This window comes from Pteropus medius, unplaced genomic scaffold (genome assembly GCF_902729225.1).
Source record: "Pteropus medius unplaced genomic scaffold, Ma_sr-lr_union100, whole genome shotgun sequence".
NCBI classification, from domain to species: Eukaryota; Metazoa; Chordata; class Mammalia; order Chiroptera; family Pteropodidae; genus Pteropus; species Pteropus medius.
Genome location: NW_024350319.1, coordinates 20888788 through 21032966, shown reverse-complemented (window position 1 = coordinate 21032966; position 144179 = coordinate 20888788). Strand labels below are relative to the sequence as shown.

General features: G+C 34.3%; 1 protein-coding gene and 1 pseudogene across 1 annotated transcript; both read left to right on the top strand.

The window, feature by feature from the left end:
• The first annotated feature begins 24435 nt into the window (after positions 1-24435).
• Positions 24436-106429, top strand: HFM1 (helicase for meiosis 1). The gene is made up of 39 exons (XM_039838811.1): positions 24436-24741; positions 27270-27370; positions 31047-31159; positions 32378-32687; positions 41206-41471; positions 41733-41780; positions 46884-46954; positions 47403-47535; positions 48204-48355; positions 49306-49383; positions 49603-49761; positions 52123-52323; positions 52408-52496; positions 57837-57880; positions 57985-58086; positions 58488-58633; positions 59577-59671; positions 61116-61249; positions 62022-62069; positions 64664-64744; positions 67744-67835; positions 69242-69348; positions 69446-69493; positions 74127-74224; positions 74306-74437; positions 76876-76961; positions 77189-77272; positions 77400-77557; positions 79029-79132; positions 79530-79676; positions 91094-91174; positions 91418-91533; positions 93599-93678; positions 94686-94789; positions 100516-100761; positions 102110-102200; positions 105194-105290; positions 105381-105532; positions 106295-106429. Exons 2-39 carry the CDS (start codon positions 27300-27302, stop codon positions 106362-106364), a joined length of 4434 nt encoding a protein of 1477 aa, XP_039694745.1. The 5' UTR covers positions 24436-24741; positions 27270-27299; the 3' UTR covers positions 106365-106429.
• LOC120583449 (uncharacterized) lies at positions 103993-104111 on the top strand (annotated as a pseudogene).
• Positions 106430-144179: the final 37750 nt, after the last annotated feature.

Genomic DNA, 144179 nt, shown 5'->3' with positions numbered 1-144179 from the left:
TTTGTTTTCCTTGTTCATCCTGTGGTTGAGGTACTAATGAACAGGGAAATCACCTAAAAGCAAGTTGCACTTAAGACAAGAATAAGGATTTGATATCTCTGAATTAGGTACAGAATTAATGTTCAGGCCACAAATAATTGCAAATTCTATGAACATAAATGGAAAGAAAATTATATCGAAAGTATTTATTAAATATTTTTAATGCTTTATGAATGCCAAAAATTTTTATGAAAGGCAAATGGTCTTTTTTTTTTTTTTATCACAAAGCCACCTTTCCTAATGAAAGTTATCAAAGACAAAGAGTAATTAGAACTGATAAATGAATTCAGTAAAGTAGCAGGATACAAAATTAATATTCAGAAATCAGTTGCATTTTTAAATGACAATAATGAATTATCAGATACAGAAAGTAAAAAAACAACCCCATTTACAAGTATCAAAAGAATACTTAAGAATAAATTACTTAAGAATAAATTTAACCAAAGAGGTAAAAGACTTGAACTTGGAAAATTATAAGATATTGAAGAAAGAAATCGAAGAAGATGTAAATGGAAGCATAAATAATGCTCATGAATAGGAAGAATTAATATCGTTAAAATGTCCATATTGCCCAAAGCAACCTATAGATTCAATGCAATCCCTATCAAAAGACCAATGACATTTTTCACAGAACTGGAAAAAATAATCCTAAAATTTACATAGAACCAAAAAAGACCCTTAACAATTCAATTAAAAAATGGGCAGAGGACCTGAATAGACATTTCTCCAAAAAGGACATACAAAAGGCCAATATTGTAATAACTAAGCATAGTGCCAATAGTCATATAGAAATATTCTCAATGTCACTAATAATCAGAGAAATGCAAATTAAAACCACAATGAGATTTCACCTCATACCTGTTAGAACGGCTATCCTCAATAAATCAAAAAACAACAAATGTTGATGAAGATGCAGAGAAAAGCGAACCCTCCTGAACTGTTGGTGGGATTTCAAACTGGTGCAGCCACTATAGAAAACAATATGGAATTTCCTAAAAAAATTAAAAATAGATGATTTTATGACCCAGCCATTGCACTTCCAGGTAATTATGCAAAGAAATCCAAAACACTAATTCAAAAAGATATATGCATGCCTACATTCATTGCAAAATTATTTACAATAGCCAAGACATGAAAGCAACATAAATGTTTATCAACAGATGATTGGATAAAGAAAAGGCGGTACATATATCCAGTGGAATATTACTTGGCCATAAAAAAGAATAAAATCTTACCATTTGTGATGACGTGGATGGACTTAGAGGGTATTTTGTTAAGTGAAATAAGTCAGAACAGAAAAAGACAAATTTCATGTGATTTCACTTATACATGGAATCTGAAAAAAAAAAACAAACAAACAAAGCAGAAATAGACTTATAGATACAGAGGACATTTTGATGGTTGCCAGATGGGAGGAGAGTTGGAAAGCTGAGTGAAAAAAGGTGGAAGGATTAAGAAGTACACATTGATAATTACAAAATAGTCGTGAGGATGTAAAATACAGCATAGGGAATATAGTTAATAATATTGTAATAACTAAGCATAAAGCTATGTGGGTTCTAGACTAATCAGGAGGATTACTTCATAAATTATATAAATGTCTAACCACTATGCTGTATACCTGGAACTAACAAAATAATATTGAATGTCAACTGTAACTAAAAAATTTTTTTAGAGGTCGTGAAGAAGGTGAAGGGGAATAAGAGGTACAAATTTCCATCCCCTGGGTAATTATGCAAAGAAATTATTATAAAATAAATAAATCAAGGGGATGTAATACATGGCATACAAAATATAGTTGATAATATTTTAATAATGTGTGATGTCAGGTGGTTACTAGACTTATCATGGTGATCACTTCTTTAGATATATAAATGCTGAATAACTATGGTGTACACATGAAACTAATATTATATGTTAGCTATATTTTAATAAATTTTTTAAAGAAAAAAGACAATGAGTATCTTTCTGATGATAAAACTATAACCATGTGGTTTGGAAAGATGTGTGGAAATGGGAATTAGACAGCTATTCCTAATAATTACCTAAGCAAGATATTCTGAGAATTTTAAAAGGCAATGAGATGTACCATGTGGGAAAAATATAAAATGGAGAAATATTAATTAAAATATATTAGCAGAAGTGGGAATAATCTTTTAAAAAATCAGGAAGCTCAATTAAATGTTATTTATTACAATAAAAATATTTTGGTTCCATACACTTAATTGAACTTTGTTCTCTTTACTTATAGGCTAATTAATGCCAGAATCTCCAATATTAAATTCCTATTATGCATTTTTTGAGAGGATTGGGCCACCTCTTTGTAAGGAGACCTATGTATCGCATGGAGCAGTGTTAATTCACTGTGTATTATATTTGATGCTAAATGAGGGTAGGGATTATTTTGAGTGGATAACTTATTTTTACTTCAAAGAACTGTCACACAAATATCACCTTAGCCCCAGAGAGTACTTTGTAAAAGCTATTGTTTTTCCTAATGTAGAGAAAGGGAGAAATTCACCACAAATATTGAAAAAACAACACAAAGGAAATACCTGATTTAATAGTAGAGAGAAAAATTTTCAAATAACGACTTTGTGTGGCATCAGACAAAATTAAGCTTAATTCCTCTCTGTCTCTTATCCACTATGTAAGTTCAGGTAAATTATTTCTCTGAGCTTCACTTTCCTAATAGATAAAATTGAAGACAATAATACAAACTTTATAATATTTTTGTAAGAATTAAATTAGATAACATTAGTTACATGCTTAGCATTGTGCTAAAATTTCAGCTTGAGATGCTTAACCATCTATGTGGTCCATATTCTTACTTAGTGATTTATTTGTTTTCATATTGGGTTTTCTGGCACAGAAAGCAGAATTCTATGCTGTATGATACAGAATCTCCTGATAGCTTTCTCTGTAGCAATTATATCCTGGAATTTTGTACACTAGTCTGTGCTCTTAGCTACCATGTGATTCAACTACGATATAATGTCTGCTATGATGGCAGAGAATTTTTCTTGTCCTTACATAAGGCGCCATGCATAGTAAAATTATGTAAGGGTTATTTATCATAGAAAAGCTTGTATCTACTGAAAAACTTGTATTTTTTTGTAATGTCAGGGAAATTATAGTCATTTCTGTTTCACTCTACTTTAGATGTGCTAGAAAGATCAGAATAAAATTTAATGTTTGAGAACCGTAGTTACATTTGCAAGGATATTGGTACAAATTATTTCCTTTCTATCAATATAGTTTGGATAAAATACTTCTATTTTATTAAGGAAATTGTATGCTTATATTCACTGATAAACATTGTTTGGAAGTAGGTGAAATAAAATTTTTAAATAAATAAGTGATCTACCTTTACACTAAAAAAATAAATAACTACTTTTATATTCAAGAATCAGTTTCATGTGATTTAGTTTCTTTGATCAAACTAAATATTGGTGCATTCAGGTGGCTGCCTAATGGCTAAGATTTAGTTCTGACAGATTTTTATTTGCATTATTTACTTAAAAATTAATTTAGCAAGTATTTCTTATTTGCTGGGGGAATAAATGTAATGAATTTATCTAGCAGTTTGAACTAATTGGGGAATAAACATGAAGTGGTTTTATTTTTCTCCAATCATTGCTCTCTCAGCAGAATCTTAGGCAAATGTATAACTTTCAGTCACCTTCAGTTATTAAACAATCAGTCTGGTTGGTTTAAAACTCTCATCTCATCTTCTCTCCTCCATAGCCCTGGCTTGATTGTGGCTCAAGGCACAAGGACAGAGGGACAAAAAAAATGTTTTTTCACTGTTTTCTCATCCCTTTCCCTCTTTAAGCTCTCTTGGACTTGAGAGCAGAAGGAAAGATGAAAGGGAAAGGGCACCAGACTTTTTACTTAGCTGAGCCCATTACTGAAATTGCTGCGTAACACTGCTTCTCTGGTTGGGCATTTGTACCCTCTGTGTGGCAGGTTTCAAATGCTGGTTCTGGTGGGGGCACTGTGGGATTCTTAGAGAAATCACTTCTTTGACACCATTAAGGGTAGTATACTCCTTTGCCTCTTGTTGCTGGGGCCACTTCAATCAGCAGAATTCCCACCTAACTGAGGCACCAACAAGATGACTAACACCCTCCTTCTCTCCTGATATTTGACCCATGGGGAAATCTTGCAACCTTATTATGCCTATTCCCCCAAAACCCTTTCTCTATACCCTCTTCCAATTGCCTTTTCCCTGTTTCTGTAGTTGCAGGACAATCAAAAAGAGTAGTGCCTAGGAAGATGCTCAGCTGGAGAATGAGACTTCAGTCTCCCTGTATTATGAGTACCTCAGTCTCTTTAAGTTATAGAGTTTATAAATTAATAATTCCAAAAGTTTTGTGGGGTGTGTGTGTGTGTGCGTGTGTGTGTGTGTGTGTGTGTGTGTGTGTGTGTGTGTGTGTGTGTTTTGTTAATGGTTTGGGGGTGAAGCATGCTCCAAGAGAATTTCTAGGTCACAACACAGGAAGAGAGAACCCAGATGGACTCTGAAAGAATCTCTGAGTTGAGGAGATATTGCTGAGAGCACAGGGAGACCAAGGTAGCTAGAGTTCACAGGAAGAGTAGTATCACAGAGAAGTAAGATACACAGAGAGAAAACTCCGGAGATCTCAGGGAAGGTCTCCTCAAGTATTCAGCTGAGTACTGATAAGCAAAAACATTAAAAGAAAGAATCTTACCTTTGGCCAGGAAACATATGCCTTTGACTGGGAAGGAGCTGCTGAAATGGATTAGTAGTAATAGGGTTAGGAGTAAGGCCCATTCCTAACCAGACAGAAAAACCTCAAGACTTATGGGATACTAGGTGAAGTATACAAAGCTATTTGCTGTCATAGTGGAAAATAATTAACACTAGACTGAACATTGCTCTGCTTCCTTCTCCTAATCTTATATGCAAGACACAAAAGGATCAACTTATTTCTAAGTACCTTAACAAAGCCCAGTAATGTTTATAGAAATACTAAAATATCTAGGACTAAAGAAGTTAAAATTCACAATGTACCCAATCATAAATTACCAGCTACCCAGAGAAACAGGAAAATATGACCTGCAATGGGGAGAAAATTTATCAATTGAAACTGATGCAGAACTGACACAGTTAAAATTAGCAGAGAAGATTAAAACAACTATTATAATTGTATTCCATATCATCAAAAAGTGAAATAGGGACATTGAAGATATAAAAAGAACCCAAATTTAACTTCTAGAGATGAAGCAACAATGTAAGATAGAAATATACTAGATAGAATTAATATTAGACTAGATATGCAGAAGAAAAATTAGTGAACTTAAAGATATTAATAGAAACAATCTAAGATGAAACAAATAAAAAAAAGAATTAAAAAAATAAACAAACAGAGTGAAGCAGTTTAATATACTTGTAATTAGAGAGGAGAGAGAGGGGAATAAAAAAATGTCTGAAGAAATAATAGCCAAAAATTTTGATGAAAAGTATAAACCCACAGAGCCAAGAAGCTCCATGAAGCCAAAGCATGAGAAACAAAGAAAATTACAAAAGGAACAACATCATATTCTAACTGCTTAACCTCAGTGATGAAGAGAAAAATCATAAAAGTCATCAAGGAGATAATAAATGACATGTTATATTCAAAGGAACAAAGATAAAGATGACAGCCGTTTTCTCACTGGCAACAGTGCTAATGAGAAGATGGTGGAGCAATATTTTCAAAGTGCTGGAGGGGAAAAAACTATCAGCCAGAATTTTATACCCAGTGAAAATATTTTTCAAAAAAAGGCCAAATACTTTTACAGACATAGAAAAGCGGAAAGATTTTATCATCAGCAGACCTTCACTGCAAGAAATGCCAAAGGAAGTCTCTCAGATAGAAGGAAATAACAAAAATGCTATCTACACAGGAAAATAATGTTTTCTCTTATTATTTAAATATCTTTAAAAGATCATTCTTTACACAAAAATAATAATGTAGTGTGATGATTATAACATATATAGAAGTAAAATGATGACATCAAGAGCACAAAGGCTGTGAGGGGAGAAATTGATATATAATATTTTAAGTTTCTTATACTACATGTGAAATGGCAAACTATCACTTGAAGGTAGACTGTGACATATTAAAGATGTATACTATAAACATTAAAGCAATTCTTTATATAACAAGACAAAAGTTAAAGCTAATTGGCTAACAAAAGACATAAATTACCATAATATAAAATGTTCAATTACTATAAAAGGTGGCAGAAAAGGAGGAAAATAGAACAGAAAATAGATGGAAAAATAGAAAGCAAATAGCAAGATGATAAATTTAAACCTTAACATATAATACTTACACTATAATTTCTTACTTGTTATGACAAAATCTTAATGTAGTTAATATATGCTGTATATTTTGTGAGGAAAAATGAAGGAAGAATTAAATTAAAACAGCCATCTAAGTGAGGAAGAAAACTAAGGGAGATTATAAGGCAATGATTTAATGGGCTGTTGTTAGACAAAGAGCTCCATGTCTAACATGGCAAACATGGCAAAAGTTAGAAGACAACAGCAAAATGTTACAAGAAGAAAGGGAAGGAGGAGTAAGGGTTAAGTTTATTCCAAAAGAAAAAATTTGGAATGGGATAAGTTTAATTACAAGTGAAAAAGAAAGAGTCAAGAGCCAGTATAATATAATCGCTGGATAATATAAGGTTAAACTGGGATAGTACTTATCCTTGATATGTATGTCTTAGGAAGCCTTTTTTAACTTGTTTTTCTTTTCCTTGCTCTGGTTTTTATAATCTTGTTAAGCAGATTAACTTAATTTAATTTAATTATCAAGTTTATAGAATGTCATTAAAATTCAGTATTAAAAAAGTGTGATATGACCTTTTTGGCTCTTTCTGTTGGATAATTTATTACCTCTGGTAGACAATAAAAATGTCTACCAGACATTTTCTGATAGAAAATGGGAAAAATAATTTGTTATTTAGCCCAGAACCTTAGAAAGATTGAATAGATAAAGGCTCAGGATTTTTTGTTTTTGTGACCCGCCCCGGTGCTTGTGATGGTTCCATATACATGTAAATATATAATAAATAATTTTTTACAATTTAATGTTGATGAAATCTGATACATCAGTGTATTCTCTAGAAAATAACAGGTTTCTCATGTTCTTTACATCACATGTAGAAAGTGCTAATTTGGTATAGACAGATACAGAAGACATACCTTTGTAAATATATTCAAACTTATGCTGTTTGTTTTTCTCTTGTGATATGTCAGACTTTTGATAATAATGACACTATTATTAATGTAAATTACTGGGCCAGGCTCTACTTGTATAATCTCATTTCTTCACCAACATATTTTAAGGTAGATATTATTTCTTCCATTTTATAGGTGAGGAAACAGAGGCACAGAGAAGTTCAGTGACTCATCCAGGTGCATTTGTCTCCAACACAGATCTGGGTAATGCCAAAGCCCATGCTCCTAGCCACACATCCTGTGCTGCTTCCCACTGCCCTTCTCCCAAAAGTAAATATAATAATAACATTGAAAGTCTAATTTCAGAATATAGTAAGAAAATCAGATGCTTACTAAGCATAATTATTACAAGTCTATGAGAGTTTAAAGGATTATTTTGGCTTAATGATTTTGTGAGCAGAAGAAGGATAAACCTCCCAATGGCCTCAAAAAAACCCAATTAGCTTAAATTTGTTAAGCATTCACTATGTGCAAACCTTGGAGAACACCATTTCAGATTAATAGTTTTTCCGTTATATAACTTGGTATTTAACTCTAGTTTGTAAGAAACTAAAATCTATAAACTTTTCAGTCAAAAAGATTGTGGATTTTACAAGATCTATTGTATTGTTTAGGTGAAAAGTAAGTTATAGTAAGGTTTCTGCTTGTTTTTCATTTACTTCCAATATGAAAAAAAGGTTGAGGATTTACAAGAAAATTATTTAAACCCCAATAAAGAACAAAGAAGCACGTTCAGAGAAAATCTTCCTTTACACTTAAATCCAACCGCTTGTCAGAAGTGTACAGAAATCTCAGCAGGCAAGTGTGAACTGTTTTTGTTATACCCAGCAGACCATGTACTGAAAACCCGAGACATAAAGCAACTCATCAAAGTAGGAATCATCTAGAGAGAGGAAAATAACCAGTACATCACTTAAGGCATTGGGTTTAAAATATTAAAGATGAAGCAGTACTTAAAAAAGGACTCTGTGGCTATTGTTAAAATAGAGTTTGCTCAGGGACTGAGGTTTAGTGTTCCAAAGTAGCTAGTTCCCTGAAGCTGTTTTAGTCTGTCTCCACTCTTCTCCTGTTCTAGGGAAACTCTGATTAGAGGGCTGTAGAATCACAGAAAATTTTGGACCCTGTTTATTCCTCCTCACCCTTGAAGTTCTATTTCTAGTGAGCATCACAGTAACTATAGCCAGGCCAAGGGGGGAAAAAAACATTTTTTCAGCATTAATGATGCCACTTTTTTGTCATTTAAAATTTCGAATTGAATAAACCGGACAAGTGGCATCAGAGAATTCTTAATTGTACTATATAATGTTAGTAATTTACCAACACATTGTTATGAAACATTTAGTTGAATTGTATGATCTAGCATGCTTTCTTTTCTATTATTTGGCATGGAAATTATGCTTACTCCTTTTTCCTAATGATGATAAGTTTTTATATTAATTTGGGGTTATAAAAGTTATAACAAAGACATGAATAATTTTCATATTAAAGAATTTAGTAAACACATGTTTAGATAGGCTTTGTATTCTTCACCTCAATATTAATAAGTCTTATAATACATATTGTGGCTCTGGATCTGGCCAGAAGTAGCAGACAGTTCAGAACTCAAAGTTCAGTTTTATGTTCAAAATTGTCCTCAGAGGAAAAAGCCCAAGATAGCTCAGAATGAGTGGTTGAATATATAGTGTGACTCAGAAGTTAGCCTCTTATCACTTTTTAAAAGTGGGCAAGAAAAAAAGATAGGTTTGTAAAGAATGCTAAAAATAAGGAAGATGTCCAGGATTTTCTGTCTTCAATTTAAAATCAGAACTAAAAGGTTTAAAGAACTCATTCAGAAGCCAACCAAATATTTGTTGTTACTACTGAATAATACTTCTCAAGTGGAGAGGATGGGGGAAGAAATTTCTGTATCTGCATTCAGAAAATGGAAATAAATAATTTCCAGCTATTAACTCACCTACCATGGGAAAAACAGCACCTAATTCAAATTGATGTTTACCAAAATGGAGGACATTAAATATTTTAAAAGAGATTACCATTTCCTTCCACTAGGAAATAAATATTTGCTATCCAGGCAAATAGATATGAATAGTATTACTGATCAAGGCAGCGAACTGATAATAATATAAATATGGCATTTAAATGAGTCTTCATGGAAACTCTAAGGAATCCTTCCTCTGATTAATCCTCCGGAGCGCTGGAAGGGAGATACTGAAAAGCCAAAGATCTGGGCGACTGAGTCCTGGGCCCTGGCAATTGCCTCTGCCTTTTTCTTAATTAGGCGGAGCCACTCTGCTTATTGCTTGCTTCTTACTTTGGGCTTTTACACAGGTTAACTTTGAAAATGGGTTAGCATCATTAAAAAAAAAGCTTGGAAACTATCTATCTTAAAAATCGTCCACTGTGTGCCAAACAAGAATAAAATGTGAGAAATCTGATCATCTTTAGCTTCATTCCAAATCAGAGGCAAAGTTCATTTGAAATTAAAATTACAATTTATACCATTACTCACTCTCAGTGACCCCTCATTCTTATCTATATCTGCACCCACTTTCATCCTTTTTCTACTATATAAATAATACATGTTTTTTAAAAATCGATAAATACTAATTGCTTTTCAAGCTTTTTCAATGACATTTCTGTTTTACCAATTTTAGAGTCTGTAGGAGTCTCTCAACAATTTCTCAAATAGGATTTTTGAATTTAATTTATTTCTAAACATCAATAGACACATTTATTATCTTTTCATTGCTCACTTTGCTCATCTTTTAGCATTTTAAGATTGTTCAGTCATATTATTTTTGATCCTTCCCTCCTATTTCCTTTACACTATCTTACTGATGAAAGAAAGTATGAATATTATTTGAGATATTAAATATATAGTTAAAATTAGTAATCTTTTCCATTCTTCCTTTGCACTAGTTTGAACAAAATGATGTCAAATCTTTCTGCAAACTGTTATCAACTCAAAATGCCAATTGCTTCTTGTTTAAAGCTAAAATTTAACATTTCGCCTGTGATAAGATTGTTTTGATTTTTTTCTGACATTTTTGCTAACATTTTGAATATTATTTGCTATTTTTCAAACTCTTGCCAATTTCTGTATTATCTTGTTTATCCTCAAATGGCATATCAGCCTTTAAAAAACTATCGAAATTTAAATTTCAATATTTCACCTATGCTATGATTGTTTGACTACATTTGAGTTCTTTTGCATCCTTTTGAATATCATTTTAAAGTTTTTAGCCTTAGGATATTTTTGTTATTCTTCTATCTAAATTATTGGCATACTGTTCTGTGTTAGAAAATAGGTTCAGCATTTAGATTAAGACTCAAATTAACAATGGCTTAAACAAGGTAGATATTTATTTCTTCATTTCTTTTTGTTTAACAGTCTGGCAGTTGGTGACCCAGGGCTAGACAAGTAGGTTTGCTTCATGAGATTGTCCAAGAATCCAGGCTGCTATCTTATTGCCCCAAACTATTCAGTATCACTTCTGAATTCCAATTAGCACAAAACGGGGAAAGAACCAGTAGAGGGCATTTCCTTTTCTTTTAAAGGTAGGTCAAGTGGTGCACACATCATTTCTGCTCAAATTCCATAGGCCAATAAAAATCATCAGATTTGTATGGAAACATAAAAGACACTGAATCACCAAAGCCATCTGAGAAAAAAGAACAAGGCCGAAGGTATCACTCTGTCCAACTTCAAATTATACTACACAGTGACAATAATCAAAACGGCATGGTATTGGCAGAAAAACAGATATATGGACCAGTGTAACAGAATTGAAAGTCCAGAAGTAAACCCCCATCTACATGGGCAAATAATTTTTGACAAAAAAGCCAAAAACATACAGCGGAGAAAGGAAAGCCTCTTCAATAAATGACGCTGGGAAAACTGAGAAGCCACCTGCAAAAGAATGAAACTAGACTGTTGTCTATCACCACACACCAAAATTAACTCAAAATGGATTAAGGACCTGAATATAAGACCTGAAACAATAAAATGCAAAGAAGAAAACATAGGAACTAAACTGAAGGACCTTGAACTTAAAGAAGACTTTATGAGTTTGACCTCAAAGACAAAGAAAGTAAAAGCATATACAAATGAATGGGACTACATCAAACTAAAAAGCTTCTGCTCAGCAAAGGAAACTGTCAATAAGGCAAAGAGACAACCACTTGAATGGGAAAATATATTTGCAAGCAATGCCTCGATAAGGGCCTAATATCCAAAATATACAAAGAACTCATACAACTCAATAAGAACAAAAAAACAAACGATACAATTAAAAATTAGGCAGAAGGCCTAAACAGACACTTCTCCCAAGAAGACATACAAATGGCTAACAAATATTTGAAAAGATGCTCAACATCACTAGCTATTAGGGAAATGCAAATCAAAACCACAATGAGATACCATCTCACACCTGTTAGAATAGCTGTTATCAACAGGACAAGTAATAACAAATGTTGGGGAGGATGCGGAGAAAAAGGAACCCTTATACGCTGCTGATGGGGCTACAAATTGGTACAGCCACTATGAAAAACAGTATGGAGGTTCCTCAAAAAACTAAGAATTGATCTACCATATGATCCAGCAATCTCTCTACCGGATATTTACCCCAAAGACTTGAAAACCTATATCTGAAAAGATATTTGTACACTGATATTAATAGCAGCATTATTCATGGTAGCCAGGACATGGAAGCAACCAAAGTGTCCTACAGTAGATGATTGGATATTGTAATGTCCTACAATAGATGTGGTACATACATACAACAGAATATTACTTAGCCATAAGAATAGATGAAACACTGCCATTTGTGACAACATGGATGGACCTTGAGATAATCATGTTAAGCGAAATAAGTCAGACAGAAAAAGGTGAAAACCATATGATATCACTTATATGTGGGATATAAACCTAAAAGCAACAAACAGGACAAACAAGCAAAGAATCATGAACATGAACAATAGACTAGTGGTTACCAGAGGGTAAGGGGTGAGGGGGAGGAGAGAAGTAGATGGGATTAAAGGGGTCAAACATGTGGTAATCGAAAGAAATCTAACTATGGGAGGTGAACACACATGCAATATATATATATGCCTTACTGTTGAATTGTACACTTAAAACTTATTGGATTTCGTTAACCAATGTCTCCAATAAAAAAAAAAATTCATGGTCTATAAGTCAGTAATGTGATTATACCCAGCTGCATGGAAGACTGGGAAATGTCTTTTATTCTGAACAGATAAAATTCAGAGGTTTCATTACAAAATGAAGAGTGGGGGAATAGATACTAGATAACAACTAGCAGCCTTGACCACACAGCTTTAATTTTATGTTTCCAGAAATTGGTAACCAAATATTTTCGTTTCATATTAATGAGGTTGCTCTAGGTACATTCTAAGCAATTTCATATTTATGGTGAATGTACATCCAGTTTGGGGTTCTCAGTTGTATTTAGGGAAATAGGGAAAGGGATATGGCTATTTTCCAAGTTTTAGCCAGAGCCAAGTTTCTAAGGGGCATGATATCTGGGAGTGGTGGTGACATTAAAGAAACTCAAGGGGCCTTTAGAGCATACCCAAACATTCTGCTGTTCCCATCTGCTCAAATATTAATGAGATTGGGAAAATGTTTTAATAAGAAAGGCCATTGTTTTCAAGGCTCTTCTAAGGATTTGCTCTCCACTCCCCCTCCTCTCTCATCTCCTCCTCCTCCTCCTCCTCCTCCTCCTTCACCTTCTTCTTCCCACACTAATGGTTATTACTAGAGATGCTGTGAATCATCCTGCCCTGAAGATCTTTAATAAAAGCTTAACAGCATTTTGAATGAGTTGGCTTGGATATAGTTGATTTACTCTAAATACAAACAGGACCAGTTTGGAATGCAAGTAAAAGACTTCCTATCTAAACTCTGGGGATGGTGGTGGCAGGGGAACTGTACTTAAAGAGGAGTCCAGACTACAGCCAGCTTTTCAGCTAATGAGAATAAGATGTTCTTTTTTTAGAAAGATAAACCTCCCACATAGATAGAGTCAAATTTTCTCCTTAAAAATAAAGCAGGGTCAAAGGTCAGAATTCTTTAATAGTGAAAGATTATTAGAAGATTATTAAAAGAGAACTTTCAACTCAATATGGCCCATCTAACCACTTTATCTATGTTTGATGATGTTGAGGAAAGGGAAATGGTTTTTCCCAGAAGGAACTTTTGAAAGTTGCCATATTATCATAAATATTACTTTTAAGACATCCATATGTACACATATAAATATACAAAATAGAGTATGTTTAACAGAATTAGATCCTGCCATATAGGAATTTAAATGTCAAAATTGGTATTATTGACTCAAGCTAACAAGTAAACTTAAACAAGAGTACCCTACACATAATAAGAATAAATAGCAAACTATAGTTTGCATAAGTTCAGGGACCAAATTTGAGCCTCTGTGGTCTAGAACTAATGCACAGTTTTCCTGACTCCCACTCTGGAGTTAAGACTTCTAGAGTGCCCCTTCATAGAGAACTAGCAAGCATTTTTAAGGTTGTGATGTCTTAAAAGGTTTAAAAAATAGCTACATTTGTCCAACCTCAACTCCAGGCTTTCTAAGTATTTTATACTACAATATCTTGAATTAGACAAGAAAACAGGACCAAGCAGAAAAGTTTCTCCTGAGAAACTTTTGAAAGGAACCTATAAAAAGTTGAACACAGTATACTTGTTGAAAGTTGCTCTTGATTTTAGGAAATGTAGTGTCTATCATTCATAAAAAAATAACCAAATTGTAAACATGTTTCTAATATGAAGATAAATACAAGGCAACTGTTTTTATTTATAAGAAGGAAAACACCTTTGTAATCAGTATTAGCTGATTAAATATATAAATCAAGCTGATTAAACGAGTTACATAACCATAAGCTAATTTTGTTGAAATGTAACAGAAGACAGTATTCCAAAATAAAAGGAATTGAAACACACACATAACACATTTAGGCATATACACATAAACTTTCAATTAATAAAAATTTGGGGCTTTAGATCTTTGACTTACATGAGTGATTCTTAACTTTTAGAAATGGTGACTATGGTTCTTCCTTGAAACCAAAAGAGTAATGGAGTTAAAAAATGAACACTGAAACTTTACAAATAACATGGCTCTGCTACAGATGTCTCTTAAAACAGAGTTTTATGAAATATATTTTAAAACGAAAGAGACTCGTTTAGAACACAGTTTTAACAAAGGAATGTGCTTGCAAAAGATCAGAAATTGTAAGTACACTGTGGATGACATCATATTTTAGATTTACTAGTGATTGTTTTGATAATGTCTTTTTTATATGATAATTATAAGTAATGTTTTTTCTGTTTCTGTGAAATTATAATAAAGATTTGATCAATTAAACATTCATTTACTCCTCTCAGTGCCAGCAACTAAACTATGGATATAACACAATGCCTTCAAGGGACAGATATATAAGCAAATGATAACAGCACAATATGGAGTACTACAAGCTGGCACAGAAGGATGTACAGGTTCTATGGAAACAGAAAGGAGAGAAAGCCCTCTAACTCAGGGAGGGGAAGTGGAGGGAGGAATACGAAGGCAAAGTAGAGGAAGGCTTCCAGAAGCAGTGAAGAATATTTAAGAGAACAGAATATTGAAGAGAAATTATTTACCAGTGAAATAACTGGGGGAGAAAAGGGTGTTTAGCTAGAGGATTCAATATGTGAAAGGGCTTGGGACCTCAGCTCTCAGCATATGAAGAGTAACAAGTGATTAGTATGAGTAGGGTATGGAAGATCTATACTGAGAGGTTAGCGATTGATTCCACTTTGTTCTTCATCCTCCACATCTACAGTTAACAAGTCTTCTCATTTATACTTCAAAAATATCTCTGGAATTTGGCTAAGATCTCTAATTCCATCTCCACTGTACCAGCTTAAACTAAACCACTATAATCTCTCCTAAACTGGACTATTGAAATAGCTTCCTTAACAGTGTTTCTGCTGTCACTTTTAACCCGACTAAAAATAATCTTTTTAAAAAAAACTTAAAAAAAAAAAAAAAAGAACTACTCCTTACCATGGCTCTGTTTAATGTGGTTTCGGTCTGTCCACTGTTTATGTTTTCTTAGCATTTACCTTAACTAAATTAATTAATTGGTTAACTTTTCATTTTCAGTTTTCTTGTCTAGATTTTTTAAGGAAAAGCCGTGCTTGTTCACATGTCCAGAAACAAACAAACAAATAAGGAAAGAAGGAAGGAAAAGAAAAAGAAAGGGAAAGAGATAAAAAGAAAGAGATGTGATGACTAAATATAATGTGTAATTCTGAATGAGACTCTGGAATAGGAAATAGCTAAAAACTAAGGAAATCTTTACAAAGAATGGGCTTTAGTTAATAATAAAGTATTTATATTGGTTTAGTTAATAATAAAGTATTTATATTAACTGTGACAAATGTACTACACTAATGCAAAAATTAATAAGGGAAAACTGGGTTCAGAGTACACAGGAACCCTCTATACTATCTTTGCAATTATACTGTAAATCTAAAAGTATTTTAAAATTAAGAATTTATTTAAAAAAGAAAAGGAGGAGGAAAGAAAGAAGAAAAGTGATAACATGTAACTAGGGAAATAGGCAGTGGTTAGTTAAGAAGTTCCTCATATGTCATGCTAATAAGTTTGGATTTTTTGCTGTAATGATTAGATTTGTATTTTAGAAAAGATGGCTCTGATGCAAGGGTCAGCAAACTTTGTCTTGAAGGGCCAGATAGTCAATGTTTTAGAATCGTATGCTACATTAATTTCCAAAGACAATTGTAAAAATATTACCACAACCTTTGTGGATTAAATTACCAGAAATTAATTTTCTCACAGTTCTGGAGACCTTAAGTCCAAAATCAAGATGTCAGTAGGGCTATGTTTCCATCAATGGCCTAGGAAGAGAATCTCTTTCTCGTTTTCCAGCTTCTGGTGGCTCTAGGCATTCCTTGCCTTCCTTGGCTTGAGGCCATATTACTCCAATGTCTGCCTCCAGCCTCGCATCACCTTCTCCTCTGCGTGTCTCTAATAACAATACATCATTGGATTTAGGGACAACCTGGATAATTTAGGATGATTTCAGCTCAAGATCCTTTATTTAATCAAATCTGCAAAGATTCTTTTTCTGAAAAATGCAACATTTACAGGTTCCAGGGATTTGGACATATCTTTTTGAAGGACCATCATTCAACCCGCTACACAGGACATATGGTCTCTTTCGAAACTTCTTAGTTCTGCAGTTATAGCACCAAAGCAGCCACAGAAAATACATAAAGAACGAGTGTGGCTGTGTTGTAGTGTTGTGGGCTGGCTTTGGCCCACGAGCCATAGTTTGCTGATGGCAGTATAAGGAAGAATCGAAAGGAAGCAAATGAAGGCAGTTAATCAAGTCAGGAGAAATTAAGGATAAGAAAGGTTTGAATAAGACAATGACAGCAGAGGTGAAGAAGAGAGGAAGGAAATGAGAGCTAGTGATTAGAGGGGAGGGATCATTAAAGTTCATTAAAGAGGTAGAAATAATTATTTCTCCCAATAGATTAATACTTTTGGCTTTTCAAAAGAATAACCTAAGACTTTTCTACTTTCATTACTTGAAAAATATTACTTTTACCAGGGCAAGTTTGTGCAACCCATACAGACAAGTAATAAAAAATAGAAAGGTTCAAAAATGTTCAGAGATTTTACTGTGCAGTCATAACGACTTTGTATGGGACATTTTGAAGTCACAGAAGAAGAGTTAGCCAGTTGGTTTATTTCTTAGAAGGAACAAAGCAGTGTCAGGAAGGATATTCTTTCCCATTAAACATCACAGTGGGTAAATAGTCTCTCCCATCACACAGAGTTTGATGGTTGAGCTTATTAATTATGATTAATATTTATACATTCACTTACAGTTTACAAGGTTCTGACATGATATGTGACGACATTTCATCCTCACAATGTTTCTGAACTAAGGATGGTAGGTATTATTGTACCTGGGGTGAAGAGCAGTTAGGTGACATTTTCAAGGTCACGCAGACAGCAAATTCTAGTTTCCTGGTTCAAAATTCCCTAAATCTTGAGTATTTCCTTTTCACTGTCTCTGAAGTTGGATCAGAGAGCTGTGACAGTGTGTGGCCCCTGTAGCCAGGGTGGTCAGCGTGACCAGAAAGATAAAGATAAGATTAATGAGCTTCTTAACTAAGCAGTCAGGGTGGCCTTCCAGCTGTCTTTGGAGGGCAGATGGCCAAAGAGAAAATGTAGCCTTGAGAGCAAAAGCAGAATACAACATGGGCAGGGATGATGAGAGAAACTGGACCCAGAGCAGTGTTACAAAAATTATGGTGTGCAAAGAGATAAAGCAACAATGTCATGAATGTAATCCGAAGAAGTGAGTGCCAAACTCACCACTGCATCAGTTACTTACAGTTGCTATATTGCTAAGCAATTTAGAACAGTCTTCTGATTCAGCCAGTCCGGGATAAGGGTCATGAAGGACCCCCTCTCTACCCCAGGAAATTTGGTAGAGAATAATCCAAGGAATAAAAGCAGCAGGAAACATCTAGAGAGATTTTGGATGTTAGGATAACAAAGTGTTGGCAATACAAAACAGCAGAGGGAGTCTAGGCCTCTTGTACATGGTACCAGGCCAGGTACTGGGAGTATAGCAGTGAGTAAGAAATTAAGATAGACTTGGTCCTTGTACTCACAGAGCTTACATTCTAGATGGGAGACTGATATCAAATAATTGTATAATATTGTATAATAACTATTATTATTATTATAATATAACAGCACATAGGTAAATGCTAAAAAAAAGAAGTACAGGATGTCATAGAGGGGATAGATAACAGAGGAGCCTGGCTCAGTCTGGAGATCAGAAAAAGGTTCCCCTGAGGAAATGGTATATAATTTCAAATCTGACAAATAAGCTGGACTGACCAAGAAAATGGGAAGAGGAGGATAAAAAAGACATCTCAGCAGAATATTAACCACTTTAAAAACTATTTATTGAGAACCTACCATGTGCCAGGTATTCTTCTAGGGTCTGGGATGAAGCAGCAAATAAAACAGATAAAGTTCCTGCTTTTGTAGCTTTTATATCCCAATTCATAAGACAAAGAAATTTAAAAAATAAATTAATATACAGGAAATAATCTGATAATAATAATATTGTAAGATTTTAGTTCTCTCCAAATTAATCTGTTTATTCTATACAATGCTAATCAAAATCCCAACAGGATTTTGTTTTGTAGAACCTACTGTCATAGAAACATTTAAATATATAATATGATATTATTACCTATCATCACCATGCTGTACATTAAATCCTCAGAACTTGTTAATTTTATAACTAGAATAATTCCCCTCCCTTTTTTATTTTGATGCTTTGTTCTGAGGCCCATGCAGTAACAGTGGAGGCAGGTGGCATAGAGTATATATATTATAATACCTAAAGCAACCACTTAAAAATGTCAAAAGGCATAGTTAAAAAATTAAAAGACAAACTAAAATAAATATCTAAAAATACTTAAATAATCTGAAAGTAGACAGGAAATGGAACAGAGAGAAACAAAAAGTTGAGATGACAAACAGAATATTAACAAAATGGTAGACCTAGATACAACCATATTAATAATTATGTTAAGTGTAAACAGACTAAACATTCCAATGAAGAAACAAAGATTATTAGAATGAGTTAAAAAGCAGACCTAACCATCTGCTAACTACCAGAGATGTACTTTAAATATAATGGTGTACTTAGAATATAAATATCCATATAAGATAAAAACATAGATATATACGTTAATGGAATTAGAGAATCCGTAAATAGAATCATGCTTATATGATCAATTGTTTTTCAGCAAAGCACTCAAAGTCATTTATTGGGGAAAGGAAAAATCGAAAAACACTGCTGGAAAAACTGGATTCCATATGAACAACAACAACAAAAAATCAACCCTTACTTCACACAATACCCAAAATTTACTCAAATGCATTGTAGACTTAAAGGTAAAAGCTAACTGTAAAACTATTATAAATAAAATAGACATAAAAGGCATGATCATAAAAGAAAATTTATAAATTGGACTTTGTCAAAATGAAATAGTTTTTCTTTGAAAGACATTATTAATAACATGAAAAGGCAAACCACAAAATGAGAGAAATATTCTCTATCATATACCTGACAAAGGACTGACTGGTATTCAGAATTGATAAAGATTTCTTCAACTCAACCATAAGACTAACCACTCAATAACATCTCATAAAGAATATCTATTTTGTATACATGAAAAGATGCTCAACTTCATTAGTAATCAGGAAAATACAAATTAAAACCATAAAAAGATATTGTTACATCCATTAGAAAGGGTAAAATGAAAAAGACTGACAGTAACAAGTGTTGGCAAGGATATAGATGGAACTCTCATATACTGCTAGTGGGGATGTAAAATGGTACAACCACTTTGGAAAACAATATGGAACTTTCTTAAAAAGTTAAACATACATCTACCATACAATTTATTAATTTTACTCTTAGGTATATACCCAAGAGAAATGAAGACACATGTCCACATAAAAACTTTTACACAAATTTTCATAGCAGCTTTGTTCACAACAATTTAAAATTGTAAACAACTGCAATGTTCACCAGCCATTGAATAGATAAACAGAAAGTGGTGAATACATAAAATAGAATACTACTCAGCAAATAAAAGGAATAAACCACCAATATACAAAACAACAAGGATAAATCTGAAATTTATTAAGCTGAGTAAAAGAAACCAGTCACAAAAAAAGTATGTAATGTGTGATTCTATTTATATAAAATGCAAACTACTCTATATTGATAAAAAGCAGAGCAGTAGTTGCCTGTGGCCAAGGGCAGAGGAAGGGATTGATTGCAAAGGGAAGAAAGAATCTTGGGGATGCCAGAAATGTTCTGTATTTTCTTAAAGATGGTGATTTTGCTGATGCATATGACTGTGATAACTCATTGAATTGTGTGTGGTAAATGGATCCAGCTTATTGTGCATAGTTATTTATCGATACATTTGATAAGAAAAATCGGAAGGCCTTTTTCATATTGTTCTTCATAGCTGAAATCTATTTCTCAGTCAATAATCCTAATTTTGTGGTCCTGATTCTGCCTTCTGAAATTATGCTCATAAAAGCATGAATAAATTACTTGTTCCACTACAAGAGTCCCTTAAATATTTGAAAAGTGCCACCATATTCTTAGTCTTTTCTTCTCCATATTATATACTACCTCTCACAAACTCCTTGTCCTCTGCTTCTTTTTTTTTTTAGATAGCCTTATTCTTTAGGTCATAGGCTCTTAAGCTTGCTGTTCTCCCACCTTTGAACATTTTTTGTTTGTCAGCATTTCTTATAAAACAAGTCATCCAAAACTGAATGCAATATGTTATGTATTATCTATCAAGTCTCGTCCAATGGAGTTAGTATGGTTTCTAGAAAGAGCAGGGAAATTTGAGTCCTCTGGCTCTGCCAGTGAATGACTAGCTTTTTGTTCTTAAGCAAATCACTCACTATAGATTTTCAGTATAATGAGGGAGCTGGAACTATTTATTGGGCCTAAGATTTTATTCATTTTTAGCATTCAGAAATTAAAGCACAGGTAAGAAATCTCTGAGCAATTTATCAATTAAGAAATATAATAATAGGGGTGGCTCCATAGTGTTGTGGTTAGCGCGTCTGCTTTATATGCAGAAGGCCTGGGTTTGTGCCCCAGGTAGAGCCATGGACAATACCCTGGGTGCGCCAGGCCCTGGGTGCGTGTCAGGCCCTGGGAGCACACTGCAAGCGTGTGGGAGGAGACGCCCCGCCTTTAGAGATCCAGTTCTTAAGGGGAAACGGCAACATCCTATGGATGTTGAATAAGTGGAGTGTGGGAGGGAATTAAAGAGGGGGGAAAAAAGAAATATAAATAACTGAGATCTTCCGCTTACAAATAACTAAGGCTAAAAAAGCCAACATTTTGTTACTTGAAAAGAATTGTTTAGTTTTTTGTAGTTGTTGTTTTGTTTTTTAATCAGACGTGTGTTTGGAGACGTATACATTTTTCCATTCTGATGTTAGAGATTTTTCAGTCATGCACTTTAGATCATGGAGGTTTGTGACTGGCTATGTAATCTCTATGAGTAGAAAAATTCAAAACATAGGGCAAGTCACATGTTAGGTTGGGAGAAGTAAAAAATTAAAAATTTTCAGAGCTGTTTAAAATATGCTTTGCTATATATATTTTTATGTGATTTGTATATATGAATATGTTGGGAAAGAGGCCACTTGTGAGTGAAGTGTAAGGAAAGATATATCTTTAAGTCCACTCCGGGTAACAGCAGATGTTGCAAATAAAATGGGAATTCATTTAAAGCCCAAGATTTTAAAATATACTTTTTCTAATTGCAACATTTAAACAAAAAGGTAACAACAAAAATATCGGTGACAATTGCTGTTTAAGAGAAATAGCAAGTATTCATATACTAACCACCTAAAGAAATGTGTTAGTTTCTATTTACACAGGGACTTTATAATAATGGCAGAAGAATGACTAAACCTACTATACTCTGTAAGAAGTGTCTACAATTTGTTACATAAATCTAAATACAACTACCATAGAGAATATACACTGGTGTATACATAAATCTAAATACAACTACCATAGAGAATATACACTGGTGACCAGTCTCCATTTTCTCTTTGTGGTATTAATTTTTAATCAAGAAATCATTCTATTTCAGTGTGAAATACTGCTCTTTGTCCCAAAGTTTCTGTTCTTGGATGTTTGCTTCTTACTTTAGTATTTGTGTTATCATACTTTAGACTCTACTTATATAATTACAGAAAAACAGCCATTGAATATTGAATCTTTATTAACTGATTCTTTTACTCTTTGTAATAATACACTCGGGCTAGCTGTGGCTATGGGATGCTCTGGTTCTAGGCCTAATTGGAGCACCCTACTGGCAGTCCCATTAGAATCAACATTCTTGGCTTTGCAGCACAAAAGATATTTTAAATTCATTTTGACCGAAGCAGTCAATTTCTGCCTGAAAAACAAACAGATCTCCTAAACTATATGTACAAGTCTCTTCTGCATCACCATTAAATATACTCTGTAGTAGCTGGAACTCAAGAAATTACTTTCTAATCCATTGTGTCTTTTATTTTGTTGGTTACTTAGAGACTTACTACATCTTTCCCTAAAAAAATTATCCTTTGATTTCCATTCATTCATCCTTTTGGTATTTAAGTATCTACTAAATGCATAGATAACATTGGAGTCTCCTACACAGAATTGGGCATAACTTTCAAAATTTTCCTTTACTCCCAAGAATCTCATCATATCAGACTAGATTTCTCTTTTTTTTCTTTTCTTTCCTTTTCTCAGTCATTAATTCTACAATTTTCAGTATTGATTTTACCTTTATTTTCCCCAAGTCTGTCAACGATAGCACAATCCATTTCTGGCTGTTACCCAGAGAAAAATAGTCCTGAAACCTCAATATTTCTTAGCTTCTGCTTCTCTAGAGTCATCAGCACTAATTTTTCAATATCAACTTCTCCAGATCAGAATTTTAAAAGGGTGGAGGATACAGAGTAGAGAAAATTTCGATTATGTTGAAGTTATGAGCCAGAACCCATGGCATCAGTTGTAGTAGCAGAAATTTATCTTGTTCCTGTGTTGTGATTATCTATTATTTGTCTTCCAAGTTCTTCCAGTCTTTCTGGGAAATATATATCCACACACACACACACCTTTTATTTGAAATAATATATCTTGTTGGTCCATGAAATGCCCCAAATGAATCAAAGACCTAATCTTAAGAGCTAAAACTGTAAAACTTTTAGAATAAAACATTGGAGAGAATCTTCATGATATTGGATTTGGCAATGACTTCATGGATACGACACCAGAAGCACAGGTGACAAAAGAAAAAATGGAAAAACTAGACTTAATTAAAATTAAGAACTTTTGTGCACAAAGGATACTATCAAGAAAGCAAAAAGGCAACCTACTGAATGGGAGAAAACATTTGCAAATCATGTATGTGATACTGGGATTAATAGCCAGGATATTATAAAAAAAACCCTCCTACCATTCAATAATAAAAAGATAAACAACACGAAAAAATTGGCAAAGGACTCGAACAGACATTTCTCTAAAGAAGATATGCAAATGGCCATTAAACACATGAAGATGCTCAACATCACTGTAAATTCCCTTCAGTCAAAAGATACTCAAATCAAAACCACAACGTGATACCACTTCGCATCTACTAGGGTGGCTACAATTTGTAAAAAATGGAAGATAATAAGTGTTGACAAGGATGTGGAGAAATTGGAACCCTCCTGCTCCATTAGTGAGAATATAAAGTCATACAATAGGTATGGAAAACAGTTTGGTGGTTTTTCAGATTAAATTTAGAATTATCGTCTGATCCAGCAATTCCACTCAGGTATGTAGGTATATACCTACAGAATTAAAAGCAAGGTATATAGGTATATACCTATAGAATTGAAAGCAAGGACTCCAGGAGGTATTTGTACATCAACGTTTATAGCAGCATCATTCACAATAGCCAAAAGATTGGACACACTAATCTCTGGCCACAGACAAATGGATACACAAAATGTATATACAATGAAATAATCTACCTTAAAAAGGAATAAAATTCTGATACATGCTCCAACATGGATGAACTTTAAAAACATGCTAAATGAAATTAGCCAGACATTAAAGGACAAATATTGTGTGATTCCACTTATATGAGGTATCTAGAATAGGTTTATTTGTAGAGAAGGAAAAGTAGGATAAAGGTTACCAGGATTAAGAACTTTATTAATGAGAACGGGCTACATTAAAGACTCATTATAAACTTCAGGATAAAAAAAGGAGCAGTGGAAAGGGAGAGAGGTTGGGGATCCTGACAACCCACTATTTGCAGCTCCCCTTAGCCAGGCTGGGGGTCCTTGGAGGAATCCGTGAACCCGTGCCCTCTGAACTCCCGCGGGAGAGCGAGACCTAGGAGCCCGGTGTCCCGGATGTCCCGTGGGAGCCGGTGGTAATTTGGGCCTAGACATCTCACGGGGACATAGGGACTGGAGACTTGGGTCCCTGCGGGGAGGCAGAGGCGAGGAGGTGGGGACGAGTGGCCGCTCAGGCGGTGGTTGACCCTCGAAGCCGGCTGTCGGGCGGGCAGCAACCGGCACTGAGTTGTCGGACAGCCGGCCGCTCCTGGCCGCGCGCCGCCTCAGCGCGTTCCAGTCAGAAGCCGGCGAGGCCTCAAGCTCCCGCTCGCGTGGGGCCGGCGGGCGGGCGGGCAGGCGGCCCCTCAAAGGTCTGCGTTTTGTTGGGCTGGTCCAGGAGCCCCCAGTGTTTATTTCCAGGTGCGTTTCGGTCTTGAGCTGGTGGGACCGGAGCGTGTATCGTAGCCACTTTGACGGCGGTGGGAACCGCGGTCCTGTGGGCGGGGTGGCCGGCGGGGGCGCTGGGGTGTTGGATCATACAGCCTGCCCCGAAGCTTCCCTGCCTTGCGGCAGCGAGTGTCCTCGGAAAACCCGTAGGGATATTTTTGCTTCAGGTCCTGATTCGGTTCCCAGCTGGAGCTTGCTGCTACCGTGGGTAACCCGGGGGAGATGGTGGGGATCAGGGGCCCCAACTGTAAAGTCTCCCTGGCCAAGTCTCAGAGACTCCGGGTAATTTGTTCCCCTGTTTATTTCTCTTACTTTGTGAAATTCTTTGCAGTCATTTGTGGTGGTTGGTTTTTCCGGTGATTGTTGGTCTCAACTTCTTCACCCACTACCGATTTCTGGTAGATCAATATTTTATAACGGGGCTTCTGAACTCTTGAAATAAGGAGTATATTTCGGAGTAAAAATTGTAAGGAGTGATAGATCTGAACATTTCATACAGTAAAAATTACAGAATGCAAGAAAATACTAAATTGTCACTAAGATAATTAGATAAGGTGAAGGTCATCTCAGCGGACAACAAATTATGTAGTCACAGATGCATTTTGAGTATTTTAAGAGTGATTAGAGCAGAAGCATAGACTTAAAAATAAATCATTTTTTGAAATATAATTTTATATCACATGCTGAAACTAAAACTTTGTAAAAAAAAAAAGAAAAAGTAATCTAACAGGGAAATTTAGGAAATCTGACTCTAAACCTAAAATTTAATTAATTCAAAATCTAGCATCTCCTACAATCACAAATTCATATAGAAATGTGGCAAGGTCCCTTGTAGGACCTATGTGTTTAAAAAATAACTTATTTACATAATGAAAATGCCAAAGTTATGGCTTTTTGGAACCTTCCTGATTTGATTACATGACTACTGAACTAGAAAAAAAATCACATTTTAAAACAACATTAAAGGTTTGGGGAGTAAATTTTTAAATTTCAGAGTTGATGGAAATTATCAGGTAATTGTTTTCAAGTACTGAAATTGTTTACTTAAAAATATCCTCAGTATATTTCTGAGTGACTCCCTTCTGCCTTCCGCCCTCTTACCCTAGGCTTCCATTGTTCATATAGTCAAATTGTTTTAGACATTTGTAGAACCATGCTAATTTGTTTATATTTTACTGTTTCTTTTTGTTCGTGACTAAGTGATTAATACATTGAGAAAAATGAAGAGAACGATTAAGTTAAACAGGTGGAAGGGGGGGAAACTCAACTAAGACAATAAAAGACCCCACAACATAAGGTATACACAAATTTGGCCCTCTTCGTAGCTTTTTGTCAGGGTTGCGTGTGGAAACATTCCTTCCTCCCTACCTACTCCCACACGTATCATCCCCACATCAGGGAGAACTCAAAATTGGAGGGACATAATCTGATTTAGTAACATGGATGTGTCCGCGAGGTGGCGCTCATGTAGTGTTTGATTTTAGTTTCTATCCTAAGATTTACAATGTATTAACTATCACCGAATAAATAGAATTGTGATTTATGTTTTATGATTTGTGCATCTGATTCATGTTTTGTTACATAGAATTTTCTATTATGTTTCAGAATTTATTAAAAAATTGGGATGTAGCGTTCATGTGTAGAGAGAAAAATTGCAATGTGAAGGAAGCAAAATATGTGTCTATAAAAATGGTTCTACTGTCTCCTCTCAAATTTGACGCTTTGTCACACCTTAGATTTTTACTATATTCCTATGTAGCCAATGCTGAATGTTTTTATCCTGTAGATAACATCTCTGAATGTAAAGATTAACTTTTTAAAAAAGAACATAAACATTTGTATGTGTTATGCAATGTGAATGTAAACAAACATATATATGTTAAACTTGTAAGGTTTTTTATTTTGGAAAAATTCCAGCATACATAAACATATACAGAACTTAATAACGAACTTCATACCTATTACATAGCTTTAGCAATTATCAACTCATTCGCAGTCTTGTTTCATCAATATCCCTCTACCTTTCCCCCTTTATTTCCCTGCATATTTACATAGTGTGTTATTAGAGAGATACACATTCACAATAAAATGTACTATCCTAACTGAAAACAATGGTATTAATCAGTAATATAAAAGCCCAAAAGGAGTGATTACTTCTGTCTTGGCTTCTGGAAGAGGACGAGAAGCCTTTGAAGGAGAAATGACATTTGAGCTGTACGAGAAAGGACTGGTAGATTTGCTGGGTGAAGAATGGGAGAAAACACATTCTAAGCTTTGATGCAGTATGAAGAGAGGGTTACAACTGTGAATATACATGAATTGAGTGGAGAATACAGAATAATGTATTTGAATATTGAGGCGCTTTGGAGGAAATTGTGAAAGATACAGCAGGCAAGGTAGTATGTGGTTATTCTGGAAAACACGATTATAGTTTATGTATCCAGAAATATTATTTTACATCTTCATAAATAAAATATAAACTGCTTTTTCCTTATTTTTAGGTTTATGACAAAGTCCAATTAATTTTTAAGATGCTGAAATCAAATGACTCCTTGTTTTCTTTGGATAATTTGTTTTTCGAAAAAACAGATGAAGCTGAAAAGTAAGTCTTCCTTAAAGAATGATAACATAGTATATTGCTTTACTGATTTTTTATTTTTAAAGAGTTTTAATTTTCTCTGGTAAATATACAAATAAAAATGAGTGATAGAATGATATTTCAGGTGTATATTTGGTAAACATGAAATTCAAATATAAGGGAGTAACTAAAGTTTAACATTTTACATGTTGTAATTTTAAAAATAGACTAGATTCTAATCTATTTGGCTTGCATTTATTTGCATTTCTTTTCAAATAATTTTTGGCTAAGGTAAAGAAGTAATGGTTAGAGTAGCTCAGGACAGGAGTACTGATGACACCTTTTGGAAACAGAAAAGGCAATATTCCAAAGGTTAAGAGTAATAGGTAAATTCAGCACAAGCAGGAAGTAGGAGCAGAAATAAAGATGTGGCACCAAGGAAATAAGAATGGAGAATATGTAGTCCTTTAAGTACTGACGTCTATGGATTTTCACACGTGTATTTCTCTGAATTCTAAGTTTTCTGTGTATTTGTTCTATAATATTATCTTTTTTAAATGAAGCATTGAGCAAATTTTATTATTTATTGCTTTATTCTTGTATTCATTCAAACATTAGTTCAAGTATTGGTTGAATGGTGAAGGGATATAAAAAGATTGAAACAGACTTTTACTTCAAAAACTTAAAATCTACTTGAGGAGATGAAAAACAAATATGGGAAGTTCATTAAAAAATAATGTGACCATGTAATCCATCATCCAGACTAGAACACTTTTGAGAGTGAAAGAGTTGCATCCAACTGGGACAACAGGTGTTAATCAGGAGTGGCCTGGGCAAATTGGCATGTAGGTTTGCTCTTCTAACAATAAATACGGAGTCAAAAAGAGTGCAAAGCAAATGCTATATTCATACAATAAAATTTTACATTTGGAAGGAGACTTGAGCCAAGTTAGTTAGATCATGCTTTACGGTAGTAGGGGAAGACTTCAGGAGGCTTTGAAGAATTTGATAATTCTATACAGAGAGGAAGTGGGCATTTGAAGGTAGAGTGTCACAGCAAGAAAAAAAGAATAGAGATGGGACAATTCACAGTACTTTTAGGAGATGATATAGAGAAGTCTCTTGGGATAGAAAATTCGTAAAAGAGAGACAGTGGGAATAACATTAGAAAAGTAAGCTAAGGATAGATTATGGTGGAGGGTAAAGACCAGAATTAGGATCTTGGACATGACTATATATGTGTTTAAAGCCGTAGAATTGAATCAGCAATATTTATTATATAATATTCTTAATTATACAAAGCACTGTACTCTGTACTATCAGTTTAAATGGAGATAAAAACAAAACCTTTAAGTGTTTACAATCTAGAGGGGGTAGCATATATATAGTATGTATGTATGTATGTATGTGTGTATGTATGTATGTGTGTGTGTATGTATGTATCTATCATCTGTCATCTTGCTATTTTATATCTATAGACATTCACACGGACACGCACAATACAAAGAAGATTATGATAAACATAGGTTAAATTAGTACTTAAGAAGGAAGGAAGAAAAAAATCTTAGGGAACATGGAAGATTTCATGAAGGCAGGATTTGAGCTGAATTTTGAATGAGTGTAAGCGCTAGTACATACAACAGTGCCTGGCACATAGTCCTCAGTAAATAATTGTTGAATGGATTAATGAGTGAATAAAACAGTTGAACTTCTATAGGTAGATATGGTAGTAGGGTCAGGTACAGGCGCAAGCCTAGTAAAGGACATATTTTTGAATGAAGATGAGATGGGACAGAATTATTATCTATTTGATATACAAGTAGTTCACTTTGGTTTGGACTATAAGGTACATGTAGGAGAGTTACAACTAAGGTGGCCTTGGGCCACTCAGAAGTTTAGCATTATTTAGATACCACTGAAGGGTTTTGAATGGAATAATATGATGAAAACAATTCTAAATTAATGTGAGAGGTGTGTAAAATATATTAGAGAAACCCTGGAGGCAGTGAGGGCAGTTAAAACAGTATTGTTTTCAACCAGACATAAGTTGATTAAAGCCTTGATTAGAATAGTGACTGGAAATATGATAAATTCAAGAAACTATAAGATGCAATAAGGCCTGGTAGGTATCTGGATATACTGGGTAAAAAATTATACTATATTGGATTCTTGGTGTCTGGGAAAATGATGGCACCTCTGGAAAACAGGGAAATCATAAGGAAGATTTTACTTTATGGGGAGGCTGAGCAGTAGAGCTAGATGTGTTTTTTTGTATCTTGTTAACTTATATCTTGGATTTTCTGGAATAGTCTGTGCAGAAAAGAGTTAATATATCAGGCCTAAACTGCTGTCTTGAAAAGGTCTGCTTACAAGGTTGGCCTTACACTGGAGTCTGCCAACTTAGATTTTAGGAAATTTCTCATCATTATCTGGTAAGAGTGGCTCACTGTGCATAAGCTGTCCATACAAATAATATGGTTTATGTTGAACATCTGCTTTTCTTCTGAGAATGTGGAATTTAAGGTATGTGCCAGAGAGGGGATGCCCATGTGATTAGCTCCTGATAAAAACTCTGGGCATTAACAAAAACACTCATTGGCAACATTTCCCGTATGCTGTCACACCTTGTTGCTGGGGGAATTAAGGATACCTACTGAGAGAGGACCTTCGAAGCTCATGTCTGGTTTTTCCTGAGTCCCATAGTCATGAATAAAACTATATGCTAAGTCCTAGGGAATCATTGACCCTGGGATGACCTCGAGGACCCTCCTACATAGTCGTAAATTTCAGTTGCTTTGGCCTTTTGTCAGATAATCTGTCAGATAATGTCAGATAATGTGATGTAGATTTTTGATTTGGAAGATATAGCAGGAGTAGCTCTTATTTATAAGAGTTTGAAATCTTAAATGAAGAGATAAGAAATAAATCATAACATCCTTGGGACTTGGCATAGTCAGTATATATGGTGCTCTTCTTAACTTTATTTACTGTCACCTAATACTTATCTTTTTGTTCTAATGAAAGACAAGTCAACTTTGATTGGAAAGAAAATATTAAAGCATTATATATTAATAAGATCACAGCTGAAAGATCCTAAGGAAAGATAGTTAGTTAACAATGCCAAGAAGGTAGTGAAAATCTCATCAATTACTGTAGGCTTACAAAGTGATTGTCAGTTTCAACTGGTTTCTTGGGTTTTCTGTGGTTCTTGATAGTTCTGGACCAAGAATATTTGGGTTAGGACATTAACTTATGATAGTGTTTTAGGAATACTCTGAAATACCAATAATGGTGTCATTTATGCTGATGACCCATGATTAGTTATGAGGTATGTCAAAAGTAATTTGTCACTTGTAATAATGAAGATGCTAAAGTTTCAGAATGATTTACTATTTTTATCTTTTTTATATTGGAGCATATTTAAGATTCCTGTCACAAACATTTGAATTGGAGAAAAGGAGATGCATTTATAGCCATTACTTGGTAGCATATTTCACAGCAGTATCAATCCTATGAAACACAAGGAGCAAAAGATCTAGAACACTGCTGTATAGGGATAAATCAAAGTTATCGCAGAAAGTTAGTTTATAGGATGATTTTCTAAGAGTCTGTAATTAAGTGATATTTAATTAATTAATACATAGCTTGTGATGTTATAGCTTTATTAATGTATATATTCACATTTTTATATTTTATATAGCTCTCCAGACTATGAAAAATCATTGGATTGGTATCTCCCACCTGCTCCATTGATTTCAGAAATTCCAGCTACTCAAGCATTAGAAGAAGAAATAGAAAATCATAAACTGTTAGGTAAATTATCACATATTTATTGTGAAGCCAAACCCATACAGCTCATGTCAATATAAAAAAATCTAGTAAAACATTAAAAAATTAATTCCTTTATTTTAATGGAATAAAATGAAAGTTAGAGACTTCTCTTATTCAAAATAGTGCTTACCAAATCTTAAAATCTAAAACATTTTCCTTCTCTATACATACATATGCATATTATATGCACTCAATACACTGTATCATACACCTGTTCTATTGTTTCCTCTTACCGTTAAAACTATCACTGCTATTTAGTTTTTGCTTTGCCCTTTACTAAAGGGAAGATCCTCTGGTTTAAGAAACTTGATTTCTGAAATATATTGAGAGGAAAAAAAGAAGATGCAGAAGATTATATATAATTCGACATCATTTTATAAAGCTAAAAATAAGCACATTCAAGCAATATACGTGATCTAATGTAATATAAAATTTTTGATTTTTAAATTGGGTGGTAGGTTCATGCATGTACATTTTATTAAGCTTTATAACATTTTATAAATGCAAATATATATGTTCTTGTATGTACCAAATAATACATAGAATATATAGTATATATATCATTGTGTATATATAGAGATAGTAAAGCAAATTTAAGCCCTAATAAGGCCTCCATACTCCTCTTAAACCTTCGAGGAAGTTTATAAAGTCTCTATTAAAAAAATTTAAACATTTTGTCACACTGACAAAAACATTTATCTTCATTTTAGAGGCAATATTACAAAAAGCATCGTATCATATATTTTAATACTGAATCATATTCAGTAACATTTTTTATGATTGGTCATTGTCTTTCTGTGTGTAAATTGTTTATATAAATTTAGAAATTGTCATAATTATATAATTATATCATTTGTAGTACATAAGATACTTAAATATTCCAATTATGGTTATTTCTGTGGATCAGGAATTAAACTTATTTTATAATGTAGGTTTTGTATAAATTTAAATTTTAATTTCAATAATTCTTAATTTCCGAGGGCCCTTCAGTAATATATTATACCATAAAAGGAACAGTCAGCTATATTTCAAAACCATATATGTTATTACAGGTTATCTTGTTATTGCACTAATACTTTTCTTTTGGCTTTTATATTTACCTAGTAAACTCTTGAAAATTTTAATTAAATTTTTCCATTATCATTTCAAAAATTTGTTTTCATGGAGAACATTTAGTAATTAATATATTTCATTTCATAGGTCTGGAAAAGAGGCAAAAAATGTTGACATCGAATTTAAAGCTAACTAATGAAAACACAAATCATATTTCACCAACACAAAAATTTCAGTTTGCCTTCCCCTCTAAGAAGTATGAAGAAGATGTTCTCAATTTAGGAGGGGCAGGTAACAATGACTTATCACATGTTTCTGGCAAGCTGACATATGGTTCTCAGAAATTAAAAAATCACATTGGCACTGAGATAGCACCTGAGAAAAATATTGCAGATGATACAAAATTAGTTAATTTTTCAGAAGATAAAGGAGAGAGCCCATCAGCCTTCCAGAAAAGGTAATTAATTAAATAAATAACATTCAGTAATAAAGTTGAATATTTATGTGTATGTCCAAAAGTATAAAATATGGTAGAATTTGAGAAAAACATCAACTACAAATAGAGTCTGCTATGTACCAGACATTCTATTAACTTTGAGATTCTAGTAGTAGGTTCTTATCTTCAGAGAGCTTAAAATTTACTAGCAGAAATACTGATAGTAAATAACTGTAATTAACAGTACAACAATTATTTTTGATGAAGTAGATGGTTAGAGGAGAGGTTCTCAAACTTTTTCTTGACAGAACTCTTTTACACTTAAAAATTATTGAGGATTTTCCCAAAAAGCTTTTGTTTCTATGGTTTTAAGAAAATATTTAAATGTTGATATTTAACCATATTAGAAATTAAAACTAAAAAATTGAAAAATATTTATTTACTAATTTATTTTCGGGTAACAAAGAATGTACTATTTGCCCATATAAACAATGTATTTATATTAAAAATTATTTTCTAAAACAAAATAATTTAATGAGAAGAGTGGCATTGTTTTATGTTTTTGTAAATATTTTTAATTTCTAGCTAATAGAAGATATTTGGATTTTCATATTTGCTTTTGCATTCAGTCTGTTGTGATATCACATGACTTAGAGCCTCTAGAAAACTCCATATAAACTAGTGAGAGAATGAGAGAGAAAAAGACAAATAATGCCTTAGTAGTATTATGAAAATTTTGATCTTATGAACTCCCTGAAAGAATCTCCACCATCCTGTGAGAACAGCTGTTAGACCGTATAATATGGAAACTTAATCTGTTCTGGACTCTCAGGTAAGGCTTTCCTGAAGAGATGGTACTGAAACGTAACTTTAAGGAGGAAAAGAGTAAAACTAAGTGCAAATGAAGGAGAGTGTTCCAGGCAGAAGGAATATGTATGTGCAAATTCCTAAGGTAGCATAGAGGTTGGCCTATTCTTAGAAAATTTCTTTAGTTTAAAGTAAGAGAGAATGGTAAGAGGTTAGGTATGGAGGGGCCAAGTCATTCAGAATCTTGAAAATGATAATAAACATTTTGTACTTTTCCTTAAGGCGGTGACCCTTAAACCGTGGCCCATGGATCCACTGCATCAGAATCACCTGGAGTGCTTGTTAAAAATTTGGATTCTTGGGTTGTACTTTAGCCCCACTGAACCACAGTCCAGTATGATGAATTAGAAGGGAGCTAGAATACATTGTGAAAGGCCACTTAGATAGTTATTTTGTTAGTAAAAAAGAGTGGTAGGCTGTCCTAGGATTGTGGTAGCAGGAATGAGAGAGTTCAGAGTTATTTAGAAGATAGAGTGCTCACTTCAGCAGCACATATACTAAAATTAGAAGATAGAATCTCACAGGACTTAAATGATTATTGGATATGAGACCCGACTTATAGGTTTCCAGCTTGAGCCAGAATGATGAAAGATAGTAGTGCCCTTTCTTGAAATAGAAAACTGTAAGAAAGAACAGATTTGGAGGAAAGTGATGAGTACAGATTTAGACATGTTGATTTTAGGTACTTATAAATTGTCCAAATAGGCAATTGGATATATGTGTTTAGGATTCAGAAGAGATTTAGTTGATAGTTTTTATTTTCTCTATTACATAAGAAGTGAGGTAATCTATGGAGTTTGAGGGAAAAAGTAGGGGTATTGAGGAAGTATGAGAAGAATGGAAAAAGTTATGGAGAATGGGAAAGCAATTTAATTAGAATAATGGTAGTATTGTTGGACACTGTAAAGGGTCCAGTTAAGGTTGGTGTCTATGAATTTTTTTGTAACAGCTTTATTAAGATATAATTCACTTATAAAATTTATTCTTTTGAAGTATAGAAGTCATGATTTTTAGAATATTCAGAGTTGTGCAACCATCACTACTATCTAATTTTAAAACATGTTTATTTCCCCAAAAGACACCCTGTACTCATTAACAGTTACTCCCCATTACTCTCTCTTCACATCCTAGCCCCCACAACCACTAACCTGTTTTCTATTTCTATCAATTTACTTATTCTAGGTATTTCATATAAGTACAGTCATAAAATATCTGGCTTTTTGTATCTGGCTTCTTTCACTTGGCATAACATTTTTAAGATTTGTCTATTTTATGTCATGTATCATTACTTTATTCCTTTTTGTGGCCAAATAATATTCCATTGAATGAGTATACCACAACCATTTATCCATCTATCAGTTGATGATCATTTGGGTTGTTTACAGATTTTGGCTATTATGAATAATGTTGCTACGAACATTCATGTACAAGTTTTTGTATGAATATATGTTTTAATTCTTTTGTACTTATACTTAGAAGTGGAATTGCTGAATCATAAGGTAACACTATATTTATAAATTTTTTTGAGAAACTGCCAAATTGTTTTCTAAAGTAACTGTATTACTTTACAATTCCATTAGCAATTTCTCCACATCCTTACTAACCTCTGTCTTTTTTACTATAGCTGTCCTAGTGGATGTGAAGTATCTCACTGTGTGTCTTTTTTTTCCAGTAAGAAAACTGGTCATTATTTCTTTAAAAATTTTTTTAAAAATTTTAAATTACAGTTGACATTCAATATTACTTCATTTTAGTTTCAGATATAGAGCGTAGTGGTTAGACATTTATATAATTTATGAAGTGATCCTCCTGATTAGTCTAGTACCTACTTGGCACTACATATAGTTATTACAATATTATCGACTATATTCTCTATGCTGTACTTTGTATCCGCATGACTTTTATTTAACACCAATTTGTACTTCTCAATCCCTTCACCCTTTTCACCCAGAATCCCAACTCCCCTCCCATCTGTCAACCATCAGTTTGTTCTCTGTATCTATGAGTCTGTTTCTGTTTTGTTTGTTCATTTGTTTTGTTCTTTAGATTCCACATATAAGTGAGATCATATTGTACTTGTATTTCTCTGGCTTATTTCACATAGCATAATACCCTCTGGGTTCATTCATGTTGTCACATTATTGTGGTTTTGATTTGCATTTCCCTAATGACTAATGATGTTGGGCATTAGTCATTTTTATGTGATTATTGGCTCTTTGTATATCTTCTTTGGAGTAATGTCTATGCAGATCCTTTGCTTGTTTTTTAATTGGGTTATTTATCTTTTTATTATTGTGTTTTAAGAGTTCTTCATGTATTCTAGATAAAAGTCCCTTATCAGCAATGTGATTTACAAATATTTTCTCTCATTGTGTACATGTTTTTCACTTTCTTGATGATGTCCTTAGCAGTATAAAATTTTTAATTTTGATGAAGCCCAATTTATCTAAATTTTTTTGTTGTTGAGTTTTTAGTGTCATATCTGAGAAACAATTGCATAATTCAAGGTTGTGAAAACTTACTCCTGTATTTTCCTCTAAGAGTTTTATAATTTTAGCTCATATTTAGGTGTACGATCCGTTTTGAGTTAATTATTTTTATATGGTGCAAGGTAAGAGTCCAACTTCATTATTTTGCATATAGATATCCAGTTGTTCAAGCACCATTTGTTGAGAAAACTATTTTTTCCCCATTGAATGTCATTGCACCCTTATTGGCAATCAATTGACCGTGAATGCAAGATCTGGGCGGTTTCTGACACCAATCAATTCTTATTCTCTGATACTAATGTGTGTTCACAATTTTTTAATTGAATTATTTGATTTTTTCTTTTTTTCCAGCTTTATTGAAATATAATAGACAATTAGTTGCTCATGTTTACATTGTACAATTCAATGAGGTTTTTTTTCAGTTATAGTTGGCATACAATAATATATTAGTTTCAGTTTACAGCATAGTGATTAGAGATCTATATAATTCACAAAGTGATCACCTTACTAAATCTAGTACCTTTTATCCCCCTTACATATTTATTACAACATTGTTATCTATTTTCCTTATGCAACACTTATATCTCTATGTCTATTGTGTAACTATTCATTTGTACTTCTTAATTCCTTTGCCCTTTTTCACCGTCCCCCTGCCAAATTCCTCTTATCTAGTAGCCCTCAAAATAGTCTCTGTATCTATGAGTTTGTTTCCATTTTTGTTGTTTAGTTCTTTAGATTCCACATTTGTCATGTGATATTTGTCTTTCTCTGATTTACTTCATTCAGCACAATATCCTCTAGGTCCATGGAAGCAATATCTTTCCATCCCTTTCCATTTAGTCTATGTGTGTCTTTTAATCTGAAATGAGTCTCTTGTAGGCAACATATGTAAGGATCTTACTTTCTTATCCATTCAGCCACCCTATCTTTTCATTGGAGCACTTAATTCTTTCCCATTTGAAGTACTTGTTGATAGGTATGTAGTTATTACCATTCTTTATTCATGTTTTTGATACATGACTTTTCTTCTTAAAGAAGTCCCTCCAACATTTCCTGTAATACTGGCTTGGTGGTGATAAATTCCTTTAGCTTATTTTTGTCTGGGGAGCTCTTTATCTGTCCTTCAACTCTAAATGATAGCTTTACTGGATAAAGTATTCTTGGTTGTCGATCCTGGGTTTTCATCACATGGACTATTTTGTGCCAAGCCCTTCTGTCCTGCAAAGTTTCTTTTGAGAAATCAGCTGCCAGTCTTATGGATGCTCTCATATAGGTAAGTAACTGCTTTTCTTTTGCTGCTTTAAGATTCTCTCTTTGTATTTAACCTTTGGCATTTTAATGATTATGTGTCTTTAACAATTATGTGGGCCTCTTTGGGTTCCTCTTTCTTGGGACTCTCTTAGCTTCTTGGGAATGTATGCCTATTTCTTTCATCAGATTTGGGAAGTTGTCCATCATTTCTTCAGGTAGGTTTTCAACTTCTTGTTCTCCTTCTTCTCCTTCAGGTACCCCTATAACATGGATGTTTTCACATTTAATTCTGTCCTATAGGCTCCTTAAATTATTATTGTCTTGGCTTCTTTTTTCTTCCCATTCGGATTGGATGTCCTTGGCTTCCCCATTCTCTATATTGATGGTTTGATCCTCTTCTTCATTCACTCTTGATTCTCTCTGATATACACTCCATCTCAGATAATGTGTTCTTCATTTCTAACTAGTTCCCTTTTATAATTTCCATTACCATTTTTATGTTTTTATCTTTTTGTTAAAGTTCTCACTGAGTTCATCTACTCTTCCCCTAAGTTCATTAAGCATCTTTATAACCAGTGTTTTGAATTCCGCATCTGTTAGATTGCTTGACTCCATTTTTCCCAGATCTCTGTTCTGTTCTTTCATATGGTTTCTGTTTCTTTGTCTCCCCATTTTGGCTGCCTTTCTGTGTCTGCTTCTATGTACTAAGCAAAGTTCCTAAGTCTCCTGGTATTATTAGTGTGGCTTTGTGTAGTAGGTGTCAAGTGGCACAATCCCGAGAGGGGTTCAGTTGCAGTTTAAGCCCCAACCTGTGCCCCTTCGGGACCATCTTTTAAGATTCATAAAGCAATCCACACATGCTGTACTTATAGTTGCCTCAAGAGGCCATACCAGAACCCAAAGCCAGCTGCTACCAGTGTGGGGCTTGGAGCTGCTCAGCAAGGAGCAATGGACTTGCCAAGGATACAACTGGATGTGGCTTGGGTATGGCTGCTATTTGGGGGAGGCAAAGTATGAGAGAACCCTCTGGGAGAAGCTACCTCTGTTATCCAGTTTGAGGACATCTCAGCTATGGTGGTGCTGCCTCTGCAGACTGGGAGAAGGGAAAGCTCAAAAGAGTAATGATGGATACTGTGAGCACTTCTGCCTGGGAGAAAGCCTCATCTCCTGCCCTCGCTCCAACAACTCAGTGTCTCCCTGTAAGTCCCTGGTGCCCCCCGAGCAGCCAACCCAGCGAGTGAGTCTGTCACTGCGAAGTCTGGTTATGGACACGGCCCCTTTAAGAGGACTGCCTGCAGTTGCCAGATGCAGCTGCCTTAGCCTATGTCCCACTCTGCTGCTCAGGACCTGGCAACCTCATGTCTTCACCCACTCCTACCTTCTACTGTTGCTGGGCGATTTCTTATTTTTCTCTCTAGTTGTAGGGCTTCTGTTCATCTGATCCCAGGTGACTCTGCTTGCTGTTTGCTCTTTGTTTCTGTCAACAACTTTGATGAAGTCGCAAGCGGGAAAAAACAAAGCCTCTGTCATATATGCCATTTTACCTAGGCTCCTCAGTTCTTTGAATTTTTTATGAATTTAGGGTAAGCTGGCCAATTTCTGCAAAGAAGCCATCTGGGATTTTGATAGGGATTGTGTTGAATCTGAGGATGAACTTGAGGAGTATTGATATCTCTAAGTCTTCCAATCCATAAACGTGGGATATCTTTCCATTTATTTAGGTTTTCTTTAATTTTTTTCAATGATGTTTTATGGTTTTCAGTGGACAACTCTTACACTTATTTTGTTAAATTTATTCCTAAATATTTCATTCTTTTTGATACTACTATAGATGGGATTTTAAAAATTATTTTTCAGATTGACTTCTGCAAATACCTAGAAATACAATTGATTTTTGCATATTGATCTTTTATCTGCAGTTTTGCTGATGATGACTCTAAATTTTAATATTATTCATCTATGTAATAGTTGTGCTTTTTCCAGTAGTGTTTCCACTGCTTGGCTGCAATTATATATAAAAAAAGTTAGATTCATATAGGATTGAGGTTTTACAAGATAAGTATGATAAAGTATAAAGGGAAGCTGAGTTTAGAATATTGATAAGAGAGTGGTTAAAAAGATAGGTAGGTCATAGATTTTAAGTCTATTAAAGGTGGATGAGAAAGAGAAGGGGAAGATGGTTTTGGAGAAAAGAGGTTAATTGTAGTAAATTTGTTCTTTGACCTCATTATTACCTTGAGCAAACAAGCTAAAAGGATAGGAGGTTGTAGTGAGAAAATAATATATCATAATGATTGATTTGAGAGGAGGAGAAGTTCTGGATACTAACAGTGTCCAAGGTGAGAGAGTAAGTGAGTGAGATTGTGTGAGGGAGAAAGCCACTGGAGATGAATGTCTACGAAAAACTGAGTGTAGAATTTTGAATGAGTTGTCTACATGAATGTTGAAGTAACCCAGATGATGGCAGAATTTGAGATTGAGAGAAAAAAATTCTAAAGTGATCAGAGGTGCATATGTGTGTTATATATGTCATAAGTAGGGTTACAAGGTTGCATAGCTAGATAGCACAGATACTTTTCTGAGAAAATGGAAAAAATAATGAAGTAGATTTGGGTGAAGAAGACAGACTCTCAACCTTCAAGTACGTTGAACTTGTGTTTTTCAAGGAGCAAGAGATTTCCAAGGCAAAGCAATATTTTTAGTATGACCAGGGAATGGATAGTATTCTAGGATTTAGATAACTATCATGTTTAGATAACTATCATGTGTATACAATTTTTGCATTTTAAAACCCAAACTAACTTTAAAGTCACATAGCTAGAAAGTGGAGGAGCTTTGGATTTATACTCAGTTTTTTCTGATTCCAAAGTCTATGCTTTTAACCTATATCACAACATATAGCAAGGAGTCATCCTATGGCATAAGTATTTTGCTTGCCCTCAATACCATTTCATAATGGTATTCTACTATATTATCTTAGACTAACCATCTGCTTTTGAATTTTCTATCTCCAAAGATAGAACTCTACAGTTCTAAAATAAATGTCTCTCCCTAGTTTCTTGGAAGACTGGTTCTTTCTTATATGAAACATGTCATTAAGATTACTGGTAAAAATAATTTCGAAAGTACTCTGTGTTTTTATAGTATTTGTATAGGTGTCATTTCTTACAGAATTCTATAAGACTGATACCTGCTGTCATCCCCATTACTTATAAGATTGAGAGTTGTATTAGGAACCTTAATGGTCACTTCATCCCTTAGGGCCATTGTGAACAGATTACTTTGATGGATTGTCTTTTTATCAGTCTAATATAATAAATTACAATCATAAAGATATTGTAAAGATGGACTTTCTGTGTTTTCCAGAACTTTGTAAAAAAGTATTTCTTATACTGAAATGATTATTGAATAGTGTTTGGGAAGTTTGTGCTTGTTACTTACAAGAGGCCTCAGTATCTGTCCACATAGGCCTCTCCGTAAAGTTGCTTGAATTTTCTCATGATGTACTAGTTTAGTTCCCCTCAGAGTGAGTGATCCAAGAGACCATGAGGAGACGATAATGTCTTTTATGACCTAGCCTTGGAGGTCGTGTATACTTGTGCTTTCATAGTACTCCACTAGTCACATAGGCTAGTCCTGATTTGAAGTAGGAGACTACAGAAAGATGTGAATACCAGGAGACAGGGAGCATTGGGGCTATCTTAGAAGCTGGCTGCCACAAATGGATTTATCTGAGTTTTGGGAAAGTGAAAAGAATAAGTCAGTGGTAAACTTAGCAAGTCATATTTTAGGAGAATGATTAGTTTCTGTGTTTGAATAAATCATAATCTAAGGTATTTTTAGAGAGACCAATTTTATGCTAGTTTTTCATATTCTAAGCAGCTGTTACAAGTGCAAACATTTTTTTTCTTTTTTCTTTTTCTTTTTGGCAGGTTATTTAAAATATCTGACAATACACATGGGAATACTTATTCTGATAACAGTGCAAACTTGGATTCCAGTATTGGCTCAGTAAAAATTGTCCAAAGAGAAATTAATGAAAGGAACTCATGGAAATATCGCAATAGTAAGCAAAAACCTCAATATTCAGATATTAACATGTTTACAGCAAGGGATGACTTTTCTGCTTCTGAGATCAGAGAAGGCATATTCAAAGCACCATCTTTTTCACTTGCACCTCAGCCTCATGAAGTTCAAGGTAATTTCTTGCTTTTTCATTTGGTTTTATAACTAGTCTGTATTTCTTAGCATAGGGAAGAATACAAAAATATACTAAATTTGAGTAGATTATCTCTCTATGTGTAATTTCTGCATTTCTTTATTATATTACATTATTTTTTAAACTGATATAATATTTTTAAATTGCACCATCAAAGAAAAGTTATGCAAATTTTATTGAAGCAGTTTTTATGGAAAAAGTTAAAAATATTCATATAAGTATGTAGGATATTTTTTTTAGGGGTAACAGAAAATGGTTTAGATTCCTTGAAGGCTGTCACCGAAATCCGTATCCTTTATTTTACTACAGCAGGTTTACATTTGAAATCACAGTTGTTAAACACTTTGCTTCATTGTGTCTCTGCTTATGGATTGACAAAGAAAAAGAGAGGAAAGTGAATCCAGTGTGTGTGATAGTGCAGCTCAAAGTGTGGTCTGCAGTCCAGTGCCAGTTTCTGAGCTGTTTGTTATCGGTCTGTGACAAGATAAGTACAGAAATAAGTTTGTATTATTGGGTAAGGACAACATATTGAGATAAACATGGGTAGAGCAAATTAATGAGAATGAATCCTGCTGTGGATTGGGGACATTTTTATAAATCTTGTATTTTCTGACAGCACCTCATTTATAGTTTATACCTATAATCTGACTTACATGTCTTGGCACTTCTAATGTAAATATTTTGAGTACATATGTATGTTCTGGAGGTAACATCTTCCTTGCTTCTTGGACACCCTGTGTTATGTCTGTAACAGTCTACTTATTTTATTTTATTATAATTCATTAGCTATTTTGTGACTATTTTCCTATGACCTATGGACCCATGAAGGCAAGGACCATGCCTTATTTATCTTTCTATCTCCAAATACATTGAAATATAATAAGCAGATAAAATAACAGAGTTTTTTTTAAAAGAATATTCATGAGCAAGGGTGAGAGTAAAGAAGTATGGAATGCATTTAGAAAGAACAAGCATTCAAATTTGGCCAAAATGAAGGTTATGATTAAAGGAGTAGTAGGAAATAATATTGGATAGATATCTTAGGATCAGATCATTTAATGCTATACTCAGGTCAAGAGTTTTTGTTTTAATTTTTAATAAATTTATTAAGCAATAAGGAGAGAAACCATGCTATATTTTTGAGCAGGTCAAGTTATAGCATCAAACCATATTCTAGGATTAGAGAATTAGAGACTCAAAAGCTGGGGAAGGCCCTTAAAATCCACAAAAGTTATGGTCTAGTTGGCAAAACAAAGTGAATTGCAGATATTGGGCAGTTGAGCTAGAAAAATCTTGGGGAGAGTGATTCCAGTCCTCAATACTCAGGGGACCGGGATAATTCTGAAGTATAGTTAGAAAATATTTGCCAAACCACTTGTGGAAAGTTGCATCCAGGGCAGATAACTGAACTGAGTTAGGATGGGGAGAGGGGACAATAAGAGAGTTATAATAATAACTTTAGACATAACCAGCCTTTAGTGCTTCTCTTCAGCATGGTGTCTCAATCCTGCCACACTTCCTTCTCCCTGGTGATCTAAGTAGGCTGGCAGCATAGGAAATAACGTAAGCAGTAAATGCTTAAAGTTAGTTTCATTAGCTGTATGATGGGACTTACTGTGTCTGCCTTAATATGGCAGTAACTTTTGAAGAGTTTTAAAGATTTTCATGCTACATTAGCATTGCCAAAGTGCTTCTATTGTTTAGATCTCTTTGTTAAGGCTACTACCTACTCTTGTATCCATTGTATTGTCCAGAAAGTTGATTTGCTGTCGAACTCACTGAACTGCTACATTTTATTGTTACCAAGTGTATATTTAAATTTAAGTGGAAGATTCAGTGCTTTTCATGATAACTTGAGAGTTTGGAGATTAGTTGAACACAGCTTATTTTCTGATTCTTGTCCAATATTTTACTATTCTTGAATTCTCAGGCCAATGGAAGTTTGGTCTTATATATGCTGCCACAGTACTCTCGTCATTTTCAGTCTGAATACATTTTCCCACCTGTAATATATAATTGTAGTGACACTGCTGTGAGTTTGTTGAATGAAGGAAAAATTTGATATCAAGTGTTGATAGTGATGATAAATGATGTTAGTAGCTGAGTTTTCTCATGAGCTAGAAAATGGATTCTGTACCTACTCTGAATGAGAGATTCATTTTTGTGAATGTAAACAGATATAGAACTATCTAATGAGAGAAAAACCAGCATGATGGCCCACTAGTGGGCTTGTTACAAATAAATATTTTATAGGAAGAGACATATTTTGGAGGAAAAATGAGATTCCCTCAAAAGCTGATGGTTCTACAAACTCAAAATTACATTTTTGTTATGACACAAATATTCTGATACTTTGCAAAACTGAAAGTAAAGTGAAATTTATAAATTATCTGTTTGATTTAAAAAATGCAAACCTTTATTAATTGGGTGCTTACTGTGTGACAGGCACTGTTCATGTATTTGGGATATGTCAGTTAAGAAAACAGACAACGACTCATTTTCCTTTAGGAGTTAATATTCTTGGGAGAGAGCATAGATCTGAACAATTGTAACAGTATATAAATAAGTCATATAGTATTTTAGAAGGGACGTTTATTATTTAAAGAAACAAGCTTCAGTCTATGGCCATACCACCCTGAACAAGCTTGATCTCATCTGATCTCGAAAGCTAAGCTAACTTTGGGTTTATTTTGTTCTTCTTTTTCTAGTTCCTTGTGGTATAAAGTTAGGTTGCCTGTGTTTTCTTTTTTCTTCATGTAGGAGTTTATCGCTATATACTTCCCTCTTAGAACTTAGAACTGCTTTTGTTACGTTCCATAAATTTTGGTATGTTGTCCTTCCATTTTCAAATGTCTGGACAAACCTGTCAAGATAGGTTTTTGAATTCCCTTTCAATTTCTTCTTTGACCTAACTGTAAGTTGTTTAATCTCCACATATTTGTGGATTTTCCAGTTTTATTCTTGTAATTGATTTCTAGTTTCATACCATTGTGGTTGGAAAGATGTTTGATGTGATTTCAGTCACTTTATCTTTTGATTGGATAGTTTAGTCCATTTGCATTTAAAGTATTAATTGATAGATATGGACTTACTATTGCCATTTTATTTATTGTTTTCTAGCTTTTTGTTCCTTTGCTACTTCCTTCTTCTTTTGCTCTCTTTGTGATTTGATGATTTTCTGCAGTGATATACTTTTGTTTCTTTCTTTTTATCTTTGTATATCAACTATAGCATTTTGCTTTATAGTTATCATGAGACTTGCATTACACTCTTATAGTTTTAATAGTCTCTTTTAAGTTGATGACAACTTAACTTTGAATGTATATAAAAGTGGTACGATTTTCCACTCATCCTATATTTATATTTTTGATGTCATGATTTATATCTTTTTTATTGTCATCCATTATCAAATTACTCTAGTTATGTTACTTTTGTCTTTTAACCTTTATACTAGAGTTATAAATGATTAACTACCACCATTACAATATTAGAGTATTCTAAATTTAACTACAAATTTATCTTTACCAGTGAGTTTTGTACTTTCACACCTTTTCCTGTTACTAATTAGCAACCTTTCATTGAAGCTTGAAAAACTCACTTTAGTATTTCTTGTAAGGCCGGCCTACTAGTGAACTACTTAAATTTTTGTCTAGAAAACTCTTTATCTTTCCTTCAGTTCTGAAGGACAAGTTTGCTGGGTAGTTTCTTGGTTGGCAATTTTTTTCTTTCAGCACCTAGAAGATATCATCCCCCAAGGTTTCTGGTGAAATATTTGCTCATAGTCTTTTGGGTATTACTATGCATGTAAGAACTTTTCTCTTGCTACTTTTAAGATTCTCCCTTTGTCTTTAACTTTTGACAATTTAATTACGGTGTGTCTTGATGTAGGTCTGTTTAGATTCATCTTCTTTGGTAATCTGGGCTTTCTGGATCTGGATATCTGTTCTTTCCCTCAGGTTAGGGTAGTTTTCAGCCATTATTTCTTTAAATAAGCTTTCTTCTCATTTCTTTCTTTTCCTTCTGGGACCTCAGTAATGTATATATTGCTCCACTTGATAGTGTCTCATAAGTCCCTTAAGCCATCTTTACTCTTTCTCATTCTTTACTTTGCTTCTCTGGTTGCTTTAATTCCACTGCCCTATCTTCAAGTTCATTGAAGTTCCTTTCTTCTACTTGATTGGTCTGATGTTGAATCCCTCTATTGAGTTTTTCACTTCAGTTTTGCATTTATCAGCTCTATAATTTCTGTTTGGTACTTTATATTTTTTATGACTTTGTTAAAATTCTGACTTTGTTTACGCATTGCTCTTTGAAGATATTTATGCATTATTTTGAACCCTCTATCAAGTAAATCACTTATCTCTGTTTTATTAAGTTTGGTTTCTGGAGATTTATCTTTTTGTAGTTGTTGTTTGGAACATATTCTCTGTTTCTTCATTTTCCTTGATTCTCTGTGTTGGTTTTTGCACATTAGGTGAAACATCCACATTCCCAGTCTTAAGAGATTGGTTTCATGTAGGCAGGAGATGAACCTCATCAATCAACTCAGCCCAAACTCCTATTTGCCTGTCAAACTTTTGTAATTGCCCAAGTCACTGTCTTTGTTTTTAGTGGCTACCAATAGTTGAAGATATGTCAAGATCCTCAGTGTCCCAAAGGGGAGGGTTGCAGTCAGCATCTAAATGTGGGCTGGTTAGAAGCTAGAACCTCAGGCAGCAGCTGAGGAAGTATGCAGTTATGTGCCTTCTAGATAGAAACTGGAGATAGATATATTTTTCCCTGTTACCTCTGTATTGAGCCTGGATGTGTACCTGTGGGTGTGTGTGTTCCTATACCCATTTAAAAACTGCTTCTTTATTTGCTATAGTCCCGTGGAACTCATGAATGCAAGTCCTATTGGTTCATAGAGTTTGGGGGGCCTATTTTTCATATGGGAACCTTAAAAGTTGGTTGTTAAATGTGTGGCTTAAACCCTTTGCTTCTTGGGGAGAAGGTGAGAGTTGAGGGTTCTTTTCCAATTATATAGTGCTGCGCCAGGAGTGGGATTTATGGTGAGAGTTGTCTCAGCTTTTCCTACCTGTTTTAGTGTCATATTTTCTCAGTAACCCAATGTATAGTAGTCACTCAACTAGTTTCAGGATTTCTCTCAAAATTGTTCTGTGTGTAGCTGTATATTTGGTGATCTGTGGGAGGAGAGACATTAAGGAGCATCCTTTAATGTCATCATAGTCTTTTCCTTTATATCTGTTAATTCTTTTCTTATGATGTCAAAATAGCAAGTATTAAAGCCTCATCATTAAATATTATCAGTATTAATTTAACTTAGCTTTTAAATTAAAAGTAACCAATTTTTAAAATTCCAAAATATTTGACTCCTTAATGTTATCTAAGCGGCAAAATTTAGAAGCATTTTCAAAGAATTCCCATATTTCAACTATATACAGTCTAAAGCTTTTGATGATGTAAGTATTTTATAATTATTTACTTATCTGCCTTTTCTTACTAGATTGTTTGCTCTCTAAGGGCAGGGACTAGATCATGTTAATTATGTACCCAGTGACTGATACAGTATAAGAACTCAAAAAATGTTTGTTAAATTAATGCATGTGATTTTCATAAGTGGGTTGGTGTGTATTTATTAAATTTATAAAAATTTATCTGGAATCTAAAGAAATGATTTTCTAGGTCTAGCATATTACTTTGACAAATAAAACAAGACAAAAAATTATTAATAGTGCTATTTTTTGAGGGTGGTGGATCTAAAGCAAGGTCACAATTTTAGTAAATTTAGAGATGAAAATGTTTGAGCTATCATTCCATAGAGTCTTCTTCAGGCATATTTTCTAATAACTTGAGAAAGTGAATGAAAAATTTTATATATTCCATGATTGATTACATTTTATTTTTTAGCTTCTTTACACAGATAGGAATTTTGTGATTTGTGCTCCAACTGGTTCTGGGAAAACTGTAGTGTTTGAACTTGCTATAACAAGATTGTTAATGGAAGTACCATTGCCATGGTCAAATATTAAAATTGTTTATAGTAAGTATTTACATATTTTAAGAGTGTTAATTATAATAATGAGAAACCATTAAGGCAAGAATAAGATATAAATTCAAGTTCAAGCCATAGAACTTATATGGTTTTTCGTATTTTTTTAATAAAGATATATCACATTTGGTCTTGTCTGTTACATTGAATTCAAAACACATTATCCCAGAGTTATAAAAAAAGAAAGTAATATTTCAATTGAGAATTTTGCCTTTACATCTTCATTTTTAAAAGGACAGGCAAGATAAAGACATAAAATCAAACATTTTGTAATTCTAGAAATTTCCATAGCAACCATACTCTCCTTTCATAGGTGTATATATATATATATAATTTTTTTCATTAAAGTAATTTATGCACATGGTTAAAAATTCAATTATCACAAAAGAGCTTCTAATGAAAAGCAACGCTTTCCTGCCCTGCCTCTCTTCAGTCTTAGTTACAGTTCCCTGAAAAATCACTTCTTTTTCTATTTTTAGTTCTGTTCAGTGATTATCTTTATAACTCTAAATAAGATGCTCCTGTTGTTAACTTTTAATTTATAAATATTAGGCAACATCTAGACATGTATTTTTATGATAACTTTAGTAGCCAATGTTTTGTGAAAATAATTTAAAAATTTTACTGACATTCAAAATAAATACCTTATATTGTTATAGTGGCACCAATTAAAGCCCTGTGTAGTCAGCGTTTTGATGACTGGAAAGAAAAATTTGGACCAATAGGATTGAACTGTAAAGAACTGACTGGAGATACAGTAATGGATGACCTATTTGAGATTCAGCATGCCCACATTATTATGACAACTCCAGTATGTGTTATTTATACTTTATTATTTCCTTGGTATATTAGAAAATATATGTTTCTCTTCACAAAGAAAAAAGTTAAAAGAAATACAAAGTGGAAGAATATATTTGCAATATAGAAAACAAACAACAAAGAGTAATAGTATTCAATGTATATAAGGAATACTTACAAATCAATAAGCAAAAGACAACCAAATGGGAAAAGTAGGCAAAAGATATGAATAGGCAATTTATTATTGGAGATAATTTGTAACCATACTTACTGCTGGTATTCTTCTACCCAAGTATTATATATTGCAGAGAGAGAACCTTGATAGAGCTTACAAAAGGTAATTTAACTATAATTTTGAACATTTTTGATTAAACTTAAAAATAAATGGGAGTTCAATTTTTTGTGTGTGTTTTTCTCCTCTTTTAAAAAAGTTTATTTTATTATTAGTTTCAAGTATACAGTACCTTGTTTAGACATTTATATAGTTTATAAAATGATCCTCCTAATTGCTCTTTTTCTCCTCTGGCTCTCCACCTAGCCATTACATTAATGCTAACTGCATTCCCTATGCCACGTTCCCCATCCCCATGACCATCAAATACTAATTTTTACTTCTCTAACCCTTCACCCCATTCTCCCAGCTCCCCAACCTCCCTCCCCTCTGGCTATCACCAGATTGACCTCTATATTTGTGAGTCTGTTTTTGATTAGTTTGTTGGCTTTGTTTCTTAGGTTTTGCATATAAGTAAAATCATATAGGAGTTCAGTTTTGTAAGCACTTGTAAGACTGTCAAAATCCTTAAAATTTTTTAAATCTTTAAATCTTTGCAAGATACTTTTGAGATGTTAACTAAAATATGTTGCCCATCTTTTATAACATGTCATGTTAAAATTTTATTAATAATATAAATAATATTTATTATAATCCCTTATCATATTAAACTACTTGCATTTTTTCTCTAGGAGAAATGGGATAGCATGACTAGGAAATGGAGAGACAACTCTTTGGTTCAGCTGGTTCGACTGTTTCTCATTGATGAGGTAGTCAACACATTATTCACTTTCAGAGATAAGCATAAGAAGATGACTAAATGGATAGAAAGAAGCGAGACATTTTCAACCAAATTATGTGTTTGTTTTATCTCTTCAATTGAAAATGCTTATTTTTTTAAGGAAGAGTGTTAATATTATTGCACATTTTAATTGATTAGATAGCTTTTTATAGCTAATGTTTTTTTTTTTCTTGATTTCTTTTCTTAGGTACATGTTGTAAAAGATGAAAATCGAGGACCAACTCTTGAAGTTGTAGTCAGCAGAATGAAAACAGTACAGTCTTTATCTCATACTTTAGAAAATACTACCACTTTTATTCCAATGAGATTTGTAGCTGTATCTGCAACAATTCCAAATGCTGAGGATGTAAGTTAAAATTTTAGTCTATAAGATTTTTTATGACTAGTGAAATATTTAGTCATTTTAATGTTAGAGAAAAACAAGGATTTTTTTTCGGTAAATCATCTAACCAATTTAATAGAAAAATATGTTGTAGAAAGTGATGGTTATATTTTGTGAGTAAGGCAGTATTATGCCCACAAAATTTGGTTATTTTTAATAAAACATTTTGGTACAAGTCTGTTGTTTACCAGTATCTAAAAGTCTCAGTTTCGTGGGTTTCAGGTACCTCATAATGACTAATAATATATAGGGTTATTGTAACCAGCTAACTCTATTTGTATAGCAGAATATGGTGGAGAATAAAAATAATTAGTTAGCTGATTACCATCCACCTCCCCCAATTCTATGTGCCTGGCATTATGGTAAGCACTAATGATAGATGCAAAAGTGGAAACATATAGACCCTGCCCTTGAGGAGGATCTCATGGTTAATGGAGTATACAACTTGTAAAGAAATAATTGTATGCAGTTTTATACTTTCTATAATGAATATATGTCCTAATTTATTTTTTCATTTTTTTTTGCAAACTTGAAGAATAGTACAGCCTCACTCTGCTTTCTCACTACTGTTTACTTCTCAGCCTACTATACTACTACTTTTTCCTCCTGCTACATCTTAGAAATTGTTTTCAGAGTCCAGAGTTTTCACAAATAGCTGCTATATTATCTACTCCAATGGAAAATTTTGCCTTTATATTTAATTTGTCACAATTAATCACATTTTGTTTTTAAAATGACAACTTGTTTTATTCATATTCAAGAATAATAGAATTTTAAAGTATATATAAACAGCAAAAATTTAGTGTTCATCTTTCCAGATGCATAGATGGAATCATAATGTACATACTCTTTTATGATTTGCATGTCACCTGCAAATGTTTCCATGTCATTAAATATTCTCCTTTAATACAGTATTTGTGGTTTTATTATAATTTATTTAATACTTCAGTGCTGAAAGATTATTTCCATTTTTGGTATTGTAAATAGTGCTGAAATTAATAAATCTTTGAAAACATCATGATTATGTCCTTAAGATGAACTTCTAGAGTAAAATAACTGAGTCAAAGGGTATGTAAAACTCTAAGAACACAGTGCTTTCAATAAATATTATATTCATTTATGCTTCTACCATCAGACATCTCTCTGAATTTAATACTGGATAGTATAACAATGAAATTGTTATTATTACTTTTAAATGGCAGTTAAATTTCTTGTTTAAAATGGTACCTTATTTGAAAATTTTGTACTGCTTTGATTTCTACTGAAGTAAATATTTTTAACATTGATGGCTGTAAGTTCTTTTTTTTGCAACTTCCTTTTTTCATATTGGGATACTAAACTTTTCTTATTGATTTGTATGCAATTATTATCAACATTCTGTAATTCTTCTTATTTTTTAAGAAAATTTTGATAAGAGTTTATTTGAGCCAAACTGACAACATATGGCAGGGAGCAAGATCTTGAATGCTCCTAATATCCTGTAATTCTTGAAACTCTCTTTCCCATTGTTATAGTCACTACTTCTGCGGAAGCTATTCTTCTGTCTTACTCTACAAGTTCTCTTACTCAATTTTCACCTAAATTAAGGTCTTTATCATTGGCCTTCTGCCACTCTCAAACTGTGAATCCTTGTGTGATCTCATCACTATCCATGATAACTTTGAAAATGTTTTAATAATTTCTTCCTGTGCAACTAGAAACTCACTAATCCATCTTCCACTCAAAGCAATGTTCAGGTTCATAGCAAGGCATGAAGCCTGACTACTGAGCAGACTGTGAAGATAAGGATTGCTTACCATAGCTCACCATTGTTCACCACAGTGCCAACTAGTGACTCTAGCATTGAGTCTGAAATGTGCTTTTGGCACTGCCACCTCTCAACTGTTTATTTATTCTTTGTTGAAAACTTGTTAACCTTTCCCAATCTCAGCCAATGATTACTTTCAGCTAGTATTTAGGACAACACAAAAGTGTCAGCTATATCTAGACATAGTTCTGAAAAATAGCAAAGAAGTTACAATGACAGTGAAAAATTAAATTTCTCTACCAAAATTAATTTTAATTTTACTTTGGACTCTTAAGAAGGAAAATAAAACAAAATAATAATTCATTGGAAGTTTATCATGGTGAAAAGTGGGTATAATCTTTAAATACTGCTATTGATAATATTTACCAATATATCGATAGAATAGTGTCAAAAGAGTATGTAATATTGAAAAAGAATATTTGATTAAATATCATTACACTTTAAAGTGGTCTATGTTTGAGTTATTTTTAGCCATAAAACTTTATTAGAAAAACTTTTAATGTATATATTATTTAAAGATTGCAGAATGGCTTTCAAGTGGTGAAAGACCTGCTGTATGTCTGAAAATGGATGAGAGATATAGACCAGTGAAACTTCGGAAAGTGGTCCTTGGATTTCCTTCCAGTAGTAACCAAACTGAATTTAAGTTCGATTTAGCCCTCAACTACAAAATCGCCAGTGTTATACAAACGTACTCTGATCAGAAACCTGCACTTGTGGTATGCATTATTGTTTGCTTATTTTTCAGTGTAATGTTCAGTTTTTTTATATAATTAATACAGAAATTATTGATTCATTTTTAGTTCTGTGCAACAAGAAAAGGTGTGCAACAGGCTGCTTCTGTTCTTGTGAAAGGTGCTAAGTTTATTATGACTGTGGAACAGAAACAGAGGTATATTTTTTCATTTTTTTCTTGGTGGTAGAAAGATTTGTAGGGATTGCCTAGATGAGATGAGAAAACTGGCTTCATTCCTTAACCTTTTCAAGTTACTGACCTCTCCAAGCCTCAGTTTCCTTATCTGTAAAATAAGGATAATAGTAACTTGGAAGATTGAGATAATGAATCTTAGTACAACTATGATCCTGTCTTCTTTATTTCATAGCCAGGTTTCCTGAAAGATTGTTAATATTGCTATTTTCATTTTATTTGTCCACTTTCAATCCAACATCTGTTGTAATCTTTTACTAAATGGGGAATCTTTCTAATCTCTCAGGAGCCTCTGACACATTTGACCACTCCCACCTTATTTAAAAACTGGACTCTACTTCCATTATCATCATATACCAAGTTTCTTCCTGCTTTGCTGACAACTCTCTGTCCTTTTTTCACTTCTCCTACCCAACTCTCAACTTTTTAACCCTTAAAATGTTAACATTCTAGGGGTTCTATCCAAGATTTAGTCTTTCTAATTCCACATTCCTAGGTATTTGTATCTGTCCCATAGGTTTAAAGACTATATGTACACATATATTTATATATGTCTGTGACTTCCTAAATTTATAGCTCCAATCTAGACCTCCATTCTGAGCTCCATGTCTACAGTCCATCTGCCTAACTGACATCTCCAATTGTATGTCTATGGGAATCTCAAACTTAATTTGTCCAAAATAGAACCTTGGCTCTTTCAAACTAGCTTCTCTTTCAGTGTTCCCCATCTTAATTATACATCATTTCCCTAATAGCTTACAGCAGAAACCTATCGTTGTTATCCCCCTCACTTTCTTCCCCACAGGCAATTACTAAATCCTATTTATTCTTTCTTTTAAATATATCTCATATTATTTTGTCTCCATCAGCATAGCCACCACACTAGTTCAAATCACTATTAATCTCTTGCCTTTTATCTGTTGGTGAGGCACATACTCTTATCCCGCTTTAGTCTATTATCTGTATAACAGAGTGATTGTTTAAAATTGCAAAGCTAAATGTCAGTTTCCTGCCTAAAACCGTTTAATAGTTTCTTATTGTCAATAAGATAAAATCTGAAATCCTTAATCCTGCAATACCTGTATAATTTGATGTCTAGCTAATTCTCCAGACTTATCATGACCATGCTCCCCCTTCTCTCACTATAGTCAAGCCATATTGGCCTCTCAGTTCTGTAATACACCAAAGTGTTATCCTGCACAGGGATTTCCTGCATTGTGTTTTCTTTGCCTGAATGGTTTTTTACCTAACTCATCCATCCTTCAAGTTTCACCTTTAATATCATTTTTCTGTGATTCTCAGTTACCCATTTACTTTTATAGGTACCCTGTACTTTTATTTCATAGCACTTATTATTATAATAAATAATCTTGTTTAATTGTTATTTTAATATCTGTTCTAATTATAAGATTTTAAACTTAATTGAGGAAAGAGGACTTACCACTTAATCTTAGCAGGTCTCAGCAGAGTGCTAGTCCATGGTTACTCCTTAATGAATATTAGCTTCTTCTTATTAATAACAATTTTTAGGAACCAAACATGTTTAGTGGTAGATCTCAGACTAAAATTGGATTGGATAGTTACATGTGGATATGAGCAGATAATGATTTTTCTATCTAATTTTGTGTGGGAGGTGATGTACTTTTCTCTACTTTAGATCAGATCAGCTTTCCAATTACCAGTCTATCTATCCTGTGGCTATCACCTGTGGTCACTTTGTCAACCAAAGATGTATACCAAGCCTAGAAGACACCACTCTGGTTTTTTGGCATTCTTTAGCTTTCCATCCACTAAAAAAGATTGATCTCTAGACATTTATCCCATTAAAGAGTTACAGGTGTAGCCACCTATTTATATTCTGTATACTATTTTCCCAATTTTACTTCCACTTCAAGGATTTAATTTGATCCCCTTAATTTGATATAGTTACTGCCATATGCAAAACAAACAAACAACAACAACAACAACAAAACTCTAGAGTGTGAAGCATGTAGAGAAGTGCTTTTATTATAAACATCACAAAACATGATTAGACAGTAAGATACAGTAGAGAGCCAGAAAGAGTGAAAGAAACTAACAAAGAGCTTACAGCCAAAAAGTAGATGGCCTCTGAGATTTGGATAGAAAGGAAGACAGTGAAATTAATGCTAACAACATAATAATAACATAGATTTCTTTCTACTCACCTCTTTGTTTTATACTCCAAAGCATGTTTATTTTATAGTCTTTTACTAGGAACAATAAACAGTTGAATAGAATCTCACTTATATGTTCTGCTTTTGCTTCATCCCTGAGAAAAGCATAAGTAAAAAAGGAATAGAATGCCATTTTGAGTTGGTTGTAGACTAGGGAAAGAGACTACTGCTTATGTCAATTTACTTTAACCAGTCACATTCTAGCAACTCTCAAAAGACTTCTTTTTGCACATCAACTCCCAGATTCTGTTACTAAGGTTTCTAAACCTGTCTAACATGCCCATCATTTTTTTACTCTGGTCTCTTTAGCTTTATATTAAATATTTTTTCTGTTGTATCATGAATTTAAATAACAAAATATTTCTATATTTTGAAGTTTTTTGGTTAACTTCAGGAAGTTAATTGTTAGTTTTCTCATAGTGAGAAGGCTTTCCTGAGCTTTTGGTTTTAATCAGAAGATCCCTTGGCTATTTATGGCCAGTGATCAAGTTTATTGGGGAAATGTATACATCCATTAGGTCATTTTTCTGGCAAAAGCCTTTTCTATAATCAAATCATGATTGATAGCTTTCATACCAGCTGTACTGGTTTTATAATATTCTTGATTATTAATTTTCTAAATTTTTTTTTAACAAAGATGGGGTTTCAAAAACAAGTTGACCAGTTAGTTATAAAAATTAGTAATAGAGTAAAGGTAAAACTGGAATTTAAAAAAAGTATAGGTATAAATCTATTAAGTAGCTATGAGTTTGGAACTTTCTACCTGTTGGGTGAATAAATTAGTTGATCAGGTTGGGCTATGTGACGTTTAGTCAGAAACAGATGTGGCTGTCAAGTAATGAGACTTCTTTTCTTGCTCATAAACTAACTCTGAAGGCAGTTTTTAAAAACTTACAGAATTCTGTATTCAATGGTGGCATCATTCACTTAGAAAACTATATAGCCTCCTATGGTGAATACTTAATAATTAATTAGCATTTTGATTTAAACATATCTATATGAGTAAGGAACTGAAATAGGTAGTATTTAAGTACCTTAAAACTAATGTATAGTTGATAGATGGTCACAGGGGTGGGGAGCATGGCATAGGGAATTCAGTTAGCATTAATGTGTTGGCTAGGTGGAAAACCAGGGGAGAGAAGAAACAATCAGGGGGATCATTTATAAACTATATAAATCTCTAACCAATGCACTGTATACTTGAAACTAATTAAAATAAAGGAAACAAACAAACAAAAAAGCTAATGTACTCAATCCCCTCCCTTTTACCCTGTTCTCGGCTGGAGACAAATTAGCTTGTTTTGTTTCAGGTAATCATTTTCCTACACAGAAGCATATAGCATAATTCCTTTTTTCATTTCTCACTCTTATCTAGTTACTTAAAGAAAATTTCTGTCTCCTTCAATTCTCTTCTTTCTTTACTCTTTGTCTTTTTACTCTTTCTTTATCCCTTTTTTTATTCCTGTTTCCCCACCCCCAACCCCACCCCTGGAATAAAATGCTGTTATTAAAAACAACATGAACTGTTGAATTGCAGTGCTGCCACTTTTACCAGCTGTGTACCATTGGGCATATTACTTAACTTCTTTCAGCTTCAATAGCTTATTCAGGGTTAGATATATGAGAATCAACTATCACACCATATTATTGTGAGAATTAAACAAGACAACATATCTAAGACACCTAACAGTGCATAGCACAGGGTTTGTGCTTAATACTAATATGTCCTTTCCTTTTGCCCTCTTGTCATTACATTATAAATCCTTTAAAAAGTTATGAATGTTATATTAAAAATAATGTCTGCGATAAGGGAATGGAAAAACATAAATTTGGAAGTTCTTAGACATAATTAAGAACCGACCCTACCAACCTGCAAAATCTTCAGAAGTACTCAGAAATCCATTTCAAGTTGTGAAGAAAAACTTTCTTCCTCTTCTCTTCTAAACTAGTTTTAAATGCCATTTTAAATGCCATAACTCAGACACAATAAACAACAATTTCTTATTTCCATCTGTTTTGGTTTACTTACTAGTGATACAGTAGAGGTTTAAAAATTGTTATTCGCTACAAATATTTTTCAGCAAATTATGAGAGTAAACTTATATTTTGACGCATGAACATAATCACTATTTATGTTTTTTCCTGTGGAAAGTGAGTTTTCTAAATTCCCGATTTAAAAGTGAGCTTCAATGTTACTGCTAAAAAATTAGAGACTTTTTTTTTTTTTCAAATTTGTACCCTTTTACCAACCTTTCTCTATTTTCTCCTCACTCCCAGCCCTTGGTAGCCACTTTTCTACTGTTTATATAAGTTTGACTTTTTTTTAGATTTCACATATAAGTGATACCATACAGTGTTTATCTTTCTCTTTCTGGCTAATTTCACTTAGCATCATGCTCTCTAGGTTCATCATGTTGTCATGACAGCTATAACATGTTATCCATGTATATACCGCATGTTCTTTATACATCCATCTGTTGACAGACACTTAGGTTGTTTCCATACTTGACTATTGTGAATAATGCTGCAATGAACATGTAAGTACGGCTATCTCTTTGAGATGCTGATTATGTATCCTTTGGATATAACCCAGAGTGGGATTGCTGGGTCATATAGTGGTTCTATTTTTAAGTTTTTTAGGAACCTCCATACTATATTTCATGGTGGCTGCACCAGTTTATATTTCCACCAACAGCGCACAGGGCTTTCTTTTCTCCACATCTTTGCCAGCACTTAATATCTCTTGTCTTTTTGATAATAGCTATTCTAACAGGTATGTGGTACAATATAATTGTGGTTTTGAATTGCATTTTCCCAATGATTAGTGATGTTGAGCACCTTTTCATGTACTGTTGGACATTTGTATGTCTTCTTTGGAAAAGTTCCTATTCAGATTCTTTGCCCATTTTTTAATTAGGTTATTTGATTTTTGCTGGGTTATAAAATTAGGGACTTCTGAGTATGAAAGTTAGTATGAAACTTCTTGAAGACAGTTTTCAAATAATGATATTGTGAAAATGTTTTGATATCTATAAGCTTCAAATTAATTAATAAACAAGATTTTGATGTTCATGGGAATAACTCAATAATTTTGTGGTATTTTATATAGGTTACAGAAGTGTGCATATTCCATAAGAGATTCAAAACTGAAAGGTAGGTTTAGAGATAATTTTTAAATAGCATTTCAGCTATAGATAAAGTGTCAGTTACTGTTGAAATATTAACAGTACATAACAGATGATATATTTCTATTACAGATATCTTAATATATGGTATTGCTTATCATCATGCTGGTATGGAGCTATCAGATAGAAAAGTAGTTGAAGGAGCTTTTATTGTTGGAGATCTACCAGTTCTTTGTAAGTAAAATATATTCTTGTGGCTATTAGAATATATTTTGGAAAATTATTTTTAAGAGGAAAAAAAAGCTTAAGTATTCTGACTTATTTCTGCTTTTCTCCCAAATCCAAAATTATGTAACTATCCATGGATATACATGCTATAGTAAACTCTTTGGCAGTTTTAGTTCTTTATCATGTTACTGAACATAACGCAATTTGAAAAGTTAGACTTCAACAATTTCTTAGCTTTAATATATATTATTTTATATTGTAATGTTATTTTTTCTTTTTAAATAAGTTCCCCATATATGAGTCTTTATTATATTTATAAGAACATATGTATATCTTTTATAAGAAAATGTCTACCTGAAGCAGTAAAATTATATGTCTTAAAAGTAACATTCCTTAATCCAATACAGTTACTACCAGTACTTTGGCTATGGGAGTAAACTTACCTGCTCACCTAGTAGTTATAAAATCTACAATGCATTATGCTGGAGGAGTGTTTGAAGAGTACAGTGAAACAGATATTCTACAGATGATTGGTAGAGCTGGTCGACCTCAAGTAAGAGACAGTATTTTACTTTTTGTAACCTATTTTAAAGACAAGGTAAAAAGCAAAAAAATTTTTCTTGCATAATTTTTGTTAAACAAAAGATTAAGATTTCATATTTGGATGAAGTTTAGAAATAAATTTAACTGAGAAAATCTAATTTAATGGAGGAATAGAAGTAAAAGAAGTCTCACCAAAGGAGATATACTCCCTCCACTGTTCGAGATTACATTGGTTGATGAATGGTTGAATTTATGAATGTGTATGCTGTTAAAAGGCTTTTTTTGTTTTGAGGTTTTTTTTTGTTTTTGTTTTTACTCTGAATGAGGATACTATTGGCATGTTGTATGGGACAGTTTTTCTTTGTGTAGGACTGTCATGCATTGCAGAATATGTAGCATCCCTGGATCCTATCACAAAATGCCAGTAATGCTCCCCAGCTATTGTGACAATTAAAAATCAGCCCATACACATCACAAAATATGCCTTACTGTGACAAATACTTGAATAAAAATGTCAGTTATATAGATACTAAGGGATCATTTACAAAGAATATCTTTCAAAAAATGTCAAGATATTGTTGTACAAATCTCTAATTTTTATAGGCTAAATTAGATTACATGTAAACTACATCAAATATTACAACTTGTATTCAGGTACCTAAGATTGTTTTGATTTCACCACTGACAAAATTATGTTTCACTGAAACCAAAGTGGTATTTTTACATCTCTGCTACTGAGAAGTTTTTAGATTATATTTTCATTAACATTCAAGTTCAGAAGCATTTTTAAGGCCTTTTTGACCTGTAGTTTAAGACTGTTTAATATAAAATCAAGGAACTGTTTAATATAAAATCAAAGTCTTGAGTTATTGAAGAAGACTGATATCAACTAGTTCTCTTCTTTACTAAATTTCTGTGTTTGTGTGTGTACATTTGTGTGTGTTTTTTTCCAGTTTGATACTACAGCTACTGCAGTTATTATGACTCGATTAAGTACAAGAGAGAAGTATATTCAAATGTTAGCTTGTAGTGACACTGTAGAAAGCAGGTAATACAAAAAATATTCTAAAATGATATCGTTTATATAGCCCATATTTTTTCTTTTAATATATTAAAAGGAAATTTGGTTAGGGACTTTTTTCTAAGACCATTTACCTGAAACTTTTCAATAATCTAACTTGAAAATTTGTGTCCTTTTAAGAAATTTAACAGTTAAAAACGAATTTTTATTAAGCAGTGTTTCTTAGCATGTGTTATTATTTGTCTTTATTATAAAAGACAAAATTAAGAGGAGGAATATAATTTTCATATCTCTTTACATCTTTAAAACTTGTTTAATGATAGGCAGTCTAAAACCTTTATTAATAAAGTATTTGATTATAATACTCTTAGAGAAAATAGGATATAATTCACTCCCTACCATTTTTTTAGATTTTATTTTTTTAAGTTTATTTTTAATTGTAGTTGACATATAACATACCATATTCTATTAGTTTCAGGTGTACAACATAGTGATTCAACATTATATACCTTATAAAGTGATCATTACAATAAGTCTAGTAACCATCTATTACCATACATAGTTATTACCATATTATTAACTCTTTTCCCTATGCTGTATATTACATCCCCATGACTTATTTTATAACTGGAAGTTCGTACTTCTTAATCTCTTTCCCCTTTTCTGCCCAACCCTCCACCCTCTTTTTTCTGGCAATCATTTCTTTGTTCTCTGTATCTATGAATTTGTTTCTATTTCATTTTGTTTTGTTTTTTTTTTAGATTCCACATATAAGTGAAATCATATGGTATTTGTCTTCCTCTGTCCAACTTATTTCACTCAACATAATACTCTCTAGGTTCATCCATGTTGTCACAAATGGCAAGATTTCATTATTTTTTATGACTCAGTAATATTTTATTTTATATATGTACCACATCTTCTTTTCTCTTCATGTATTGATGGACACTTAGGTTGCTTCCATATCTTGGCTATTGCAAACAATGCTGCAGTGAACATAGGGGTGCTTATATCTTTCTCAATTAGTGTTTTTTTGTTTTCTTCAGTTAAATACCCAGAAGTGGAATTGCTGGATCATTTGGTAGTTCTACTTTTAATTTTTCGAGGACTCTCCATATTGTTTTTCTTAGTGACTGCACTAGTTTACAGTTACTCCAACAGTGTACAAGGGTTCCCTTTTCTCCACATTTTCTCCAAAACTTGTTATTTGTTGTCATTCCCACCCTGTTTTAAAGCAATAATGTCTTCTAGAGATATGGAATTGAGAGAAATATTTGTGATAGTTGAACTGGCTTTTAATGGTTTTCTCTTGTATTTTTGAAAATTATGATATCTTTCATTAATAAAGTAGCAATGAGTATATCGTTCTATTATATTATTGAATTATTCAAAATATTATTGAAGTTTTTAAACAGTAAGAGCTATGGCATTGAAATATTTATTACTAATGCAAAACTTTTTTTCCCATTAGTTTACACAAACATCTTATTGAACATTTAAATGCAGAGATAGTATTGCATACCATCACAGATGTGAATATTGCTTTGGAATGGATACGGTCAACTTTGCTTTATATCAGAGCGTTGAAAAATCCATCTCATTATGGTTTGTTACTTTTACTTGGAAAAGTAGTAATTTTTTCAAGCCATTTGGGCCTATAATTATTTTAATAGGTCACAGAATAGATTACAGAAACTAATAGGTAACAGAAACAAAAGTAACAGTAGTCATAAATACATTTAGAGCCAAAAGTAGACAAATATGAGAAATCTTTATTTCACTTATAGTGTTTCAGTAATGTTTGAAATTAGCACCATTAAAAATAGACATTTTAGAAAATAATTAAAATGCCTAAAATTATTTAAGTTAAAGTTAAAAAAAGTCTTGAATTTTATTTGAATTGGTGCTCAAATCAAAGTATATAGTACTCCTATTGCTGCTGGTATTTTCATTCTGCTTCTAAAACTAACACACATCTGGTTACATTGCTTCTAGAGGATTCTTTCATGTGGATAGGTTAGAAAATAAAAATACTTGAGATAACTGAATATCAAATTAAAATCTGATGTGTTGTAATACCACTTAATGGACACAGTTTAAAAACTTTCAGAGCTCTAGGAAAAAAAGTAGATACAGTATTCCTGGTCACTGTTATACAATCAAATAAACAAAAGAGAAGCCAACTGATATAGAGATGATTTCACAACAGTGGTTATTTTTTATAAATGTTTAGTCTTGTTTTAATTCATAAGCTATTTTTTTTCTGTTTAAGATTTAATTAGACTACTCTTTTCTAGTTAGTGTATAAACTGAGCCTATCAAAATGAATTAAGTCCATTCTATTTTATTTTTTACAAATTTTTATAATTTTATATAGGTTTTGCACTTGGATTGAACAAAGATGGAATTGAAGCAAAATTACAAGGTTAGATGTATTTCCTTCTTAAAAAATTATATTATATAAATTCTAATGAAAAATGTCAGTTACTGTGTAAGTAGGAATACTCTTGTAATTTTTTTTTTAAGTAAACTTGTTTGAAGAAAAATATATGAACTATTTTTCACACGAAAATAAAGCTTGGCACATGTACTTTTTAAGAATTAATCTATTAATTTTATCAGACTATTTTCATTTGTACAGTATGTTAACTTTGTATTTTTTAAATGACTCTGGTCTTTGAAAATGTTGCATATAGACACATAACTCTTTATTTTTCTTTTCTAGTTTAATTTGATTATGGACTTCTTATCCTAACCTGTGTTAATGATATGTGCCTATCAAACCCCAGCATTATTTTTTAATCACTCAATATTTTATAAACTATCTTTTAAAATATCAAAAGATTGTTGAGCTTTTATTAGGATTAAAAATTGCAACCTCTTCATTATATTAAGTCTCTCTTCCAGTAAAAGAAAAAATATTAGATCCTCTAAAAATACTTAGCCAATTTTAATTTATTCTCTACTTGGATATACACATATGGCAAATAAAAATGCAAAGATAAGGATGAAGTAGTAAAATTATATTGCTTAAAGCAGCAGTCCTCAAACTTTTTGGCACCAGGGACCAGTGCTCCTGTGAGAATCTAATGCCTGATGATCTGAGGTGAAGTTGAGGTGGTCATGCTAGCACTGGGAAGTGACTGCAAATATAGATGAAGCTTCACTGGCTTGCCACTCACCTCCTGCTATGTGGCCCCGTTCCTAACAGGCATGGACCAGTACTGGTCTATGGCCCAAGGTTTGGGGACCCCTGACTTAAAAAAATAAATATATTGTTGAAACATGATGATAAGCAATATCATATATTCATGACTCTGCTGTTGAGAAACAGATCTGTAAAATGGTTGTATTTTCCTTTATCGACCAATTTTGTAATGTTTTTAAAGCATATATCTTGATCATAATGATCAAATACACATAAGAAATCAGACGGTCCAAGAGATATCTTGCTGTAGTCTGATAACTGTAATAATTTAACTTATGTTAAATTGGCAGACTCACAGTTTATATTTACCTTATCTTCAGTCATTATAAGGTAGCTAAGTTTTGCCTACAAAGATTAGCCAAATTTATTTAATTGAGCTGAATATAATGTTTTGGTATCCTTGGAGGTCTGCCTTAAATCTGTTAGGAAGGATCATTAGTGTAGAATATGTTGTTTCCTAAATTTGGTTTTACTTTCTTGCTCAATATCCTCCATCACTCTTAGAATACAATGTGAACTTTCATCGGAGCCCACAAAATTCTACTTGATATCTTCCTATTTCACTGACTTGATGATCTCTTGTCGCTTTCCCCTCTTTTATTCTAGTTTCTTTCAGCTGGCTATCATTCCCTAGATCCTTTCACAGCTTTATTTTCCTTCATAGTACCTTTTAATACCTGAAACTGTATAATGTATTATTTGTTTGTTTATTAATTGCTTTCTTCAGTAAAATATAAGTTCTATAGAGAAGGAACCTTGTCTTGCTCACTGCTATAAACCTAAAGCTTAGACTAGTGCTCAACATATATAGTAAGAATTCTTTTTTGGATGATTAATTTACTTGTTAATAGTGGATAATTTAGAAAAGTAGCAAGGACTTCTCAAATCTTGCTTAACCAAACACTTAAACTATCAAGCTGTCTAAGCCATGTTGCTTAAACCAAAGTATTTCCCAAAGAACCTTGCTTTCTAAGGGCTGTGTTTTTTTGAGCAGCCACTTTATTTAAACTTGAAAAGTTCTGGTATTCCCACTCTCTGCTATGAACTATCTTTAATCTCCTGGGCTTTATACATGGAACAGAGCAAGCATTAAGCAGCAGACTACTACAATTTCTCTTATCCCCATCAATCAGTGAGAGTAAACTTGCATTGCTTCCTTGAGGTTTCTTTAAGTAGTGATAGTAGCATATTTAGATAAGCTGAAATAAATACTAAAAGCATTGGCTAAAGTAGTCATAAATGGTTGCCTCAAGATAGTGGCAAACTCAGAGGAGGGAGAAATACTGGTGCTTTTTGGAACAGTCTTAGAGCTATTTGACTCTTTGTACTTTGTATATATATATATATTGTTAATAAAAGTTAGAAAAAGAAAAGAAAAATAAAAACCATTGCCTTAATAGAAGTCAGATAGCAAAGTGGTTACTTAGACCTCGAGCAAGTTACTTAGCTTCTCTATTCTTTAGTTTTCTAACTTGTTTATGAAATAATCTTAATATTACCTACCTTATTGAATTATTTTGAGGATTAAATGAGATAATACAAATATTTTAAAAGCTCCAAGTTGTAAATGTTATTTTATTGCTTATCAAGTGTTATCTTTATTATTTATATTATTGTTACTATTAGAAAATTTTAAATATTAGTTGGCTCTTTTATTTAAATGAACTTTTTCTTACCACTCAAGTAGGGGTTACAGTTCTTCCTACAGCAATTACACAGAAATACAGCTTTCATATATTTAACAATAAATTTTATTTTGTGCTGCTTCCTTATTTTGCTATAATAGAAATGTGTTTTCTATAATTGAACAGAATTATGTTTGAAGAATCTGAATGATTTATCATCTCTGGACTTGATAACAATGGATGAAGGTGTTAATTTCAAACCCAATGGTAAATATTCCATCATTGCTAGTAAATTTAACAATTGCTAACTTAAGACTAAATAAGAAATTTTGCTCTATTAAAATTTAGATGATGGTGAAATTAAATTGTGATCTCAGTTCTCAACAGGTTATCATCATTATTAACATGATAAATTTATACAAGAGTCCTATTTATAAAATTAAAGAGCTTCTTTTTGACAGGCATAGAATTTGTCCTCACTGATTCTGGTGAGTTTTAGCAGAGGAGTGAAATGCTCACATCTTCGGATTGTTTCAAACCTGTTATAACTCTTGTAGATGTCCTTTTGCCAGTTCTTAATTCTTCAGTCATTGATTATCTGGATGATTATTTATGCTTGCTCGTGCCCACTCGCGCGCTCTCTCTCTCTCTCTCTGTCTCTCTCTCTCTCTTTCTCTCTCTCCTCCTCCCTCCCTCTCTCTCCCTCTCTCTCTGTGTTTCATTCTATTTAGAGTATAATATAACAGAGAGAGAGAGTATTTTACAGTTTTTAGCACTCATGATTAGAAATTTCTTGGGGGAAAATATTGACTTCATTATTCCAGCAGCTTAACATAAAATACACAAATCTAGCTGAACATAGCTAATTCTTCGTGGATTATAGTACTGTACATGATGCCCTTTTTGCCTGATCCTTTTCTAGGTCCAGGTTGACCATATATTTTGCCTTGAAAGTACATATTATACAATGCCCAATTTGAACATTTTGTTAGCCCCTACACTATCAAGCTACTTAAAAAAAAAAAACAATAAAGTGTTATATGTACGTATATACAATTTTATGAGTACTTAACATATCTTTTTAACTGTGGTGGTATTTTTATTAGGATTATTATTTAGTTTAGTGTTCTTATTATAAGGTTATGTGGATTTTTTAGTTCTTCACTATAATTTTTCCCATAAGCCCTGTTACATTTAGTATGCACTATTAGAGAATGCATGATTTTATAGGAATATCTATGCTGTACATTTATTGGAAATAAATATTTATGTAAGTGTACAGGAATACTATATATTTATTTAAGGCTAAGAATTTTTATTAGCTTTGATTTTTAATATTTTCATTATCAGTTATATTTTCTAATTTCCATTATGACTTCTTGTTTGACCTATGGATTGTTTCTCATCCAGGGAGTCCCTTGTCTTATGGGCCTACCTTAATATTCCTGCCATGCTCAGTCATTGGTTTGGAGCATCTCATTTAAAGTATGATCTCAGTGTGAACATGGTAATGGATTCAGAGCATAGCAGCTGGGGCCATCAGTCAGAGACACTTCTTGCAGTAGTGGATGTGAGAGGTGCATTCTGAGGATCTCCACCTCTACCCCTAACTCCCAACTTTATGACTTTTACTTTAAAATATCCCGAATTTGCTACTATGAGAATATTCATTTAAGGGCTGCATTGATAGCAAGTTACCTCTATTTCTTCTCTTTACATGCATATCTTTTTTAATTCTTCCCATTCCTTCTACCTTGACTCACATTCTTCATGGTTTTCTTTTTAGTTATTTTTATTACTTACTTAGAAAACCTTCATCCTTACTAAAGTGCCAGCAAGTATCAAGTCTTTTATCAAAACCTTTCATTTTCCCTAGCAGGGAGATAGCCTATATTAATTTATAAACACCTAAGATAAGAGGAGCATCTTTAAATACATCCTAAAGTTTAATATATTAGTTCCTTTGGTAACCATATTCTTGGTATCTTACACCCTGCTCTCAGAAGCTCCCTTTTATGAACCACTGCACTACCCATATTTTGGCTGAATATATTATATTCACCAGATTCCTAATTGAGAAAGTGGCTTTTAAGCTAGCCTGGCTACTTGTCTATTCCTGATTTGAGTTCTATCCACTGTACCATGGAATATCTAACTCTGATGGAATGTCAAATTCTTTTCATCAGCAAAACCTGTAGTACATACATAAACATTAATCTTTTCTTTGAGAAGCATTATGCCATTTACCTCTTCTCAACTGTTTTCTGTGTGTGTTCACAAGACTTGAAGATCTTTGTAATGTTTTGACAACTTATAATTGAAACTAGTAACCTTTTAAATGAATTATATTTCATTAATTCCTCCCACTCTATCTATCCCACTACCCACAACCAACCTGTTGTTCTAATTCTAAAACAATTTCTTTTCAAGCCCCAATTTAATTAAAATATTGCTCAAGAATTTTAAGTAGGCTTACATTATTTTACAAGCCAAAACCCAAATCTAAATTCCTTTTATAGCATTTCAAGGATCTTTCAGGGCCTTTGCAGTCTTATCATTCATCATGTTTGATAATAAATGTAAGCAACATTTATTTAATGTTAGACATTGTGCTAAGTAGTCTACATGTATTATAGCACTTAATCTTCACAGTAATCATCTGAGATACGACAAATATCTGTTAGTTCCACGTTACATTGAGAAACTAATAAAGTAACCTGCATGGGATCACCTACCAAATAAGTGGTGGAGGAAGGATTAGAAACAGGTCAATTTGACCTGAACTTGTAGTCATAGTCAAGCTATATGTTAATCAAGCTCTCTCTCATTACAATATTCTAACGATAGTCTTTTTAACTTTAGTCTTTTGATAAGCAAGTCTTGATTTTTCCTGAGGTCATAATGGCTTTATTTCCTTTTTGCCAAGGCATATTAGTTACTTTTAATCCTGCTCAAGACCCTTACCTCCACGAGGCCATCCCACACTGACCATTCTCTTAGGTTTAATTTTCTCCATATTTAAGTTTATGTATGTAAATATTATTATTAACTGGATTTTGTTCTCTAATCTAGCTATTTTGAATGTGGTTATCTCCCTAGCAAACTAGTAAGTTCTAGGGACTGTGTCTTCTTGATTTTGGGAGATGTCTTTTGTCTCTGGTATCATTACAGGTGCAGAATAGATGTTAAAGAAATTATTGTTCACTTCATGAAAAAGCAAGTTGTTTCAGCTGATGGAATGTTTATTTTTCCATCTTTTCCCACAGAGACAGGAAGATTGATGGCTTGGTATTACATTACATTTGAGACAGTGAAAAAGTTTTATACAATCAGTGGAAAGGAAACTTTATCAGATCTGGTAAATTAATTTTCACTAGAAAATAAATACATGATGATATAGTATAAAATAAGCTCAGGAAAACAACTAATTTGTATAGCTTATGTAATTTAAGAATGAATGAACAGAAAAGAAAGCATTTCTAATAGTGCTTATGTTTCTCTCTTTATATATATTTGGTCATGTGATGTGGAATATTATTTCTTAGCATATATTTTCAGTTGTATCTCTGTATCATAGCTAAGAAAATTTATATACATACCTAAAGTAGGGTTGGCAGCTACCTTTCAACTTACATGATAATGCCAATTACATTGGTCGTGGCTACCAAGTGTAATATGTTGAGAAAGATTTGAAGATGATGTGGCATGATATATTAGGAAAGTCTGCCAAGAGTGAGGGATGATGAGGAACACATGTGCCAGATAATTGCAACTCTTTCCTAAACCTTTTGAAACAGAATAACAATAACAGTAGAAACAGAATATATTGGTGATAGACCACAAAAAAATAACCGATTGTGGAGAAAATGGTAGTAAAAACATGTTGTAATAATGTATCAACAGTGGGGGCGACTTGGCAGTACAGCAGTGAATAGAACCATAGTCATGGTGTTGGTACCTGGTAACTGTATTGGTGCTTTCTTTCTTTACTGGGGACATGTATATGAAACGATATTTATATTTATTCTCAAATTTAAACCATTCGTTTTTATTTAAATTATCTAAGTTGATTATTTTTGTAAGATTATTATACTAAAAATTGTACAAAAATTGATGAGAAGTAGACTTTATTTATATGTAAATACTGTTTTTAACTAAGACGAAATCAAGAGTAGAAAATCCCTACTGTTAACATTAACTCATCTGATTTTAAGTTCAGTAAGTGTATAAGAGAATTAGAAAAGGTGTTAGTTTCATTTTACAGATTTAAGAAACCAAAGCACTGAGAGTGCTTTGCTTAAAGTCATCTGGCAGAACTAGGCTCTAGGATACAAATTTCTTAATGTCTAAAGCATTCTTTTCATTACAAAGTTAGCCTTAATCGAGATCATAATTTGCAAACTATAGAAAGGTGAATAATAATATAATAGCAGTAGTACCAAGAGTTACATTTATTCAGGGCTTACTTTGTGGTAGGCACTAGGCTGAATATTTTAAATTTTACCTTGTTAATCTTTAGAGTCTTAGTCCTAGTGTCTAGGACAATGTCTGGCATATAACAAGTGTTTGTAACATTTCTTGGTAAATGAATAAATGAATGCTTAAATAAGCAAAATGTATAGAGCAAATTTTTAACTCCGTTATGCTAAGTGATAAAACTGTGATGTCCGAAGGCCACATGAAAAATAAATACAGAGAATGCAGATAAGAGGAAAGAAGTAAAGAATGGACATAGTTAAATGGATAAATGCTGAAATTTTATAGGTCACAATGATAGCCAGCTGCAAGGAATTTCTAGATGTACGATTAAGGATAAATGAAAAGAAAACTCTGAATACTTTGAACAAAGATCCAAATCGGATAACTATCAGGTACAGAAATTAAATATATTTTAAATAATTTTACAAGATTTATTTAATTAAAATAAGTAATAATAATGAAAGTTTTGCCTTCTGTTTTTATTTACAGATTTCCAATGGAAGGAAGGATCAAAACAAGAGAAATGAAAGTAAATTGGTAAAGATAATTAATCATTAAATGTCTTAAAATACTAACTACCTGTTCATGATTCATATTTATGAAGATTTTTTAGTTTTAAAACTTATTTTAAATTTGTTTTCCTTAATACAAAATAACATGTTTACATAAAAATGAGACGGAATGTAGATGTGAAATTAATTTCCCAAAACTCAGACTTTCATTAAAATAGATGATTTGTGAATTTTTTAAACAACAAATATTTATTGAGAGTGTGTTTTGTTGAGGCAAGGTAGATAATAGAAGAAATGCTTCTCATCATTAGGATCTTTCAAGTTAGCTTAAATGAGAGCCACGCATATAAATATAATGGACAGTATGAAAACATGTGCAATAAATGTCTGTTGAATGATACTGTCATTCTGGGAGAGACAAATAGTGAAAGCAAAAATATGAGTGAAGGAATAGATATGTGACAGTAGGATGACTATTCTTCTAAGAAAGGAAGTTTGTATAGAGGAGTAGTAATCGGAGGAGTAAGCATGTTACATTATAACTTGTGACTTTTACCCAGTTTGTAAACACAAATGCAATGATATGTTAAGCCAAGTGCTTGGTTTTCTGAATATTTAGATCTTACAGTTAAACTTTTTGATTTAGATGATGCAATTTCAGGTGAAATGATTTTTTTATGTAGCTCAATTAAACCAGTCAGCCAAAGAATTTAATTTTCTTCCTTAGAGGTCACTCTTTCTCTGGGATACTCCCTAACATTTCATTGAATGTTATCTCCCAAATACCTTGATGTCTCAGAAACAAACTTCTCACTGTTGTATGCAGCTCATCAGACCAATCTGTAGCTTGGACAACAGAAGTTAATGTTCTGTTTCTTAGCTGTATTTCTCTAGAAATTCTAATTCCTTAGAGATCGTAGAGATCTTAGAGATCATATAGCACAGTCCTCCCATTTTGCAAATGAAGTAAGTGATGCCCAGATAAGTTGTGACTTGCCCAAGGTTATGCTGCTAAACTGGGGACTGATCTCAAACTAGACCTAGGTCTCTTGATTCTCTGAATAGTTTTTCTGATATACTCAATTGCACCAATGATTGAATCATATCAAAGCATCTTCTTGAGAACTCTCTATTTGCAATTAAAGTGCTTTCATTTACCTTGCCTTACATTAGGCATACATTCTCTTGATTGATTAAAATTGATGACTTTATAATTGTTTTAAATGTATCATAATTTAGTTGCCCATTATTATTCCCCACCTTTATGCATCTACTTGAGCTTGACCAGGGACAAAGAATGTGTATGGGGTCCTTCCTAATCCAGAATGTACAGTCTTTTGGTGGGTGATAATGGCTAATAGTTACCACTTTCACGTCTCCCTCATATCCCAGTAACTTTGTTAAATTTCAAATGTTAATTCTCTTAGTTTAATATTTCCATCCTTCAAGTTTCTGTCCTTTACTTTAAGGCTATTTTTTATTTTTCATAACTTTAATTCCCGGTCTTTTGTCTTCAGCACTTGCTCTGTTTTCTTTAACTGGTATTTTTTAATGAACTCAGGATATCTTACAAATCGGTGATTTCTTTTCTTATGCATTTGTTTCTTGTTATATATAAGTAAGGCATGGCTTCATTTTTAAAGAGTCAAAAATAAAATTTATAAAGCACCAAGTAAGGTCTCCCTTGACTCTCTTTCTTTCCTAAAAGTAACTATTATCAGTAGTTCGCTGTGCATCCTTACTATTTATTTCCTTTCTGTTTATTTAGTACATATAGATGTACTAATTAACATATATAATGTCTATTGTGTAAACAAGCTTATACTATTATCATTGTTCTTGTGATATGCTATGAAGATTCTGTATCAGTGTGTACATATCAACCTCATTTATTTTAATAGCAATGTACATTTTAATAGCAATGTACATTTTAATAGCAATGTACATTTTAATAGTAATGTATTCTAGAGTATGAATATATTGGTTTTTTTAACCACTCCTTTACTGATGAAAAGTTAAGTGGTTTACAAATTTTTGCTGGTATAAATGGTGCTGAAATGAACTTCCTTGTATTTACTCCATATTTTTCAAGGATTTCTGGGTGAAAGAGTATATACATGAAAATATTTGATGTATTATGGATAATCTCTTTTAGTTATTTTTTTCTCATAAATTTATCTTCATAGATCTGATTTCTAACATTCAGCTTTCTGGTCCGCCAATGACATACTCTTTTGCTTTCCTATAGTTTTATAGATGGAGACATACACACATAAACACACATACATATATGTCCATCATTTCATGGAATTTGAAGAGGAATAAGTATATAGAAGGTTCCATGTGCCATCTTGATCTTTTCTCTCAGTTGATTTTTGGGGCATTCTTGTTTTATGTTTAGGCAAAAAAAAAAAATGGTTTCAGAATAACTTTTTTCTCTTCTTAAGGGAGAGTCAGTACAGCTTCATAGTACACCTTTAACTTCTCTTCATTTGAAGGTTTTCTACTCTTTCTATTACACAGACCTTTTCTAAACAAACCTTCCTTTACTGAGTTGGCCAGGATACAGAAGTCTCCCGGGAAGTTCTGGTATCATTTTTTTTTTTTTTTTTTTTAGTTTGGTAACTATAGAAGCTGAGAGCAGGTCTTAAATGGCTCAACCAATGATAATCAGTAATAACCATTTCTTGAACATTTGCTGTGTTCCAGGCACTCCTTTAGATGCTTTACAGATCTATGGCAGAAATTGCTGACTAATTGTCCCAGTATCCATTCTTACCAACACATGAAAAAGATTACATTTCCCAGTCCACTTTGTAGGTAAATGTGGCCCTGTGACTAAGATTTGTCTTATTAATGAGATGCTAGCAGGAATGTTGTGTTAGTCTTCCTAGAAGGCTGCTTAAAGGAAATGGACTAAGGTGGTAAACAGGGCACCATTTCTCATTCACATCCCTTCGCCTTTCTCCAGTATTCTGCATGGAGTGAATGTGTAATAACTGGAGCTCCAATACCCTTCTTAGACCATGAGATAGCGTAAGCATGGAAGTCATAGATAGCACAGTAAAAATAAAGGAGAATCCTGGGTCTCTGGTGACTCGTAGGACCACCAAACCAAACCCTTGAGTCTCTAACTCTGGATTTCTTTTACATTAGAGAATAAATCATTTGTATTTAAGCCACTATAGTCTGGTCATGTTTGAACCTAATCCAAACTGAATCAATACTAGTTTCATTTAATCTTTACAATAATCCTGATTTAGTCATTATTTAACTATCATGTAATTCTGCCCCCATTAGTTCAGGTGGCAGAGGTGTCACTCATTTGAGGTTGTGAGACTTCTGTTTCTACTGAGGACAAGCCCAGAATAGCCTTATCTAGTGGAGAGAGAAAGACATCCCAGCCAAAGTTCTGTACCTAACGGAATAAATTCCTGTACTCCCTCCCATTCCTGTTTTGTTACTGCATCTTGTAACAAGGTTTCTGACAGGGAAGTATTATGTTGAAGAAGTGTCCTACTTATTAATAGACTTATTGCTATAAATATTTCAATCGTTTTATTTTAATTCTAGCAATTTTGTATATCCTCTATATTTGTGCATTCCGGGATAGTTCACAAACTATCCTGTTTTGAAAGCACCCTATCAACATTTTTCCATCAGTTCTTGTTAATGAACCATGTAACTTTAAAACCATTTTTAATAGATGATGTAAAATAATTTTCAGAAGCATATACTAGAGCCAAAAGAAGTAAGTAGTCTGTAGTTTTAGCTATCTATATCCATTATAAGAAATGAGTTGATTACTTCTTTCTGTTTTCACATATCATCTGCTAAAACTAAACCATGAAATGTAACTCTTCTACCTGTACTCTTTGTACATCTGACTGTTTTTGGTCTTATCAAGAGATATGCCCCCTCTGCCTCCAAGAGAGTAATACAAGAGAATCTAATAATTTTAGTTAGATCTATAGAGTTTTTTGTATATCAATGTCTGATTATCTAAGTAAACAGGCAAAACAGGTAACAAAGAACCTGGGATATAGTAGGCACAGTGGATGTAGCTCCTCTTCTCCCCTTTTACCACCTACCCCTCAAATTTTGTAGCCAAGCAACTGCTGATTTCTAATAATCAACTAATATGCTGCCAACCCTCATATGTTGAACAGAATCCTCAGTACCTAACACTATGCTTGTTACTCATAGGCACTTAATAAATATTTGTTGATTATACAAATTTTATTATTTTTCTATAATACTTATATATGGTAATGCCCAAAGACAACTGCGTTGGAGGAGAATATGACAAAAATTTTAGATGTACTGAGATTAAAGGAACAGTCTAAGTGAAAATGCCCTGTAAGCATTTGTAATTCATCAATTTAGAGATGATAATGAAAGTCTTTAGAAGAAATGAGATTTTTGAGAGAAAGAGAAGTGAATAAATAAGATTAGAGAAATGAGAACTTAACTTTTGGAGACTATGAAGAGGAAGTCAATAATGACTTGCAACAATAGTATAAGATATAGACTCTAGTAGTGTCACAGAAATCAAGGCAGAGAGGAATTTTAAGAAGAGATTCTTTAGTCAGTGATGTCAAATACTGTGAGATAATAATTTTTCAAAGAAAAAAAGTGAAATTTATTCTTTCCCCTAGTCTTATTCAGGCTCAGCTAGGATGCATTCCTATACAAGACTTTGCTTTGACACAAGATACCGCGAAGATTTTCAGAAGTGGCTCACGAATTACAAGATGTATGTTACAGGATTAATGGATTTTCAATATTTTTTCAGTAAACTAGTATACTAAATTTAATATTGGAAACTTTTTTTTAGGGTTGTCAGATTTTTTGGCTCTTCAAGAACAGAAGTTTGCTGTACTATTGAATAGTTTGATTTTAGCTAAATGTTTTAGATGTAAACTTTGGGAAAACTCTCTGCATGTATCCAAGCAGCTGGAAAAAATTGGTAGGTACTGAAAACAGGTAGGCAGTTTGTCGATGTCTGCGATTTATTTTGTATTTCACTGTTAAGAAAATTGTTCTATGATGATTATATACCTTTAAGGAAAAACTGTATTTGTAGGCCTAAATGAGGTACTGTATTTTACTTATCTTGAAAATCTGATTTTTATTTGCTCTGGCTTAAAGGATTCCATTTGAAATCAATTGGGAAACCTAATACAAATTAATGCTCTTATTTTTTAATTTGTTTTCAAACCAAGAGTGAAGTTTTGTTTTAGTAATTAGGTAACTATGTGTTGCTGTCTATTCCATTTTTATGACTTTTATTTTAATCTCAATGACAAGATATAGAGCTAACAGCTCTGGCCATTCTTAATTCATTACAGAAAACTATGTCACTTGTTTCTATCTTAACTTTAAAAAAATTTTTTTCAATAACATTATGTTATTAGTACTGATATTCATAGAGATACTGCAAATTATACTTGATTATTTCCTGTCTATTGGTCTCTTGGGATAGGTCAGAGTATAAACTGAAAAGCTCTGGAGGGCGCAATTTCCAAAGACGGGTGTGAGTAAAGCACTCTGGAGTTTCCCAGTTTGGTGCCTTTGGCTTCATGACCCTACTCCTTCTTAGACAGCTGGAACTCTAAAAACAGAGTCGTTATCCCATAATGGACAGTCTTGTTAGCTTTACAATATTATACACATCTTGGGGACATTAAAAAAAATCATGTAAAAGGTCATTAGGGATTGTCTTATTATTATTACTTAAAACAAAGATATCCTACTTTTTATTTCCTTGAAGTTTGAAATCAGTGGGTGGCAGAAGGCTGACCAGTGCTGGGAGCTGGAATGAAGGTGGGGATTGACTAATGAAAGTAAGGTCGAAGTAGAGGAGAGATACTTGATGTAAAGACTCAGCCTTCTTCAGAAGTCCTAGCAAACCAAATGCCACACCCATCCCACAAAGCTAAGAGTTCTGAATTGCAAAGAAGGTTACATACAACATTCAGAAAATAGCAATTTACAGAAAAATTTGAAGTTAGATTAAATGAATACTCATAAGTTTCATTATAATTTTAAAAGCCAGTCTTCACGATTTTTTAGAATATTGTCAGTATAGGCATTAGTTAAATTCTGTACCTTCCAAATTGCCAAACGCTAAATATGTTCTTCAGACTTAATCAGTACAGCTGAACAGAAAGAAGCATATATTGCCCAGCAAAATTCATATAATAGAAAAGTGTGAGAATCCAAACAAAAAAGCAAATCTAAGTACTTACAGAGCATCAGGAAAGAAATAAAGAATACACATTATTTTTCAACAATGTTTATAAACTAAAAAATTAAAATTCAGGAGAAGTTTTGAGAAAAAATGGAAATGAGCATTAAGGAAATGTGAATACTGAAAGTTGTATATTAAGAATGAGTATGAGAAACTCCCAAGAAATAATAAAGATATGAGTAAGAATATAGGAATGTCGTACCACCAACAGTAATATATGTGCCTTAGATAGAGGGGTAATATTTTGGAATTTTATATTTCTGACAATATCTTCTATTTTGGGATTTGGTTAAATTCATTCATATGAGTATAAGAATTTTAAATTTCAGTTTCTTAAAGCATAAAGAAAAAGAAAAGATCCAAAGATGGAAGTAAACTTAATATATTTAAGGGACAAAATTAAAGTAGTGTATCTAGAGAGTATTCAGAAAGGAGAGCGGTAGGAGTTAGATTGGAGAAGTAGACTATGGTCAAGTCATATAGGTAAGGTAGTTTGGCCACAGTAAGGAAATTGCCATTTTATTTTAAATGCAATGGAAAGGCATTGGAAATTTTAGGCAGAAGAGTAAAATTATCTCACTTAGGTACAGAAACAGAGAACTTTGAGACAGAAATGCTCAGAATGCCATAGCTTCATGAAGCAATATTCTTATTTCTGAGTCATGTTGCCTGTTTTCAAACACAAGTATAACATTAGTTGTCTCTTGGGACTTGCTGTCTGGATGACATATGATAAAACTAAAGGTTGAGTCATCATGCAGACCAAAGAGTTCCTCTTTCTCTTATAAATCAAATGCATATTTTATTTCAGTTTGAAAAAGGAAATATGTATAATTGAATAATACTACAGCCCAACTAATCCAACTGAAAACTTTTTTTAAGAAACTTTTAAAAATTAGTCTATGGCTATGACACCCTGAATGTGCCTGACCTCAAAAGCTAAGCAGGGTCAGACCTGGTTAGTACTTGGATGGGAGACCATGCAGGAATACTGGGTGCTGTAGGTGTTAAAAAGAAAAAAAAACAACTTAAAAAAATTAGTTATTAGTCTGAATCTGTGACAATTCTTTTTTACTCATGTAGTTAAATATTAAAGTATAGTTTTAGTTTAAAATGAATTGTTTAAAAACTGCTATTTGATTAATTTTCCACAGGTATAACATTGTCAAATGCAATGGTAAATGCAGGTTTGACTTCTTTTAAAAAAATAGAAGAAACAGATGCAAGAGAACTCGAACTGGTATTTAATATTCACTTACTCCAAATGTTACCTGTATTCTATCTAAATTTTAAAACTTAATTTTTCTATGTTTATTTCTATTAAAATGATTTTCTTTCTCATAGTCTTAAGTATTTTAACTTTAAGGTTTTAAGTAATAAGCATTATTAAAACTATTGACTCAAAAAAATTTTTACTAAAACCTTTTTAGTGTTGTGGTAAGAATATAATGATATAAATGTTTTTAGATTTTAAATAGACATCCCCCTTTTGGAACTCAAATAAAAGAAACAGTGATGTATCTTCCAAAATATGAACTTGAAGTGGAACAGGTAAATACTTTGATTTTTAGATATTTTAATTGTCTTTTCAGGAATAATGCTATCCATAGCTGACTTGGAGCTGAGTATGGATAGTAAGGTTATTTTTAACATTTTTTATACCTATCCTTTCTTAAAGATTGCAAGATACAGTGATACCATGGCAGAAATATTAGTGACCATTAAATTAAGAAACTTTGAACAGCTACAAACTAAAAGAACAGCATCAGATTCTCACTATGTTACCTTAATTATAGGTGATGCAGATAATCAACTGGTTTCTAAGCACAAAATTATGTAAGTGTAAAATTTCTATTTGATTTTATTTCTAAACATATGTTATAAAAATAAAAATTCCACTGAGAAAAAAAGTAATACAATAACTGGAGGACTGACTGAATTACATATCCTGACACTATAATGGGGTAGTTTCTTTATTTGTCTATTAAAAAAGATATTAAAATTTGGTCTGTTGTTTTAGATTGTTATATTTAGTACTCTAATGAACAAAGCATAAAGTCTATCGCCATGGTTTGAAACAAGTAAATAGATGAACTGTAGTCCACTGTTGCTGAACTTTCATACTTTCTTGCTTTTCTCCAGTTAGTTATGACCTTACTACTCTTTGATTGTAATCTTCCTCCTACTCACTTCAAAATATATCTTCTATTTTCAAATTTAAATCTAACAAACTAGTATAGCTCCATTGTAGGATCCAGCCAGCTAGATCAAATATAAAAAGGAGGTATTTTCTTTATACCTAGTACTCTAGCATATATTCTTTAACTTTTACTTCAGCCTTTTTTTCCTAATACTATTATTTTTCCTAAGCTGTCATAAGCAAACTCTTAGGATTTAAGTTATAATTATAGCTATTTCTTTTGAGCACTTAGTAGTTTCCAGGTATTTAATTGTTTAATCTTTATAGGAGACAAGTGCTATTATTATTTATATTTTATTGAGGAAGAAATTGAGACCAAGATAATCTAACCAGTTTGTTCAAGGTCATATAGGTAGTCTAAATTCTATATTTAAACCCCAAAATTCTGACTCCAGAGCCTATGCTCCTAACCATATTACTGTACATTGCAAATTCAGGAATGGCAGCGACTCTGAAATGGAAATCTCTTGTTACCAGTGTACTGAAAGATACTTTCCTAAAATGTCCCATGCAAGGTTCCTAAAGGGATTGCAGAGACTGATAGAATAGCTTTTTCATTGGTAACTACTCTCCCATAACTAGCCATGGCACACTTATAGAGAATATGTTATTGTACAAATCTTTATTCTCTGTGACAACTAAATCTGACAGCCTTGACTGTATGAGACTAAAATGAGTTCAGTCACAAAATTGGTGGTTGGTTTGTTTGTGATGTTATTAGATACAATCTATTTTATATCAATTTTAAAGACACTATTGAAGTTCTCACAAAGTCATGTAACTTATGTACAACCATTTCAAAGTGGTAGTGATTTAGGGGCAAGCTCATGGGTTATTGATAGCAACTATATATTCAGATGGGCCTGCCATGAGTCAATGCATCTTGAAATCAGCTGTTGGGTCAATGTGCAGTTAAAATTATGATCACAGTAGTTCCACTGACACCCCAATTCCTCTTCCAAGAATCTGGGGAAAGTAGTTTTCATTACTGACTTCAGTTTGTCACCACATAGGACATATTATAGGATAAATTATCTCTTGAAGATTAATGTATTATTTCATTTGGTGTTCAGATCATTAATTAAATGATGCATTATCCTTTTTCAGGGATTCTGTTTTGCTAAAAGCTGGAAATTGGGCTAAAAAGATTGATGTGAAAAGAGCTCTTAAATCTGAAGATCTTAGCATAAATCTAATTAGTTCTGAATATGGTAAGTTCATTGAAGTAATGAAGACATGAATGTAAAGAATATGATAAAATTTTAAAATTATTTCCTTTATACTGAAACAGAACAACAATATATGTAAAAGATATTGTATAAAGTAATTTATTTAAATAATATATATCATTTTAAAGGAAATTTTATGTATTTAGATATGTAAAAGATAACATGGATTAACTTTTTCAATTAATGTGGGAACACTGATTTTCATTTTTATGATGCATAAATTTTAATTTTGAAACTTTTTTCTTTGCATTTTTATTTTCTGGACTTATTAGCCATTTTAGTTCCAACAGGTATAAAAATATAAGAGAGAAAAACAAATTATCTCATGTATGGATTTATATGATTTAAATAAGCACATATTCTTTTTTCCTTTTTCGAGTTGGACTTGATATTCAGCAGAAATTTGAAGTCTTTTACTTAGGACCCAAGAAGTTTGGAAATAAAATAATTATACGAAAAAAATCAGAAACAGAGATTTCCAATTCTGAACATTCAGATAGATCTACTGTAGCAGGATCCAATAAAGGTGAATGGCTATATTTATTCCTCTTCTGTATTAAAGTAAAGATTGGGCTACGGAGGACTGCGTATGTAGATTAGTAGTTGCCAGGGGCCAAGGATAGGAAGAAATGAAGAGCAACTACTAATAGATACATGATTTCTCTTTGTGGTTGATGGCATGTTCTGGAATTAGAGTGTGGTAATGGTTACATAACCTTGGGAATATACTAAAAACACACTAATATTTTGTTTACTTTAAAAGGGTGGATTTTACGGTGTGAATTATATTCAATTTCAAAATAAATTTTATTATTATATACTAGCATAAATGAAGAGATAGAAATCATAATTTTAAAAATATTATTTATGATAGCATCAGAAATTTCAAATACCCAATAATGCAGTAGCAAAAGATAGTCATACCACTACATGAAAACTAAAAATTATTATTGCAAGCAAATTAAGGAAAACAAGTAATTGAATGATATTATAAACATGTCAGTTCTTCCCAAATTAAGCTTTAGATTCCCAAATTAATCTTTAGATTCAGTGCAGTCCCAATCCCAGCAGGTTTTTTTTTTTTTCCCTGAAACAACACATTGACTATAAAATTCATGCAAGAATTCAAAAGAACAAAAATAGTCATAGTAAACTTGAAGAAAATATAACTGGACCACTTACTTTATTAGATATTAGGACCTATTATTAAACAATAGGTATTAAGAGAGTGTGGTATAGGCATAGGATAGATATATTAACCAATGGAATAGATTAGAGTCCAGAAATGGACCTACAGATACACAGTTACTGATTTATGACAAAATCAGTGTCATGACAAGTGACTGTATCATGCAGTATTCTGAGAACGATCTTTTAAAAAAAATGGTAATAGATCACTTGGGTATCCATATTGAAAAAACTGTATCTTGACCCTGTTCTCACAAGACTTATTTCTAATATATGGCTGATTTAAATGTGAAAGGAAAACAATAAAAACTTTAGAAATAAAAATACATCTTCAAGACCTTGGAATAGGTAGATTTCTTAAACAGGACACAAAAAGCGCTAATTATAAAAACATTTGATAAATTTTACCATGTTCAAATTAAGACTCTCTGTTCACTAAAAGACACTATTAAGGGAGGGAAAAGCAACCATAAAGTGTGAGGAAAAAATTGCGATACATATTCCTGGCTGTTATGGACTGAATTGTGTCCTTCCCAAATTCATACGTTGAAGTCCTAACCTCCAGTATCTCAAAATGTGACCATATTTGGATATAGAGTCTGTAAGGAGATAGTTAAGTTAAAATGAAGTAGTTAGGGTGGGCCCTAATCCAATATGACTGGTATTCTTTTAAGAAGAGGAAATTAGGACACAAACACACACAGAGGGAAGACCATGTGAAGACACAGGGAGAGACAACCATCTAAAAGCCAAGAAAAAAGGGGTCTCAGAAGAAACTAATCCTGCTGACACCTGGATCTTGGAATTGTAGCCTGCAGAATTGTGAGACACTAAATTTCTGTTGTTGAAGCCACTTAGTCTGTGGTACTTTGTTATGGCAGTCTTAGCAAACTAATATACTGTCAAAGAACTATTACACATAATATATAAAGAACTCCTATGTCTATATGAAACAGATAAATTATTAGAAAAATGGGCACAAGATTGAATAGATACTTTCAAATAGAGGATATGCAAGCAATCAAGAACATATGAAAGGGTATTTAATAAGAATTAATCTATAATCAGATATCATTCTGTAACCACCAAAAGGACTTAAATGGAAAAGAAAAATACCAAGTATTGATGAAGTTGTGTAACAGCCATTACTCTCAATCACTAATGTGAGTATAAATTGGTACAACTACTTTGGAAAACCAGCACTATTTACTAAAGCTTAAAATATGCATATTTTATGAGCCAGCAATTCCCCTTCTAGGTATATACCTGACAGTAGTATGCATGTGTGTTCACCGAAAGACATACTTTGGAATGTTCATAGTACTACTATCTTATTAGTCCTAAACTAGAAACCAGCCAAATGCTCATCAGCAATTCCGTGGACAGACAAATAAATTGTGGTATAATGACCCAATAGAATTCTAAAGAGTTGGCAAACTTTTTCTTAAAGTGCCAGATAATAAATATTTTAGGCTTGCAGGCGGTATGGCCTCCTTTACAACTACGCAGCTCTGTCTCTGTAACTCAAAAGCAGTCATAGATAATATATAGATGAAGGACATGGCTGTGTTCCAGTAAAGCTTTATTTACAAAAATAGGTGGCTGGCTCATGGACCATATCCTGCTGTAGAGCAATAAGAATGATTGATCTACAGCTACACACAGTAATATGAATGGATTTCACTAACATAATGCTAAGCAAAAAGAAGCCAGACATAAAAAAGAGTAATACTGTATGATTCCATTTATATAAATTATAAAAAATGATAATATTGTTATGGATTGAACTGTATTCCCAAAACATACATTGACATTCTAATTCCTGGTACCTGTGAATGTGACCTTATTTAGAAATAGAATCTTTACAGATGTAATCAAGTTAAAATTAGGGCCTACTCTATTCCAATATGACTAGTGTCCTTATAAGAAGAGATATACAGATACAGAGAGGAGAACTCCATATGAAGACACAGACCCAGAGAAAAGAAGCCATGCAAAGAGAGAGGCAGAGACTGGAGTTATGTCTTCATAAGCAAAGAAACTTCTAGAGCTATCAGAAGCTAGGAGAGGTTCCGGGGGAGTATGTTTGTGCCAACAGCTTGATTTCAGACATCTAGCCTCCAGAACCATAACAAGAAATAAATTGCTCTTGTTTTAAACCACACAGGTTATGATACTTTGTCATGGTAGCCCTAGAAAACCAATATACTAATCTGTTCTATTAAAAGGACAAGTGATACCCTTGGCAGAGGTGACTGAAAGGGAGTATAAGATTGGCTTTGAGAGATGCTGATAATTCTCTGTTTGCATGATCTAGTTGTTGATTTTGAGGGTGTGTTCAGTATGTGAGAATTCATTGTGTCATACATTTACTATATATGTACTTTTCTATATTATATATACTTAAATAAAAAGTTAGACAAAAAAAAGGAAAAGTTAGTTTTTAAAAATACTTAAATAAAAAGTTAGAAAAAAAGAATTTGAGTTAGACATGTGGATTCTGATCTTGACTCTGATATGTATTGCTAGTTGTGATCTTTGCAAAATACAATTTCTCTGAGCTTTGGTTTCCAAATCTGTAAAAAAGAAAAAAAAAAGAAAGAAAAGAACAGTATTTCTCAGCTGCACTCGACACCATTGATCAGTTTTTTTTTTAATTTTGTCTGTCCTTAAAATACCTGTTTAAGTGGTTGTGTTTAATAAGCAAATGGAGAAATATTTCCATGACACTACTCTTCCTTGACTTGCCTTTTTCTCAAAGGCTACTTTTTTCATATTTTTCTCACCCTCCGTTCCTTCTCTGACTTCTAAATGTTGGAGTTACCTAAGATTCAGTCCCAGGCCTCCCTTTTTCTGTCTACGTTATTTTTGTAGGTGATCTTATCTTTTTTAATTACTTTAAATGTCATTAATATATCAAGAGATCTGCTGAACACCTTCATTTCAACATTTCCATATCTGAACTTGTGATCTCTTTTCCCTTTCTCCATCCTACATCTAGTGTACTTATTTCTCTTTCAATATTCATTTCAATTAGTGGTACTACCATCTGTTCATTTACCAAGTTACTCAGTACTGCAACCTAGGAATTATTCTTGACTATTCCCTTCCTCTTACCCCATATCCAATATATCAACATGTTCTATCATTCTGTCTCCAAAATATATCTTGAAAGTGGTACATTGTAGGTCCTCAGTATCTGTTGAATGAAACTGGAGGAATGCCTACTTAAATAGTTGTATTAAAAGCACCTGAAAAAGGTATATGTGAAAATGTAAACTAATAACTTACTTTCTGTGTTACCATTGTTGATGTTATAATGTTATATCATCTTTTCTTTTAGAAGTACTTTTCCACCACCACCACCACCCCCTTTTTTTTTTAGCTGAAAAAAAAAGAATCTCATGGTTGCATATGTTTGTATATAAAAAATAAAGAAGGGTTTCAGCTTAGCTTTCAATGATCCCCTTTTTCTTAGAACTGACTCCCACATCACAGAAGTAGTCTATTTTGTCTTGATACTACATTCTCTTGAGATCTCCATTTGGCCACTATTTTTCTGGCAGCAAAATTATTGGGAACCAAGTAACCTTCTTTTATTCAGTCCCAAGTCCAGATTCCCAGAAGGAAGGAAATACCACAGTTTAAGAAAGACGATTTATAATTAGTACTGCAGTAAGATAATATAAACTCAGAACTAACTATCAGATGGCCATGCTTTACCATGTATGGTAAGAATCATATATAGTTGGACTATGGATGAGAAGAGTAAAACAGGTACAGAGAGGAGCAAAGATGAGAATGCCAGAGCCAGAGTTCTGATGACTTTCCATTTTGGGGTTTCAGTCCCTCTTAGCTGTGTTACTGCTTTTGTATTTTGTAAGATATCTGTGGCCATGTAATACATTTCAAAACCCCACCAAAGGCCTATTTTTTTTTTTTAAATAGCTTGAATTGTTTCTGTTACTGCAGTAAAATGTTGAAATGTTTACTATACTTCACACTACCATGAGTCTTTTATAAGGCCCAGAATTCCCCACAAATTCAGCTCAACACTGTAGAAAACAGTTAAAAGATGCTTCCTATCAGACAAATATTGTTTTATTATACACACACACCCTTCACATACATGTATACATAACCATCCCAAATCTTAAGAACATCCCAACTATATAATTCAGTTTTTATGTGCAAAATCATATATCCCCAAATCAAGATACATGATTATACCTTTAAACATAACATACCTACACTATCTGCATTTTCTTTCTCAGTAACAGATACAGTGAAGCAGTCAGATTTACTTTACTAAGGTTAGGACAAAATTTGGGCTTTTTCAAATAAATCCAAATTTCAGTTTTCCTGACTTCATGTCAGATCATATTATTAAATGATATAAACTGATATTTGGTTCAGAGAATATAGTTGCTATGATTTCCAAAGGTATTTGCAAGTTCAACAAATATTTTAATATTGTATATTTGTAAAATATTTAATATTGTATATATCAGATTATAGGACCATATATAAAAACAAAAGTATACACCTAACTGTACATAATAGAATTATTTTTATGTTTTCTACAACTCTGAAAACATGCTTTTTGCAGCAATTTCTCATATATAGTTATAGTCCAAGAGATAAAATTTTTGTAGAATTTAAGGGAAAATATTTTTGCTATTTTTAAAATATGGCAATGTGAAAAATACACTTTTTTAGTTATAAAAAATTTAGATATTTTTTCATGCCAGTTACCTCTTAATATATGAGGTTGAGGCATTTGAACTTCTTATCCTTTAAATTCATTCTCAAGAAGAAGTATGAGCTTTGTTTAATTTGAAGAAAATTGATTAGATATTAATATATTCATTTGCATTTGCTATGCCATTCGGAGTATGAAAATTTAATGTACTTAAAGAATATAAGGAAAAAACCAATACCCATGCACTTTGGAAGTGTGCACATTTAAATACTTTTCAAAAGGCAGTCAGCTTTTCTTTATACTCTTTGTTATATACATGCACTAAATTGTAAAATCAAGGACTCCGATTAATCAGTGTGATTCTTTTCTTGATAAATAACAAAGTGATAGTATAATATTTGACAAATGATTAAAAGGAGATGCTCATTTTAAAAAGTAAAACTATAAAGTGTATAAATCTATGATTAACATAAATCAGGAACTATTAAAGTCAAAGTAATATTCTTTTAGCAATATTAACTTCAGTAATTTATGCACAGACCAAATTATTTGAATTATAATTAGGATGTGAGGCTAAGTGTGTCAGGGATGCCTACTATTTTCAATTTTTTTCTGGATTTTTTTGAACAAAGGTCTAGTTGACATTAATAAACTTGTTTTCCTTTAAATACCTGGAACTTTAAAAGCTTTGAGACTTCAAAAAACATATATAAATTAATGTATGTGACAAAACTCTGAAAATGTTTCAGGTTATGATGGTGATGGAGTAGGGAATCTGTTAACTTTATATCGAAGAGTACACCTTAGGTCAGTTTTCTCTGGTAACCTCATTTTTTTAGTTATACTTATTAACAAGTATAATCTCTATAAGCTTATACTTGTTAATAAGACAAATTCAGATAATTTGCAGGATGTAGGGAATAGGGTGAGGTTAGGGGAGCACTTGTATTTTCTAAGTGCCATTTCTAACAGAAATATAGTAAAAAGTTTTTGTCACTTAGGTAATATCCATACAATAGTATTCCATAAACAGACTTATATATAGTTCTCATTTCTGACAAGACCTGCTAACTCTACCTTGAAATTTTGGGGAGTCCCAAATCCTGCCAGATCCTAATGAATTTTTGGCACTGGGAACAAATATTTGTAGTCATTGTACGCCATCTTGTGGTAATTCTTAGAAATGCATCTATTAGAGGTTTGGATTAAAGGAGAAAGCAGCTTCTTATCCTATATTGCAAAACAATCTGCAAGACATTTCCTTTTAGTCTTCCCACTCCCAAAAAAGATTTTTTTCCTAAATAAATTAAATGTATTACTTGGGGTGACCTAAGGCAGCTAGTATAACTAGGAGGTAAGGTGGTTGAGAGATCAAACTTTGTAATTAGACTACCTGAATTAGAATCTCAGGTTTGCTATTTACTATCTGCATAGTCTTGAACCTGTTACTTAACCTCTGTATGAATTAATTTTCTCATTTGTTAAATGGAGATAGAATAAGACTACTTTAGAAGCAGACAACTAAGGATGAAGAGACATTTGAGGAATATCTGGAACATATGAAAGAGAGCCCAAAATAAGTAAACGGAAAATGGATGAAAGAGCAATAGGATAATTCAGGAATGTAATAAAATGTAATATAAACTAATTAGTAACTTCGGTGAAATTAAAGATGAAATTGGAACTATAAAATAAAATAGGATGCCATGGGAAAAAAAAGCAATTAAGAAACAAGAATGAGTGTAAGGAAATAAAACCTATAATTGGAAAAAAATGGTTAAGCTAGAGGGCCAGAAGATAGAGTCACTACAATATAAATGAAAGCAAAAAGACAAAGAGAAAATTAAAGAGACAAAGGGGGCAATCTAAGAGTCCAATAGCTAACTAATAAGTGTTCCAGAAAGAGAGGAGAAATAAATTAGAAGAAATAATTTGAGAAAATTATCTAGACTTGAGGTGAGACATAAATCACATCAAAAAGGCTTACTTAGTGCTAGTTAGCATGAATGAAAGAAAATCTACAAAGGGGGTATAACTGCAGCATTTCAGAACATCATGGTAAAGAGAAAATCATAAGTTTTTCTAAGAAACAAAAAAAACCAAAGTTGTGTGAGTATTTTTATCAACAACACTGGATGTTAGAAGATAATAAACTTTAAAACTCCAGGGAAAAAATTATTTTCCATGATGGGTACTATACCCAGCCAAACAATTAAGTATGATAAGTAAAAAAAAAAGCTATCTTAATACATTCAAGTATTCAGAAAGTAACTCTCATATGCCCTTCCTCGGGCAGTTTAAGGATGAACACAATAAAACAAAACAGTTAACCAAGAAAGGAAAATATTAAAGAATCCAGAAATAGTGGATTCAGTCCAGGAACTTAGTGAAAGAAAGCTCCAGGATGACTACTATAGGACAGGCCTAGATTGCATAAGGAGGCTAATGGAGGACTCAGGAAAGGAGGTATCAATTACAGGGAAATAAGTGAGTGAATTGTTTCCATATATTTATCTTTATCTTTGAAGCATTGAATGAACCTAAAAAAAAAACTTAAGGTAGCTATTGCTAGACTATAAGGAAGGCAGTAAAACTTCAAGGAAAACAATATACTGCTCAATAAAGTAAAGCACTCCACTTGATTCTACATAAAATATATTTTTACCTTCTATACACCTCTCGAATCAGTCTGTTCTCTTTGACTCTACTATTACCACCACCTGGACTGAGTTACTTTCATTTTCATTACTGAATGACTACAGTAGATTCTTAACAGTTTTCTTTCATCCACTCTGTCCTCTCTCAAATCCATTATCCTTATTAGACGCCATAGAGTGATTTTTTCTCAAAATGCAAATTCAATTAAATCCCCTCTTTGGTTAAAACACTTCAGTGGCTCCATATATCTTTTAGAATAAAAGATCCAAATCATTAACATCCCCTACAAGGTTCCATACTGTCATGTGAATCAGTCCCTAAGCAGCAGTGGGGTGGCAGCTGTTTTGTGGTCTTGCCTCACCTCCATAGAATTGGCTGGTAAGGACACAAGAGACCCAAATAGATTTAGACAGTTTATTACTTAAACAGCAAACCAGATCAGCGTGGTATCAGCTGCTTGCATCCCTAATCCCATAGGCTGACACTGAACTAGAGGGGCCAAATGACATGAAGGGGTGCTTTGTTTTTAAGGAGTGAACTCTCACTGCAGCTAAGCAGTTTTATAGCCCGCAGCTATACCCAAAAGGGGCAAGGTGAAAAGTCCTATGCCTTATTGGAACCAGGAGGCAGCCTCATGCAAGATATGGAGCTTCCTGCAAGCTAAGGAGGCTGATGAGCCTCACAAGACTGCCTATCTTGACATGTCCCAAGATGAGTCAGGGGGCGTTCTGTAAATAGTTCAGCCTTGCCTATATGGCCTATGTGGAGACATGCAATTGCCAGAGTGCCACGATGGAGCTGTTTCCCTACAAAAATAGGCTGTCTGACCTTTCCACCACTACAGTCTCATCTTGTACATTCTTACTTTCGGTTTCTCAATGTGCTATGCTTTCCCTTGTCCTAGAGCTTTTGCACATGCTGTCCTCTCTTTGGTTTATTAACTCCCACTCTTTCTTTACTCCTCAGTCCAGTTGTCACTTATTTAGGGAAGACTTCTAAGACATTCCTGACCAGGACAGTTCCCTCTGTTATCAAATAGCATTGTGCTCCTCCCCTTCATAACTCTCAGAACAATTTTAGTGTTATAATTACTTGTATAATCTTTAATTAACCTATTAGTAGAGTTAATACATACACTATTAGTTTATCACTTAATTTAAAAATGCTTTCACATACTTTATCTTTTCATCTCTGTGAGGTAAACAAAACAGGTATTATTTTTAATCTCTGTTTTTTGCAGAGAAGAGTCTATATTAGAACTCATGTTTTCTTCAGTTTAGGATACCCTAATCTTCCCTACTGTGTTTTTCATGTAAGTACATTAAATATAAGCTGGCATACAGTAAACTAAGTGGAGAGGTACAAAGAAAATGCCATAAGGGCTCAAAGGAGAGAGAAATTACTTCTAGATGGGGTGATCAAGGTAGATGTTCATGATAGCTGTGCCATTTGAGTTGGCCTTGAAAGTTGATAGCCTTCTGATTGACAAAGAAGTAAGGGTCTTCTAAGACAATAGATAATATCAAAGGTACAATCATAGAAAGGTTTGGGATTATTTGAATAAAGGCAAGTGAATGTGTTTTGATGAATGTATGGGTATTAGAATGGTAGGCTAGAATTATATTGTAGAGGACCTTAAATACAGAATTAATTTTGTTGACAGCAGGAAGTAACTAATGTTTCTAAATGGGCAAATGACCTGATCAGAGTTGAACTTTTAGGAGGATTAATTAAACTACAGCATATAGAGTAAATTGCAATGTGGTAAGATTGAAATTAAGGTTAGTCAGGTAAGTGAGAGATGAGATCATGAACTGGGGCAAAACTTCTCAACCAGTAAGCCATGGCACGCCTTGCAAAGTATGTCAAAACTTTTCAGCCAAAGACTGCTGGGAGCACATATGTATTTGAAGAAAGTTGGGTTATTTTTTAACTTGCTGCAGCAAAGGAGAGCATAGCACTGGCAGAACCATGCGTCATCTCAGGGAATTGGGAGGAGCTTATTTTAGAGTTTTAGTTTTTCCTAGGTGATTCTTAGGAGGGTTTAAAGAAAGCAGAGGTCAATCCTGGATTTGGTACTGTCAGAAAGAGGAGTATTGAATATTTTGAAGCATCTTATCTTGTGGATGGGAGGATTAAAGAAATAGCAGTCATTTGTGTTAGCCAGAAGAGGGGGATGTTTAGTTATTTTTGTAGTTTTTGAGTGTCCTTGTCTCTAGATTCAGAAATAATTTTACTGTAGTCTTATCTGTCTTCTACTGTAGTCACAGAGTGGCCTTATCTGAGAATTGTTTAAATATTTCCAAAGTTGTTTATGTTCAGTTAGGAACACTATAGTTCAGCTGTCAGCTTCCAGCTGATATTTTATTATTTTATCAGTACCCAATATATTGATCTTCTCAATATGCCTGAAGGCATCTAGCCGGTTGCCTCATATAGTGAGCGGCATTATCCATTTACCACAGGGTGCTATACATATACAGCGTTATCATTGTCTAGATGTGCCATGCCTTTAGAAAGCTTGATTGCAACAGCACTGAAAATGTAAAAGACCAAGAAAGGTTGTAAAGGTTTTAAAAAGTCTTCACTGTCTACAGCATTTCTAGTTGACTTAAAAATCTATGCTTCAGCAAAAATAAAGGGATTTCTATAGTCTGTAGTTTGCTGCCTTTAGATATTATGCCCTCTACCTGGAACATCTTCCTTTGGTCCCCTTCTCATATCCAGATCCTGTCTGTCATTCAAGGACCAGTTCAAATATCTCTTTCCATCCTCTCATTACTAGTGAGAACTAAGATCAAGAAAGATCCTACTCAAAATATAATAAATGAAAAATAAATTACATGTTTATATGTATTAATTCTAGCTTAGGGAGGGTCAAGCTGGGAGAACTCTCTCCTTTCTATGAATTTATATAACAAATTTCTTACACCCCTGAAGCACTTATTTCTAACATTTATCAGATATGTATGGTGTACTATCTATTAGCAGCTGTCAGTAATGCCACGAGGTTTGCTTCTTTCCAGGTTCTTCAGGCTTAAGTATAAAGCAGCAGAAAAGTCTCAAAACTCCACCCGCATTTTTACCTTATGCAGGACAAAAGTCACTGATATTTTGTGATATTTGGCTCTATTTTCATCAGGGAAGTTAAGAGAAGCTTATATGTGGCTCAGTGCTCCTTGTAAAAAGCTAGAATGGGGCTAATTGTGAGGCAGGGACTGACTGTTGTCAGAAATGTCTTTTTTTAAAATTATATATTAAATGGTTTGATATTGGAGGAAGTGTGGAAAATCATAGTCTTTGTACTGTCTGAAAGGAAAGAAACTATAAAAATTAGTTAAATTAATAATAATAGATGTAGTAAAACTAGGTTTGTTTTTCTTATATTAATTTAGGAATGACTGCCTACAGAAAACCTGGGAACCGAGAATGTAATCATCACTGTAAAAATAAACATGTTTGTGGACATGACTGCTGTGAGTTCCATAAAACAAATTCATTTCAGGTTTTAAAATCTGAAAGGTCTTTGATAAATAGTAATGACATTCTAATTATCTATGTGTGGTATTTGCATTATGTAGCTTATAACACAAAAAATTTTCTTTCTCTTGTGGACAACATAAAAAAGTAAATATTAGGTTAGAAATTTTGAAGAAATTTGGATTTATATGAACAATACCTAAAATTTAACCTAAAGAATCTAGAATTTCTTTTCATAGGTAAAATTGGAGTTGCACAGAAGTCAGAAATGAAAAAATCAACAATTTCTTCATATTTGTCTGATTTAAGAAACAGAAATGCTGTTTCATCTCTTCCTCCAGTTAAACGTCTCAAGGTTAGTTTTAATAACATTTCTCCCTTGTCCTGTAATTAAGTGTATGTGAATATTCCTTTGTTCTGTATATCGATTAGGTAGGTAGCCACAGTGTACTTTAGATTTACTTGAGAACTTGACTAGGAATATGACCATTATTCATAATACTGTTTCTAAAGAAAAAGGTATAGTTCTTAATAATTAGTCTGTAAATCTTCTTTTGGTACATAATTATACAACCCCTTCCCTCATTAGCCTTTTATTCTTTTTCTTTCTTTCTTTTTTGTTTTTAACTAGAGAAGAGGGAAATGGAGAAGGATATGTAGCTGAAACTAGACACTCTTACCCTTTCCTGGTTTTGTCTGTGCTAGACAAGGCTGGGAAGTATGAAGTTGATTTTGATTTATGCACTTACATAAGTACTGAGCAAGAGCCTCCCTTCCAAGTGATGAAGGAATGGGAGTTCCTACTGTTTGATAAGCTAGTCACTAACAGACTTATGCTAAGCCTAAGTCATCATATCCATGACAAAATTATTGATCAAGTTACAGACCAGAGCCAATAAAATGGCAGAGTTTGCTGCTGCTTTTCTAGGGCTTTTATAACTGAAGATTCTAAGTTATAAGGCTAAATCAAGAGAAATATTTGGAAACAGGGCGAGGCATGCAGTTTGAAATGACTACCTACCATCTTCTCTGAGATAAGTTTTTAGCAGCTCAGGTTTTTTCTTCCTTCCTTTTCTTCCATTTATTCCATATTATTTTTTCTTACCTTCCATAGTCACTGAGCACCAAGAATGTGTCAAGCACTATAATAGATGCTAAGATACAGTGACAAATAAGATAGTTTTAGTCCCAGCCCTGATAGAGCTTATAGTTAAGTGAAGGGCACAAATAAGTAAATAGGCTTTTTCAATATTTAGTGTGATAAGTGATTCTGTGACAAAAGTGTAAGATAACTTGAACTTAGATAGAAAGTGTACCCACTCCATATTTGATAGGCCAGAAATGGATTCCTAATAAACATGATTGAGACCTAAAGGATATATAGGCATAAGCCAGGTATGGAGAGGTGGGCACCAGAATGGTGGTGAAAAGGGATTGAAAAATATTCCAGACATAGAGAATATGCAGTGGTCCAAAGCTGACAAAGAGATCTTTAAAAAAAAAACACCTGAAGTAATACAATATGTCTGGACTTCAACTACAAGTAGGGGAGTGGACAGAGATGAGGTAAGTAGGAGCTAGATCATGAACACTTTTTTTTCTATTTTAAGAATTAGGACTTTATTCTGAAAGTATTGGGAAGTCACTGAAGCGCTTTAATCATTGACATGATCAGAATTGTATTTTATAAAATTCATTATGGATGCAATGTAGAGAATGGATTACAAAAGGAACACAAGGACTCATTAGGTTAGTTTTACAATAATCCAAGCAAGATGATGCCCTAGTCTAGTGTAGTGGAAGTAGCAATGGAAGAAAGTGGCTGCGTTTAAAATATTTTTCAGAGATAGAATGAGTTAGCTTGGTACTTAATTGGTTATGAGGGCACAAGTAGAAGGAGTAGTTAAAGATGATGCCCAGCTTTCTGACTCAAGCAACTTGGAAAAAAGTGGGGCCTCCATAGAGTAGAGACTCTAAAGAAAAAGCAAGTTTAGAAGAGTAGAGACATGATAAGTTCATTTTTGGAAATATTGAATTTAGAAGCCTGCAAGATCTCTAGCTCAAGGTGTTTTAGTGACAGGTGGATGTAACTGAAAATCAGGAAAGAGAGCTGAGCTAGAAGTATAGATTTGAGAGTTATTTGCATGTAGATGATAATCGAAGCCATGGAAGCAGAAGAAATCTGATTGAGAATGTGCAGAGTGAAAAGAGTTCTTGAAACCCTAGTAAAGAACCCTGAAGAATATCAACATTTAAGAAGAGCCTGAGAAGAAGATTTGAGTTGAGAACTAGTGTGGGTTACTCATACTTCACTGGGTTTTGGACTTATGTACCAGCAGGAATTTGTTGTTTGCCCCGTTTGTTAAAAGGTATTGATGTGAAATTGGTAGTTGAACTTCTATCTATTTTTTCATTAATAGATACAAATGAATAAATCTCCAAGTGTGGACCTTAAAGAGTTTGGTTTTACTCCAAAACCTTCCCTTCTCAGTATATCAAGGTACAAATATAATATTAATATCTAAGGTACAATATTAATTATAAACTCTCTGTTCCTCCAAATAATCACTTATTCAAAGAAAGGTGGTCAGTAGCTACATTCACATCACAATTTGATTCCATAAAAAGTAATGATATCATAAGAGTTTCATTGTCTTTCATACCCTAAATTTACTTAGAACTCTACAGTTATAGAATACTTTAACATTCATTGACTAATCTCTTCCCTGTGAAACTACTCATCCTATATGTCATGCCCTCAGGCTCTCTCTGCCTCCTAAACTTAACAGGTGACAATATACTTTTAAAAAAAGAATTCATGTTGGTACACAAAGTCTAATCTTTTCCATTTAGAGGCCCACTCTATATTAATAATACCTCAGATTTATAAAATTCTTTATAATTTAAAATTTTTACTTTTACATCTTATATATTATATCTTTTGCTCTTAACAAGAAACTGGCTCATAAAATGAGGTATTTTTATTCCAATTTATAGATAAAATAACCAAAGCTCATATTCCTAGTTAATAAACAGAAAGCCCTAGATTATAACTCAATGTTCTTTACCTATATTGTGATGTCTAGAAGGCAATAGTGTATGTCATTTCCCTTCTAGATAAGGGAATTTTATATGCAGGAATGACGTTTAATATACTTAACCAGTACAGAACAGCCACTGACCAATCAGAACGGATGCCAACACCACTTCAAGAGATTCTAGCTTTTTTATCTAACATGAAGTAGCATTAGCAATAGATTTTTAAGGCTATACACAGATAGCAGATATCTACATATAGGGGGCATGTAGAGATGATTAAGTATCTGTTGCTTTCATTAAACACCTATTTTTTACCCTTTACTACCCAGGCTGGTACAGTTTATCATAGAAGTGTGAAATGAGTGAACCTTTTTTTTTTTTTTCGTTTATACAAATAAGTATTTTCCAAAGTCATATTGATTTTAATATTTCCTTTAAATTTTTATGGTTTTATTTATCTTTATAAAGGCCAGAATATTTAAACATGCCTGAATTTTCTATAATGGAGCAGAGGGATCAGCATGAAATCTGTGTAAATGTTCAACAAGAACCATCTGAATATCAAGACAAAGGTAAATTACTGTTGATACTGACTTGAGAGAGAATATGATTTATCATTATTTTGGACTGACAAATAATGTTAATGAAAAACCAACATCTTAAATTAGTATGATTATTAACTTGACAACATTTTTTTTCTTGGGTTATTGAACCAGTTTCAAATGCTTTGGATCTGTTATTTCAGATGGTCTTGCTATGTCTGTTATAAATTTTTTAAAAAATCTCTTCCCTACATAGTGTTGACTATTTTTATTTAAAGACAATAGAAGGAAAAGCTGGGAAAATAAGGGATTTTTGGCTACAAAAAGTATTAAAATGCTGAACTATTACTTTTATATATCTTTAGAATTATTTAAAATAATTTTGTTTATAAAATTAGTCCAGTTTTACAAAATAGCTGTAAGACCTTGGGAAAATTATTTATTCTCTTTAGGCCTTAATCTTATCTTTAAAATTAAGAGATTAAATTGAGTGACCTTTAATATCTCTAAAACCTATGATTCTTAAAATTTCTATAATAATATAAGACTATAACCTAGTTTGTAGGTTATAGCTAGTACATAATCTAGATTTGCTTTTTATCTATATCTGTCATTAAATTAAGGAGATAATACAAATAAACTTTTCAGCATTGTGCTTGGTTCATCATTACCCTGGATCCTGCCATTCATTAATAGCATCATTTTTCTGGGTCACGCTATTAATAACCAGTCTGTTAAAATGTGTGAGAAATAATCCTGGCCATACAGTTGTTTGTTCAAGTAGCTGTATGTAGAAGTGGTAAGCTTGGGGCATCTATTGCCATTCTTCCCATCAAGCTGTCACTTTATGCTTCCTCTAATCATAATTTACGATCTTAGGCAGGCAAGGTCTGGAGTACCCACCACTTCCTATGACACCATGGTCACCATTAGGCCCAGTATAAGATCAAGTAAAGTGCCTTTATCTCATCTAGTGTATTAGAGCATTTATTCAACTTGTTCAAAGCCTGAATATTATTACAAAATGCATAGAAGGTATAAGATTGACTTGTTTTTATCTCCCCTCAACCTACAGTCCTCTAACTTACTCCTTGTACTGCTGCTCTATTCGCTGCTCTTCTCCATACCAGACTTTATCCTTCCCTCTGCTTACTTTCCTGTTATTTTTACATAGTTTTTCTACTTTTATTTCTTTCTCACCCACTATTCCAAATCCAATTTATATTAAAGTCTCATCTAGATACTTTAAAGTCCAATAATAACTGTATCCCTGTTTTACTGAATGAGCCTACATTTTACTCTTTGTTTCTTTTTTCTTTTTCCTTTTTTTTTTTTAAGGAACTGTATAGTATAATAGTTAAATTCACTGGATCTAGGAACAATCTGTCTAGGTTCAGACTCTAGCTCTGCCATTTAGTTGTTGTGTAACCTTTCATATTATACTTATCCATTTTATCTCAGTACACTCATCTGGTTATAGTTTAGGAATTTTTAGGATTAAATGAGATAATGTATGTTAAGCTCTTATAGTATTTGGTACTATTATTATTAGTAATTGGGTATATTATATTTTTTACACATTAGTCTTTGGTGACAAAACATGCTTTAAATGTCTTCAAATACTGCTCTTAGAATGTTTTTAGGAAAATATAGAAATTTTTATCATCTGTATTCCAATTTCAAGAAGAAAGATGTCAGAATTTATATGAGAAAGCATGTTGAATTACAAAATTTAAATCGTAAGGGACCTTTGTGCAATTTCTCATTTTACAAAGAAAGAAGCCAAGACTCTGAGAGATTAAATGACTTGCCCAAAATCACATATCTAATTAATTGCAGGGTCAGGGCCAAAAATAGAGTCCATATCTCTTGATTACCAGTCCAATGCCATTTCTGTAAAATGAAATTGACTTTTACTTATCAGTGGAGAATTGAAAATTGAACCCATAATGTATGACTCTTTCAGCTTTCCACACCACAACTACATATTTCTCTGTCTCCATCCTTAACTTTCTATTTGTCTTAAAAGAAGAATCATCTTTTATTTTATTCAAGGTTTAGCCCTCCATCTGTAATCTTAGTGTTTCCAGTCCTGCCTTTCCTGGGACTTTAGGAGACCATTTATCCTCCTCTTTCCCATATTTTTAAGCTCTCTTCCCGATTGTCTCTTTCTCTTCAGCATATACCCAAGTCTCTTCTTTCTTCAGCTTCATGTCCCTATCTAGCTAGTCACAACCTTTTTGATTGTAAGTGACAGAAATTCTACTCAAAGTGAGTTAAGCCAAAAAAAAAAGGAAACCGATTGTCTCATGTAAGCTAAAAAGTCCAGTTATGTATCTGGGTTTAATCTCTCTAGATCCAGGCACTCAAATGATCTTATTATACCTCTGGCTTTCTCTCCATATTTTAGATATTCTGGGTACTAATTAGCTTTATTTTTTTAAACAGGCTTTCTCCCATGGCAATGTGCCTCTAACTCACATCTTTTCAGTTTAGCAGCCTCAGTAGAAAAATGCAGTTTTCTCTGTTAGCTTTGGCAGAGCAGAGTTCATTCTGACCGGCCTCATTTAAGTCTAGTATTCACCCTTTGATCAATCCCTGTAGCTTGGGGATTGGGTCATGTGTTACACCTCTGTGGCCCTGGGGAAGCCAAAGTATCATGAATGACACCCTCACCATGATTGCATGGAATGGTGGAAGCAGTTTCCCAAAGGACTTGATATTTCTACTAAAAGAAGGGAAAGCATGCCAGGCAGATGAAAAACAGAATCAGTAGTCTTTACGCCCTCTATCTCTTGCTTTCCCATTGAAACAAAAATTCTTGAAAGAGCAATTCATACTCACTGTGCTCACTTCCTTACCTCCTGGTCACTCTTCACTGAAATTTGGGTCCTCCATCACTCCTTTGAAACTGCTTTTGCTCAGGCCATTTAGAGATCTCCTAAGTGCTGAATTCAGTGAACTCTTCAATTTTTTATTTTCTTTGATCTTTGTAGTATCTGACACATCTGTTCTTTCCTTTCTTTTAGAATGCTCTCCTTTGGTTTCAGTAAACACTCTATTGGATTTCCTACCACTTCTTGAACTGTTTGTACTTTTGTTACTGTAAATGTTGCAAAAAGATTCCTTTTTTCTTTCTTTCTTTCTTTCTTTCTTTCTTTCTTTCTTTCTTTCTTTCTTTCTTTCTTTTCTTTTCTTTTCTTTTCTTTTCTTTTCTTTTCTTTTTTTTTGCTTCTACATTCTTCTCACTTTATACTTTTCTTAGACAATATCACCCAAGCCTGTGTGTGTCTTCAATTCCTAGCTATCATCGGATGATTTCTGAATCTATACTCCCATCTAGATCTTTCTTTCTAGCCCTTGTTCCATCTACACACATCACTTTTCTGGACATATCTACTTTAAAAGTTAACATTTCAGCATCTGAACTTTTTCTATCTTCTCTACACCTCACTCTGCTCCTTTTTTCCCCCCTTAGCTCAATGAAAGAATCTTCTCTTTTTTCCAAGCTGCTAAAGGCAGGAAAGAGTCAGCCTAAATATCTTACCTCGCATGTAATTAATCACCAAGTCATATGTATTTTACCTCAACATCTCTATCTATTCTTTCCTCTCTATATCTTCTGCTGATACTCTAGCTTAAGCATTCATTGTCTCTTACTTATCGCAATGGCTTTCTTACTTTTTTCTTCCAGTCTCATTATACTCTAATCCATAATTCTTCAAAGTTATCTAACAGGCATATCTGACCATGTAAATCTCTTGCTAAAATATATTCAATAGTAATTTGTTGCCTATAAGAAAAATGAAGTAAATTCCTTAACAAGGCAAAAAAACTTCAACATAATCTGGCACTTAACTGCCTGTGCAATCTCAATGGGCTTTGCCTTCTATTTTGTGTTCCAGAAATTCTGAAAGTGTATAGTTCTCCAAATGTTCTCTGGTCTTTCTTACTGCTGTTACTTCACATGCTGTTCTGCCTTCATGGAATATCTTGACTTGACTTCTTGCCCTGTTCCAAAATCACATTCCATCAAACTCAAATTCCAGTGTTACCATCTTACCATGTTACCATCTTAGAGGCATCTACTTTGACTTCCGTTCTAGGTTTAGGTCCTGTTCTCTTCGTATTCCCATTGTATTTTATACCTACTTCTGTTTTTAGTACATATTATAATGCAAATATATATCAATATGTAAAAGTAGAATAATGTGAACTGGCACTATAAGTACAGTTGAAGGATAAAGTAGGATTTGGATAGGTAAAGAAGAGGGTTGAAGATATTTAAAGTGAAGGAAACACAGTAGTTTATTGGAGCAAACTTGTACTGGCTTGTGAGAGATTATTAAGTTTTGGGAAATCTTTCAACTTGTTAAAAGTTTAATTATATTAACTTTTAGTTAAAATATTTAAAACAGAGGCTATACATAGGCAAAACTAATCACTTCCTATTTATTCCACATTTCATTATCTGTGTTCTTGAGATTATTTGCTTCTATATTTGTATCTAATGGGGTGCTATTATGCATTTCTTCTCAAGTTTGCATTCAGTAATTTCATGATGGTGGCCTAAAAATCAACTACAGTGGGAGTATTTATACCATGGAAATCAGCAAACACTACAAATCAGAGCTTGATTTATTGTTTTGTTTATTGTTTAGAATTAGGAAAGTGATGAACAATTGTTAATAATGCAGATTAAATTTAACAGTGTGTTGTGTCTATAGCCATTACACTGTGAATAGAAAAAAAAAAAAACAACTGAGGGACTATTCTAATATTTGAAAACTATTATCTAATTCAGCAAAGAAGTTGTTTAAGCCAGTGGATGAATGGGTGAAGTCCCAACATACATCTTTGATATTTTACTTTCATCTTACTTTTTAAAGTCAACAAAAATATTAAATAGCATTCATGCGAGAACTACATTCATTTATCAGTTGCAACCATAGATGTCAATGAAAACATTCAGTGAGAATTAATTAGATATATGGAATTTACAATGAAGCATGCTGTATATTGTATGTGAATTGTGTACTACATATCCTTTACATATAATAAATGCATTTAATGCATATAATAAACTTATATGTGTGTATATATATGCATATTTTTGAGAAACAGTTATTAAACATTTATTAGCACACTGCCATGGAAAACTGCACAAGAGAAGGCACTTAGTCCCCATAACAATTTTATGTTGTAGGTACTATTATCATTCCCTCTTTGCAGAAGAGAAAACTAGGCTCAGAGACTTTAAATTACTTGTCTAAGATCATAGAACTAGTAAATGAGAAAGGTGGAATTTTCACCCGGGAAGTCTGGCTCTAAGCCCAGGCTTTAAGCAATGGATAACACAGGATTTTTTAGCAGGAGAAAAATTAGGATATATTTTGGACAAATATATTTCAAAAAATATAATTAACTTGTAAGGAGAAGAGCTAGAGGGAGGAAGAACATTTTAGAAGCTATTATAATCAAAGATATTATAATCAAGTAGAGTTATTCTCATGTAGGAATTAAGAGGGAAAATTAATTCAGTCTAAAAGAATCTATTGAAAATTAAGTTTAGTCCAACTATCAGTATGTATAATTTAGTAAAAAGAATTGGTTGAACATAGTATTCAACAATGCTTGACCCAATGTTTTTGAAAACTATTACTCAAGACCTCTGTTTAGTAGTTAAAAGATGTGTTTCGTTTATCAATAAATAATGATTCTTATGCCATATACTCTTTTATACATACACATGACAGATTTTTCTAGATGGAATTGTTCTACAAATTCAAATGAGAAAGCTCTTCGAACAGTGCTATTTAACAGAGATCTTAATGCACCTGGGAACCAGAATTTGACGGATGCTGATAATAGCAACTCTCCATTTTCAGAAGTTTTGAATGTGAACTTTGACTTGGGAAATGAAGTTTGGGATGATTTTGATGATGAAAGCTTAATAGAAGTTACTAGCCTTCCAGTTGATAATAAGAAGACAAAAACATCAGGTAAAATTGTATTTTAGCATGAAATAATTTCATGAGAATTTCTTTAAATATTTTTCAGTTCAGTTTCTGAGATGAATTTTCTTTGTCTTTTTAATGTGCTTGTTTAACTAGCTTTGGTTTGTTAAGATTATAATTTTTAGCAAAACTGAAAATGTGATCCTTCCACAAACAGCATTTCTTTCTCCTAAAGACAGAGGTGAAGGTTATTCCATAATGATGATATAGTGAATGAGCTTTTTCTATTCTATTGCTCCCTGCTACCTTTTTAAAGACCCTATTCAAATTCAGATTATTTATTGAATTGTTCCTCATTAAACATACTATCCAGCTTTCCATGCTAAGATCGTACATGGTCTGCCAATGTTTGTGAAAGACAAAAATATTTCCTTTTTAAAAGTATTCGTCTGCTGGTAGAGAAAATATAATTTTTATTTCTAGTAGAAGTATTGACTTTTCAGGTATAAGTAATAAATAGGAAAGGAATAGTTTCTCCAGTGTTGGATAATGGGATTTAATTCTTTGAGTTACTGGCAAATTTATTCTATTTCACTTAAACAGAGAAGTGAAAATCTTCGTAGGTGTATGACAAGACAATGAGATGGAGACACTGTCTCCCATGATGGCTGCCAGAAGGAAATCATGCCCTCAGAATTATAGTTGCCCCTTAATGTACTACCCCAATTCTCTTTTTAATAGCTTTCTAAGAGAAGCAATTAGAAGTTGAAATATTGTTTCAGGGCTTTAAGAATTACCTAAAGAGTTAATACTACTTTCAGAAGGAGTAGGATTTGACCACCTTCACAAAATAGGCCAGGAAAATCTATGACATGAGGGAGTCAGTAGGCACAATTTCCTGTATTGCCAGATAAAACTACTGGTCCACACCTTAAAATTAAAAATACTGCAAATTGAAAGGCAATTTGTTCTGATCCTTTGAGGTAGCCTAATCCAATGGGAAAATCAGTCATAATAAATGTCATTTTCCCGCATGTATAGAGCACTTTTAATGAACTTAATTACATGTAGACCATTTAAAATATTGAATGAGCAACATACTCATTTAAGCGAATTATAAACAAATAAATAAACAAACAAATAAATAAATAAATGTGATTTGGGGACCTTTTAATATAATGACTAATAAACTAACCTACATGTTTTGTGGTTTTACTCTTTTAGCTTTACTCTCTTATTTCTCTATGTAAATTTAATTTAATTATTGAGAAGAATTATTTATTCCTTTCTTAACCAGGTTATATCTGTTGGAGAGAGCCCTTATAGAACTTGCGAAAAGCTCCATTCAGCTATTTCCTGGCATTTTATTTCAAAATGTTATCTCTTTATATAGGATTTGGAAATACTTTGAGTTCAAGTACGAGGAGAAGTGAGCTATCCCTCCAAGAGTCAAAGAGCAAATTCCAAAGAGAAATGTCAAACAGGCAAGTTTTAGTACTTAGGTTTGGAATATCCATATATAACTTTTTACAACTTTGTATTCTCCTGATACATAATTGAAAATGGGCATCAACTCAAGATGTCAGAGTACCTATAAATGTATTAGCCAAACTAAACCCTCTTAATTCTTAGAGTCGTATGTCTCTAAGTGCATCAGAATCACCTAAAGGGTGATATTTAAAATGCACATTCTTAGGCCTCACGCTAAACTTGCTGAATCATGGTCTCTGGGGCTGGAGCCCAGGAATCTTCATTTTTCATAAGACTTGAAAACTGAATAGTTCAATAAAGCATTCCAAGTAGAAGGAGCATATGTAAAGGGATGAGGCCTAAAAAGTCATCCATGTTCAAAGAGTCAGTTAAGTATGGTCTGGGTGGCCACAACATTAAGGCTGAGATTGATGAGGACTGATTGTAAAGAGCCTTGAGTGCTATACTTAAACATCTGTACAGAATCTAGTAGGTCAGGGATTATAGACTCAAACTGACTTCAGGACTTGGTGGGCCAAGGCCAACTGTAGAGTGTCCCATCTAAAGAGAGCAACTACTACTCAGCTCCAACAAGTTGTTGCTGTGCAGAAAATGAATTTTAGTGTTGTCAAATACTCTGATTTTCAAAAAAGAAAAAATTAGGAATCTAAAATTTTATGCGATATCTCCTGACTTTTAAATTTTAACAACTAATTCTTAAAAATGTGGTCAAATCTCCAGCATTCCCCCTCCAAAAATAATAATAATAACGTCTGTAGGCCAGATATAGCCTAGAGGCCTCTAGTTTTCGGCCTCCATAGTAGGCAATGAGGAGCCATCCAAGATCATTCATTAATCACCAAATAATGTTTGATCAGGAAAAAAAATCATTCTAACGATTTGTAGAATGAAATGTAGTGATATGATATCATATATAGAATGAATTGTAGAGGGTGGAACTACCAGAGGCATGGTGGCCAATTTAAGAAAGACTATGATGAGGCCCAAACTAGGGCTGAGATGATAAAAACTGAGAGGTAGAGTTGGAATTTTGAAATATTTCATAGATAACACAGATTAGATTTAGCAGTTGATAGGATATGGTAATCGAGGAAGAGGGAAGAATAAAATGGCAAGTGGGTAGATGGAGATGTGACCTGAGAATATAAAACACATAAGACATTTGGAAAAGGAAGCAATAATTTTAGAAATGTTCAACTTGAAATATTTTTGCAGAAATGCAAGATATATTTGAATATTGGACTTGTTTAGAAGTCAAGGGAGAGAAATTATAACCACAGCCAAAACTTTCCCAAAGGGAAGAAATTCTGACAACTTTTTATTCAGGGTCCAACTTACTGAAGGATTATTTATTTCTCCTGTGTTAAAAAATATATATATTAAATTTGCGGTATATTTTTGTATATTTGCTATGATTTACTAATTTTACTGATCATCAACATCAAAGAATCATAGATTTCAGAGAATTTTAGAGCTGAAGGGGGCTTAATTTAAGTGTCATTTAATCTCCCTATCACTGGATCCTTGAATCACCATCCAACATCACTGGCAAGAAATCATGCCATCTCTACCAAGAGAACTCCACTGACCAGGAACTTACTCCGAAATGCTCATTCCGTGTTTGGATCTCTCATATCATTCAATAGCTTTTAAAAATATTTGTTGTTATTTCCATTTATTGGTTCTAACTCTGAGTCCTACAGAATAAACTAATTAGAAGCATCAAAGAGAAACAGAGAGAAGCAAAATTGGGTAGGAAGTAGAAAGATCAAAAAAATACATGAACACTATGGCCATGCCACCTTGAATGTGCCTGATCTTGTCTGATCTTGGAAGCTAAGCAGAGTTGGGCCTGGTTAGTACTTGGATGGGAGACCACCTAGGAATACTGGGTGCTGTAGGCATTTAAGAAAAAAAAAAAGCACATGAACAGTTTTGTGCACCACACCTTTAGAAAACTATAAATAATTTTGGGAGAGTTTAAAAGTGGCCAATAGAAAATAAGTGGGTTTAAAAAGGAATCTTATTGAGAAGCCTCTGAGAAACTGGTGTCAGAAGTCACCAATGGGAAGAAGGCCTACAGGACCTGAGAATGTGGGGTGGAAAGGAGACATGCTTTTCTTCTTACACCCTTTTACTACTTTAATTCCTTGCTCTTAATCAAACACAAAAAGATCCCATCAATATATATGATTCTTCCCTACCCCTACCCACTGCTTATTACTCCTTGCATGGCAGTCAGATTTTAGCCTATTAGTATCAGCTTAAATTGTCACCTCCTGAGAGAAGCATTCACAACCATCTTTTTCAAGTGGGTTTATGCCTCCCCACTGTTATTTCCTATAATATTACTCAATTAATTTCCTTTGTATTACTTCAGGATCTGTAATTATGTATAGTTATTATTTACTCATTGTCTGCTCCTTCACTAGATTTTAACTCCGTAAGAATTTGTTTACCACTTTACACCCAACTCCTAGTACAATATCTGGTATGTGGAAGTGAATAATGCATGTTTTTAATGGATTAATTTAATACAGAAGATTAAAGGTGAATTCTAGTATACAGTTAGCTACACATAGGAAAATAACTAGAGATGTCTACCTGCAGTGATACCAGAATAGAGAAAGGAGATTAAAAATTAAGCAAGTGAAATTTAGAAAATATTTACAGACTGCTAGGTGATAGACAATTAAGCATAAGATCCAATTTCAAAGAAAATTATTGAATGATTATTTCTCTAGGCCCTTAAAAATAGTATTCTTATCTAATTTGGAATATATCAATTATTTTGTTTAAAAGAAAGGAGATATACCAAGATTTCCATGAATCTAAGAAATAGCATTAATTCTTATGGTGATAAATATGATAAACTTTAATCATATTCCCTAAAGAACCACTATTAATCTAAATTGGAATGGTTTGTTTATATTACCTGCCATATTTTACAATTAATTAATTTTGATTTTTGTTTTCTTTCGTCAAGTGAGAAGCTAGATATTTATCAATCAAATTCTGCTGCGTCCAAGTTCAGTGCATCCTCTATGACAAAATTACCTCAACAAGCTGGACATGCAGATATTGTAAGAAGATGCACTTCTTTGTTTCTGTTTTAAATTCTGCCTGAAAGTTAAATTTTCAATGATTGCTGTTTCTTTAATCTCAAAATATAGGTCCATTTACAACAAAGGAAACAAAGTCTATCACCAGAGATTGAAAAGCTATGCTTTACTCACTCTGAAAAAAAATCAGATTCTTCAAATTTTGTTAAGAAAGTGGATTTCTTTTTTAGAAGCAGCGAATGTAAAACCAAAATTGATTACAGGTAAGAACTCTTTAAAGACATTTCAAGATATACCAATAAAAACTTCTTATGGAAAAATTCAACATTCTTTTCCTTGGTTCATTTTAAAAATCAGAACCTAAACATTTTATTTCCTTAAAGATATTAAAATATTAAACCCCTAGTGAGCTAAACTCCTTACAATAATTTATAACATCAAATGTCCCAATTTTTGAGGACATATATGCTTGATACTATTAATTAAACCATTATATTGAGGTTTTTTTTTTCTTTTACTGATTTGAATGCAGTATGTTGATAACATAAAGGGTAAAGTCACTTAAAAAATCCAAATGAGATCAGCTAATTTTTCAAAAGTTCAAGTTGTATTTCAGCAACCCTGTTCTTTCACAATTCTACGGGGTTCAATGGGAAAAAAAAGTCAGATTAAGTCTAATCAGTGCCCCAACTGTTGGTCATTTTCATGGCTAACTCTGTAGCAGTTTCCCCCTTCTTCTTGAATAAGTTATAGACCCGTTCACATATTGATTAAATGACATTATTTTCCAATACATGTAAAGAAATATCTAAGAGACTTAGTCCCTAGTTTTAACAGTTTATGAAGTCTAATTTTCCCTCATAGACTTCCCACAAGGTCATGCATATTAAAGTTCAGTTGATGTATTAACCTCTCAGCAATATTCAAGTTTATCCATTTTATACTTATTATTATATTATTTATTGTGTACTTTAAAATAAATTGTTACAATCATAGTTATTTTTACGTTTGCCTTTATCTGCCAGTAGGTATCATCCTGAAGATGAAGCTGATGAAATGAAGTCTTTTCTGGGAATATTTGATGATATTTTCTAAAACCAAAAACAAAAACAAAAATATTCTTATATTAATAAGGCAAAGTACAAAGGCAACTAAATACAAAGCATGCTTTTTTTATTTTTAAAAAAGTAGATCATAATTGTTCTACTTTTTTTGTCTTCGATTTGATCAGTTTTGTTAACTTTTTTACAACAAAATATTTGGACTGATGTATTTTCCCATTATATTGTAACTATGAAAAGCACTTTTACAGTGGCTTTGTTTCAGTAAGCTGATAAATTGTATTTAGAAATAATTATTTGGTTATTAATTGGATTTTTTGGATTTTGACAAGAACCAATTTATGATTTTATTTTTATTTTTTTAACAAGAAGAAAGATATTCTATGAAAGCAAAATAATGCTAGTCAGTGAATCTATTATATGGATTATTCACCAATATTGTTTTGTTTTACTAAAGATTTTTAAGAATCCAGTGGCTATCTGAGTCTGTTGTTATACAACTTCAAACAACAATAAATTAAACATTAATCAATACAAATTATTGCCTTCTTTTAGCTTATTTTTCAATGTAGTGAATTCTTAAAACTTTGTTACATTGACTTTTACTATAGCAGAAGCTATTTCACTTTATTTTCCAATGAAATATATCTCAAATTCATTTACTGATAAATAGTAGACAGGCATACTAAGCAATGTTAACTAGGCATACTAAGCAATGTTTACTATGTAATTTATTTATAGATACACTATGAAGTTGAAGCCCAGTTAAGAAATTTTAGAAATTTTTCTTTAAGCATAAAAGCCTTAGAGACAAGAGAAGAAAAGTTCCAGATGAGATTGTTATTGTTATTATTAGTAAACGTTTACGAGGCATCATATGTACTAAGCCTAGAGGAAAAACCTAAAGCAGAATTAAGAGGCCTTATCTCTGTGTTGAGGAATAAGGGTAACTAGCTCTTTCATTTCAGTCATCTTTACTATTGGTATGTTTCTGCATCTGAATCAATCATGGTATAATCTTTAAAGATAATTAAATACCATTAAAATGAAAAATTGGTGCACTACGATCTGCTCATCTTACATTCATAGATTTTGACACTAAATGAATAGCAATTCAATAAGACTTACTGTGATCTACTAAGTGAAAAGCACTGTGCTTGGTACTGCAAAGGATGCAAATGATGAAAGCACCATTTTTGCTCTCATGGAGTTTACATTCTGAGAGAAATTAAGACATGTAATAAAGCAATAATAAAATATAGAATACATTAGAAAAGTGGTTCTCAATCTTCAGGATGTGCTGGAGTCAAAGGGCTCATTTGAAAACAGTTTGATGGGTGCCATGCTCAGGGTTCTGACTCAGTAGATCTGAGTGTAACCTGAGAATTTGCTTTCTTATCAGGTTCCCAAGTGATGCTAATGCTATACTGGTCCAGGGATCACATTTTGGAAATCACTGCAATAGAAGTTTAAAGAACTGTGAGAATTCATAGGAGAGAGAACATAATCCTGACCATGAGGTCAGGGAAGCCTTTAGAGAGAAGTTAAAATTTGAGATGAGCTTTGAAAGATGAAAAAGATTTTGACAGACAAATATGTGAGAGAAGGACATTCTAGGCAGAGGGAACAGCTTGAACGAAGCTCCAAGGAAGAAAAGTATCTATTTGGACAATAATGAATAGATAATTTTAAACATAGGTTAATGTTGCAGGAGATGTTGGAAATGTACCTTACGGCCAAGCTGTGAAGGATTTTAAATGCTAAGGTAAAAAACCTGAGCTTTACTCAGCAGTCTAATGTTTGATCAAAAGAAACATGTGGGTAAAATATTAAATATACAAATTCCTAGCTCTCACCTCAGAGAGAAGTGAGAATTTCCAAGGAATTCAGAATTTCCAAGGAATTTTAGGAAGGGACTGAGAAATCTATAATTTTAGCAAACACTCCAGGTCATTCTTTATGATCAGGCCAGTTTTGGAAACACTTAGGTAGATAGTAGGTTCACTTCCTAAGTAATCAAAAAAAAAAAAAAGGTCAAATCAACAGTTTTATAATAGACATGATTACTTTGTGCAAGTGTTTACCTAGAAAATTATGTGTATGTTAAATATATGTAACTCAAAACCCTGCTTCATATACTGACAGAAGAGTATTCTTTCCATGAAGCAAATAATAACCCTATGGTTTCCTATTTTGTAAGTTAATTTTTTAAATATATTGAGTTTATTTATTCATGTAAAATGAACCATACAACAGAGCTTTTTACAAAAATATTTGTTGGGTTAAATTTTTTCAAGAGATTTTTTTTTCAATTGAAAAGGTCCTTAATAGGCTGTATCTTTCTCACCTGTAATGTTGACATAATGGCACCTGCCTCATAGATATAGAGTGAGAATTTAATAAGCCACTGCACAAGAAGCTCTTGGTTTAGGGACTGATGCATAGTGCATATCCTAAAGTATCCTAATAGCACTTTAAATAAGCCAGTAGGGATGAAATAATACAATATTCATTTGTCATATTTGAGTTGTACTAAGTTTCATAGGACTTGACAAATAAACTCTTGACTCTCCACAAATGTATCAACCATGGAAAAATATTTATCCTACTCCTCCCCACTATGTATACACTATATTTTCAGATAGATCCTCTCTATCCCCAACACTCCTCACCAACATTCTTAGTTGGTTTATGGTCAGAGCATGCAAATCTAATAGTACCTTTAAGTAAAATGTAATTAGAAAAATAAATTTTCTGCATAATCTATTATAATACATTCTAAAACCAGATATAAACGATTGCTGAATTATTAGATATTGGCACAACTTACTCCTTAGTAGAGTCATGCAGAGTCTCTTTACTATGTCCGCATTGCTAGAAAACACCCTCATCAAGTACAGTAGAGAACCACTTTTTGAGGACCCCTAGTCTATGGGTTACATGGATAATATTTACCTATGGCAACCTAGAAAATAATTAGTGTCTGTATTTAAGAACCTTCACTTTTGTGGGAATAGAGAAGGTACCAGTGAAGAGAAGTTAGGGCAAAGAGGAGTAAACTAAGCTAAACTTAGAATTAAGCTAAGTAAGATAAGAATTTCAGTATGAGTTTTAGTTAGTGGAACAAACAAAACATAAAGGAAAACCCCGGCACTTCTTTTGGCATTTCAACTCCTGGCTGCAGTAGTTAAAGGCCTTGCTACTCATCATCTGAATAGCGGTAACCCAGTAACAGCTCTGGTTAGGTCTCAGGCCTCACTCTAGACCTTCAGAGTCAGAATCTGCATTTAACAAGATCCCCAGGTGATTATATGCACATTAAAGTGTGAGAAGCACTTGTTACAGTGGAAAGGAAAGGGGGCAATATTAGAATTTTTAGAGAATCCATTCCAGAAAACAAGTATAAGAGTAATGATGATTACTTGGTTTCCTGCACATGTATTTCCTATCTTAAATGTAATATGGTGATATAACTCTTGTTTAATTGCCTTTCCACGTAGGTTGTTTTCTTCACCAACTGTGTAAATTATCAACTAGATTTTTTTTTTTATGTAGCTTGAGAAGCACTGAGTTTTGTTTTAATTGACATGATAAAAACATAATTTAGAAGAGCAATCTTTGTCTTACTTATTTTCACATTTCAATTCTGAAACCTTTCCATAAACTAACATATGCCTTAAAAGTCCCTACATACTTCAGCAAAACAAAGCAAAAGCCAAACCCCATAGTATTCTGAAAGATTTTAAGAAATGTGCATAAACCTGTACTCACATATGTTGTAGCTATAAATTTTATTCTAAAAAGGAATTAAAATTCAACTGTCATTAGCATTTTGCATGAAGTACTTCCTTATGATAGTAGATGGCTTCAATTCTTTAGAAACTACACACACAGTGAAGTCATTGTTTTTTTTTTTTAATTTTTTTAAGTTTTTGTATTGATCAGTTTGGAAACTTAACATTTTATCTTTTAGAATTTAAAACAATTTTTAAAGCAAAAAAAAATTTACTACAATATTTTTTTTCTCATTTCGAGTTTATTAAAACATTTGCAGTGCAAATTATCCAGGTTGGTTGCAAATTACCAAAAGATCAACTCGATGAAGTCTGCATTTAAAAAATACAAAAAAGGACAAACATAAAACAATCCAAAAACAATGAAAAGAGGAAAATGGAGATTCATCAGCTAAGTCAGGTAGTTGCTCAAATGATAAACAAACCTCCTTTTTAAAAAAACTTTCTACCATAGCTACTACCCATACTAACACTACTAAATACATATTATGTGCCAGATCTTGTCCTAAACCCTACAGATGGCATATTTAGTTTAATCCTTTCAATAGCTCTATGAAGTAAATTCTCTTACTATGTATATATTTTATACACAAGGAAACTGAATAAATTGCCAAAGGACACAAAGCTTGAACTTTGTATGATTCAACAATCTTTTGCATAATTATTATGCCATTCTGCCTAGAAATGAATGAAATATTCGCTACATCAAATCATTAAAGGCCATGATTTTCCTAATCTTTAGAGTGTTTCTGTGGAAGAATTTAAGGCAAATTCAAGAGGGCTCTTAGCCAAGACACATCCCAGTCTCAGTCTCCAGTTTAATTCGTTTCCAGAGAAAGAGGACTGCTATAACCTTCTCTTTAGATTATCGGCTCACTGTGCTAGGCCTTTTCTCTCTGCAGGTCACCTATAACATTAGTAGACATCTTCCCATTTAGCCCTGTACCATCTGAACACTCTTGTTTTTTGGTTTTCACACTTAAGCTTTGATACTTTAATTTGCTCTTCTGAGCTGCCTCTGGGTCCCTGAAGATTATTTGTTTATCTTGCCTAGGTCAATGACTTCATTTTGAAACACAATATTTTGGAGAGAGAGAGAGAAAGAAAAAAAAAAAGGAGGCCCTGTTTTCAACAAAATACTCTTAGTAAAAGCAACTTGGTTTTGTCTGCCAGTGCTGTATTATAGAGCTTCTCCGCTGCTATCAGTGAAAACTAGCCTAAAGAGAAGAAACACAGTTCTTTGTAACTTTTTCTGGGGTCATCGTACTTCAGTAACATCTGCTTGATATATGACTCTCATTGTGCCATTTTCCCCCATAATGTATAGTTATATGTGATCTTTTTCATACCTCTCATCTAGGAATATATTGTTTTGAAGAAAATTTTGAAAGTTAAAACATCTTTCCTGAGAGTATATAATATCTATCTTATAAATTTATGACTTAAGTTACCCTTGATGTTCTATTTTTATCCTTAAAGTTTAAAGAAAGGAAAGGGATTAGCAGTTATTATTAGATTTTTAAGTTAAAAATTATGAACTTTCAATATATAAATTTCAGGTTTGTCCCAATAGGCTTTATTACTTCCTCTGATTGTCTTTTCATTTTCCTGTGCTGTCCATCAACCGTTTCCTATCCTTTTGGGATTTTCCTCATTTCCGTTTGCATTGTAATGCCATATTTCTTTTATTTTAAATGATTTTAATTTCATTTTTAATATATAGTGAGAACACATTGTAATAACTTCATTTCACTACTTTTCACTTTCAAAATAACTTTGCCATTTGAAATTCTTGGCTTCTAATATAAGTCAAGCATTTTTAGAGTCTTCATAGAAAGAAATAGTCTCTTTTCTCTTTTGAATTTTCTATACCTATAGGAAAGAGTTTCATGTGTCCAAGCACTTTTCTAAAGTAGAAATGTTTAGTAAAATAGAACCACCAGTGTAATAATTATTTCTCCATTTGTATAGTATTTCCGTCGACAAAATTATGTAATTTATGGCTTTATGCGCTTTTGTTAGGAGAATGATTATTTCTTTTCTTCACAATAAAAAGGCTTAATTGGACTTTTTTCTGATTATGAAAGTATCATATGCTTATTTATAATTCCTATGCTATAAGAATAAATCAGCAGTTATATGCAATAGACTAGTACACAAAGTAACAGATTTAAAAAACACATTACTAGATGAAACATGTAAGAAACAGGATGTGATGCTGTCTATATTTAAAATACCTGTACAAAATGGGAAATACATTTTCTAGGAATACATACAAGCTAAAAAGATTTACATCAAATGCATTAGAATAGTTGTCAGTGGGGGGCGATTTGGGTAATCTAAGTGAGAAATGGGAATAAAATAATCAAAGAAGAACTTTCAGATAATACAGAATTGTACAAAGAAATTAAAATCACATCTTCCTCAATCCCTCTATTTAGTGATAATCAGAGTTAGCATATTTTGGAATATAGCCATCCAGTTACACAGACACAGACACACACACACACACACACACACACACACACACGCTTTAAAGTGAGATTATAATCTGTTTTAATCTTTATTTTCATTTAACAATACATTCTAATGTATTGATATACATAATCGTTTTTTATGTAGTACGCGCATGGATGTGTATAATTCAATAACTACCTTATTGATATATATTTAGATTATTTCCAGGGGTTTTTTTTTTACAACTAATGTTGCAATGAGCATTCCTATTTTTATTTGTCCTTCGCTAGAAATGTACATTTAAATTATTGAAACATTGTCAAATTGCCCTTCAGAAATATTTAATATTCCCAAATGAAACTTTCTGATTCCTACAAGGTTCTAAAACTTGAAATGCTTAAAAAACAAACCAACAAACAGGAACAAAATTATCTCCATATTCCAGGCATCCAGTCAACTGTCCAGATCTCAGCAATGGGGTAAATTTACTCACAGAGTCCGTTCCGTTCAGTGAGAGGTTGAAAATTACCAAACATGTTAATGTCGGTGCATAACTGCCGATTTAGCACTGCCTTCCTCTGATCTAAACATCAGGGACTGGGTGAACGACAGCAAAGAAAGCAGAAAAGAATGCACCTAGAATTACCCCGCCTTTCACTTACAGGTATTCGCTTAAGTAGTACATCAACTTTTTTTGCGCTTGTATATGCATCAGAATCCTGAAGTTAAAAAAAATTAAAGCCTTTAATTACAAATAGTGGGACTTGTATTATAAGTTATTGAGTTTTCTATTTTCCAACTTCATTCCTTAAGTGTCTTTTCATTTTTCTTGAAAGTTCTGACTTTATTGGCAATCTTATGCCTCCAGGTTAAATGAGTATTCAAATGCAGCTACCCAATGAGACAGTAGTTCCAATACCGCAGTCCCAGCCTGGTGGGTGGGCGGAGCAGAGCCAGGGAGCCAGTCAGGCTCTTGGCTTTGTCCAAACCCATGCGCTGCAGAGCCTTGGGCTGGTCACTGAGCTCCTCTGTCTCAATTTCCTCAACTATTACAAGGAGATAAAGCTATCTACTTGGCTCTATCTCTAGTATCTAGAGCAAGTATTTACACAAATATTTGTTAGTGAGTTAACTCAAGGTAACAATTAGGAGTAATGAATGTGAAATGTCTGGAACCTAGCAAACACTTCATTAAGTGGTAGCTATTGTCAAATTAAGATAAAATACAGGGTTGTGATTGAAGGAGAGAAGTAGAGAGCAAAAAATTTCAGATAACGTTGATGGCTGACGAGAGAGTCGTAGGGTAGGTGCCGGGTCCAGTGGGAATTAATATTGACGGGTCTGAAGACAGGGATTGGTTCCAAATTAGGCACAGCCTTTAGGGTTACCAATAGCCTCTCTGAATGGAAAATACCTATGTGGCTTTTAACAGTGTGAGAATGTGAATAATCAACTCATCAAGGTAAAGTCCTTAAGCTTTTCTACCCAATATCATTGCTATACCTAAAGCCACATTGCAGAAAGAATTGCTAAACGCATAATGCTACTATATGGCAGAAATTTAAGTTGATAATCTCTTTTCGAAGCACATCTTTATGAAAGGGGAGTTATTCAAAGCCATCCGAGTGGTAATTACTATATAAAGGCTAATTGACCTAATTAATCTAATGTGGGTCAATGGCTCTATAGTACCCAAGAACATTTTTGAATGAGAAAAAAGAAAAAAAGAAAAAGGAACTCCAGAAGGACTTCTTTAAGTGAATATCCTTAAATTTAGTGAGTCTGATTTATTTCTTGCACACAGATATTATATTGCTGCATATTATATTGCTGAAGTGGCTGAGCTGGGATAAAAAAGATAGAGAGACTAATTCTCTGAGGATACTGAGGAATATTCTGTTCATCACTCAGGGGAAGGCACTATATAAATTACATTATAACAATACTGCCTCTTTCTGATAACTAGCACTGAAAGAAGAATTCAACATGACAAGAAGTCAAATTTACTATCATATTGTTTTGATTCTCTTGCTGATGTGATAAAGTGCATGCTGATACCTGCTTTTTGTTTGATTAACTTCAGCTTCTCTGAATGCCAACTTGTCCCATTTGAAGTATTGACTGAAAATATAAACTAGGACTGATAATATCTGAGTCTTATGACTAAGGAAGAAAAGTACACTCCACACCTATGGTAGACAAAATTAGGCCCTCAAAGGTGTCCATGTATTAATCCCCAAATCTGTGAATGTGTTACATTATATGGCGAAAGGACTTTGCAGATGTGAAGTTAAGGACCTTGAGATGGGGAGATTATCCTGGATTATCCAAGTGGGCCCAGTGTTTTCACAAGTATCCTTATAAGTGAAGGAGGAAAGGAGGCAGGAGAGTGAGAGAAAGCAATGTGAGGATGGAAGCAAAGGTCAGAGAGAAAGAGAGAGGGAGACAATTTTGAAGATGTTGCACTGCTGGCTTCGAATATGGAGAAAGGGGCCACAAGTCAAGGAATGCGGGCAACCTCTGGAAGCTGGAAATGACAAGGCAATGGATTCCCCCCAGAGCCTCCAGAAGAACTGTAGCCCTGGATTTCAAAATCAAGCAACACTGATCTTAGCCCAGTGAGACTGATTTCTGGGCTTTTGACCTCCAGAGCTCTAAGGTAATAAAGTTGTGTTGTTTTAAGCCACTAAGTCGGCAGTCATTTTTTTACAGCAGCAATAGAAACTAGTACACCACCTTTGGGCTCATGGCTATATTGACAGCTATATTGATGTCATTATACTTGGATTGAAATGACTTTCCTAAACTGTGTTTATAATCCAAGACAGAGCTATGACCATAAACCAGGTAGGCACTGCAGCTGAAGCTCTTGCTTTGACTTTTATTTGTCACAAGTTCCCTTTACTCCTATTTATTTTCAGACCTTTTGAAAAATGGAGTGTTAGAGTTCCTAAATATGGGAAGAAACCAGTCCTTTCATGAGTGTATTCCCCTCTCCTAGGTTTTTAAAACCTAAAGACATTTTCTAAAAAGAGATTTACAAACATAAACAATGTCTTTTAATCAACTAGAACTCTGTTCTGTGCTCAAAATTAAACAAGAGTGATAGACTTGAAGAATTAGGAGGATGTTCACAAAGCCTGTAGAAAATGAAGTGTCTACACCTGTAGTCACAAGCTCTGGATATGCCCTTGGGCTAATAGATGGGCTGGGAATGAGCTTTGGGCAGCTGATCAAACTCTCACAGGAGCCAAGGAGTTGAATAGTGATAATATTAACATCCACTGTGCTAAGGAGCACTCATATCATATAAAGGAACATATGCAATATTCTATTATCTAATTCTTACTACCCTATGTTCAATTAAAAAGATTAAAGCCTAAGAAATGGCACCATCCCCACCTTTACCTACATCAGACTTGCTGTAGATTTGACTCACTCCAAGTCTGGGCTGTTAACCAACACTCTATGTCTCTTCTCGTGTCTCACAGAGCTGTAACTTGGAAAGTTTTCTATATGACAGAGTCATGGCAGATTCGTTGCTTTCTTGATGTTCTAAGTGTGGTATGCCAACAAATTCCTGAGGATGAAGGAAGGGTTTGCAAGAGGAAACTATATATCACGTACAACACCAAGCAAAATCCTATTGTCAAATTCAGCCAGAGAATGGGCAGACTGTGCACTGAAAGCTTGGTTTTCTCTAAAGTGTACTCATTCTTATGGGCCCAATGGAAAAGCTGGCTAACTGATGTCACGTTAGTGACTCCATTAGAAATAAGGCAAACAATGAAAATCAATAGGTGCGCATTTTGATTCTGACCATTGCAATGGTCCCACTGAAAAAGAAAAACTGGAGGAATCCAATGAGATCAATTAGGTTGGATAGCAAGCTTTTTGATGAGCATAGATGAAGGGTAAACAGGATGAAACATACTTAAAGTTTTAGAGTAACTCAAGTCTTGGAGGAAGACATACTCAGAATCAGGTAAAAATGTTAGAAATTCAGAGTGAGAAGAGTTATAAGAAGGGAAAGGCCCCCAGCTTGAAAATAATGATGCTAAGTTGAGATGTAACAGCAATGAGAAAGCAGAACTTCTCCACTCCTATTTTACTACCTTTCTTTCTGGGTAAGAAGAAAGTTCATCAGAGTCGACTGGAAAAGATGAAACAAATGTTGATAAGAAGGAATTGGAGCTCAACTTGTCCAAGATTACGCATATGAGCCACTGCATCCCAAGGAAAGGTAATATATTGATTGAGAAAACAGGTTTTAGAATCAGATAGACCTAGAGTCTATTTGGTCTTCTAGCAAGTTACTTAACAGCTCTAAATTTCAGTTTTTCTTCACCTGTAAAATTCGGATAATAGTGTATACCTCAGAGAGCTAGGGTGACAAATGCAATATAAAGCACTTTAAACAGCACCTGACAAATAATAAATACTCAAACATTAGCTCTTCATTTTATCATTATTATTTTATAGTTTATTTTATAGACTAAATAGTTGAAATGATGTCAGAAATCTTTAAGAAATTGTGAAAAAAGAATAGTATAAGTAAATAAGAAAACTAGAACTACGTATATTAAAGATAGTTTTACCAGTTTCCAAGTAAATAGCGATCTCTAAAAATAGTTTAGTTTCAGTAAGACTAAGTCACACCAATCTAATCATTTTCCTTTTCCTAAAGAGCTATAGAGTGGAAATCAGAGGAATTTTATAGACTAAGAGTATTGTGATTTCAGCATGGCCAAGAATCTCATGATATCCTTTTGAAAGAACTGTGGGCTGGTTTTTTACAGGTAAGGGGATTTTTAACTTGTTGAATAATCCAACCAGTGCTAAGAAATAGTATAAAGAAATAGTATAAATCCAGAGGAAATTTTCTAGCAGAAATAACTTAAAGGCTGTTTTCTCAGCCCTAAATTGTTCAATATTTTCACTAATGACTTTTATGCTAACATCTGCAACATGATGATCAATGAAAAAATGCTGAGTCACAAAATTAGGATTCAAAAAATTCTCATATAGTTGAAACGACGGACCAAATCGAACAATACAAAATTTGCCCACAAAAATTCTAGTCTTTTACTTTAGTCCAATAACAAACTCTATAGGCAGAGTATGGGGTACTCTTAGCAGCTTGAATTGTTTAAAAGTTTTATTCGAGAGCAAAGTCAGTGTTAGTCAATTGTGGGGCTTTGCTTCCATCTCTGGAGATGTTTAAGCACAGAGAAGACAACCACTTTATTGAAGAGATTCCACTGTAGACAGGAGCCTGTACTAAGTGATCAGTAAGATTTGAGAACCAATCACTCATAAGAGCCTGGTGCGTTTTTTTGTCTTGCAACTGCAACATGACCTGAGGATCTAAGAGGTGGTTCAGCAGAGTTCACTGTAATGAAGGTGAGGAACACATGCATCCTAAAGAGAGCCAAAAGGCCAGAAGTGGGGCCTTCCATTTTGCTCATCAGAGATGGAGAGGTGACATGGTGCCTGCTGAATATAGTAGGCAGCCTAGCCACAACTCTTGCTATCTTTGTTCTGCTGCGTGGGCTGGGATTGAGGCAAGTGAACACATCTATGCCTCACCTAGGGGCTAATTTGGGGTATGGCTTAGGCGGGACTGACTGCAGCACCAGCAGCAGGGATGACAGCAGGGAAGATGCATGCTATCGGGACTCAGCTGCCATCCCCTGTGTAACAGTATTGAGTTGACTCGAGCTGCCATCCACTTGCAACAGGGTTGAAATGAACTGTTTCAATCCTTGCCTATTTCAAGTAGAAACTGGTTCACATTATAGGTGAACTGTATTTGAAAAGGAAGAATGTGTGGATGATGATGAACAACTCCGCTCCACCTCCACTGAGGAAACCTCAAACTTTAAGGAGCATATGCATTACCTGCAGATCTCATGGAAATGCAAATTATGATTCATTAGGTCTGGAGTGGAGCCTGAGATTCTGAATTTCTAAGATCTCAAGTGATAATGTTGATGACCAAAAACATACAGTTTGAAGAATAAGGAAGAAACTAATTTAAAATGGCATGGAACGGATATAGGTTAGCAGTGCGTTCACCACACTCGTTGCTTACTAGAATCACCAAAATACTGACCTCTGGGCCTGATAAAGACCAACTTAAATTAGAATCGCTGGAGATGAGACTCGAGTAACTGCATGTTTTTCAGGTTTCCAATGATCCTTATTCTCTAGATTAAGACTGATTGATATATCTAAGAAATTTTGTAAATATATATAAGCTATATATATTTATATATAAATATATATATATAAGCTATATATATTTATATAGCTTATATATAAGCTATATATATTTACAAGTATATATATACACATATATATTTACAAACTAAGAACATTTGTGTATATATCACTATATATGTACCACTTCATATGTATGTATGAGTTATATATAATCATATAAATAATTTGGAGGGGCAAGTTTTCATTAAAAAAATATATAATTCAGGTGTCAGAGAAGCTCCTAAATCACTTTCTACTGTAGTTGTAAATACACTTGACAAGTTAGTATCTAATCTATGGTTAAAAAAATAAAAGTCATTTCAAATGTGAAAACTTTCATAGTATTGGACAATGGGTCTTGTATAACATTATATTTAAAAGCAAACCAATGTATACCATCTTACACCCACTAGGATGACTGCTATTTAAAAAAAAACAAACAAACAGAAAATTAGTGTTGATGAGTGTGGAGAAATTATGCACTGTTAGTGGGAGTGTAAAATGGTACAGTCGCTATAAAAAATATGGTGGTTCCTCAAAAAATTAAAAATAGAATTACCATATGATATAGCAATTTCACTTTTGTTATATATCCAAAAGAATTTAAAGCAGAATCTCAAAGAGATACTTGTATACCCATGTTCATGGCAGCATTATTCACAATAGCAAAAAAGTAGAAGCAACCTAGGTGTCTACTGATGGATAAATGGATAAACAAAATGTTTTATAGGTAGGTAGATAGATAGATAGATAGATAGATAGATAGATAGATAGATAGATAGATAGATAGACAGACACATACATATATATGTATATAAATACATATACAATGAAATATTATTCAGCCTTAAAGAGGAAAGGAATTATTACACGTGCTACAACATGGATGAACCTTGCGAGTATTATGCTGAGTGGAATAAGCCAGTCACAAAAAGACACGTACTGTAGAATTCCACTTATATGAAGTACTTAAGTAGTCGAATCCATAGAGATAGAAGGTAGAATGGTTGCCATGTATTTCATCACTATATTTTTTTAAAAAGTAAAACCAGTGTAAAATCTTAAATATACCAAGAGCAACTTTGTACAAGAAGATGAAATTTATTATTATTAAAAACTTTGTATTTAGTATGTTTTAAGATTTTAGTATTCATAATAATATTGTGAGATGGTCAGTAAAGACATGATCTCCATTTTTTAAATGAAAGAAACTGAGGCTCAGAGAGATAAGACTAGAGTCCAGAACTCCAGACTCAAGGGCCAAGTATTACTCCCTTCCAACTCCTTCCTTGCCACGCTTCACTCCTAATGGCTGAATTTTGAGGGGGGGGTGTGTGTGTGTGCATGTGTGCATGTGTATAAGAGAGAGAGAAACAGAGATAGATAGATAGAGAGAGAGAGAGAGAGAGAGAAGTTTCAGTTACCTACATTAATATTTGTGCTTGGATGTTTTTGCAGTTATAAATATCTCTGATAGGTTGATGTGGTAGAGATGTTTGTCTCTTTGCTAAGCTCATGACAATTTAATGATAGTATTGTCAACCAGTGTCTTCAATGATTATACACATTTATCAGACAGTATAATCATCTGTCCTATGCCAATTGCTCACACAACAGAAATGAAGCTCCAGGAACTGTCTATTACTCTGACAAGGATAATAGGTCATTATTACCAAATCAGCAGCACTGTGCTTTAAAAATAAATGACCCTGCTCCCCATCATTATTTTTTATAAGTGCCTCAGTTTTGTCTTAGCATCTAACAGCAGGAGACAATTATCTTTTTATTTTTTTTTTAGCATGTCTTAAATGGTCTTAAATGGTAAATGGAATCTTTCTGTTGACCCCAAAGTAGAAGCCTGGGAGGCTATATAGAAACATTAATAGAAAATGGGTAGAATTCACATTATATGCATGCCAAATACATATAATCTTTTCTTTTTCCATCCAATTCTATTGAAAAAGAATGAACAGCTAGGAAGATAGGAATGGGAGGAGAAACAAAGTTCTATGTACTTGTCACATGAAATTAGGTGAGTCTTTAATGTTCTCTTAATGCTGTTAATTAGGCCATCAAAATGCACACAAGTCCCCAAACACTGTCCCTTCCCTATGTAGAGTGTCTTAAAAGGGAAACTCATAACTCGTAAAAGGAGAAGTTCTCCACTGGCCCAGGAGTTCCCCTCTTTCCCTCCTCAGACAGGACAACCTGAGGGGACCAAAAGGGTCTTCCCAAAGCCGGACCTGCTCTTGCCACCTGGCAAGATGCTCTGCTCAGAGCAACTCTCCTTGTATTGAAGTCTGGATTTATTGACACCCCTGGTTGAAGATTGAACAACGCCTGCAGCTGTGATGGGAAGAAGGCGCCATGAAGGACAGAAGCATTTGTTTTCTAAGGAGGAAAGAGAGAGAGAGCTGTCTGGGTGTTTCTGTGGCAACTGAAAACAGTCCTGTTAGAGGTGGCTGCTCACTTTCAAAACAAAAAGAATCTTGTAACTGTAAAAGGCTACCGATGGGTTTCCTGCTCCCCCACCCATTTAGAGGCAAAACCTATTTATGAGGCTTTATTAAGTGCAAATAAGTCCCTGGGCTTCAACAGAGAAGCAGCAGCTGCTGAAGATATGGTCATTTGCATATAAATGACATGATTTCAGCTCAGAGAAGAATATTGAAAAATATACATGTCGACAATGGAATCCTGATGGATTCACACATATTAAGGTCAGATATTGTAATTTTTAAGGCTGCTGCATGCTGATGACTGCATCATATCACACATTCAATTCTGTTTGGGTTATATAAGTTTTATCTTCTATGAAATGGAGAATTTTTATTGTGAAATAATTAAACTTTTTTTTTTTCTAAACACGAGAACATTTAGGTCAATAAGCTAAATGCTCTACAAATGCATAGGCTCCATGACAGCCAAAGTTACCAACTGCAAACTTGGTTTTCTATCCAGCTAACAGAGAGGGATATGTCCCCAGGAGCCTCCTAGGGAAAAGACCATGGCACTTTCTCAATTTCAGTCTGTCCGCTGCAGGGGCAACCTTTTTTTGAAGCATCAAAGGAAGCTCCAGTTTCCAATATTCTAAGGTTCCTAACAGCCTGGCTAAAAGATTAGGGAGGAAATTAGAGTAGCCCAGAAAAATCCACAGATTTGCCAAGTACCCACCATTGTTTTCTTGCCCCGTGGCCTGTGGCTTGAAGTTCACAGCTGGCAAGAGACATACCCTGGAATCCTGGGCACTGCTTCCTGGCAAATATCCCATCACTGCCTGGAGGATGTAGATGCGCTCCGCTGAACTCTGCCCCGAATTTTGGCCCTGCCTTAGTCAGAGTATTGTTGGCTCCTTCCCCAAAATAGAGTTTGTTTAGAAAATGCTTGCTGTGTATCGGCTGCTGGAAGCCCATAGAAATACCTTCACCTTGCCAACCAGTCCTCAGCTCTCTCAAGAAGGTTTCCCCGTGATATCACTTAAGTGATAACTTTAGATTTTCTCTAAAAATAGTATCTTGTGTTCCTTTAAGTAACAGACTTTATTTTGAATCAGCATTTGATCATTTAATTATTTATTAAATAAGTCAGGTAGCCAATTCTCAACATATTTTTAAACTCTACATGTTAACATTTACTGGATGAATAGTCCTTGGTATGCACACACTTTTAAAGAGAAAATTAAAGATAACGAATAAATAAATAGTTAGCATGGAAAAAGGAAAATTTAAAAACTCACCGCAAATATATCTGTTTCATAGAGAACTTTCAAGCTTTTAGAGAACAGTATTATGCTAACTTGAAAAAGGTATCTCAGTGTCAATTTGCTGGTATTTTCAATGTATTATGGAAAAAACGTATGATACTTTAAGTTTAGTAAAAATTTTAAACCTATAAATTCTACAAAGCTTTATCTTGGTTATTGATCAAATTATACACATAGGAGATGATTATATTATCTAAAGTCTGGAATCCCAGGAATTGTGAAGGGAGATTAAATCACCAATGAGTGGATCCAGGTACGTGAGGCCTGAAGCTTATACAATTTGGAGGGCAATCTTTAAAAAAAAAAAACAAAAACAAAAACAAAATGATGCCAAATTCAGTACAAAGTAAATATTTATTTAGATTGAAAAAATTACAACGAATTATAGATTTTAAAAAAGAAATCACAACGAATTACAAACTTCACAAAAGCCACAAAATTAACATACTTTGATTAAACCTCTATAATACTTTTCCTTTTTGAGTATTAGAAGACTGCGTCTTCAGTCTGTCCTCTAATGTAATTTATAAAAATTTGGTTTTTATTAAAGATAGTTTTAAGAAATTTATTTCATCTCCACAACTCGATCTAGGTAATGTCATGTAAAGTTCTAGACTTGTTGTTAAATTGAAGAAAACCTCTCTTTCATGCAAAGCTGTCAACTTCAGGGAATTTTGAGTTTTCTTGTGAAGTGACGAAACCTAAATACTCCCACGTTTCCCTAGGACCTGGGGCCATAGAACACACTGGTTTCTACTGCAGTGCACGTTCAAGTTCTGCCCTTTTGTTTCCCTGGAAGCAGGGGTTATGGAAGCTGTCCCTTTATCAGGATGTATATCTTTACTATATACTGAGTTGACTGTGAAATGTATAATTAAATGTATTCCCAACTCAACTTTGACATGGGGGAAAGTAAAAAGAGTCTTATTAGAATGAGCCCTGTTTGAAAGATTTCTGGCCCTCTCTGCCTTTGGATAGTCATCTGGTGGTTCTTACATAAATGGTCATTGCTGATTTTCAAGGTACAATGTCTGCAATGAGAGAAGAGGGGAGAGGGGCTGTGAAAGCGGCAGAAGGCAGTTGAGCAGAGTTTCCCTATGGCAGCACAAGCCCCTTAAGGCTAAAAAGAAAAAATCTGTTCTCTAACTTCAAGAAAACAATGCCCTCCAGACTCCCTCCTACCAGCATTCCCTGTACACCAGTTCAGTTTGGCAAGAGTAGGATTAAAACCAGAAAATGCCACAAGAAATAGAAAAATAAGAGCCCCAAGTGGATGCCAGTCTCTCTGGGGCGTGATTGACTGAACACAACCAATTCTCTAGTGGATCAATGGCCATCATCTTCTGGAAGAGCTTTGCTAAAAGCAGAGCATCCCGGAGCTGCCAGAAATGAAATGGACACTCTGTTCTGTCCTAGAAAGAAGATGAAGCTGGCAGTTTAGATTGCTGAAAAACAGTTTGAGATAAGCTTGTAGTTCCATAGAAATTAATCCATGCCTCTAGATAGCACGTAAGCCTATTGGAAAGCTTCTTCAATTCAAGCAGTTAATAATATATCAAGTCTTGTAGCTTAAGGGATACAATTTTCAAAATTATTGTACTGAGGGAATCATAAATTCCACCAAGAGGAAGGTTGTAGTCCAGATATTTTATTTTCGATTTCCATCTAGGGTGCATTATGACACTCCACATGAAAGTCAAATCGTCCATGTAAAATGGTTTTCAGGTGATAAGTTTACCCCAAGGGGTCCAGTAAAGTAATACATTCAGAGTTATATCTGACTTTCACAATCTATAAAGACTAGTTATCAATTTTTTGAAAGATTTGATAAGCAGGAACAAAAAAATAGCTTATGGATGCTGACATTTGTCTCATTAATGGGAGCAGCATAAGAAGAACATGCTCCTTCTGGATTTGGCTGTAAATACACCACTGACATACATTTTGGAAGGTTGCTGTTTTGTGCTGGTGGGAATGTATTTGTCTAACCTTACACCGACTATAATAGACATAAGGAAGCAGTGATATTACTGTCAGCCGCATTCAGCTTTTTAAAACAGGGGTACTCACTCTGCCAATATCTGTCAGATTCCAGGGCACTGCATATTAAAAATTATGTTTCATCAACACCGTCTGGCCTAGTGGAAGTTTTATTAGGAAATAATTCTCCTGTTGTGTTTGGGGAAAGGAAGAAAAAAATCCCACTTCACCCAATAGTATTCAAAGGAATAATTAATGTTTCTTTCATCCTCAGAATAAGAATGCTGTTAACTTCTCTGGTGTTTCATGTAGAATACCACTACTCCACTTGCAAGGGTAGAACTAATAAACATATTCAAAACAGGCAGGGGCCCAAGTACTAATTAACTGCCAGTTTGAGTGTTGCCTATCATTGCATCATTCTGTATACTGTAAGGCATTGTTTTCATAAGTTATTCCCTTATTACCAGGGGAAATGAATTAGGTTTGTTTTGTTTTTTTTTTCAGGATGATAAGATTAGTGAGTTTGCGGAAGACATTTATTAAAACAGTAATAGTAATAACAAAGTGCACACATTTGCTTGGCTTTGGTTAAATTTTCTAGTTGCAAGTATATTCCTGGAAGGATGCTGGCTGCCCAAACTGCAGAAGAAATGCTTTGAGCTATTGGCATCATGGCTTGAGCTCATGAGGTGAAATACGAGCAATGGCTACACTATTCACCTGTCTAGAATTTAACACTAAACCCATTTTTCAAAAACTCATCATGCATTTGAGCGAAATTATATAGCAGTAATAACTCATTTATCCAGCTAACACTATCGGTAAATGGATTGTTTTCCACAAGAGTAAATCTTCTAAATAATTAAATGATATTTTTATTTTAACCCATTCATTGTAACCATATTGCATTTTAGACTTTCTAAAATAATTATACCTTTCTATCTTTTGGATTTGAGTGAATACATACTAATTTTTTCCTTGCGAAAATGAATTATTGCTATCAGTTACTGTCCAGTAGTGGCTGGCCGGGCTACTGATCTGCATATAGCTCTTTGGCTGTGGATCCCAGGCTCCTTCTTTGCTTCAGCATTTCCATCTCCCGCTTACCATGTGCTTACTTATAAGTTTCATTAGCTGCTTCTAATCAGAGGAGGCAGGATTTTTCAGGTTAGAGGAGGTTTTTGAGGTCCAACACCCTGAAGTGAAATCTAGCTCTACCACTTACTATCTGTGCAAACTTGAACAATTAACTTCCTCATTTACAAACTAGAGAAGAAATACCTATTGTAGGGTGTTGTGAGATGAAGAGATATTAGTACAGAATCCAGCACAGACTTCTGGGGGACTCAGGCACAGTTCGTTAGGGCACACCTAAAAGTGACTTGGAGGACCTCAGGTTTTGTGACTCTTCACTGGACTGTTCAAGGGGCTGATAAGCCTCGAGAGGCAGGCTGGGAGGCCAGCTAGTTCCTTTTAGCTAAAGCTTGCCCTTAGGGGCAAGTGATATGTGCAACTCGATGCCTGAAAAGAGTATGACTGAGGAGAGGTATAAGGCAGATTTTTTTGTAGCTTTAATTCCTTTCCACACCCCATTGCCTAGTAAGTGCAAAGAGCTGGAACACCTGTGCAGTGCCTGTCCTTTTATTTCCTTCCTTAAATCAGTGACTGATTAACCTGGAGTTTGAATGGGGCTTGTGGTCTAAATTATTAGCTCTTGGGCAAGGTGAGACCCATTTAAATTGTTCTGAACTTCTCACCACATGTTTGGGTTGAGAAGGAAGCAATATAATAACCATTTGCAAGCCGGAAATTGTGTTCATAAAACTTTTAATTAAGATAGCCCCAAACCATATTTCTAAAATCTAAATCACATATAGTTAACTGAAATGGAAAACAGCTTTCTGAGACCTAGTTTCGATGGCTTTGTCATTGCAGGTGAGGGCGTTCCAGGGAACTCCCTGCCAGACCCAAAGAGAGCTATCACTATGGACCAGGCTTATCTTGCCTGCCTATGTGTGTAGTCTGAGGAGAAAAGTGGGACAATGAGAAATCCTGGGGAAGGAGGAGCAAGGAATACTTTTAGGAACAGGGTTAAGTAATATTTAAATTGATGTGTCATATTGTTGTAAAACCCTTAATTTTAGGATAAGCCTGCTGCATACACTATTCTGTGTTACTGAGGTCAACGGAGGTTGTGGTCTCCACAGGATGAGAAAGGAGAGCATCCCAAGATGATTCTGACACACGTCCGATGGAGACTCAGCTGGCCCAGGAAGTTAGTGAGAGAGGTAACTCAGAGAACACCAGCACCAGGGATTTACTGATATCCTTTGGGGAGGTCACCATAGCATTCATCCCACAAGACTCGAGGTGTTTTCATTTAAATAATAAAGAAAAAGGTGACCTAGCAAGGGGACACCCAGGTGACAGAGTTCTGGGTAACATGTGGTTATAGGAGGATTTCGAAATCAACAACTTCGCTTGGTTTTGCTTCAATTCTTTTTTTAGACTTCTCCAATCTGGAGAAAGTGTGTCCATTAATTCTATATATTCTGAATGGCTGCTTAGGGCCTGGCTGTGTGCCAGAAACTGAGAATATCATGATGGCCATGAGGCAGGCCCTGATCTCAAAGAACTTGTTTTTCTGGTTATTTTCCCATGTCTTCCTTCCCCCAAAGCCCAGTTCTACCACAACTACATTCCAATCTACCTCCTTTCTCTGTGTCCTCACCAATGACCCACTCCCGGAGCCTGCAGTGTTCACTCATTTATTGAATAACTATGTGCTAGGCACTGTTTGAGGCAATGAAGACTCAGCAGTGAACAGAAGAGATGAAAATAAAGCAAAGATACAGAATATAAAAGATTAATATGTTAGACAGTGATAAAACGAAACATATGAAAAAGGCAATAGAGGAATCCGGAGAGAGTGTAGATGGGCTAGCCAGGGCAGAGCCTCTTTGCAAAGGTGTGAACATAGGAAGGAATAGCAAGTACAAAAGCCTGAGGTAGAAGCTCACTCCTGGCACTGGAGGAAGAGCAGGGAGGCCTCTGTGACCAGAGCAGAGGGTAGGAGGAAGACCAGGAGGTGGGACTAGGCTGGAAAGCAGATCAGGTGGGTCTTGCTGGGCTTAATAAGGATTTGGCTTTACTCTCTGTAATGTGGGAAGCCACAGTAGGACTTTGAGCTTAGGAGTGACCTGGCATGTCTTACTTTTAGCACATTCTGGCTGCTGTGTTGGAGATGGGCTGAAGGAAAGCAAAGGAAAATAATTAGGAGGCTACTGTAGAATCCAAGCAAGAGATGATGGTGGCCTGGACAAGGAGGTGATAGTGAAGATAGTGAAAAGTGGTCAAATCAAGGTGAGAACCAATAAGATTTGTTGACAGCTTATGAAATATGAAAGAAAGAAAGAAAAAAGACCTGAAGAACCTGACTAAACATTTTTCCAAAGAGGACATGAAAAGTCCTCAACATCACTAATCATTAGGGAAATGGACATCAAAACCACAGTGAGATATCACCTCATACCAGTTAGGATAGCTGTCATCAACAAGACAAGAGGTTAGTTGTAGATGAGGATGTGGAAAGAAAGGAACCCTTGTGCACTATTGGTGGGAATGTAAATTGACACAGCTACTATGGAAAACAGATTGGAGGTTTTTCAAGAAATTAAAAATAGAACACCTATGACCCAGCAATCCCACTTCTGGGTATATATCTGAAGGAAACGAAATCACTATTTTGAGTGATATCTCCCTCTACCCCTACCCCATGTTCATCGTAGAATTATTTACAATAGCCAAGACAAGGAAATAACCAAAGTGTCCATTGACAGAAGAGTGGATAAAGAAAGTGTGTTATGTTTTTACATACAATGAAATATTTTTCAACAAGAAAGAAGGAAATCCTGTCATTTGCAATAATATAGATGGAACTTGAGGATATTGTGCTAAGTGAAATAAGTCAGAAAAAGAGAAATGCTATATGATCTCGCTTATATATGGATATGTGGAATCTAAAAAAAAACAAACTCAGAAACAGAGTAGACTGGTACAGGTGAGTGGGGAAAATGGCTGAAGGTGATCAAAAGGTACAAACTTCTAGTTGTAAGGTACATAAGTTCTGGGAATCTAATGTACAGCATGGTGACTATGTTAACAATATTGTATTATATACTTGAAAGTTGCTAGGAAAGTAAATCTTAAAAAAACAAACAAACAGGAAACTATGTGAGATGACGATGTGTTAACTAACATTATTGTGGTAATCATTTCCTAACATATGCATGTATCAAATCGTCATGCTGTATACCTTAAACTTATGCAATGTTATATTGCATTTATATCTCAATGAAGTATGGTGGGGTGGGGGGTTCCTAATGATGGCAACTGTCTTCATTTAAGCAATTAAAAGGGCCACCATTTACTAAAACAGAGGAGACTGTAGGAAGAGCAGATGGGAAAGATCATGAACTTGATTTTGGACCAGTTAGAATTTGAGAAGCCTATTAGACATCCAATCCAAGTGGAGCTGTCAAGTAGGCAACTGGATATCTGACTGTAGCCCAGAAGAGAAGTCTGGGCTTGAGATGTAAATTTTGGAGTAATTATAATGATTGACTATGGACTTAAGCTGGGCAAAGAGGACATGAGAGGGTTGAGGGAGATTGAAAGGGGGAAAGAATCAATGGATTTGAAGCCGGGTAGCCACGACCGCACATAGCCACAGGACAAGCAATGTCTTCGGAAAAAGCAAGTTTCAAAAATACGGAAGAGTTCAGAGGGGAGGTGGAGGATACAGGGATTTTGCTCATGACCAACCTTGTATTCCAGAGAGCACAGAGGAAGAGTTCTAGGAAAAAAGGGAAGATGGGAGATGGGGTAAGAAAATGTTATATACCAGACTTAATTGTGCATGAAGTGTCCAGGGATGAGGAATGATCTTTCAGTTCAGGAAAAGAAGTAAACAGGGGAAAATGGCATGGGAAGTCCCACGTGTTCCTCCCCAGGCCCCGCGAGGCAGCGTGAATGAGAATCACGCATGCGCACTGGAGAGAGGCATAGCCGGGAGTGGTCCGCGTTCAGCATACAGAGCTGGCTTCGGTGTGCTTCTTTTTCCAGCCTTGGCGCTGGCTGGGCGGTGCTGGTGTTCTTCATTCCGTCTCAGTCTCAAGTAGGGGCTCTTTTCCGCTGGACCGGTTAGCAGCGGGCTTTCCAGGCTCTGTCCTGAGCTGGGGCCCTCTTTCGCTTGCACTGCTTTGGAAACAGCAACGCTCACCAAAGGTCCTTCTGCTGCTGCACTCTGGTGCAGTGCTCAGCCTTCTTCGAGCTCCTAAAAGTAGAGACGCGTTTGGAACTCAAGGAGTTGCCTGGACCGAGCTCATCTTCCATAGACCATCACACCTCCCCAACGTCTTTATTTCTATTTCCTTTCCCTCACATCCACCCCCTGAACCAGCCATAAATGAAGCCTGACTTTTAAAAGCCGGTGTTCCGCGTTCCTTATGTTGAATTTTTTAAAGTGTGCTTAAGTCAGCTTTCCTCTTTATGGGACTTTTAAAAAAGAATTTCTTTTTTAACTATAAGAGTGATAGCTTTCTGTGATAAAAGGATTCCCTAGTCCTCTCCTAGCCCTGGGAAGCATTTATTTTCCAATAGAATTTTTCTGGAGACTTTCGTATCTGGGTACAGTGGTCTGCTCACAACCTTTCTCCAGCCCGGGGTTCCTACCCTCTTGCCCACATTGTCTGGGCTCCTCTTCTTGACCCCCTACTTGGTACTGGCTCTCCAGGACCCCGCTCATCTTGGAGCAGTAGCAAAATGGAAGAAAAAAAAAAGTCTCCAGGCAGAAGAGAGAAAGGGGAAGATGGTGTTTGATTTACTACCCAACCAGGAATGATCACGAACAGAAAAGGCTCATTGCTCGGGGTGCTGTCAGATCAGAAATACAAGGGCAGTTAGAAGGACAGAGAAGAAATCCCTCTAGTGAGTGGCTCGGTATCGCTCTAGAGACGCAGTCTTTTTTAGTTATTGTTTGCAGCTCTGCCAACAGTTTTCCTGTCAAACAAAATGAAGCTAATCACCATTAAATGTTCATTATCAGCTACCACAGAGTTGGATGAGAGCAAGTGATTGCTGGAGTCTGGTTTTTAAAATTTCTGCCAGCACAAGTGCACAGAATTTGACCATCCTGACCGGCAGGCAGTTGGGTCTACACCTTTCTTCTTCTGGGCTCTTCAGAATATATTTTTTAAAGATCAGGGATAAATATCCCTCTTATGATGTGCTGCACCTTAACTTCTTCAGTGTTTTCTCATATTAAATAGGTCTGTTTCTTAATTATGATGACAATCCAAAGCTTGAGGCACTTTGGAAAGTCATCCATCTGCCTCTGCGTGTGCGAGTGTGCACATGTGCTGTGGTGTGTATGTGTATGTGTGTGTTCTCCGGGAAAAGAAAAATCATTGTTTGCTGTTTGAAGTATTTTGTCATGCTGTTCCCTTAAGAAAATAACCAGGGCAATAGGCATAGGAACAGGTAATATATAGAGGTTTTTTTATATATAAAATGATAAATGAATATAAAGTTTAAATAGAGAAAGACACATTTTAAGTTGTTTTAACTAACATTTATTGTCTACTAAACGTTGCAGGCATTTTATACACAAGAATTGGCTTAAACTCCATAATAGCCCCCATTGGGCAGGCATTATTAACCACATTTTATATATTATATATAAAGTGAAATAACTTGCTGAAGAATATGCAGTTAACAAGAAACAAAACAGAGGTTTGAACCCAACTCTATCGTACTGTAAAGTCCATATTTATGCCTTACATTAAGATGACTTTTAAAGAGTCCATATGGCCTATCTATAAGGTGAAAATGTTTTTCGACTCACAAATAACCAAGGAGAGTTTGTTGAGTACTGACTAGGTAGGCAGCACTTCACACATGCAAATGGGATAGAAGTTAATTCTCCCGAATAACAGCTGGGTGGGTGGCATGTCTCTTACTATGTCAAGCTTGCTTCTCAGGCAGCAAAAGATGAAATTGTTGATGTTTTTCTGAAGGAAGCAGAAAAGAACTAGGCATATTCTTCTCAGGGAAAGAGCAGACTTGCGTTGTGTATCTGCTCTGATATAAATTGTCCTATTATCTGGAACTGTGTCTCGGTCTCGGCTCAGAGGACAATCCTAGTTGAACTGTGTTCTGGCTGGAACACACACGTATTCCTCTTCACAATTTACCTGCCCCTCCTGATGCAGATGAGGAGCAGGCAGCATCTCTCTCCAAGGGTCTCCACTTAGGCAGCTTTGCCAGTGTCTGAAGTTAGTATTATAAGCTATCTTTTCTATCTTTTCTCTGACAGTTTGAAAGAGCCACTGCCATATTTAGTCAAAGCTACTTGCTTTTCCCAGAGGAAATCTTTCTTAGAACATTTTTCTTTCCTGTAGAGTCTACTAGATTTAGATACCCTCAAAACAAAGCTATATATATAGATATAAACATAGGTGTTAATAGATATAGTCATATATAATATATATTAATGTAATTAATATTTAGCAATATTAATTATTTCTAAAAATGGATAATTATTAATTATATTACAAATATATTATAATATAATCATAACTATATTATACATAATTATATCTATGTAACTATAGATAGCTACAGAGTGGAATATATAGATATAGGTATAGATATACACATATAACTATATATATCCTCACTTCTTCATTCTTTTCAATAATATAATGTAATGTGGAAGTACTTCTGGCTTAGGATAAATCTGTATAAGTGTACCTATATCTATAACTATATCTATATATCTATACCTATATCCATATCTATATATTCCTCTCTCAAGGCCTACCTAGCAGGAGAGTAGGCATTCATCTCCTCTCCTGTTGGACCTTGCTGAAAAACATTTTGCCTTCATGCATTAGGTACATAAAAGTTATTTACCATTTAGACCCCATTGTTCTTGCTGGGCCCAGACAAGACTGTGCGGAACCCAATCTATTTGATTGTGCCAGGTACCTTGCCAAGGCCACTGCCACTGAATGTCTTTGAGCAGCAACCCCAAGTCTTACCCTGGTCCAAACAACATGCCAAAAGCAAAGAGGTAACTCAGAGGCAGGAAAAGCATATGCCAGGATCCTGGAATTTGTTCTGCTATTGGCCATCTTTCCCCAAAAGGAGCTGCCAGAGCAATTAAAACTCAAACAAAAGAGAGGCCATGCACACAAGGACTGCCCACCTCGAGGTTCTGGAAAAGAGGCCCCAAGGGGAAAATAAAATTTAGGAGGTTTGTTGAACCCATTGTAGAGCTGATCCAAAATTTAAATTGATTCCATAATTTATTGCATTTTAATTAGCAATCACAGGAGACCAAGTATTGTTTACTCTCTTGTTAGAAGCCCTAGCTGGAAACAAATACCGGAGAGTCTTAATAAGGATGAGTTATATTTACTGTTTTCCATTTTACAGTCTTGTTATAATCATCACAAGAAGAGATTCATTTAGTGCTCATCCGTTCTTGGTATGACATTTGTTGACCACTAGGGTGACATAAAATCAGAACATACCCCATAAGCCAAGAAAGAACCCCTCCCCCCACCTCATCCTATGCTTACTCCTTCACTGTTTTCAATAATATAATTTAATGTAGAAATACTTCTGGCTTAGGTTAGATGACATGAGTTCCCATGTGTCATCGTCACCCAAAATGCATCTAAATGAGTGCTGTTGGTTATTTATTTAGAGCAGAATAATGCTACAAACAGCAGACAGCTGCATTTATATGCGCCACAAAAGTGGAAACACCAGCTATGTCAGACAGCCGAGAAGCTGTCTGTCTGTGCCGTGTACACCAGTCGGCTTATTAGGCCACCCATCTGATGGGTTAGCGCCACTCGTTTTGTTACATTCTATATTTTTGTTTTGGAGGTTAATAGAATATTAGTTCTTTTCAATGACATTTCCCCAGGGCAAGAGCTTTCAGAGTTTCCAAACAGCTCTTGCTGTTATTATTCAAGCAGGAAGAACCCTGAGCTTCACTTGTGGGATGGGGCTCTCTGGGACAATGCAATTCTTTGGGAGCATTCTGGTCCAGGTTCCTCCCTGGGAACATTATAAAGTACTTTTTAAATACCACTGTGTATTATTACTGGATTCCCATCAGTCATCCCAGCTCTGCCACTTGGATTGGGCACCCTGGCAGGTAATTGAGCTCATTATCTCAACTCTAAAGAATATTTCATTAAATGAAGTAGGAGGACTCTATTCCAAAAGGCCACCCTCAAAAAAAGGAATGTTTTGTGTAACCCGAATACACCTACCCTTTTGAGGCTTTTCACGCAAAATGGACTTTTTTTCCCCCCAAAAGTAGATGAAGTAGGTGCCATTGTCTATTTACTTTTTTTCTTTTTTAACCCAGTTTTTTCCACCCAGCCACAGAAGCACCAATCTGATGCTCAGAGTTTTAATTAAACCTTGCTCCCTGTTAAAAAGCTCCTATTGTTCTTTTCATTTAAATAGGATTCTTCTTAGATCTTTAACAAGACCACAAAGGAGTAATAAATCTAAGTAATTGTCCTTATTAAGAGGAGATTATTCTCACAAGACTATAACAGTCACCAAAGTAACTAAAGCCATTTCTAGGTAGCACTTAGAGTATGTCCTCCTACCCAAACACAGAAATGCCTCGTTAGTCACTTTGTTTGCAGCTCAAATTAAATTAGATGGCATTCTGTTTATTTTTCATATCTTTTGCTAACAGAGGGCGATTTTCCCTTTGATGATATCAATCAGGAAACCTGAAGTCCAACTGCACTGAGTTAATGGAATGGAGATGACCTCTCCATCTCTCCCTCCCTCCTTCCCTTCCTTCATTCCCTCCTTTCTTCCTCCCTTCCTTTCCCCCTTCCTTTCTTCCTTTCTCAGCTGATAACTGAATTCCTGCTATACCAAGCACGATGCTAGGCATTAGTGGTTCAAAGGGTAAGGACATAGTCCCTTGGGTAGTGTGCTATCCATTCATTTAATATTTACTAAACATCTGCCAGGGGTGAGACACTGTAGTAGGGACTGAGTTTTCAGAGAGAAAAAAGCCAGACACAGTCCCTGGCTTCTTAGAACTTGAAATGTTGCAGGAATGTAGTCATGAACCCAATAATTCCATAATCAATTAATTGCAACCAAGGCAAGGTTCTGAAAGAGAGGACAGGGTGCCATGTGAGCATGCTGCATGGAGTTAGAAGCAGTCCCCTCAGAACTATCCACTTCGTTTGCTCTATTACAGATGGCCGGACCTCTGCTTTCCTATCCTAAAAACTGCCAGAGAAGCTTTTTCGTTTCTCAAGTTCTTGTGTAGGCAGTGGCTCCTGATGCTTTCAGTTTTTATTTAAAACCCATGTTCTAAACTAATCTCCCTTGGTTAGAGAAAGCTGACTTAACATATCTGGAATAGAGCTGTCAAAGAAAAAAAAATGGCAAATTTTTATTTCAGTAATGCACACATATATGCATGTATGTATACACAGGAGCCTGCCAAGAAACAGATGCCCTGAGGAGCTTAGGGAGGGAGCTTTACACCAAAAAAGAGAAAATACTGGTTGTCAACTTTATGTCCCCAGTCATTGTTTTCAAATCTTGAGGACACAGCTTACATCAGTTCAGCTCTTCTACATCCTTCATGTTGAGTGTACTGTGATTTCTTCTTCAGGAATTGGTAACAAGCGAGAAGTTTGTTGCCTCCAAAATTGTGAGTAACAGAAATTGTGAGTGTTACTTGCAAAATTTTTTCTTGGGGCACAAAAGAGAAGTGACCTAGAGCTGTGCAGAGATAAAGACTGAAAGCTTGCCATTGGAAATGGAAAATACATATCATATGACAATAGGAAAAATCAGCTCTCTTTCACCCTACCAACAAGTCAAAGAGTTTTCTTAAAGACCAAGATCAGCAGCTCATCTGCCAGGAAGCCTTGACTCACTCGATTTGTGGCATGTCCATGGGTTGGTCTGGACTGCAGCCCTGCAAACTCAGAATTTTAACAATCCACCAAAAGCAGATCTATTTTTGGTGGTAGAGACTCATTAGCAGGTGGTGAGACTGAAGGATAAAAGCAATACAACAGGGTACGAATTGGCAATGAGAAGTAACTGTCATAGGGACCAAAAAAATCAAAAGTCTGTGTGAGTACATTCTTTTCCTAAAGGCAGACTGAGTCATGATCAGAAAGTTGCTTGTGGAATAGAGAAAGGATTATGGAATCAGGACAGGAAGAGTTAGGTGACTCTAATGTTCAGTGAAATCAAACTAATATAGACTGATGCCTCCATCTGTCAAATGGAGCTTAGAGATTAGAATTCAACTGGCCTCAACCCTTCATGTTCACCTTCACATTACAGACGCCTTTGCTAATGCAGATTGTTGAGTTAGAAACCTTTAACCTGGATGTATCTTTCCCAAGCAGCACTTTGCTATTCACAATAAAGAAGGAAAAAATCCTCATCTTATATTTGAGCATTTATGATAAACATTTATAATTAAGTTAAGGATCAATAGTTAAATGTGTCCTAGAACCATGACCTCTGTAAGGTAAAATTTCTTTCCATGGCTTCCTATTGCCTCTGAAAAGCTTGTTTTTTGGGAGAAACAAGATAATACAGTATTAGCTGGCCAGAGAAAGTGAAGGAAAAGGAGTACTAAAAATAGTTGAAATAAGTAAAAAGGAGAAACTAGAAGGGCACTGAAGACAAGTATACCTATTTTATCACTTTAGAATTTAGTCCCAATTCCTTTGCATGGGCACTCAAAGCCCTTTGCTTATTTCATCAGCATATGCCCCTGATTCACCCCCTTTTCTGGGCTTCCAGGGCTGACTAGCTGCTCTTCTAGGGGACATATTCTTCTTTTATATATGTGCACCATCCCTGCATTGCTAATGGGCTTTACATTGCTAGTTGGGGCTCTCCTTCAAGGAATTTTGCTTCTCTCTGATGTTGATCTTATTGTTTGGCTCTCAAAGGGGAACCTTACTTCCTGGTTCTTAGGGAAGTGGGTGAGGTGAGAGAGTACCATATTGAACTGCCAATAGGCACTACCATCATAGCATACTTCCAACTATCAGCATGAACAGGGTTTGGATTTTGGCAGGTACCAGGAAGCATGTTTGTGAAAACACATATACACTCACACTTCCTCTTCTGTTGTCTCTATTTTAAGAATATTTTGAGATCCTCTAATGAGAAAATTCTTTTGAATGGAGATGTAATTACCTAAAGTAACAAAAAGAAAATTTTGCATTTTCTCTAAGCTTAATAGAGTTCATTATTATAACTTTGTCTAGGGCAACTTAGTATAACAGATTTTTAGTGACAAATATTTGCCGATAATGATAAAAAAACAAACAAACTATCAAGTCTTTTAGATCTAGCCAGAGAATGATGTTTTTTAAAGTTAAGATTGACCTGCAATTCAGAGTATGTCATATATTCTGGGCTTATTTATGGATCCACAGAAAAATAGAGTGGATTTGTCTTTCTAATAGTTCCCTTTACAGAATTTTTGCTGTGTATGTTGTTACATTTCTTGTATTGCTAGATGTATTTCCTTTTTTTTAATTTTTATATTTTTATTTTCGTCAATTATAATTGACATACAATATTAATTTCAGGTGTACAACACAGTGATTAGACATTTATGTAACTTATGAAGTGATCACCCTGATAAATCCTTTGACATCATATATAGTTAATACAATACTAATGATTATACTCCCTGTGCTGTACTCTACATTCCCATGACTCTTTTGTAACTAACAAATTGTATCTTTTAATTCCCTCCCCTTTCACGATCCCCACTCCCTAATCTGACAACCATCAAAATGCTTTCTGTATCTATGAGCTTGTTTCTGTTGTTCGTTTATCCTGTTTTCTAGAATCCACATATGACATTTGTCTTTGACTCCACTCAGCACAATACCCTCTAGGTCCATTGTTTCAGATGGCAAGATGTCATTCTTTTTAATGGCTGAGTAATATTCCATTGTATATATATATATACCACCTCTTCTTTATCTATTCATCCATTTATGGACACCCAGGATGCCTCCATATCTTGGCTACTGTAAATAATGCTGCAATAAACATATGGATTCATATGTCCCTTCAAAGTAGTGTTTTTGATTTCTTTATATAATATCCAGAAGTGGGATAACTGAGTCTTTCTTTGTCTCTCGTTATAGCCTTTGTTTTAAAGTTTATTTTGTCTAAGTATTGCTATCTCAGCTTTTTTGGGTTTGTTTCCATTTTCATGCAACATCTTTTTTTATCCCTTTACTTTCAGTCTGTGTGTCTTTCTTTCTGAAGCGAGTCTCTTGTAGGCAACATATGTAAGGATCTTGTTTTCTTAACCATTCAGACACTCTATCTTTTGATTGGAGCATTTAATACACTTACATTTAAAGTAATTGTTGCTAGATATGTAGTTATTGACATTTTATTATTCATATTTTTAATCTTTTTTTTTTTATCTTATTCTTTTTAAAGAAGTGTCTCTAACATTTCTAGCAATACTGGCTTGGTGATGATGAACTCCTTTAGTTTTTCCTTGTTTGGGAATCTCTTATCTGTCCTTTGAGTCTGAATGACAGCTTGGCTGGGTAGAGAAATCTTGATTGTAGGTCCTTGCTTTTTATTACTTTGAATATTTCATGCCAATCCCTCCTGGCCTGCAAAGTTTCTGTCAAGAAATCAGCTGACAGTCTTTTGGGAGCTCTCTTGTAGGTAACTGCTTTTCTCTTACTGCTTTTAAGATTCTTTCTGTCTTTAACCTTTGGCGTTTTAAAGATGATGTGTCTTGGTGTGGACATCTTTGGGTTCCTCTTTCTTGAGACTCTCTGAGCTTCCTGGGGTTCTACATCTATTTAATTCACCAGGTTAGAGAAGTTTTCAGTCATTATTTCTTGAAATGGGTTTTCAATCCTTGCTTTCTTGGGTATCCCTATGATGCAAATGTTGATAAGCTTAATGTTGTCCTAGAGGCCCCTTAAACTATTCTCACTTTTTTAGATTCTTTTTTTCTTGTTGCTGTTCTGATTGGATGTTTTCTGCTACCTTATTTTCTAAATCGCTGATGTGATCCTCCACTTCAATTAGTCTGTCAATTCCTCCTAAGGTATTCTTCATTTCGGTTATTGTAGTCTTCATTCCTGACTGGTTCTTTGTTTATGTTCTCTATCTCCACCTTTATGTTTTCTATATCTTTTTAAAGTTCTCACTGAGTTCTTCTACTCTTCTCCTAAGTTCATTGAGCATCTTTATAACAAGTATTTTGAACTCTGTATCTGGTAGATTGCTTGTCTCCATTGTGTTTAGTTCTTTTTCTGGAGCTTTGTTCTGTTCTTTCATTTGGGATATGTTTTTTTATCTTCCAATTTTGGCTGCCTACTTGTGTTTTTTTCCTATGTATTAAGTAGGGCTACTATGTCTCCTGGTCTTAGTAGAGTGGCCTTATGTAGTAGGTGTGCTGTGGGTCCCAGTGGCCATCTTTTCTGGTCACCTAAACCTATTACTCCAGGTATGTCTCTTGCATAGGCTGTGTGTGCCCTCCTATTGTAGTTGAGCCTTGGTTGATGTTTGCTCGTCAATGGGAGGGATCGACCCTCGGGCTGATTGGTTGCAACCAGTGGAGGAGCTGTTGTGCAAGGGCTGACCCTACAGAGCAAGATTCCCTTTAGCAGGGCTCTGACTGGCCTTGGGTGTGTCATCCTCAGATGTGACCCTGGGTGGTGCTCTGGCTCAGACTGAAGGCAGCCACCTGGCAAATAGGCCTGGGAGGGGCCCTGAAACAGGCCAAGTTCCTCTGCAGACTGTGGCCACCACCCATGCTTGCTTTGGAAGTGCTTCGAGAGGCCAAGACGCAAACTGAGGCCAGCTGTCACTAATGCCAGGCTTGGACCTACTCAGGAAGAGGTATGGGGCATGCTGAGGCCAGATGCTGCTTGTTTAGGTTTTGTGAACCTTTGAGAGACTTTAAGAAAGTCCACAACATGAGCCAAGATAGGTAATTTGTATGGAAAAGCCACCGGAAATGGCTTGGGTGGGTCCACAAGTTGGGAGGGATGAGGTCTCAGGGGCAGGATGACCTGTATTAGCTATGTTGATGGAGATTCAGATATGGTGCCCATCTAGGTCTGCAAGCTGGGCGGGGGAGGGTTTGACAAAGGAACAACGCCCTCTGCCAGCACTTCTGTCTGGGAGGAAACTGCCCCTCCAGCCCTCGTCCTGAGCCAGACAACTCAGTTCCTCCCTGTATGTCCCTGGTGCCTTTCGAATTGCTGCCCCAGCGAGTGAGTCCATCAGTGAGTAAGTCTGTGCTCAGGACCTTTAAGAGGAAAGGCTGCGACTCTCTCAGCCCTCTGTCTCACTCAGCCACAATCTCTGCTGGTTTTTCTAGTCAGAAGTTGTGGGGTCTTCTCTTCCTGGCACTGTTAGTCTGGGTTGGGGGGCCCGGTGTAGGGCTGGGACACCTCGCTCTTCTGTGGGGACCTCTGCAGCCGAGATATTTCTCTCAATTCTCAATCGCCACACGCAGGTGTGGGACCATTTTATGTCTCCGCCCCTCATACTAGTCTCAAGGTGGCTTCTTCTGTGTGTTCCCAGTTGTAAGACTTCTGTTCAGCCAGATTTCAGGAGACTCCTCATGATGGTTATTCTGTAGTTTCATTTTAATTTTGATGTGATTGTGAGAAGAGGCAAGCACCGTGTTTACCTACTCCACCATCTTGACCAGAAGCCCCCCTCTCCCCTTAGTCTAGATCTATTTCTTGACAAGCAAGAGGCTGTCTTCCATATGCTCCCTGTTCTAATGCATAGGGCTTTCCTGTGGCTCTGGGCAGGAGACAGGCAATTCAGAACACCTCTGTCAAAGGGTCTCTGGTTTAATGAATATAGATATATAAGAAAAATAGCCTGGTAGATGGGATAGGAAAATTCTAGAAAGAATAGAAAATGACCTTTTAGTTTTAAAATTGTCCCCAGTGGAAGTGGCCCCCAATTATGTGTAGGAGATACTGTTGGTGCTCACTCAGACCCATACGTGTATATGCCATTTTAGGGCCTGGCCCCTAAGATGCCCAGCAAGATCTTCCATGGTCCTTCGCTTTGCCATCTCCATGCCTGGAGCAAAGAACTTCGTTATGTCAGAGCCATACAGTGTCAGGAGATGGAACCCTGAACTCAAGACTTAAAAGTCATCCAATCAGTGACATTCACATTGGACTTTACGTAAATGAAGAAAAGCTGCTGAGATTCTGTAGTTGTCTGTTACCGCATTTAACCTACTCTAGCTTGACTGTGGGAAGCCGGCTAGCCCAGTGAGTAAGATGCTGCCAGTACGTCATGGAGTTCATCCTCAGGCACATTTGTCCTCTTTGTTCTGATATATGAACACGGGATGCACCTACCACCCAGGTCATTTTTTTTTTCTGGGAACCCAGCCAGCTCCCTGGTTTCTAGCACATTTGTAAATAATTTTCTTATTAAATAAATATTCCAGTTGGAAAAACCCAACAGCCTTAATATTGTACCCAAATTACCTGTGACTTGTTCAAGGTGAACTTTGCCTTAAGGCTGGGTCTGAGTCAAGCTTGAACCCAAGTGTAAGCCAATGCCTGGCACATATCAGATTCTCCACAAACATTGATCAAACATCCAGATCCTGGGGGACAAGCAAGAAACAAAGTCAAGAGTTAGGAGTTGGCAGAAAGTGTAGTGGAGCTGGCAGGAACAGTCTAAATGGAGTCTAAATGGAGGCAGAGCCATGACTGCCTGCATTGATGAGAAAGGGTTGCATGGCATATTGAGCTGTCCAGAGATACATTTTTTTAAAACCCAGTTTTCGGTTCATAGCAAAACAGGCAGAAAGTACAGACAGTTCCCATATACACCCTGCCCCTACACATGTATAGCTTCCTCCATTATCAACACCACCCCCCACCAGATTGGTACATTTGTTACAGTTGAACCTAAACTGACATATTATTATCACCCAAAGTTCATAGTTTATATTACTGTTCACTTTTGATGTTGTCAGTTCTATACCTGTACATTTTTGACAAGTGAATAATGATATGTATCTACCATTATAGTATCAAACAGAATAGTTTCACTGTCCTAAAAATCAGAGGTACATTTTTACAGTGGACACAAAGAAACAATCGTGTCTACAGCTTTCTCTTAGGAGACATTTTCCCAGCACACAGCCAAAAGACCCCAAGAATTCTTTAGATATCCATATGGGAAAGGACAGTCCATCTAGGATCCTGGCAAATGTAAATGGAGCCTGTGGCTCCATTCCCAGCATTCTCTGGAGTTTAGCTTGTGAAAATAATAAGAATCCTATAGGATCAGTGATCTCACTCATTTGGACTACAGTAAATCTCTTCTATATTACTGCTCAGCCTCTGAGAATATTATATTGGGTCTCATTTTATTAAAGAATGTCATGCATACCCAGAAGTCGCTATTTAATTTTTAGCTGCAAGATACAATTTTGAAAAGCCATTATCTAGAAAGCGCAATAATCAAACAATGTAATCAGGAATGTTAAACCTTCTAGGAATATTGTTTTAAATGCTCGCCAGCTGGAAGCAAGAGTTGACAAGGAAGTATGTGGCTTGGTCGGCTTTCTAATTTGCCAAAGCATCTACACTCCAACAAGATATTTTTGTTAAAATATGATTTTTCTCTGCGTGATTGTTTTGAAACTATCAAAAATGCAAAATCTTTACACAAAAAAGATAGATTTGCATTTTCTATTTGTTCCAGCCTAAGATTTAGGATTAAATCACTTTAAGAGACACAATCGAATCCTCTCTCAGAGGAGCCAGACAGTCCACATATATCACCAAATGCCTTTCTGCCTGCTCCATGAGATCAGACTTGTAAATTTTGTGACATATGGAAAATATCAGAAAACCACAGCATGCATTTTAAGAGGGCCCAGAAAGCAGTACTCACACTGTCATGAAACATCCCTAGTAATTCACCTATTCTCATCACCCACCCATGAATCTCCACAGAAAGGGCCAGCTGGGTATTCAGCCAGTGGCTGGGAAGCTCAGGGGTGATCAGCTATTTAGGGTGATGTACCACCCTCTGCCCAAAGGGAGTCCAGCAGGGCTAGGAGTTACAGTGCAGTGCTGCAGGAAAGATAGCCCCTTGTATGACTCTGAACTCATGTATATAATACCCATCTATCTCAGTGAAGTGCCCATTTTGTTCCCACACACTTCTTACCTACTCCTCTCTCAGCACTTGTTTCATCGTACTGTAATTTACATGTTTATCTTCACTATGGGGCATTGAACATGGAAGCCAGGGCCTAGGCCTTCTTTTCTCTGTATACCCTGAACTAACAGGTACTTAGCAGATTAACGGATGAACATGTCCAGCTGCTTGGGGTGGCTGGGGATGGCACAGGGATTGATTCTAGCTCCCGGCTTCTCTTATTCACACTAGCTTCATGAATTTAGGCAAGATACCTAACCTTTCTATGTCTCAGTTTCCTTGTCTATAAAATAGGAATGATAATGGCACCTATCTCATAAGATGTGAATATTGAATGATTTACGCATGTATTAGAAGGACTCTGAAGGGAAGTGGCAAATGATGAGCATGAAAGCAGTGAGTCCCACCCACCCTGTGAGAAGCATGGAGAGAAGCTTGGCCACCAGTGGAAGTTCGTTAGTGATCTCAGAGGCAAAAACTATCAAACCTCAAACATTTCTAGGCAAAAGAAAAAGGAGATGTTTGGAGGACAGGGAGCAGGCATGGGTAAGGGTTAGACAGATGCGAAAAGTTGCCCTAAGCATAGAAGCAGGTCTCTCTGCCCTCAGACCTGCCTGGCCCTCTGAGCGGGGGGCTCTGCACTTGGAAGGTAACATATCTAGGTGTGTCTGAAAATGATGAATAACAACAAGCCACCCTAGAGACATCTTCACTGGAGATTCTCCCAAAATAGAAGGTTCTAAAGCACAAGGGAAGAGCTTCTGTGATGTTGGCCCTGCGTCCCCAGACAGGTGACCCAGGAGCAGGTACCAGCTCTCTGTCTGCTTGTTCAGGGCCTTTGAGTGGCCACTAACCTCACTGAGCCTTGGCCTCTCCTCCTATAGAATGGCGCTAATGTACCTCCCTCACAGAGCCATTGTCAGTCTCTAATGAAATAAAGCTTATGATATTTTCTGAGAGTGGTAGCATAATAGATTAATAGCAGGCATTTTATTTACAATGATCAGTATTTATGATGCTTAAAGAATGCTGGGTGAATAAAACTAAGCCAGGTTTGGTCTTTCGAGGCCAGCAGCCATGGTAGCAATGAAGGGAGTGTCACGCCAGTTTCGAAGTCCCTTTCCAAACTGGTCTCTCTCCCTCCTCCTTCCTGCATAGCCTGGATAAGACTGGCTGGTAATATATGATGGTGGTTGAAGGTATGGGGGACCAGACTGCCTGCTTTTGTATCCTGTCTCTGTCACTGAGTAGCTTAGTGGCCTTAGGCAAGATACTTAATCTT

Coding starts and splice junctions, on each gene's coding strand:
- HFM1 (XM_039838811.1), top strand. CDS start 27,300: ATGCTGAAATCAAATGACTCCTTGTTTTCTTTGGATAATTTGTTTTTC. Junction 27,371..31,046: donor AAAACAGATGAAGCTGAAAA/GTAAGTCTTCCT, acceptor TATTTTATATAG/CTCTCCAGACTATGAAAAAT. Junction 105,291..105,380: donor AAGCTGGACATGCAGATATT/GTAAGAAGATGC, acceptor CTCAAAATATAG/GTCCATTTACAACAAAGGAA.